This window comes from Solea solea, chromosome 1, assembly GCF_958295425.1.
Source record: "Solea solea chromosome 1, fSolSol10.1, whole genome shotgun sequence".
NCBI classification, from domain to species: Eukaryota; Metazoa; Chordata; class Actinopteri; order Pleuronectiformes; family Soleidae; genus Solea; species Solea solea.
Window position 1 is genome coordinate 25,601,369 of NC_081134.1, and position 142,586 is coordinate 25,743,954.

At 41.6% G+C, this 142,586-nt stretch overlaps 10 protein-coding genes and 1 pseudogene across 18 annotated transcripts; 3 read left to right on the plus strand and 8 right to left on the minus strand.

Moving 5' to 3' along the window:
* Window positions 1-1,662: 1,662 nt before the first annotated feature.
* fam49ba (family with sequence similarity 49 member Ba) lies at window positions 1,663-12,239 on the plus strand. Of its 4 annotated transcripts, none has more exons than XM_058637354.1 (12): window positions 1,680-1,801; window positions 7,012-7,140; window positions 7,252-7,331; window positions 7,403-7,524; window positions 7,628-7,733; window positions 8,978-9,114; window positions 9,201-9,278; window positions 9,823-9,939; window positions 10,058-10,137; window positions 10,877-11,003; window positions 11,802-11,872; window positions 11,972-12,239. In XM_058637354.1, the coding sequence occupies exons 3-12, from the start codon at window positions 7,259-7,261 to the stop codon at window positions 12,039-12,041; spliced, it is 981 nt and encodes a 326-aa protein (XP_058493337.1). In that variant the 5' UTR covers window positions 1,680-1,801; window positions 7,012-7,140; window positions 7,252-7,258; the 3' UTR covers window positions 12,042-12,239. The 4 variants fall into 4 exon arrangements, with proteins under 4 accessions (XP_058493339.1, XP_058493337.1, XP_058493338.1 ...); XM_058637353.1 differs by having other exon boundaries at window positions 1,714-1,801; window positions 7,044-7,140; XM_058637356.1 differs by lacking the exon at window positions 7,012-7,140 and having other exon boundaries at window positions 1,663-1,801.
* A 1,683-nt stretch (window positions 12,240-13,922) lies between these two features.
* Window positions 13,923-17,432, minus strand: mycb (MYC proto-oncogene, bHLH transcription factor b). Of its 3 annotated transcripts, none has more exons than XM_058637351.1 (3): window positions 17,067-17,432; window positions 15,409-15,931; window positions 13,923-15,059 (listed from the first exon to the last, which is right to left on the minus strand). In XM_058637351.1, the coding sequence occupies exons 2-3, from the start codon at window positions 15,923-15,925 to the stop codon at window positions 14,587-14,589; spliced, it is 990 nt and encodes a 329-aa protein (XP_058493334.1). In that variant the 5' UTR covers window positions 15,926-15,931; window positions 17,067-17,432; the 3' UTR covers window positions 13,923-14,586. The 3 variants fall into 3 exon arrangements, with proteins under 3 accessions (XP_058493334.1, XP_058493333.1, XP_058493332.1); XM_058637350.1 differs by lacking the exon at window positions 17,067-17,432 and adding an exon at window positions 16,008-16,438 and having other exon boundaries at window positions 13,923-15,056; XM_058637349.1 differs by lacking the exon at window positions 17,067-17,432 and adding an exon at window positions 16,008-16,274.
* A 3,150-nt stretch (window positions 17,433-20,582) lies between these two features.
* Window positions 20,583-40,594, minus strand: zmynd11 (zinc finger, MYND-type containing 11). Of its 2 annotated transcripts, XM_058637311.1 has the most exons (17): window positions 40,452-40,594; window positions 38,278-38,417; window positions 38,033-38,192; window positions 37,400-37,423; window positions 33,342-33,503; window positions 33,046-33,123; window positions 31,015-31,107; window positions 30,829-30,916; window positions 30,638-30,693; window positions 30,472-30,549; window positions 30,139-30,257; window positions 28,789-29,113; window positions 27,278-27,352; window positions 26,533-26,811; window positions 25,302-25,487; window positions 24,577-24,739; window positions 20,583-23,317 (listed from the first exon to the last, which is right to left on the minus strand). In XM_058637311.1, the coding sequence occupies exons 2-16, from the start codon at window positions 38,406-38,408 to the stop codon at window positions 24,617-24,619; spliced, it is 1,977 nt and encodes a 658-aa protein (XP_058493294.1). In that variant the 5' UTR covers window positions 38,409-38,417; window positions 40,452-40,594; the 3' UTR covers window positions 20,583-23,317; window positions 24,577-24,616. The 2 variants fall into 2 exon arrangements, with proteins under 2 accessions (XP_058493294.1, XP_058493284.1); XM_058637301.1 differs by having other exon boundaries at window positions 20,583-24,739.
* Window positions 40,595-41,848: 1,254 nt separating this feature from the next.
* On the minus strand, window positions 41,849-46,035 carry LOC131464693 (tripartite motif-containing protein 16-like). The gene is made up of 3 exons (XM_058637343.1): window positions 45,485-46,035; window positions 44,758-44,871; window positions 41,849-44,664 (listed from the first exon to the last, which is right to left on the minus strand). Exons 2-3 carry the CDS (start codon window positions 44,860-44,862, stop codon window positions 43,021-43,023), a joined length of 1,749 nt encoding a protein of 582 aa, XP_058493326.1. The 5' UTR covers window positions 44,863-44,871; window positions 45,485-46,035; the 3' UTR covers window positions 41,849-43,020.
* A 6,396-nt stretch (window positions 46,036-52,431) lies between these two features.
* LOC131464756 (E3 ubiquitin-protein ligase RNF135-like) lies at window positions 52,432-53,741 on the minus strand. Its single transcript, XM_058637348.1, has one exon. It carries the CDS (start codon window positions 53,636-53,638, stop codon window positions 52,526-52,528), a length of 1,113 nt encoding a protein of 370 aa, XP_058493331.1. The 5' UTR covers window positions 53,639-53,741; the 3' UTR covers window positions 52,432-52,525.
* Window positions 53,742-59,497: 5,756 nt separating this feature from the next.
* LOC131464944 (uncharacterized) lies at window positions 59,498-60,410 on the minus strand (annotated as a pseudogene).
* A 5,310-nt stretch (window positions 60,411-65,720) lies between these two features.
* ranbp9 (RAN binding protein 9) lies at window positions 65,721-87,050 on the minus strand. 2 transcript variants are annotated; one of them, XM_058637333.1, is made up of 14 exons: window positions 86,382-87,050; window positions 79,639-79,750; window positions 78,111-78,163; window positions 76,614-76,781; window positions 76,089-76,111; window positions 75,056-75,240; window positions 74,854-74,966; window positions 74,452-74,560; window positions 74,218-74,372; window positions 73,098-73,251; window positions 72,891-73,009; window positions 68,091-68,242; window positions 67,910-68,021; window positions 65,721-67,652 (listed from the first exon to the last, which is right to left on the minus strand). In XM_058637333.1, the coding sequence occupies exons 1-14, from the start codon at window positions 86,596-86,598 to the stop codon at window positions 67,522-67,524; spliced, it is 1,803 nt and encodes a 600-aa protein (XP_058493316.1). In that variant the 5' UTR covers window positions 86,599-87,050; the 3' UTR covers window positions 65,721-67,521. The 2 variants fall into 2 exon arrangements, with proteins under 2 accessions (XP_058493316.1, XP_058493307.1); XM_058637324.1 differs by having other exon boundaries at window positions 72,891-73,012; window positions 86,382-87,049.
* A 1,694-nt stretch (window positions 87,051-88,744) lies between these two features.
* On the minus strand, window positions 88,745-90,648 carry rnf182 (ring finger protein 182). The gene has a single exon (XM_058637357.1). It carries the CDS (start codon window positions 89,807-89,809, stop codon window positions 88,988-88,990), a length of 822 nt encoding a protein of 273 aa, XP_058493340.1. The 5' UTR covers window positions 89,810-90,648; the 3' UTR covers window positions 88,745-88,987.
* A 257-nt stretch (window positions 90,649-90,905) lies between these two features.
* Window positions 90,906-102,993, plus strand: retreg1 (reticulophagy regulator 1). The gene is made up of 9 exons (XM_058637347.1): window positions 90,906-91,175; window positions 91,674-91,780; window positions 92,424-92,454; window positions 100,266-100,383; window positions 100,903-100,987; window positions 101,099-101,221; window positions 101,557-101,630; window positions 101,743-101,866; window positions 102,061-102,993. Exons 1-9 carry the CDS (start codon window positions 91,000-91,002, stop codon window positions 102,552-102,554), a joined length of 1,332 nt encoding a protein of 443 aa, XP_058493330.1. The 5' UTR covers window positions 90,906-90,999; the 3' UTR covers window positions 102,555-102,993.
* Window positions 102,994-105,598: 2,605 nt separating this feature from the next.
* Window positions 105,599-109,226, minus strand: nol7 (nucleolar protein 7). 2 transcript variants are annotated; one of them, XM_058637360.1, is made up of 8 exons: window positions 109,015-109,226; window positions 108,467-108,527; window positions 108,055-108,113; window positions 107,961-107,983; window positions 107,812-107,872; window positions 107,602-107,723; window positions 106,636-106,713; window positions 105,599-105,782 (listed from the first exon to the last, which is right to left on the minus strand). In XM_058637360.1, exons 1-8 carry the CDS (start codon window positions 109,224-109,226, stop codon window positions 105,709-105,711), a joined length of 690 nt encoding a protein of 229 aa, XP_058493343.1. In that variant the 3' UTR covers window positions 105,599-105,708. The 2 variants fall into 2 exon arrangements, with proteins under 2 accessions (XP_058493343.1, XP_058493342.1); XM_058637359.1 differs by having other exon boundaries at window positions 107,812-107,875.
* Window positions 109,227-118,832: 9,606 nt separating this feature from the next.
* On the plus strand, window positions 118,833-121,528 carry epdr1 (ependymin related 1). The gene is made up of 3 exons (XM_058637361.1): window positions 118,833-119,135; window positions 119,741-119,949; window positions 120,685-121,528. Exons 1-3 carry the CDS (start codon window positions 118,897-118,899, stop codon window positions 120,876-120,878), a joined length of 642 nt encoding a protein of 213 aa, XP_058493344.1. The 5' UTR covers window positions 118,833-118,896; the 3' UTR covers window positions 120,879-121,528.
* The last annotated feature ends 21,058 nt before the right edge of the window (window positions 121,529-142,586 follow it).

Below are 142,586 nucleotides of genomic sequence, written 5' to 3' on the forward strand. Positions count from 1 at the left end.
GGAAGAAAAACGTGAAAAAGATAGAGGTACAGTAATGTCAATGTGATGAAGTGCATGAAAGTTATAGTATATAGTTATAGATAGTTTAATGCATCGTAGTTACCGTTGTTGTAAGTCTTAGCTTGCTAGCTTACTTCGGACGATAGCAACATTGTTTAATAATCAATAAATAGCTGAGTCGATGTGTGTTAATGTTACTCCACCTTAAATTCATCAGGGACGTTTGGAAACTTAACGTTAGGCCTGTTCAGGTGTTATTTTACAGGTGTCTTTCCTGCTTGTATGTCAGTTAAAATGCTTTTAGTTGTCCATCCCCTTTGTAATAGGGTGGTTGTAAGCCTTTGGTTTTAAGTGTCACAGTTTATGTTTGTTAAAGTTTACATCAGTGTTAAAGCCCACATAGACCAATTAACGCTGCGTTTGTGTGTGTATCTGCGTCATTACCTCGTTTATGAAACCCTAAAGCTTCAGAACAAACAGTTCAGCCACTGCTGAGAAAATAGTGTTGTATTGTTTTCCTGGGCTCTGCAAAGCGGATCGGCACTTCCGTAGTTTGATGTCGTCATCAGAAATCCTCACCACTCCTCTCACCACTGTAGAGCCTCCTGGTGCGGGCACTAGTCCGGGCACATCCGGTTGCGTACATTCAACCGCAGAAGAAGAAGAACTACTCTCATTGTAGCTGCTGAGATGCAGAGCATCCACCGTGCCAGAGGGGGAGCTGTGTATCTGAGAGCTGGCCTATCTATTACGTCACTTCCAGGTACCTGGCCAATCACAGGACAGTAGGAAAGCTCTCGTTGGCTGGCCAATCACAACACAGTCCACGTTCTAGGGGTGTGGTTTTGGTCTGAAACAGCGCGGCTGACGAGAGCATCAGTGAGGAGATATTTTGATCGGCTCGTTTGCAGCGATTAGAAGGTTTTGAACCATGAAAACAAGTTAATATATGTAAGTAGACCTCCATAACTAACATATATGTGTGATACAAGCATTCGATGTCGCCTTTAAAGTGTATTACTGTTAATATTTCATACCTTAGCTTTCCCATATCATTCATAGGCTATATATACATATACTGGTTTTTGCACTGTGGTTAGACTGAATTGCATTGCAATGACAATAAAGTTGAATGAATCTCATCACATTTTCATTATTAGTCTATATTAGTCTTATGTAAAGCACACCAAGCATCTGGTTTTTTTTTTATTAAAATGTAACATGCAGTCGTCACACATATACTTCTCTTCTCTCTTTAGATGCACTTTTAAAATATTTCAGTACCACCCCAGTGACACAGCATCAGGTGCTGCTGTTCTTTTTTTTTATCACTTGTTTCTTTCTTAAGTTTTTATTTGGTGTGATATTTTTTACTCAAAGAAATAAAATCACACATGCAGCTTCTGTGTGATTGTATGAAAGTTGTTTGTGAAATTGACTGCTGCGATGCAAGGGGGCGCCAGCTAAAATCTTGCCTATAGGGCACCAAATTACTCAGGGCCGGCACTGGTTAAACCTCCACATCAACTTATTTGAGTTGCGTTGATCGGCCGACTTTCACTTAACACGTGACGTCACGTTCACTCGCGACCGCTGATTGGCGCGTGGTTCAGTTCCTCCTGAGGAAATCACTCCTTTTATAGTTAACGCGGCGGCGCGCGGCGGGTTTCCGGGTTCACACTCACACACGCACGCAGCGGAGGCGGAACCTCCGGGGAGACACCTGGAGCTACCGCGGACACACAGCCGCGAGGACACTCAGCGGAATCGATCCGCGGAAATCGATCAGTGATCAGAGAAGGTGAGGAGGAGCAGAGAGGGGTGGGGGCGGGGGGTCAGGTGTGTGTGTGTGTTTGTGTGTGTGTGTGTGTGTGTGTATATGTGTTTGTGTGTGTGGGTGGATCCTGGTCTCAGATCAGACATGACAGGTCATGCACAGTTTTTCATCCTCACACTGAAGTGAAGTCACTTGTGTTTGAGAACGTGAAGCTCACATGTTACATGATTCTATCAATACATGATCAGTACATGATCAGTACATGATCAATACATGATCAATACATGATCAGTACATGATCAATACATGATGAGTAAATGATCAGAGTACATAATCAATAAATTATCAGTACATGATCAGTACATGATGAGTACATGATCAATACATGATCAGAGAACATGATCAATACATGATGAGTACATGATCAATACATGATCAACATGATCAATACATGATCAACATTATCAGAGTACATGATCAATACATGATCAATACATGATCGATACTGTGACATAAGTGAGTAATAACTGTAATTAAAGGAGATAAATGTACAACAGCGACCTTCCGTGTCTCAGTCACTGCAATCCAAATTCAAAACATTGTAGATCATGGTTGCTATGGTTTCCAAAAAAGTAACGATAAGAAGCTAATATTGAGTTTGTGTGTGCATGCATGAGTGCGTGAGTGTTTGAACAACACCAACAACATGAACAACAACAACAACATGAATAACACCAACTACATGAAGAACATGGACAACATGAAGAACACCAACAACATGAAGAACAACATAAAGGACAACAACATGAGGAACAACATGAACACCAACAACATGAGGAACAACATGAACACAAACAACATCTTACAACATGGAAACAGATCACCACATACCCAAACCAGAAGCCATGGATGAACAAGGAGGTGTGGCTCCTGCTGAAAGCATGCAGCATCGCCTTCAGATCAGGTGACGCACAGGCCTACAGCACATCCAGGGCAAACCTGAGGAAGGGCATCATCAAGGCCAAGCACTGCTACAAGCAGATGGTAGAGGAACACTTCTCCAACTCTGACCCCAGACGCATGTGGCAGGGCATCCAGGCCATCAGTGACTACAAACCCAGCAACTCCACCCCAATAACAACAGATGTCTCCTTCCTGAACGAGCTAAATCACTTTTATGCTCGTTTTCGATAGAGACAACAGGGAGACCACGACTGGACCCCCTGCAGATGACCAGCCCCTCTCACTCACACTGACAGACGTCCATGCTGCACTGAGCTGCATCAACACCCAAAAGGCTGTTGGTCCAGATGGCGTGTGCTTAGGGCATGTGCGGAGCAGCTTACAGGGGTTTTTACGGACATATTTAACCTGTCCCTCGCCCAAGCAGCTGTGCCAGCATGCCTCAAAGCTACCTCCATCGTCCCAGTGTCGAAACACTCCAGCCCGACGTGCCTGAATGACTATCGCCCAGGAGCACTCACATCCATTATTATGAAGTGCTTTGAGCGACTGGTCCTGGCACACATGAAGAACTGTCCCTCACCCACACTGGACCCTTACCAGTTTGCCTACCACAGCAATAGGAGCACAGAAGATGCAGTCTCCACCGTGCTGCACTCTGTGCTCACACATCTGGACAACAATAACACCTACGCAAGAATGCTGTTTATTGATTTCAGTTCAGCTTTCAACACTGTCATCCCCTACAAGTTAAACACCAAACATGGAGATCTGGGCTTCAACACCTCCCTCTGCCACTGGATTATGGACTTTCTGACCAACAGACCTCAATTTGTTAGGTCAGGACACTACTGCTCCAGCACCATCACACACAACACAGGTGTACCACAGGGCTGTGTGCTGAGCCCATTCCTCTACTCCCTCTTCACCCACGACTGCAGGCCTGTACATGGATCCAACACCATCGTCAAGTTTGCGGATGATACAACGGTGATTGGCCTCATCAGTAACAATGATGAGACAGCCTACAGGGAGGAAGTGAAACATCTGGCCACTTGGTGCGCTGATAACCTGCTCCTTAACACCAGAAAAACAAAGGAGCTCATCGTGGACTTCAGGAGAGAAAGAAGAAACACGCACAACCCCATTCACATCGACGGGATGGCTGTTGAACTTGTTTCCAGCTTTAAGTTCCTGGGGACCCATATCACAGAGGACTTCTCCTGGTCCACCAACACCTCCAGTCTGGTCAAGAAGGCTCATCAACGCCTCTTTTTCCTGAGGATCCTGAAGCGTCACCACCTGTCCTCAGACGTTCTGAGGAACTTTTACCACTGTGTGATCGAGAGCATCCTGACAAACTGTGTTACAGTCTGGTACGGAAACTGCTCCGTCGCAGACCGTAAGGCACTACAGAGGGTGGTCAAAACCGCACAGCGCATTACAAGGACTCCACTTCTTGCCATTGAGGATGTTCAGAGGAAACGCTGTCTGCGTCGCGCTCACAGCATCCTCAAAGACTACTCTCACCCTGCCCATAGACAGTTTATCCCCTTGCCCTCCGGCAGACGCCTCAGAAGCCTCCAGACCAGAACCAGCAGACTGAAGAACAGCTTTTTCCCCAGAGCTGTCTGCCTTCTCAACTCTGCCCCCCGATCTCTGTACTCTGCCTCCCTTCTGATCTCTCCCCCCCACTGACCCCCCTGCACAACACCTCACACCAGTTACCCCCCCCTTTTGAATTCTGCCCACCGAAGAATGTCTTCTCTTGTTTGTTTATTTATTTATTATGTAGAATGTTCATACCACCTCAATAAGCTATCAACCTGTAAAATATGTACATAATCTGTAAAATATTCTGTAAATTAGCATTTATCCATATGTCTATTAATATAGCGTATTCACTGCACCTTATCTGTATATAATAATCTGTACGATATATTTGTATTTATAGCGCTCATTAATATTCATATTTGTTTTTTATATATATTTATACTTATTCATAGAACATCCCACTAATCCACCAATCCATATATACCCATATATACAATTGCATATTACTCTCTGTAAAAAAAATAAAAATAAAAATCAACTTCTGTACATATATATACATATTCTTTCGGCTTGTTGCACTTCTGGTGAGATGCAAACCTTATTTCGTTACCCAAAACTTGTATTTGAGTAATGACAATAAAGTTGAATTTCATCTCAACATGAAGAACAACATGAACACCAACAACATGAAGAACAACAACATGAAGGACAACATCAAGAACATGGACACAAAGAACAACATGAACACCAACAACATGAAGAACAACATGAACACCAACAACATGAAGAACAACATAAACACCAACAACATGAAGAACAACATGAACACCAACAACATGAAGAACAACAACATGACGGACAACATCAAGAACATGAACAACATGAAGAACAACATGAACACCAACAACATGAAGAACAACATGAACACCAACAACATGAAGAACAACATGAACACCAACAACATGAAGAACATAAACACCAACAACATGAAGAACAACATGAACACCAACAACATGAAGAACAACATGAACACCAACAACATGAAGAACAACATAATGAACATGAAGAACAACATGAACACCAACAATATGAAGAACATGAACAACACCAACAACATGAAGAACACCAACAACATGAAAAACACCAACAAAATGAAGAACACCAACAACATGAAAAACATGAAGAACAAGATAATGAAGAACATGAAAAACAACATAAACACCAACAACATGAACAACAACATGAACACCAACAACATGAAGAACAACAACATGACGGACAACATCAAGAACATGAACAACATGAACAACAACATGAACACCAACAACATGAAGAACAACAACATGACGGACAACATCAAGAACATGAACAACATGAACAACAACATGAACACCAACAACATGAAGAACAACATGAACACCAACAACATGAAGAACAACATGAACAACATACACACCAACAACATGAAGAACAACATGAACACCAACAACATGAAGAACAACATGAACACCAACAACATGAACACCAACAACATGAAGAACAACATAATGAACATGAAGAACAACATGAACACCAACAATATGAAGAACATGAACAACACCAACAACATGAACAACATGAAGAACACCAACAACATGAAAAACACCAACAAAATTAAGAACACCAACAACATGAAAAACATGAAGAACACCAACAACATGAAGAACAACAACATGAAGGACACCAACAACATGAAGAACATGAACACCAACAACATAAACAACATGAACACCAAGAACATGAAGGGCAACATGTTCACCAACAACATGAAGAACAACATGTTCACCAACAACATGAAGAACATGAAGAACAACATAAAGAACATCTTTAGATCAGAATAAGACAGCACCACCAGCTGGACTGGAAAGTGTTACAGGGATTTTTAATTATTTTTATCAAACAAAAAGTTAATACAAGTTAACTTTAATTTAAATAAAATACACGTTTGTAATCTTTCATTAGCAGCAACAGGGAGTAGCCACACTTTATCCATGTGAAGAACAAAGCTGTGCTGTCTGCTGCTGAGTTACACAATTAAACACACAACACAACTTAATACACAACAAGTGTGAGCCGTTTCTAACAGAACTTGTCTGCTTCTACTTCCTGTCTTTAAATTTAGCCCAAACTTTCAGCGCTTCTTCACTTCCTCTTTTTCACCACCGTCAACAAGACGCCGTCTCAGTCTGAAACACAGCTTTAAACTGGTTAAAAACTAGTTAAACACAGCTTTAAACTAGTGAAAAGCTAACTGGTTAAAAACTAGTTAAACACGGCTTTAAACTGGTTAAAAACTAGTTAAACACAGCTTTAAACTGGTTAAAAACTAGTTAAACACAGCTTTAAACTAGTGAAAAGCTAACTGGTTAAAAACGAGTTAAACACGGCTTTAAACTGGTTAAAAACTAGTTAAACACAGATTTAAACTGGTTAAGAACGAGTTAAACATGGCTTTAAACTAGTTAAAAGCTGGTTAAACACAACTTTAAACAGGCTAAAAACTATTTAAACACGGCTTTAAATTGGTTAAAAACTAGTTTAGTTTTCACGTATTTATCTCACTGTTAGACACCAAACCCCATAGAGAAAATCAGTGATTTTAACATCACACACACAGGAGGTGTTGATCCACTGCTGACTCCATCAATATGTTCTAATGTCTTACTTTGTCACTTCAGCTTTTAAAATTCTCCATTCCGATTGACCTCAGTGACACAAAGTGACCACACGAGGCAACAGTAAACCAGCAGCTCCACTGTCCCCGCCAGCTAAAATCACTGATTTTCTCTATGAGGTTTGGTGTGAGAGTGAGTGCTTTACATACTTACATACAACCACACTTAAAAAATCTGAGCTGTTCCTTTATTAACATCACAATGAAGTCTTTTAACCTTTGTGTGTGTGTGTGTGTGTGACAGCAGCAGAATGGGTAACCTGATCAAAGTGCTGACCAGAGACATCGACAACAACGGAGGAAACTTCTTCCTGGACTTTGAGAGTAAGACACACACACACACACACACACAGTCTGAGGGTGTGTCATTGACCTCTGACCTCACTTCCTCTCAGACGCTCAGCCCTCACAGTCAGAGATGGTGGAGTGGGAGAAGGTGAACCAGGTGCTGACGGAGGCTCAGGTCATTCTGGAGGACCTGCAGGCGTACAGAGGAGCAGGAGAGGAGATACGACGGGTAACAGAGAGGGGGCGGAGCTGTGATGAGTCATGTGACATCTGACAAGACCAGAACTGACACTTGTGTGTGTGTGTGTGTGTGTGTGTGTGTGTGTGTTCAGGCCATCCAGAGTCCTAGTGTGGAGGGTGTGCAGGAGAAAGCCTGGGCAGCTGTCATCCCTCTGGTCGCTAAACTCAAAACCTTCTATGAGTTTTCTCAGAAGCTCGGTGAGCTTTAAACTGGATACAAACTAGTTAAAACAGATTTAAACTGGATACAAACTAGTTAAAACAGCTTTAAACTGGATACAAACTAGTTAAAACAACTTTAAACTGGATACAAACTAGTTAAAACAGCTTTAAACTGGATACAAACTAGTTAAAACAGCTTTAAACTGGATACAAACTAGTTAAAACAGATTTAAACTGGATACAAACTAGTTAAAACAGCTTAGAACTGGATACAAACTAGTTAAAACAGCTTAGAACTGGATACAAACTAGTTAAAACTACTTAAAACTGGATACAAACTAGTTAAAACAGCTTAAAACTGGCTACAAACTAGTTAAAACTACTTAAAACTGGATGCAAACTAGTTAAAACAGCTTAAAACTGGATGCAAACTAGTTTAAACAGCTTAAAACTGGCTACAAACTAGTTTAAACAGATTTAAACTGTATACAAACTAGTTAAACAGATTTAAACTGGATACAAACTAGTTACAACAGCTTTAAAATGGACACAAATTAGTTAATACAGATTTAAACTGGATACAAACTACTTAAAACAACTTTAAACTGGATACAAACTAGTTAAAACTAATTTAAACTGGTTACAAACTACTTAAAACAGCTTTAAACTGGATACACACTAGTTAAAACAACTTTAAACTGGATACAAACTAGTTAAAACTAATTTAAACTGGTTACAAACTAGTTAAACCAATTTAAACTTGATACAAACTAGTTAAAACAGCTTAAAACTGGATGCAAACTAGTTAAAACAAATTTAAACTGGATACAAACTAGTTAAAACTAATTTAAACTGGTTACAAACTAGTTAAACCAATTTAAACTGGATACAAACTACTTAAAACAGCTTTAAACTGGATACAAACTAGTTAAAACAACTTTAAACTGGATACAAACTAGTTAAAACTAATTTAAACTGGTTACAAACTAGTTAAACCAATTTAAACTGGATACAAACTAGTTAAAACAGCTTAAAACTGGATGCAAATTAGTTAAACCTAATTTAAACTGGATACAAACTAGTTAAAACAAATTTAAACTGGATACAAACTAGTTAAAACAACTTGAAAGAAGATGAAAGACAAAGATGGTACAGTTGAAGTTGTGTTTCCGTGATGAAGAGGCCTCAGTGTGAAAAAGGATTGAAGAAGCTAAATGGATCTCAGCCATCATTCATGTATGATGTAGGATCATTAACTGTACTTGTCCCCCTGTCCTCAGAGTCCAGTCTGCGGTGTCTCCTGGACGTCCTCACCAGCTCCACGTCCACTCCCACTCAGCACCTGGAGAACAAACAGGCTCTCGCTCGTCAGTTCGCTCACATTCTGCATTTCACACTGCGTTTTGACGAACTCAAGGTCAGCCATCACACACACACACTGAACACCATCCTACTTCACTTCTGCCTCTTCCCAGCATGCACTGCAGCTCCTCTCTGTTTCAGATGACCAACCCTGCGATTCAGAACGACTTCAGCTACTATCGACGAACCATCAGCCGCATGAGGATCAACAACCTGTCTGTGAGAGACACACACAGACGCGCACACGCACACGCACACACACACACAGACACACACAGACACACACAGATGCAAACACACATCACACACAGACACACACACACAGAAACACTCACATGCACGCATACACACACACTCACTCACACACAGACACACACACGCACACACAAACTGAAGTTTGTAAACCACTCACTCTCCCACACCAAACCTCACAGAGAACATCAGGGATTTTAGCTGCAGGGACACAGGAGCTGCTGGTCCTCTGCTGCCTCTTGTGGTCACTTTGTGTCACTGAGGTCAATCTGAATAAAGGATAAAGGATGCCGAAGTCACTAAAATCAGACATTAGAACTTAGTGTTGTGGATCAACAACTCCTGTGTGTGTGATGTTAAAATCCCTGATTTTTCTATGGGCTTTGGTGTGGGAGAGTGAGTGGTTTACAAACTTCAGTTTTCTTTTGGAAAAGTCCATCTCACCCCCAAAATACACTTGAACTCCGTGACCTTCTTCCACGGTTTCCATGACGACCTGTTGCTTTTTCAGGCTGATGCAGGGAGCGAGGTCAACAATGAGTTGGCCAATCGTATGTCTCTGTTTTACGCCAGCTCTACGCCGATGCTGAAGACGCTCAGCGACGCCACGTCAAAGTTTGTCTCAGAGGTCAATCAGTCACTCATTCATTCATTCATGTGTTTACCTTGTTTGTGATTGATATGATCATGTCACAATACATACACAGCAGGGGGCGCCTTCACACCTGTCTGTGCTTGTCCTGCAGAATCCAGACGTCCCAGTTGAAAACACGACAGACTGTCTCAGTACGATGGCCAGTGTTTGTAAAGTGATGCTGGAAACACCGTGAGTCCTGAACACGAGCCTGAACGCAACATGACCCTGAACACAACACGACCCTGAACACAACATGACCCTGAACGCTACGCGACCCTGAACACAACGCAACCCTGAATGCAACATGACCCTGAACACAACGCAACATGAGCCTGAATGCAACACGTCCCTGAACCCAACGCAACAGGAACCTGAACGCAACGCGACCCCAAACACAACATGACCCTGATCGCAACATGATCCTGAACGCAACATGACCCTGAACGCAACGCAACACGGCCCTGAACACAATGCAACATGAGCCTGAACACAACACAACATGACCCTGAACGCAACGCAACCCTGAACACAATGCAACACGACCCTGAACACAACGCAACACAACCCTGAACACAACACAACATGAACCTGAACGCAACGCGACCCTGAACACAACGCAACACAGACCCTGCACACAACACGACCCTGAATGCAACACAACACGACCCTGAATGCAACACAACCCTGAACACAACGCCATACAGACCTTGCACACAACGCGACCCTGAACCCAACACGACCCTGAATGCAACACAAACCTGAACGTATGCTTGTCTCTGTGTGTCTGTCTGTGTGTGTGTAAGTCTGTCTGTCTGTCTTTGTGTGTGTGTATGTGTGTGTCTGTCTGTCTGTGTGTGTCTGTCTGTCTGTGTGTGTGTGTGTGTCTGTCTGTGTGTGTGCGTGTGTGTGTGCTTGTGTGTGTGTGTAGGGAGTACCGCAGTCGTTTCACCAGTGATGAGACCGTGTTGTTCTGCCTCCGTGTGATGGTCGGCGTCATCATCCTGTACGACCACGTTCACCCAGCCGGAGCCTTCGTTAAGACCGCCAACATAGACGTATGTTCATCAGTCACTCAGCCACTCACTCACTCACTCACTCACTCACTCACTCGCTCAGTCAACCACTCAGTTACTCACTCACTCACCCACCCACTCAGTCAGTCAGTCAGTCAGTCACTCACTCACTCAGTCATTCACTCAGTCACTCAGTCACTCAGTCAGTCAGTCACTCACTCATTCAGTCAGTCAGTCACTCACTCACTCACTCACCCAGTCACTCACTCACTCAGTCACTCAGTCACTCAGTCACTCACTCATTCAGTCACTCACTCACTCACCCAGTCACTCACTCAGTCACTCACTAACTCAGTCACAAACTCACTCACTCACTCAGTGGTCAGTAAAGCTGTAAGATATGTTAAGATATATTATAAGCTACAAATTTAATTTGTTACGTTACATTTCTGTGTGTGTGTCTCTGTGTGTGTGTCTCTCTCTCTCTGTGCATGTGTGTGTCTCTCTGTGTGTGTGTGTGTGTGTGTGTCTCTCTCTCTCTCTCTCTCTCTGGGTCTCTGTGTGTGTGTGTGTGTCTCTCTGTGTGGTGTGTGTGTGTGTCTCTGTGTGTGTGTGTGTGTGTCTCTCTCTCTGTGTGTGTGTCTCTGTGTGTGTGTGTGTGTGTCTCTCTCTGTGCATGTGTGTGTCTCTGTGTGTGTGTGTGTGTGTGTCTCTCTCTCTCTCTCTCTGTGTCTCTGTGTGTGTGTGTGTCTCTCTCTCTCTCTGTGTGGTGTGTGTATGTCTCTGTGTGTGTGTCTCTCTCTCTCTCTGTGGTGTGTATGTCTGTGTGTGTGTGTGTAGATGAAAGGCTGTATCAGAGTGTTAAAGGAGCAGTCTCCCAGCAGTGTGGAAGGTTTACTCAACGCTCTCAGGTTTGTCAACATCAAACACAAAATCACTCTAATATGTAATATTAAATATTAAAGATATTTAATATTCCGCCCCCTGTGTGGTTGCTCCGCCCCCTGCAGGTACACGACCAAACATCTGAACGATGAGACTACCTCCAAGCAAATCCGAAATATGCTGCAGCCAAACTAACTGTGTTCATGGTCATCAGTGTTCATGGTCCTCTGTCTTCATGGTCCTCAGTCTTCATGGTCCTCAGTGTCTTCATGGTCCTCAGTGTTCATGGTCCTCAGTCTTCATGGTCCTCGGTCTTCATGGTCCTGATTTCAAAACCACATTTGTGTCTTGTAGTTTTACTGTTATTGTGAATAAACATTTTCTTTACATTTATGTGATCTTTCAGACCTTTGACCTTCTTCTCAGGGATTCACTCAATCAATTTTTCCAGGAATGTAATTAAATCTAAGGAAATGTTTTTCAGGTTTTCAGGTGAGGTTGTGAGCGCCCCCTGCAGCTGAGAACCAGGTTCACAAAGTGAAAACATGGCTGAATGATTTTAGACTCTACGTCACATGATCACGTCTTTAACTACGTCACATGATCACGTCTTTAACTCACTGTTAGACTGAAGTTTGTAAACCACTCACTCTCCCACACCAAAGTCCATAGAGAAAATCAGTGATTTTAACATCACACACGGGAGTTGTTGATCCACTGCCTCCATCACTAAGTTGTAATATCTTATTTTAGTGAGTTCAGCATTTGAAATATTTCATTTAGACTTAACTCAGTGACACAATGTGACCACACGAGGCAGCAGAGGACCAGCAGCTCCTGTGTCCCCGCAGCTAAAATGAAAGATTTTCTCTATGAGGTTTGGTGTGGGAGAGTGAGTGCTTTATAAACTTCAGTTTCCTGTTGAAAAAGTCTGTCTCACAGTGAGATAAAGACGTGATCATGTGACGTAGATGTCGTAGAAACTTAAACTGACGCAAAAGTCATTACTTCAGTGGCTAAAATCACGTTTGTCTCACATAACCTCACTTCTTTAGAACTTTTTCAGCCACAGTGACAAACGTGTTTATGAATAATGACAGAAAGTAATGAATAATAAAAATGACCCGGTCTTTTTTTTATTCTTTTCTTGCCTCTCTAGGCTTCCGTAGACTGGCACAGTTGGTCGAGATGGAAAAATATTCATGTGTCTTTAATAAAAGTTTTATTTGACATTAAGTTCAGCTTTGAAACGCACATGAGCATGTTTTTAACCAATGTTTGTGTCGCCAAAATAAAAGCCTTTACATTTTTAATTAACGTTTTTGTTGCCAAAATAAGTCTTTACATTGTTAGCTAAACACTTAACTAATAATGTTAAGCCTCACATTTAACCATAAAATATGTCAGCATCTTCAAAGTGATGCTAACATTAGCCTCACATTTAGTGTTAGCACCTTCAAAGTGATGCTAACAGTAGCCTCACATTTAACCATTATGTGTTAGCTTCTTCAAAGTGATGCTAACAGTAGCCTCACATTTAACCATAGTGTTAGCTTCTTTAAAGTGATGCTAACAGTAGCCTCACATTTAAAAAGTGGTAACTTCTTCAAAGTGATGCTAACAGTAGCCTCACATTTAACCATTAAGTGTTAGTTTCTTTAAAGTAATGCTAACAGTAGCCTCATATTTAAAATATTGTCAGCTTCTTCAAAGTGATGCTAACAGTAGCCTCACATTTTAAGTGTAAGCTTCTTCAAAGTGATGCTAACAGTAGCCTCACATTTAACCATTAAGTGTTAGTTTCTTTAAAGTAATGCTAACAGTTGCCTTATATTTAAAAAAGTGTTAGCTTCTTCTTTTTTTCTGAGATTTGTAAACCACTCACTCTCCCACACCAAAGTCTAGAGAAAATCAGTGATTTTAGCTCACGGGGGACACAGGAGCTGCTGGTCCCCGGCTGCCTCGTGTGGTCACGTTGTGTCACTACAAAATAAGACATTTGAACTTAGTGGTGAGTGTGTGATGTTAAAATCTATGGACTTTGGTGTGGGAGAGTGAGAAAAAAACAAACAAATATTAAACTGGAGGCTGTTTATTGTTTAACAGGAAGAAACGGGAAGAGTCAAATCTCTGCTGCATTAAATTTACTTTGCTACTCAAACGTCAGAGTTTTGTACAAAAACGCATTTAAAAACAAATGAAATTTAAAAAAGTGCAGAAGTACAAAGAGAAACAGTGCAACACTGGTTAGTGTAGATCCTCAAACACACAGCAGGCGGCACCGCGTTGCCGTTACATTGAATCATTATTTGTGGTGCATTTAAGGACTAGGATCAACGTCGTTAAACGTCTGATCATTATAAATAAATGAAGAGATGAAACGAGGTCACATTTGTTCAGAAGTTGATCAAAATAACTGAAAATCGTTCAGACTTCACATCGGAAACATCTGCGATAAAAAATAAAAATAATACGATTTTTCTGTAAATAGCTATTTGGCGACACAGTAATGTTTTTTGGCGATTGCAAACACGTTCTGTGCGTCTGTGGACAAACAGATACAAACCCACAGAAGATAAAACAAACAAACAAACAAATAAATAAATAAAAGTGTGACATAAAGTGACACAGTGAGTTTTGGTGACGTTTGAAAACAATAACATTGTTGCTTATTTTGGTCAGATAATCACGATTATCGGAGATTTTTTAAATATTGTCCCGTTGTGACTTCTTCGTGAAGCTAACGTGAAGCTTGGAGCCGCCGCAGCCTTCGTCGCAGCTCCCTGCTCGTCTTCCTCAGCTTGTCCTTCGTCATCCGCAGTCGACACTCCTCCCCTCGGACCTTTGCGATAAATTCCGTCGCCTCCTTCAGGATCGCGACTCTGGCTGCTTTGTCCTGATTGGCCAGCGCCGGGATCAGGTCCCTCAGAGTGGAGAAGCTCGTCTTCAGCTCGCTGCGCCGCCGCCGCTCCAGCACGTTGTGCGTCCTGCGTCTGTCGTCTCCGCCCTCACTGTCCGACTGCGGGCTCCTGCAGGCGACCTCTGACCCGAGCGGTCTGACAGCAGGCGGTGCCGTGGGCCGCTGGGCAGCGTAGTTGTGCTGGTGGATGTCGACGTGAGGGCGTGTCAGGAGCAGAGGGGCGGAGTCTGCCGGCCTCGACGCCTTTGGCCCGTTCACCGTCACCACGTCGACGTCTTCGTCCTCTTTGTCTTCTGAGGACAAATAAATGTGTTAGAGTGTGAGTCTTTATCTCACAGTTAAGACAGACTTTCAAAATAAAAAGCCTGTCATATGTATATTATATCTGCTCGTCATCACATTTATTATATTGAATACACTCAATATTATATATGTTTGATTTGAGCAGATTTATAATCACTGTGATGGTTTGTGACGCACGTAAAAATCCTTCATTTAAAGAAATAAAGCAGGTTTTAGAATAAGATCATAGACAGTAGATTCTGTTTTATTTTACACTGCATTTACACAACACACACACATTATTTATAAGTCACAAAGGAAAATGGATTGGATTTCTATCCTGATATTTAGTTTTTTCACCTGATTCACTGTCCGGCTCGGAGGTAAACACCACAGACGGGTCGACGCAGTCTGCTGCCGTCATGTCTGTGCTCACCTGAGACCCGCCCACCTGACCCTCAGTGACCCCGTCAGAGGAGGAGGAGTCTCGGCGTGACCGCAGCGACACCAGCCACTCCGACACCACCTCCTCGAGTTTGGTGGCTGCGGCGAAGCTGCTGCTCCACATGCAGTCTTGAATGACGAAGGACTGGAGGAAGGACGCGGACGGGCCGCAGTCCTCGTCCAGCAGGTTGGACACCGCCTCCAAGTGATTGGCAGCGGACAGTGGAGGGTCAGACGGCGACGGCCTGCGGCTGGGGGACAGAGGAGGCGTCTGCAGAAGCTCAAACTTCTTCCAGATGTCCTCGCCGGGACCTGGGAGGAGCTGGTGACATGGAGGGTAGAAGTCGTCCGCCTCGCCGTCCAAGAAGAAGTATGGCCGCACCGTGTCGTAGTCGTAATCATAGACTGTGCTGGTTAACGCCGGCGGCATCATGGCTGCCTGTGGAGGAACAACATGAGCTTTAGTTTGATGATCTCACAGCTGCTGAAATCCTGCACGTGGAGCGTCAGAGCACCTCGTCTCCTGTGTCCTCTGCTGACATGACTGTGTGTGTGTGTGTGTGAGAGGATTAAAACACAGACTGTCAACAGACAGACAGACGATCCCAGGCCTGTGATCTGCTGTGATGTCACATTTACATCAAACACCATTAAACCAATGAAACTACCAAAGACATCAAAGGACATCAAAGTGACCCCAACACACACACACAGTGACAATTCTTGAATGAATAGATTTTAAAGAGAAATAATAAAGGGTTAGTTCAGGTGTTTTTGAATGGTCATGTGACACCGTCCACACCAACTTAACAGAAAACAGAAAACAATTATTTTAGCCACATTAATAAAAGACTGATCTTAAGAACGTGTTCACGTCTTTATCGCACTGTGAGACACACTTTTGTAAACCACTCACTCTCCCACACACACATACACACTCCCTCTCCCACACCAAAGTCCATAGAGAAAATTAGTGATTTTAACGTCACACACACAGACAGGAGCTGTTGATCCACTGCTGCCTCCATCACGAACTTCTAATGTATTATTTAGTAAAATTCGGCTTTCAAAATTCTCCATTCCAATTGACATCAGTGACAAAGTGACCACATGAAGCAGAGGACCAGCAGCTCCTGTGTCCCCGCAGCTAAAATCACTGATTTTCTCTGTGGACTTTGGTGTGGGAGAGTGAGTGGTCTGTCTCATAGTGAGATAAAGACGTGAACTATCTCTTTAAAAATCAAAGTAAGTTTGATAAAACATTGCACGTCATTAAAAAAATACTTTTTAAACACAGTTTCATTAAAACACCAGGAGCTTGTCCACTTATTAACAGGTGGGTGTTTTGTACACCAGCCTCCTATTACAAAACATCTAATTCTGCATAAACCCCACGATAACATTAGTTTCAGAGAAGGTGATATAAATCCTCATAGTGACCGCGCACCTGCAAACCTCGGCGTCAAATTCGGCATACATTATAAGTCAGGATGAGGATTATTTTGCATGAGAAAAGTGTCATAAAGTGACGCTGGAGCGGCCGAACTAGTGCGAACCGCCGGTGACTCACTCACCGTTTTATCTGCAGTAAAAGTGAAGAAAATCCACGCGAGTGAAGCTTAAACTTCAAACTGTGATCGATAAAACCGTCCTCTTCTGACCAACGGTCGATACGTGGGCGCTGTCACAGTCACCATGTTCGCTCTCAGCTGTCATTCAACATCCTCCGCCGACATGATACACTCCGCCGTCCCTGTCGTCATCCGCAGTTTTCGCGCCAAACGTGACTACCTTGTGAATCGAAACGACACGTGAGCGAGCGAGTAACAGCGTAAAAAACCCAGACAACGTACGCACGTTAGTAGATTTCAGAGTAGATTTAACGTTTTCTTGAAACGTATTAAACGCGTTTAACGCGAGAACTAGTTTACAGCGCGGATGCATACGAGCGGAGAGCGATGTGACCGTAAACGATGCGCACGCACAGAGTTCCAGGAAGTTAATGCTCAGGGTCATCCTGTGACGTCATGTCAATCAACAACAACACAAACAAACAAACTGCATAACAATAGAAAAAAATTACACATGTAATCGTGATTTAAACATTAAAGGCCATTTCATTCCGATATACATTCTGTCTTTCATTCATATACTTTGGTTATAAATATAAACAAATGAAATATAGGATTAGTGATAAACACCTTTCAGCAAGTGCAGAAATGTGAACATTTTCTACTTTAGCATGGTCAATACTACGACTTACCACAAGAGGTTTACACCACAACAAGAGGTTTAATATCTGTGATAATAATAATGTCACAAACACTTTGTTTCATTTATTTGTTGTTTTAGGTTTTTTTTTTTTCTTTTGATGTGAAATTACACTGATGGAAATAAAATGAGTTTGTTGATTTAAAGTTGGTTCTGACTCCAGTAAATAAAAACGTGAGTAAGAACAGAACCACAAGTCCAAATGTCCTGTAGGGGTCAGTGTATGTGGACGTCTGTAAACTCACTCACTCTCCCACACCAAAGTCCTTAGAGAAAATCAGTGATTTTAACATCATACACACAGGAGTTGTTGATCCACTGCTGCCTCCATCACTAAGTTCTAATGTCTTATTTTGTCACTTCAGTGCTTGAAATATTTCATTTAGACTTAACTCAGTGACACAAAGTGACCACACAAGGCAGCAGAGGACCAGCAGCTCCTGTGTCCCCGCAGCTCAAATCACTGATGTTCTCTATGAGGTTTGATGTGGGAGAGTGAGTGGTTTTACAGAATTACTTTTTGTGAAACCTCTGTTTCTATAATAAGTCAATAAAGCACTATGTATGAAAACAACATTTTTAAGGACATTTAAACACGTACCTTATTCTGCTTTAACTTCCTTCCTGTTTATTCTGCTGCTTTTTAATGGACATGACTGTTGTTTCTCTCTAAATGATCAGAACACAGTGACGTGTGTGTGTGTGAAGAGCAGCATTTCATGTGACTCTGAACAGAGTAAATAAATTATAGATTTATCCGCCACACAAAATCTCATCCTCCTGTCGTTTATGCACGTTTGATTCAGATGGAAAATTAGCGTGTTGTGTGGATTTGAATAATTTAAACGAAGGAAATAAATCAAATAAATAAGAGCTTTTTAAGTAAGTATGTCGTCTTGCCTGAAAGTCTCATGATACTATGACTTTAAAAGTCTGATGATACTTTGACTTTAAAAAGTCTGATGATACTATGACTTTAAAAGTCTCATGCTACTATGACTTTTAGAAAGTCTGATGATACTATGACTTTAAAAAAGTCTCATGATACTATGACTTTTAGAAAGTCTGATGATACTATGACTTTAAAAAGTCTCATACTATGACTTTAAAAAGTCTCATGATACGATGACTTTAAGTCTCATACTATGACTTTAAAAAGTCTCACAATACTATGACTTTTAAAGTCTCATGATACTATGACTTTAAAAAGTCTCACAATACTATGACTTCTAAAAAGTCTCATGATACTATGACTTTAAAAGTCTCATGATACTACGACTATAAGTCTCACAATACTATGACTTTTAAAAAGTCTGATGATCATATGGCTTTAAAAGTCTCATACTATGACTTGAAAAAAGTCTCACGATATTATGACTTTAAAAAAGTCTCATGATACTATGACTTTAAAAATGTCTCACGATACTATGACTTTAAAAAAGTCTGATGATACTATGACTTTAAAAAAGTCTGATGATACTATGACTTTAAAAAAGTCTGATGATACTATGACTTTAAAAAAGTCTGATGATACTATGACTTTAAAAGTCTCATACTATGACTTTAAAAAAGTCTCAGGATATTATGACTTTAAAAAAGTCTCATGATACTATGACTTTAAAAATGTCTCACGATACTATGACTTTAAAAAAGTCTCATGATACTGACTTTAAAAATGTCTCACGATACTATGATTTTAAAAAAGTCTCACGATACTATGACTTTAAAAAAGTCTGATGATACTATTATTTTAAAAAAGTCTGATGATACTAAAAAGTCTCATGATACTATGACTTTAAAAAAGTCTCACGATATTATGACTTTAAAAAAGTCTCATGATATTATGACTTTAAAAGTCTCTTACTATGACTTAAAAAAAATCTCACGATACTATGACTTTAAAAAAGTCTCACGATATTATGACTTTAAAAAAGTCTCACGATACTATGACTTTAAAAAAGTCTGATGATACTATGACTTACGAAAATTCTCACAATACTATGACTTTAAAAAAGTCTGATGATACTATGATTTTAAAAAAGTCTGATGATACTAAAAAGTCTCATGATACTATGACTTTAAAAAAGTCTCACGATACTATGACTTTAAAAAAGTCTCACGATACTATGACTTTAAAAAAGTCTCACGATATTATGACTTTAAAAAAGTCTCACGATACTATGACTTTAAAAGTCTCACGATACTATGACTTTAAAAAATTCTCACAATACTATGACTTTAAAAAAAGTCTGATGATACTATGACTTTAAAAAAGTCTGATGATACTAAAGTCTCATGATACTATGACTTTAAAAAAATCTCACGATACTATGACTTTAAAAAAGTCTGATGATATTATGACTAAAAAAGTCTCATGATATTATGACTTTAAAAGTCTCACGATATTATGACTTTAAAAAAGTCTCACGATATTATGACTTTAAAAAAGTCTCACGATACTATGACTTTAAAAAAGTCTGATGATACTATGACTTACGAAAATTCTCACAATACTATGACTTTAAAAAAGTCTGATGATACTATTATTTTAAAAAAGTCTGATGATACTAAAAAGTCTCATGATACTATGACTTTAAAAAAGTCTCACGATACTATGACTTTAAAAAAGTCTCACGATACTATGACTTTAAAAAATTCTCACAATACTATGACTTTAAAAAAGTCTGATGATACTATGACTTTAAAAAAGTCTCACAATATTATGACTTTAAAAAAGTCTCACGATATTATGACTTTAAAAAAGTCTCACGATCCTATGACCTGTAGTTTCTGTGGAAAACATAAGAAAGAAAACAGTGAATGGTTGATACATTTATTTCCTCCATGTTAGCACATATAATATATTATATACATATTGCTAGCTAAAGCATTGTTTGTTTGTTTTTTTAAAAAAGCCACGATTAATATTTTACATGTGGACAGAACAGAAGACAAAGACATGAATTAAGTTTCACTTGAAACAAGTAAAAGCATTTTTAACTCAAAGTCACAGACGAATAAAAGTGTGAAAAATAGAAAAATAAAAAAGCGTCATTGTCTTCTTGCATCGATGTGAGGGAGTGAAAATACGTCCTTGTTTACATCAGAGGAAGAAGAAGACAGAAGAGGAGCCACAGATTCACTCATGCAGGTAAAAAAACAGAGAAATAAAGTGTGAAAAAAAGCCTTTGTGTCTGGATGGACAAATATAAAAACAGTGAAGAAGCAGCAGAGGTCACAGGTCACAACAAACCTGTCATGCATTTATTGGTTGGTTCTAAAACATCACGTTTAAAAAAAATCAACATGTTGAATTAATCAGGTACATTAAAAGGTGCAGTGCGGTGTTTCATGAAAATCAAAAATTAAAAGAGAAAACTGGAGGAGATCCATGCTGAACATGACACAAAGGTCAAAAGGTCGTGGTAACAAAAGCAACTTTGCTTTTTTTCACCATAAAAGGTTGTACATTGTACAAAACAAGAACTAACAGTCATCCCGAAGAAAACGAAGGTTTGGTGAATTTCATTTACTATGTACATGAAAAATGTGACGGACGCTTTATTTACACGTAGTGCAATAATGATGGAAAAAAACAAGAAAAAAGGAGGTATACTTGTGGCTGTGAGCGCCCCCTGCTGATAAAAACATGGCATGGATTTTAACTCATGAATGAAAGACCCTCTCCCACACCAAAGTCCAGGAGCTGCTGGTCTACTGCTGCCTCATGTGGTCACTTTGTGTCACTGCAGTACATCTGAACCAAGGATTTCACATGCCGAAATAAACTCATCAACACGTTTGAACTTAGTGATGGAGGCAGCAGGGGATCAACAACTCCTGTGAGTGTGCGATGTTAAAATCACTGATTTCTCTTTGGACTTTGGTGTGGGAAAGTGAGTGTGTGTGTGTGCATGTGTGTGAGAGAGTGAGTGGTTTACAAACTTCACTGTCCTGTTATAAAAGTGTGTCTCAATGAGATGAATGCTTGAACCTGGGTCTCAGCAGCAGGGGGCGCTCACAGCACCTCATACAAACACACATTTAGAAAAAAATCTGAACATGAGACATTTTTTAAGTGATGCACTCAAACAAAGCTCAACGACAGACGACGAGCGAGAGACTCGTGATTTTCAGCTCAACTAAAAACAAATGTGCTCTCAGTTCAGTTTAAATCAATCACTGCGTTTTAATAACTATCAAAATATTAACGGCCAATCTTTAACGCGTTAATAACGTGAACAGTTTACGGCGTTTTACTTTCAAATAGCCTCAAACAACTAAAGTTTGCAGTGATTGTGATTCGCTAATTGCGTTGCTACAAATTGCGACTTTTATATGTAAACAAATACATATCGCGAACATTTTTACTTCGATTGTGTTTAACTTGACATTTTAAAAAGGTCCAGCTTGTGAAGTTGAATATACGACACATACGTACGTACGTTTTAATCAGTTTTAAAATTATTACCGTAGGTTTAAAGAGTGTTGTTATATGTACGTTAGCCAAGATCCCGCATATGTTTCGCATTTTTTCAGTGGAGAAAAACAGCTCTGCCCACATAACCTGACACAAAAACAATAAAACTTGCAGTCTGACAAAACAGTTAGCTTAAACTTTACAAAAGAAATGTTTTTTAAAAAACATAAAATGGATTTGTCGCAATCTGCAGTCTCACCATTAGATGTCACTGTTTCTTACACACTGGACCTTTAAAACTGCATCACAAAAATTATCGGTACTGACTTGGTTTAATTTTTTTGGCCGCATCGTTAGCAAATATATACAAATCTGAAACGCGAAATACGTTTAGTTTTCTAAAATATAAGGAAATAAAAGCGTAGTTTGCTCCGCCCACAATTTGAGAATTAACTGTAATTTTTTTTCCTCATTAACGGAAACTAACGTTGGTTTATCTTAGAATAAAAAACTTTTCCTCAGTTCAGTCACGTCTTCATAACGAAGGAAACTTTAAAAGTTACGTTTAAAAAAAAAAAAGAAAAAGAAAAAAAAAAGCCAAAATGTTTTTAAACAAAAAAAGCAGAACATTTCAAACACCGAACAAACGTTATTTCATCGTTCACATTTGCATAAAGTTTTATATTGGTCCATCCATCTTCAACATTTATCAAACACCTTTTTTACCGTCATGAAAACAAAGAAGAAAAAGACGTTTGTCAACATGCGAGCGAAGAAAAGAGAAAACAGAAAGCACCCTTTACAAAATTAACGTAAAACGATAAAAATGACAATGAAGATGCTCGGGGAAAAATATACAAACTTTTCTCCTCATTTGTAGAAGCAATCACCAAAACTTTCACCCAAATATCACATTTTGGAAATTTTACAAAACATCAGGGCGTTAAAAAAAAATAATAATAATGATAGTAAAAAAAAAAAAAAGGTAGTAAAACTGTCAAATCACAGGAAACTTTGACTTTGACTGATAAAATGATTGAAAACAAAACAACAGCTAAATTGTGCATAATAACGTTCATTAGAATTATTAACAAACGGAAGATTACGGCGTCTGCCCAGTCCGACCTCGTGACCCTGTTCCGAATAAGAAAAATTGATTTCAGGTAAAATTATAAAAGTTTCATGAAAAAAAGGTTCATTAAAGGAATGGTTTGTGTTTTTTGAAAAAAATTATTTTAGCCGCTTAACAAAAAATCCACGTCAGTCTATGATGTCTTTAAGAACATGATCACATCCTTATCTCACTGTGACACACACTTATAACACACATACACACACCAAAGCCCACAGAGAAAATCAGTGATTTTAACATCACACACACACACAAACACAATTGTTGATCCACTGCTGCCTCCATCACTAAGTTCCACATTCAAAATTCTTCATTCCAATTTATTTCAGTGACACAAAGTGACCACACGAGGCAGCAGAGGAGCAGCAGCTAGTGGAGAACATAATTCTTAAGGTGTCATGACTTTCACTCACTCTCTCACACCAAAGTCCACAGAGAAAATCAGTGATTTTAGCTGCTGGTCCTCTGCTGCCTCGTGTGGTCACTTTGTGTCACTGAGGTTAATCTGAACAAAGAATTTCAAACACTTTAGTGCTAAAATAAGTCATTAGAAGTTAGTGATGGAGGCAGCAGAGTATCAGCAGCTCCTGTGTGTGTGTGTGACGTTAAATCACTGATTTACTCTCTGAGGTTTGGTGTGGGAGAGTGAGTGTGTGTGTGTGTGTGTGTGTGTGTGGGAGAGTGAACTTCAGATTCAGAGTCCCCGTTTAAAAGTGTCCACTCTCAAAAAACCTGAACTATCCCTTAAATGTGTGTGAGCCATCTCATCCACTATTCTATATCTGTGTTACTGTGTTTGTTTGGTTTTATTTAAAGAACGTTTTTCTCTATGAAAGTGAGTCAACACAAGTTGTGTGTTTCTCTGTTTGCATTTACAGTAAGAAAAGTGATTCTTTCTCTTAAAAAAGGTTTCAGGTAATAAAATAATGACTGGGTTAATGCTCATGTGTTGTTACGACACACTTAAATAACACATTCTGACACAAGTTCAAAAAGTAGCACTTCAGTAAAGACAAAATAAAACAAACAAAGACAAAGACATTGTCCACAGCGAGACTCGGTGCTCGCACTCGCACAGAGGACAAAAGAAGAAAAAAGAAAAACATTAAATAACAGAAATGATAAAGTAATTTAAAAATAAAAATCGCTCTTTTTCACGCAGAGAACGTCCTCAAAAGTTTCTCAGGAAGGCAAGTAAAGAAGCAGGAGTGTGTGTGTGTGTGTGTGTGTGTGTGTGTGTGTGTGTGGTAGACTGACTGACAGGTGCTGTGCAGGTGGGAGAGGGGGCGGGGCCTGTGGCTTCATCTCTTCCTGCGGCACGTGCGTTTGTGGTCGGCGTGCCAGTGCTCCTGCTGACACTTGATGGAGCAGTATGAGGTGTTCCAGCAGCAGTGGTACATCGCCTCCTCCTCGCAGTTATAACACTGCAACGACACCAGAGCGGCGGTGTTGTTACCACATACTCACACATGAAGAAGAAGAAGAGGGGGAAGAGGAGGAGACCATGACAGCGGAGATGTTTGTGTTGTTCTACTGTTTCTACGCAAACATCAGGTCCTTAAACGTCTTGTTTTTGTCAGTTTTATTGATTTCTTTGTCGTCTCAGTATACACTCTATATATGTATATATACACACACATACATATATATACATATATATATATACATATATACATACATACATACACATATATATGTACACATACATATACATACACACATATACATATATATATATATATATATATATATACATACATACATACATACAAACATACATACATACATACATACATATACACTCAGTATATATATTAACACACACTCAGAATATATACTCAGTATATATATATACTGAGTATATACCGTGCCTAACTGTGCCGAGGTGAGGCGAGTAGAGCCAGTGGAAATGCGCCATAAGTGTTCATAGTTAAGGTAGGGATGTGTCATGTGTGAACAGAAAGTGAACTCTGGTGCAGAACTCACCCATTGCTTCTTCTTAGTCTGGGAGATGAGCTGCTTGTGTTGAGCCACCAGCTTCTTCACCTCCTCCACCAGCTCTTCTTTACACTTGTCCTTCACCTGCTTACACTTCCTGTCCATCTCTGCCTGAGCGCCGGCCACGGCTTTACTCACCGCCTGTCGCTTCTCCTCCTCCATCTCTGCACGGAGCTGAAGTGAGAGAACATGTTTACGTTTAAAGGTTTAAAATCTGAGTCAAAACCTTCAAAGACCTGAGTCTTCATGTTTACGAGCAGAGTTTAAATCTGAGTCAGAACCTTCAAAGACTCTCTGAAGTCTGAGCTTAAAGTCAGAATTTCTGAATTTTTAATCACAGCATTCTGCCTTTTTTTCTCAGAATTCTAAATTTAATCTCAGAATTCCGATTTTCTGATTTTAATCTAAGAAATCTGAGATTAAAATCGGAATTTCCAATTTTATAATCTCAGCATTCCAACTTTTTTCTCAGAATTTTCACTTTAATCTCAGAATTCTGACTTCCTGATTTGAATCCTACTTTTTTTTTGCTTTCTTTCAAAAAATTTGTTTTACATGTGGCACTCAAACTCTCCTATAGCTTCTCGTGACATCGCACAACACAAACGACTTTGAACACAAACACGACACAAACGACTTTGAACACAAACACGACGCAAACGACTTTGAACACAACACAAGCGACTTTGAACACAACACAAGCGACTTTGAACACAAACACGACACAAACGACTTTAAACACAAACACGACACAAACAACTTTGAACACAAACGCGACACAAACAACTTTGAACACAAACGCAACACAAATGACTTTGAACACAAACACAACGCAACACAAACGACTTTAAACACTAACGACTTTGACCACAAACACAACACAACACAAACGACTTTGAACACAAACACAACACAAATTACTTTGAACACAAACAACTCTGTTGACTAAAGTGAAGCACACATACTGCCCCCTCACACGCGTATACTGCCCCCTCACACGTACTGCTCCTAATTGTAGGATGGGTCAAATGCAGAGAAACAATTTCCCTAAGGGGATTAATAAAGTATAAATCTTAAATCTTATACTGCCCACTCACACGTGTACACTGCCCCCTCACACGTGTACACTGCCCCCTCTGTTGACTAAAGTGAAGCACATGTGTATACTGCCCCCTCACACGTGTATACTGCCCCCTGTGTTGACTTAAGTGAAGCACACCTTCTCCAGAGCTTCCCTGACGACGCGCTCCGTCTCCCTCTTGTTGTCGGCCTTCATCATGTCCTTGACGTCGTTGAACACCTTGGTGTATTTCTCGTGGCACATGTTCTGACAGACGCTGTCACTGTTGGTCTGGGTGCCGCGGTGGAGCGTGCGCGGCGACCCGCCGCTCGCCTTCTTGGTCTGTGTGGACACGGACAGCTTCTCGGGCTGCTGCGGCGCCGAGGACACGGGAATCTCCTGGCTGGAGCTCACGGCCTCCATCTCCGGTTCTGGTTCCTGGTGGAAGAGGAAAGGACGATGTTAAATCAGACGCTGTGACCACACTCAAGACAAAATCTGTGCTCAGTTCTTATTCACACAGGGATTTTAAGACTTTAATCAACTCCAGCAGAACATTTACAGGTCGACTTTTTCCTCCATTTGATGAAATAAACTGTGCCGTGATGAAATAAAACAGACGTTTTCTATCTTACTACATATATAGATATATACATACTACAGATGGCTCTATATCACTTATTTTAGTGTACCATAGTCATTTTACAGAAAGGCTCAATTAGTGATTGAAAAACACTAATCTACATTATCTGACCCAAACATCTAATGGATTATAAAAAGAATCCCGAATTGCAGTTTTATTTTATACAATTTAAACAACAAAGCAGTTTCAAAGACACAATTTTCAAAATGTGCAACAAAAATTCTTCTCCCATAAAAGGTAAAAAGGCAACAGCAAACTTACACTGGCTTCTTCTTTGGGCTCGAGCATCTGAGTCCGACGGCTCTTCTTTGCTTTGGGCTCCTGACTGCCTTTGAGCTGCAGAACAACAACAACACCACAAGGTAAAGTTTAGTCACGAGTAAAACAAGTAACAAGACAGAGAAATCAATAGAACACACTTAAAATGCAGGACTACATGCTTTATTAATATTTATAATATATATTCCTGATGTGAGATTTTAACCAATGATTGAAAATCAATAAAACTATAATGCTCAATGTGGCAAATCAGTCACTAGATGGCATCATTGAGTTCTGTTCCCTGTTGGAAACGTCTGTCAGATAAAGACGTGAACATGTTCTTAGGATTTAAACGATCCACTGCTGCCTCCATCACTAAGTTCTAATGACTTATTTTGTCTGTTCAGTGTTTGAAATCCAACGTTCACATTGACCTCAGTGACACAAAGTGACCACATGAGGCAGCAGAGGACCAGCAGCTCCTGTGTCGCCGCAGATAAAAATCACTGGCCGTTTCTCAATACTCAAGTAAGCAAGTGTGTATTGTTCTGCTGTTTGAATGGTGGCTGGCGCCAAGTGCTGCAGCCTCATTAGCGCCACCTACAGTGTTGATAAATGAACATATGAAATACTTTTAATAAATGCATATATATTGTTCTTATTTTCACATTTTAAATATTTAACTTCATTTATTAATTTATTTCTATTAAAATATACAATACAAATAATATAATGTGGAAAATAGATATATTACAGCATTGTAGAGTAGTACATATATATGTACTACTATAACGCGTACAAATATATACTACGATACATATCTAATATTTACATATATTTAAATACATATACAATGACTGTGTGACTTTAATATAAATCTAAAATTCAATGTTAAAATAAATAAAACATTAATAACATACAAACTTTGAAACTGTCAGGTCAAAACATTTCCATTTTCCATTAAAAACTAAATAACACGTCAACAACAAATCTATGGATCACACCAAGCATCTAATGACAGCGACGTCATCATTTCATCAGGACAGGCCGAGATAACGCTGCTGTGACGGGCACAGTGAGCGCCGAGCGTCCGCAGAGGCGGAGCTTATCATACTATAAACACTGGAACTACTATAAATACGTCATATCTTAATACACAAACCACATGTTTGAATTCTAAATGACTAATTTCTCGCCTCAAATGATGTTAAAACTGCGTTCATGATTTATATTTCTATTATCTGGGCAGAGCGAGAACACTTCCAGGTTTGAGAACCGTACTTGCTGTTTGCTTACTTGAGAATTGGAACAGCATTTGGACTGAGACTCATGACGTTTTCACAAGTACGGGAGTACACACAAGTATGGATATTGAGAAACGGCCACTGACTTTCTCTCTGAGGTTTGGTGTGTGAGAGTGAGTAATTACAAACTTCAGTTTCCTGTTGTAAAGTGTATCTCACAGTGAAGATAAAGACGTGCTCATAGCCAGTTTTCTGGGTCTCACTTACATGTCGGACCTGCTCATTGCTCGTGGACGAGATGCTGGACTCGGCTTCTTCTGTCCGCTCCAGTCTGTCTGTCCTCATGCTGCTGCCCTCCTCTTCCTCCTCTTCCTCCCCTTCTTCCTCCTGCTGTTGCTGCTGCCGCAGGCTCTCTCTGTGTGGCGGGCTGCTGCTGTCCTCCGTCTTTGTCTTCCAGTAGCGTCCCTCCTTCAGGAAGCGTTGGTAAACCTCGAGCTCCTCGCACGCCTTCTTCCAGCCGCTGCTGCGCTTCACCTGCAGCTGCTGGATGCTCACCTTGATGTCCTGGATGTTGTCTGCGGGTATCCACGCTCTGGAGGAGGAGACAAGGACAAAATAAAACTGGCCCCGTTTGGCTGAGTAGGTACTGCAGGTCGGCCGTGACACGCCATAAAAATTAATAAAAGGAAATTTCCCGTTTTTCTTTAAAAAAAGTAAAGCAATTCTGATTCAATTCCGACTTCCTGGCTTTAATCTCAGAATTCCGACTTCTTGACTTTAATCTCAGAGTTCTGACTTCTTGATTTTAATCTCAGAATTCCGACTTCTTGGCTTTAATCTCAGAGTTCTGACTTCCTGGCTTTAATATCAGAATTCCGATTTCCTGGCTTTAATCTCAGAATTCCAACTTCTTGACTTTAATCTCAGAGTTCTGACTTCTTGACTTTAATCTCAGAATTCCGATTTCCTGGCTTTAATCTCAGAGTTCTGACTTCCTGATTTTAAATCTCAGAATTCCGATTTCCTGGCTTTATTCTCTGAATTCCGACTTCTTGACTTTAATCTCAGAGTTCTGACTTCCTGGCTTTAATATCAGAATTCCGATTTCCTGGCTTTAATCTCAGAATTCCAACTTCTTGACTTTAATCTCAGAGTTCTGACTTCCTGATTTTAATCTCAGAATTCCGATTTCCTGGCTTTAATCTCTGAATTCCGATTTCCTGGCTTTAATCTCTGAATTCCGATTTCTTGATTTTAATCTCAGAGTTCTGACTTCCTGATTTTAATCTCAGAATTCCAATTTCTTGACTTTAATCCCAGAGTTCTGACTTCTTGATTTTAATCTCGGAATTCTCCTTGCTTTTAAAAACTAGTAATTCTGATTAAAATCAATGGTACCTGCTGTATGTAGGCTGTACAGAGATTAGATCAGCAGAAGCCTGGTCTATGATTTAAATGTTATTTTCTGCCTGTTTTGTGAGATAAATCCTATTTAAGGTTTTCCAGAGAATTTTAAAGCAGAGTAAAAACACTCTCCATGTCCACTACTGTTTCCAAATTAGACCCTGATGAATGAATGAATGAATGAATCCTGCTCTTACAGTACTCATGTCCCACCTCTGATGCTGGTGTCCAAAGAAGCGCACGTCCACCTGGTTGTCCTCCCTCTGCAGGACTTTGGCCGGCCAGTAACCAAATCCTTTCATCTTGGCCCAGACCAGGTCGTGAGTGGGACTCTGCCGAGGAAACAAAGAAACGGAACAAAAGTTATCTTAATTTTCAGCTTTTTATTTGCTCCATAACCTGAACTGAATCATGTTGGTTTGTGGACAAAAAAAGAGACACTTTTGGGAAACATTGATCAGCCTTTTTCAACTTTTTCTGGACTAAACAAGTATTTGAGTAATAGGTAAAATGAAAGGTGAAACTGCAGCCGTGGGCTGTACTCACACAAGGGTAACAGAACCAGTTGTCGGGCCGAGCGTTGGACAGGTAGAAACAGGTCTTACACAACAACAATTCGTTCAGCTGGAAAAAGAAAAGAGAGGGAAAGAGAATTCATCCACAGAGATTTCATAAATATAATCTGTGTGAGGTCAAGGGGAAGCTGAGATACCTCGTGACACGTGTCGCTGAAGAGCAACCGCGCGATCTCCGCCTGGTCGCTGTGAACTGAAACAACTCAGACTCAGCATGTTTCACAAGTTTAATGTATGGAGTAAAAATGTCTTCATTAAAAGCTGAACACTCCATCATTCTCATCAAACACTAACATGTTTTCAATAAGGTTTGAAAAAGTCCACTCACCTCCGTACAAAATGGAAGTGTTGTGAACAATGAGCTGAGCGTCTGCTTTGAACTCGTCGAAGCTTTTATACTTTCCTTCAGCCAGGTTCTGACAGAACACAGAGAACATGCACAGAGAGTACAGCACCAGCAGAGGGCAGCACACTTTACTCGCAGTCAATCATCGCTGAGAAGTTTGACTCTTACCTCATGGATGTTGTTGACGTCCAGTGCCGTGTGGATGAGTCGTCTGTACATGGGATGTTTAATGTCTTTGCCTTTCTTGTTCAGATCCACAGCCTGTGATTAAACAATTTTTAATTTTTCAGCTTCTTTAATGTGAATATTTTCTACTTTCTGTAATTTTTCAGCTTCTTTAATGTGAATATTTTCTACCTTGTGTCATTTTTCAGTTTCTTAAATGTGAATAATTTCTACTTTCTGTCATTGTTCAGCTTATTACAGTGGATGTGAATATTTTCTAACTTCTGACATTTTTCAGCTTCTTAAATGTGAATATTTTCTACCTTCTGTCATTTTCCAGTTCCTTAAATGTGAATATTTTCTTTCTGTCATTTTTCAGTTTCTTAAATGTGAATATTCTCTACTTTCTGTCATTGTTCAGCTTCTTAAATGTGAATATTTTCTACTTTCTGTAATTTTTTAGCTTCTTGAATGTGAATATTTTCTACCTTCTGTCATTTTCCAGTTCCTTAAATGTGAATATTTTCTACTTTCTGTCATTTTTCTGTTTCTTAAATGTGAATATTTTCTATTTCTGTCATTTTTCAGCTTCTTAAATGTGAATATTCTCTACTTTCTGTCATTTTCCAGTTCCTTAAATGTAAATATTTTTCACTTTCTGTAATTTTTCAGCTTCTTAAATGTCAATATTTTCTACTTTCTGACATTTTTCAGCTTCTTAAATGTGAATATTTTCTACTTTCTGTCATTTTTCAGTTTCTTAAATGTGAATATTTTCTATTTCTGTCATTTTTCAGTTTCTTAAATGTGAATATTCTCTACTTTCTGTCATTGCTCAGCTTCTTAAATGTGAATATTTTCTACCTTCTGTCATTTTCAGCTTCTTAAATGTGAATATTTTCTACCTTCTGTCATTTTCAGCTTCTTTAATGTGAATATTTTCTACCTTCTGTCATTTTTCAGCTTCTTAAATGTGAATATTTTCTACTTTCTGTCATTTTTCAGTTTCTTAAATGTGAATATTTTCTACTTTCTGTAATTTTTCAGCTTCTTAAATGTAAATATTTGCCACTTTCTGTCATTTTCAGCTTCTTAAATGTAAATATTTTTCACTTTCTGTCATTTTTCAGCTTCTTAAATGTGAATATTTTCTACTTTCTGTAATTTTTTAGCTTCTTAAATGTGAATATTTTCTACCTTCTGTCATTTTCCAGTTCCTTAAATGTGAATATTTTCTACTTTCTGTCATTTTTCAGTTTCTTAAATGTGAATATTTTCTACTTTCTGTCATGTTCAGCTTCTTTAATGTGAATATTTTCTAATTTCTGACATTTTTCAGCTTCTTTAATGTGAATATTTTCTAATTTCTGACATTTTTCAGCTTATTACAGTGAATGTGAATAATTTCTACTTTCTGACATTTTTCAGCTTCTTAAATGTGAATATTTTCTACTTTCTGTCATTTTTCAGCTTCTTAAATGTGAATATTTTCTACTTTCTGTCATTTTCCAGTTCCTTAAATGTAAATATTTTTCAGCTTCTTAAATGTCAATATTTTCTACTTTCTGACATTTTTCAGCTTCTTAAATGTGAATATTTTCTACTTTCTGTCATTTTTCAGTTTCTTAAATGTGAATATTTTCTATTTCTGTCATTTTTCAGCTTCTTAAATGTGAATATTTTCTACTTTCTGTCATTTTCAGCAACTTAAATGTAAATACTTTTCCCTTTCTGTCATTTTTCAGCTTCTTAAATGTGAATATCTTCTACATTCTGTCATTTCTCAGCTTCTTAAATGTGAATATTTTTTACTTTCTGTCATTTTTCAGCTTCTTAAATGTGAATATTTTCTCCATAAAACGAAGAAATCATTCAAACTGACATTTTGGTTTGTGGATCTGTGACCTGTGACGTAAGATCATTCGCAGGATTGATCTACATTTTCTGGACCCAACAGTGACTAGATTAATGGTAGAAAATAATGATGCTCGTGAAGACATGAGGAAGGAAGAATAAATGTGTTGTGGTTCTCACCCTCTCCTTCATTCGCTGGACGATAAAACGCAGGTATTTACTCATTTCCTGTTTGTTCAGGTTCTTCTTTTTACTGCCCTGCAGGAGAGAACAAAAGGATCAGAACCAGAGCAGCTCCTGACTGGACCTCATCACCCGAGCTGGGCTCCAACATCTGGTACCTTTACTGTTTCCACCTGAACCACGTTGGGGCACAGCCCACACTCACGCCTACCGAGTAAAGGTTCTGTTCTCAGTCGAAACGCAAGCCTGACCCCGCCTGTACCATGACGGACAGGCGGCACTCAACCACCTACCCTGCAGACGACACACTGCCACTGCGAGCCTCCGTCCCGGGGCTTGCACTCGTCCGACAGACACTTGAGGTGATAGACTCGGAAGCAGTTGTCGCACATGAGGACGTCGCCCGGTAGGTGACAGTCGAAGCAGTACCAGTCGTGGCTCTCCGCCTCCCAGTCCTGCAGCCAAGACACAGCAGAGCACAAAGTTTGGGTGACACCACCCCCTCCGGCCCGCCAGCCACAGCAGGTGGAGGACAGAAAACATACTCTCCGTCCTCCGCTAAGAGGCGCAGCTGGAGGTGCGACAGGTTCAGGAGAAAGACGGGGTTAGAGTAGCCAGTATAATAACATGCAAGGAACGTCTAATCCTTAGAGATTTAGGCGCAATGGGGGTTGGGTCCCTTGCTCAGGTACCACAGCCGGTTTGTAGGGATTCAAACCAGCAACAGTTGGCTGCCCCATGTCCTCAATAAGGAATGCAAGAGAAATCCAGGTATTATTGGCTCCTACTTGATTTTCACTCAACTGTTCGCAGAGTCATTTTCAGTGTGTTTTCTATTGCTTTTCATAATATTTCAAACATCTTGTCTTCAGTTTCTCACACATACACACACACAGCAGTGCTCTCTCATCGAGTTAAGGCCACAGACAAAACATTAGAAGTCCAACACTCCTCCCACTCACAGTCTGCGTCCTCCCTGATCTTTCCTCCATGTGGTGAAACTAAACCTCCAAACTGCCCGGCAGGTTCTGGGAAAAAAACCTTTTCCAGGTACTTCATGACTCTGTGGGAATCATGCACCTCATGTGCTTTTGGTGGGTGGAGCCAAGTGTCAATCAAGAGATTGGTGCGATGAAAATTGATATAATCTGAATAATCTGTTGTAAAAGAGGCATTTATACCTTATTTCAGGGCAAAAACATTATGCATCCTTTTAGATGAGAACAATGACTGAGTTATGGTCTAGTCCCATTCATTCAGATGTGAGACTTGTTTTAAAGGTCTGAGATAGGTGCCCAAAGGTGGCAAAACTTTACCTGAAGGACTTTGACTTGATTCACGTCAGTTCTTAATGCTACAATTTATTTTGTAAAGTTTGGAGTGGATTAAAGTCAAGTTCGGGACAAAAGTAAACCAGAGAAATAAGAGTATTTTTCCACACCTCGTTTTCAAATTAAAAAACACAGACAACATGGGTTTTGCACCACACAATGTGAAGGAGTGACCGTGGTCACATCACGCTCTCACTCCCAAGGTTCACCCGGGGACAAAGAGTCCGAGTACACTGCGACATCTGTGTTTGCATAATCCCAAATGTACCAAAGGTATAAATGAAAACTCTTCTTTTTGGGAGAGTAACACACTCTTCTTCAGAATAGAAAGAAGGATCGTCTGCGACGTCACAAGCCACTGCTGACTATACTCGGACGAGCTCTCTGACACCCGAGGACACGGCATCTGTCAGTAGGACAAATGTGTCCCAAACACAACAGATGTGTATATATTACTACAGTGAGTTTACAGAGCAAAGCTTGAGAACTAGGAAGCTTAAAGACAAAAGACGGAGACATGAACAAAAGGCATAAGAACATTACTGCAGACATTCCAGGTATTCTGAGACATATTTTCTGATGACTTTTCTCCACAAACAACTTCAGCTCAACAACAATTACAGAATACATTATTGCTTGGTCCAAGTCAGACTTTTAAAACCCCCAAAAAATGTCCAAACATCAGACACAGATCGTCTTTTTGGTACAAATGTGTCTGTGTTGTCTTGTTCTACCAGTTATTGACACCTGCGACTTCTACTACAGTTATTTCCTCAACTACCTCAATATTCCATTCGATTACAACACTTACAACAATTCTAAACAGGGTTCCCAAAAGACTTTCTAGAACTAATTCTCTCAAACTCAAGGACAGAATGTGCTGACACAGCTTAACATGAGAGGACAACTTGTAATCTTCATCCATGGCATCCACTTTTATTGATTTGCAGCATGCTCTGCATCTGGACACATGATTGTCCTTGGACCTCAGTCATAGTTAGTCTTCTCATTTTCTTTGGTCAATTGCTAGTCTCTCTTGGCTTAACTTTACTCGCTCATTGTTCTGCACAGAATCTCACGTCAACAGCAGAGAGAGAGAAAGTGGACAGTGTCCACAACACCGTTTGGGAAAGTAAAAATCTCCAGAAAACCACTTAAGCTTGGTCATGTCAGACTTTTAAAACAGACACAAATTGTCATCCTGTTGTAACGGTCTTGACGCCTGCTACTTCTACTACAGTTAGATCTTTAACCGAGACCTGAGCGTGGAGGTAATCTTTAGGTACCTCAAGATTCCATTCCATTACAATACAATTACAATAATACCATTCTAAACAGGGTTCCCAAGGACTTTCCAGGACCCTCAAACTCAAGGACTGAATGTGCTAACACAGCTTAACTGTATCTGGACCTGTGATTGTCGTTGGGATCTTGGTCAACATCAGTCTTTGTCATTAGAGCGAGTAACGCTAGTCTCTCTTGTTTTAACTTTAGTCACTCATTGTTCTGCACGGAATCTCACATCAACGATGGCAAGAGACAGTGGACAGTGTCCACAACACCGCTAGTGATTATGACTCCACGTTTGTCCTGCGTCGGCCTCGTCTACGTACATCAAGCAACACAGGGCATGAAACAGGAGGTGGCGTCGTAAAAAACAAGGAAGACTTTCGCCTAAATATCAACTGAACTTCTGTCTTCTTTCACGCTAAATTCACAAGATAAAAACATTTAACACGGGGGGTTTGAAGAGGAGTCGTCAGTGTCGAGCCGAGACTCATCACAGAGCAGCATGTGGCTTCTACAACGTTTTATCTGCAGTGACATACATCACACTGCACGTCATCTGCTGCAGATCCCACAAAAACATGACTTTCTATACTTTATATCACACCAGATATCACCATGTGTCCTAAACAATCCTATTTTTACTCTTTCAATGGTATTTTAACACAAACACAATAATTATTTTACTATTTCAATGATACTTTGAAATCTAAAACATTAGATTTTAACATTGAAACAACCTGTTTAGTATATCAATGGTACCTTCAAAAGAAAAGGCTTTTTTCCTCACTAACTAACTGAAACGTGATTTCTAAGTTTGAAAAACGAATCACTAAGGAACGTAAGGAACAGTGAAAACAATGTTTGAATACAGAAGTTCAAAACTGATAAAGTGTATGATTATTTTAATCATCGCGCACCGTCACAAGTGTTCTTTTAAAAAAAACTGGATTTACTCCAGTCTAAAAACCCTGGCAGTGAACATTTTGTGAAGGTTGAGTAAATGCTGTGGTTATTCATTAGAGGATTTGACCTCTGTGAGGTCAACACAAAAACACACAACAGAACACATGCCAGCTGGACTGAGACCAGCTTTACTCTTCTACACTGCAGTGGCTCCTTGTAGATTTGGAAAAACAACAACAATGTGTTTACTTTTATTTTATTTCTATATCTTTGTAGAGAGGAAGGCGTGAATAAAAGTGTTTTGCTATTTTGTGCGTCACATCCAACATCTACGTCAAATGCGATATTGAATAAACTACATAAAATCAGTTTTATTTACTTCAAAGTAGTATTTTTTCTACACTATATGGTACAAACAGCACATTTTTCTTTTTGTAGTTCTTAAACTACATAAATGCGACAAACTTTCAGTTTTTTTGGGTGGAGAAGGAACCAAAGTGACTCTTTTCATTCTAAAAGGTTTCAGACCCCACTGGTCTAGCATATCCAAGGTGCTGTAGCTGCTGCAGATGCCTCTTTTAAAATCACTCAGAAGAGGGCCTTCTGCTGGACCCTAAGAGGTACTACTACTTCAACAGGTAGTTGTGGGACTTTGGACACGCCCGAGTTAAAAAGACTTAAAAATCCTGAAAACATGCGTTAATCTCAGTCAGCCACAATCAAATCCCAGAGTGATTTCTCACAGAGAGGTGTTAGTTTGGGGGGGGGGGGGGGGGGAAACAAACAAACAAACATGGTGAATTTGAAAGTAACAAAGCAGCCCTTACCTTACTGCCCTCTGCTTTCGGGTCCTGTGATTGCAAGTGATTCAGAGAGTTGTGTTTAAAAAGTGCTGTTTGTTTTTAAAATGACCTGAGCTCCACTGGACACTTGTCCTCAGAGACCAGTTTGTACTAACATGTAGAATTCAGCCACCAAGGGGCGACTCCGCTGGTTGCAAAAAGAACTCAAGTTTGCAGGGAGGTGAAAAAAGTATTGGTTCATGTTTTCCTCAGGAGATAATCTGGTCTCAGTCCCAAACCTACAACTACGTTCCCGTTTGATTGACAGCCAGCGTTGGGAGTTCATCTTTAATTCCTGAGATTGAAAAAGGAGTTTGTTTTTCAACCTTGAGATTGAAGCGGGAGTTTATCTTTAATCCCTGAGATTGAAAAGGGAGTTTGTTTTTAATTCCTGAGAGTGACACGGGAGTTTGTTTTTAATCCCTGAGAGTGAGACAGGAGTTTGTTTTTAATCCCTGAGAGTGAGACGGGAGTTTGTTTTTAATCCCTGAGAGTGAGACGGGAGTGTGTTTTTAATCCCTGAGAGTGAGACAGGAGTTTGTTTTGCAACCAGAGGTCTACCTCCACTTTGATACACAGTGTGTTTTTGTGTTGTTGGTGTTGACGATGCGAGCGTACCATCTCCTCTCCAGGCAGCCAGTAACCTTCCTGCTCGATGCCGGCCTTGGAGCCTTTGCAGCCGACAGTGAGCGTCTCCACCACCAGGCCGTCTTTCACGGCCAGGCTCAGCTGGCGGGCGGTCTCTTTGGGGTGCATGCCAAACACGCGGCTCAGGTACCTGCACAGGTCGGAAACAGAAAGACCATTAAAAAAAACAGACAAAAAACTCACAACAACGTTGAAAAACAACACAGCGATCTTACTTTGAAATCCTGTCCATGTTTGCGATTTGTTTCTGGTTGCGTATGACCTCGATGGCCGCCCACACGTACTGGACCACCTTGGGGTCGGCCAGCCTCTTCTTTAACACACGTGACATGATTTCCTTATTCATCTCTTACAACTGAGGGGAAAAATACAATTTACCGCTTTAACAAAGAAGCACAGGAGGAAACAAGACGTGATAGGGATTGTGTGAATTCATACGACGTTCTGAGCAGCACCTTGAAAAGGTGAAAGATCGGCATCACAATCTTATAAAGGTTATAATTCACATTCTATTGATATTTAGGTTTGCTCTCCCTCACTTTGCGTTGTGGTTTTTTGTTTGTGGGCGGTCCTTAGGAAGCTGCCTCCTGATTGGCTACTGAATTTTGGAGCGACAGCTCAATGGACCAGAAGTTGTCACAGGCTTGGAGTCGCTGTCCGCCTGGAACTCGTTCCCCATCAACATCCGACAAATAATTGTAAATACCTAACGTTTAGAATGTGACAAACGTTAGACATTGACAATTATTTTGTTGGATGTCAACGAGGAAAACTTAGCAAAGAACAAGTGTATTTTCAAACAATAAAATACAATATTTTTGAATGATTAAATCAATATTTTATTTGCTTCTTAAAGTGTTATTTGCTGCATGAAAAGTGTTTGAAATATTGAAACAAATCTAATTCCAAAGACTTCACAAATCGTAGACGCAAAAATGTCCACATTATATTAGTTATTTTTCCAGATAAAATCTGATGCAGGTTTGGATGATTTTCTATCTTACATTCATTATTATTTTTTACTTTCTGTGCTCTAAAAAGGTTCCATGGTTCCTGTATTAGGTAATATCATGACGACAACATTTTAAAGCCTGAAGGAAGGAATAGCATCAACTACTAATGTAAAAATCTCTTGAGGAAAGAGCAAGTTAGTAATCTGAAAGGAATTCAGAGAACGAAAAAGATGAATGTCTGACTAACATGGATAGCCCGTGGCCGTAGGAAAGGGAACTTGACTTGTAACCGGAAGGTCGCCGGTTCAAATCCCCACCCAGCCAAAAAGGGCTGGGGTACCCCTGAGCAAGGTACCCAACTCCCAATGCTCCCAGGGCGCTACTCAGTGTGGCAGCCCACTGCTCCTAATTCTAGGATGGGTCAAAATGCAGAGGAATACTTTCCCTCAGGGGATTAATAAAATTAAACTTTATAATGTACTTCTCAACCCAGTTCTTGGGTGCTTCAAATGCTTCAAAGGATATGTCTTTGAAGCATTTATCCTGGTTATTCCAAATATAACACGTGTGTGTGAGCTGAGGGAGTTTAATGGTCTCCCGGGATAAACAAAGAGACGTCACCACGCTCTTGCTGCTTGTTGTCAGGAACTTGACAACTCCTCTGAGCCAAACAACAACAAGAAAACATCCTCATCATAATGTCGTTTTTAAAGAGTCCAGCCTGACACGCTAATATTCACGGTTAACCCGCTCACAGCGCCTAAGTTGACGCGTTTACAAAGCGACAACACAGTCTACTAACACTGCAAGACAGTGACACAAAACCACCAGTGACTAATTCACTTCAAACTTGTACATTTAGCAACAAAAGAGGCAGCGGTGGAGGGCCACGACCACTGCCGCTTCATGAGCCCACTCTCTTTAGCAGGCAAGCTAACATCCAAAGCAAGGCTAGCAGATACAAAGGAGCGGGTTTCACTTCATCTACGTGACAGGTTCGGATCGAATAACATGATGTGATCAAAGAGTCGTTTATAACCGAAATGCCAGAACAAACACTGAAACGTATCAAATTCCAACGCGGTGTAGTCGTCCTGTTAGCGCGGCTAGCAGGTTGCTACGTCGCTAACCTAAGCTGTCAGGCTGCACGAACTTCGCCAAGTTGTCAGCGAACACACGCGAACATTAATGGTCAAAACGAAGAACCGTGTGTGTGTAGGGAGCACACATGCGGAGCTCCGTCCGCCGACAAAACAGCACACAGACGAGACGACGTAGACACTTAACTGTGGGCTCGTTTGTTTTGGAGGGCGCCATGTTCACGGTCCTCCATCACGGGACAGCAGAGAGCGGCTAAGCTAACGGTGCTAGCTGGCTAACAAGCCCCAGTGATGCCATCTATTTTTTAAGAAACACCCGAACAAGAGCTCACTCACCTCGGCTACAGAGCCACCGACACACAGCACTGAGGATGAGAAACGAGGGCCCTCACACCAGTGTCGGAGGAGGATGAGCTGCAGCGGCTGCGGCGCTGGGCTGAGAGGTAAACACAGACAGCGCCAGCCAAGCAGAGCCGAGGAGGAGATGAACCCTGGCGGTGAATGTCATGTACTGCACCGAGGATTTCCCACTGTTTATTTTTTTTAATAAATACAAAACTTTATTTATACACGACAATGCACAAAGAAAACCTACGGAAGAGCATTAGGGTCACATGTAAAAACCGGTTTTGAAAGAAAGTAGAACAATTAAAATAAATCAATATAACAGCATGAATTCAGCAATTAAAATACTGAGGAAAACAAAGTCAGAATTCTGAGATTAAAATTCGGAGGAAAGCAAAATCAGAATTATGAGATTAAAGTCCAAAATCCGTCCATTTTTTGAGGCATTTCAAATTAAGTCGAAGCATTGGGGTTTACAGCAGTGGTTCCCAAAGAGTGGGACGTTTCCCAACCTGCAGATTTATGTGTAAATAAAATTCATAATTATTTTAGTTTTACAGATATGGGGGCTAATGAGGCGTTCATGGCGGTGAACTTATTAATACATTAGGTCAACAAAAATAATCATTACCATTTTGTTTTTAAAATATTTATTTATATATATAGGGCTGCAGCAAGTGATTATTAATACTAGTTTGGTCAAGAAAATGTCAGAAAATCTTGAAAATGTCAGTCATGGTTTTGAAACGATGTTTCTCAAACTAAAAATTATTTCTGTTTTATGGAGCAAAGAATGCAGAAAATATTCTTTTAAGAAGCTGAAGAATCCCAGAAACTGGTTTCAATGAATAAAAACAAACATTCAAACCAACAAATCCATTATCAAAAATAGTTGACCATTAATTAATAATTGATTAATCGTTGTAGCCCTATGTATATTTGACTTAATTCTCAAGTTAACCATTTATTAGCTTTTCACTAAACTTAAAATGTTAAATAGTAACTAACCATCTTTTCTTTCTTTTTTTTGTCTTTTATACTTACACTTTCACTTAAGTGTTGCTCTGTGTTACCTCATAAGTACCTGACTTACAAGGAAGGACAATTTAAATGCTGGACAATAATTTAACTACCCCTGATGTCTTTCTTGATGTGAGGGCACTCTTATTTCTGTATGTTTATGTAATTGGAAAAAATGTGAAAACTCAATAAAGATAATGTTGGAAAAAAAAATAGTAACTAACCAGCACTCTATTTGACTGATTTTATACATTTAACTGCCAATGGGTCAATGAAGAAAACAGATGAATTAACAACCATGTTTTTTTAGCAAACAATCGTTAAACTTTTAAAAACACATAAAGCAGATGAACCACAAGGAGCCGAAATTAAAGCAGAGTGCAAGTTTATTTTAGCTTACAGTAAATATAATCACAATATATCACAGCATCAGACGTGTTTTCTTCTTGTAACTGAACGTTTAATTAGCTTTAGTAACAAATCTCAATCTGAACAATGGTTTGAACTGAAATAACACAAATATGTGATGAAGTGAAAGAGTTGTTTTCACATTGACTGTTGGCTCACTGCTGAATAAAGGATGAAGGATTATTAAGGATAATGGCGCCCTCTTGTGGTTTGTACATGGCTCAGATTTCACCCGTTCCTTCACAAAAACACCGAAACAGTTGAAAAGAAAAAGCGTCTTCTAAACTTCTTCTGACTGAACCTTAATCTACCCCCCCGCATATATATATATATATGCATACACACACACACACACACATATGTATACACACACGTATGCATATATATATATATATATATATATAGATATGTGTATATAAAGTTGTAATATTATGAGAATAAAGTACTAATATTAAAAAGCTTGTATTTCTCAGCATTTTTATTGACCGTGTGTGTGTGAAAACAAACATGGCTGCCAACAGCACAGTGACAGAGATATTTTCCATATTATAGTTGTTATATTGTATATACGACTGTCGATCGACTGAAGTCAAAGGTGTGGAGCAGTTTTTCCACGAGTCCTTTAAGTCTCGATAAATTCTATATCGACTCGATAATGAGTCAAACCTGGGATGGATGAAGTTTCCAAACGTCTGTTTTTGTCCACACAATTAATCAGTTTGAATGATTACTATGATATTCACAATTAAGAAGCTGAAAAATGACATGGTATATGGTAATGGTATTAATTCTGTAAAAAAAAACTAAATTGATGACTCGTTGCTGCCCAATAAACAAACATCTCTGATGCAGTACATTCATTTTTAGCTTTCACTAAATACTTTATAAACATTGTCGAAAGGAACAAATATCAACATTAAATACAGGTGTGTATGTAAGGTGAAAGAAAAAAAACCACTCACTGCCATAAAAACTTAATAAATCCTCATGAAAGTAAACATCCACTCGAGTCGCAGTCAGTACATCCTGTCGTTGACCTCTGACCTTTGCCAGTATCTCCGAGGCTGGAGGTCGATGCTGGACGAGTGTGTAGATGGACTGAGGAGAACCTGGTCTGGATTGTGGGTCAGGCTTAAATGAACTCAGCTGTGCTTCCAGGGCACATAAGAGGAAACCCAAGTCCAGCATAGAGAGGCTCAGTGAACGTGGTGTGGACTCTGTGGATCAGAGTCATGGTGTCAGAGACGTCGTAGAAGGACAGAAAACCTTCAACGTGGTCCAGGAAAACTCCCACTCTGGAGGTCGAACCCAACCCAACTTGATCTTTATGATGGTCATGGCTAAACACATAGCTGTGCTCAAAACAAGTCAAAGACCAGGATCTGTCATTGTTTCCAAAATTAAGATGAGAACCAGTGACGTCACTGTATGCCACTGCGATATCAACCAGCTCCGCCTTCTTCTCAACCTCCCAGTAACAGCGTCCGCTCAGACTCTCTTTACTCAGGACCTGCCAACTGAGAGAGAATCTGAGTGGATGAGGAGGCGGAGCCTGACGCTCTCTCACTAAAGTCACTTTCCTGTTTCTCTTAGATAAGATCAGAAACTCGTGAGCTGTGTTTGGATCCAGTGTGAGTTTCCTTGAATGTGTGAGGAACTCAGCTCTGCTCTTTGGTTCTGGTTGTGGCATTACGACGTCCACAGGAGTCTCAGTCAGGACGTCCTGGAGTTGACCTCTGACCTTTGCCACAGCTGCCGTCACGTCCTCAAAGTATCCATGAGCTTGGACGTTGATGGTGGGCGGGTTTACGGATGGACTGAGCGCCGCCGGTGGGAAGGCGTGGAGGACACCAAGGAGAAACTGGGTGTGATCCTCGTTCAGCAAGTGCTGCTCCAGATCCCTTTGCATATTCTTCAGCTTCCAGGTCTCCCGCTGCAGCTTCCTCTGATTGTCTTTGATAAGTCTCACTTCAATTCTCTGCTTGTATCGGATCTGCTGCGTCACCTCAGAGCTTCTTATCTGCAGGAGCTTCGTCAGCTCAGTGAAGGTCCTCTCGCTGTCCTCCACTGCTTCGTCAGCAGAGAGATTAACGTTCTTCACCTCCTGATCCAGCACCTTCTCATGTTCCTTTATGTCCTGGAGTCTCTTCTGGAGACTCAGATCCAGCTCTCTCTGCTTGTGCGTCCTCGCTGCTGCAGCTGAGACCATGTCGTGGTCTTTATGTTCTTCCAGAGAGCAATGATAACAGATGCACTGCTGATCAGTGCGACAGAACATCTTCATCACCTCGTCATGATGAGGGCAGATGTTCTGCTGGAGGTTCTCACAGGGCTCAGCCAGCTTGTGTTTCTTTAGTGCAGGTGACTGATGATGAGGCTGGAGATGTTCCTCACAGAAAGAGGCCAAACAAACCAAACAGGACTTGACAGCTCTACGTTTCCAGCGGCCAGTGCAGACGTCACAGGCCACATCTTCATCTCCAACATACAAGTCACAGACAGGAGCAGCGTGAACCTCAGTCTTCTTCAGCTCCTCCACTAAATCTGTTAACATGGTGTTTTTCATGAGTTCAGGTCTCTGCGTGAAGGTCTTTCTACACTGAGGACAGCTGGAGATCGTCCTCCCATCCCAGTAGGTCTTGATACAGTCCAGACAGAAGTTGTGTCCACAGGGAGTCGTCGCTGGATTCTTCAGAAGCTCCAGACAGATCGGACAAGAGAAGTTTTCTGAGCGCAGCTGAACGCCTTTTTGCGCCATTTCAGGAAGAGCAGCAGCCTGAAAAACGACGGGGAACAGAAACACTTCAGTCCAAACATCCACGTGTACATCGTTACGTTGTAATGTGAGGAAACAAAAGTAAAATAAAACCTTGTTTGAGTTCATTCCTGTCGCCAGGAGAGCGTCTTCGTTTCCCGTCTCATCTGCTCGGGCTTGATTCCTGCGTTTTCTTCCTACGGCCCGCTTCCGGGGCATTCTTTCACTCTGCAGGTGGAAATACAAATCACTGATATTATGGTTTGCACAGGCCACCGTAGTTCCCCGATGAACATGAGAGGGAGAGGAGTGAATGTTGACTTAAGTCAAATATACCGCGGTGTTAACGCACCTAAAAGTTGTCAACCGCAGAAAATATTCACATTTAAGAAGCTGAAAATCACAGAAACTTAAATGTGAATATTTTCTACATTCTTTGCTTCATGAAACAAATAAATCATTAAAACGGAATCATTTTGGTTTTTGGACAAGGACAAGAAATACCTTTTGAGTATATCACTTACAGCAGCCCCCCCCCCCCCCCCTTACTTATATTACTTATTTACTAAGGATTCAAAAACCCACAAAAGCCCTTCTACTTGCTTTCTGTTCTTTCATTACTAATATAATGTTTGTACATATGTCTAAACGTGTATATTCTTAGATTTAATATGAAGCTTTTTCTGTTTAGAACTTTGTTATAATGTTTATAAATGTTGCTTACAGCTGGCTTGAGCAGGAAAACATGTATATGATGCTCTGTTGTTGACGAAACACTGAATAAAAACTAAGTTAAACACACACACACACACACACACACACACACCCGAGCGTCTCTTACTTGTTTGTGTCGGTGTTGACGTGAGAACCGTGAACCGCTGTGACACCACTACACGGCGGCCACGATGAACTCGTTTCCCCGGTGAAAGCAGCCGAGTCTCCGTGACTCCGTCTTCGTGCAGCTGGAGCTCGGACGACGATGCGGACGTGACATAGAGCAGCAGAGGAGATGAAAGACGAAGCTGTTCTGTAGTTTCTTCGTCTTTGGAGACAAAGCGCGTGTGAAAAAGAGGAAAGTTAATCTTCAGTGTTTAACGGTGGTTAGAAAATAACGTTAAAGTCGCATTTAAGCCACCGTTTCCGAGACACGGAAACCTTTGCTTTCGTCCAATGAGAGGACAGAGTTTGAATTCAAACCAGTGTTTAAAAGTGATGGGCGTTCCGTTTTTTTTTTTAATGAGCTGTATCTTTCGAGAAGTAAAGAGGCAAATAATGACGTAGGCCTATGTATATTACAAAATATAAATGCATTTGTCTTTTTTGACTGATCTAATTACATTATATTAATTTTCCATTTAGTTTTATAGATAACAACATTTATGTACGTTAAAACGAAAATGACGAAATCCTACAGTTGGCAGGTCTCGTAAATGCAGCAAGTGGGCGGGGCTGGACCTTCCCATCCCGGTGTGGGCGGAGTTGGAGGTCCAACCTCCTGCAGGCCGCAGCCTAGTACTCGTATCCTTTGGCTCCCAAACGGCTCTTCTTTTTTTTTTTTATCTTTTATTTCAGCCACATTTAGCGCTATTTATGTATATATGTGCATATGTGCATATATATGTATATATGTATTCCTCTGTACTGAAGTAAAAGTAAAAAGATACGTTTGCATGGAGCACCTGTAGTGTGTATTAGTTGAAAGACAAATGTCGCCATCTTTCACTACCAACACATTACTGGTGTTAAAGTAGACATATTATACCCTATTTCCCAAGTTAAAATAGTTCCCTGGTGTCCTAATGAACATGTCTGTGACATGCTTTGGTCAAAATACCATAAGGATGAAGCACCATGGCAGTTCAATAACCCTGCTAAACCCGCCCCTTTCAGAACACTTGGTTTTGTGCATGGTCTCTTTATATGCAAATGAGACACAGGCAAAAACACACCCACTTCTTTAAGGGGGTTTCTGATTTGTCCTTTTTACTGCGCTCACTCACTCAGCTCCTGTTCCCTCCGCTCCATTCCTCTCCCCCTCCCTCCACTAGTTCTCTGACAATATCAACACAGCAGCGTGTGCGGAAAACAGCGAGAGTGCCGTCACAGGAAGAGACTACCAGCACAAAGATCAAGCCAAACACTCCCGACCGTAAATCAGTTAAAAACACTTAGGGACAGCAGCGCTGATCGCCAGCGGTAAGTGGCGAGCTGCATAAACTGCCGCTGTATGTGACTGTATCAGACTGAGTCTGTGCTCCGGAGACCTCTGTCACAAGGATCAAGCCAAACTGTAAATCAGTTAAAAACACTTAGGGACAGCACTTCTGATCGCCACCACTGATTGCCACCGCTGATCACCAGCGGTAAATGGCGAGCTGCATAAACTGCTGCTGTATGTGACTATCAGACTGAGTCTGTGCTCCGGAGACCTCGCCACCACTGACCGCCAGATGCACAGTGCCCCCGGGACCCCTCTCTGAACAGCTTCTACGCTCGCTTTGAGAATCCCAGAAGCTCTACCAGCACCAGACTCACCCCAACACAAGGTGATGCGCCCCTCAGTGTGACCGCGGCAGAGGTGAGGATCAACCCCCGCAAAGCCGCTGGTCCAGATAACATCCCTGGACGGGCACTGAAAGGCTATGCTGACCAGCTGTCGGAGGTGTTCACAGACATCTTCAACACCTCAGTCAGTTGTTCCCACCTGTCTGAAGACTGCCACCATCATCCCCATGCCCAAAGGCTCCACAGTGACAGGCCTGAATGACTATCGGCCAGTAGCTCTCACCCCGATAGTCATGAAGTGCTTCGAGAAACTGGTCAGAACGCACATCAAGGACAGTATCGACATCACTGTGGACCCCCACCAATATGCATACAGGAAAAACAGATCCACAGAGGACACCATCTCTTCTGTGGTCCACACAGCCCTCACTCACCTGGAGAGCAAAGACTCCTATGTCCGCCTGCTCTTCCTCAACTTCACATCCGCTTTATCATACCACTGATCCATAAACTCTTTTCACTTTGACTGAGCCCCCACCTCTGCAACTGGGTCCTGGACTTCCTGACAGACAGGCCGCAGTCAGTGAGGATCCACGACATCTCCTCCACCTCCATCACCCTCAGCACTGGCCCCCCCCAGGGCTGCGTGCTGAGCCCTCTTCTGTTCGCCCTGCTCACTCATCACTGCTCACCTAAACATCCGAGCTGTCATATTGTGAAGTTTGCTGATGACACAGCAGTGGTTGGACGCATCAGCAACAACGATGAGTCCAGCTACAGGCGGGAAGTGGAACACCTGGAGGGTTGGTGCAGGGTAAACAACCTCTGCATCAACACAAAGAAAACAAAGGAGATGATCGTGGACTTCAGGAGGAGCAGACATCCCCCTCCATTCTCCCCTGCACATCGGAGGAACAGCGGTGGAAGTGGTTTCCAGCTTCAGGTACCTGGGCGTGCATCTCAAGGACGACCTCACCTGGAGCAGCAACACTTCCAGCCTGGTCCGGAAGGCACACCAGCGCCTGTACTTCCTCAGGAGGCTGAGACGCACTGGACTAGGAAGGTCAGCCCTTATTACATTCTACAGACGTGTAGTGGAGAGTGTCCTGTGCTCCTGCATCACTGTGTGGCACGGAAGAAGGCTCTGCAGAGAGTGGTGAAAGCTGCACAAAGAACTGTGGGCAGCAGCCTCCCCATCATCACAGACATCTTCACCTCCAGATGCAGGAAAAGGGCCACCTGCATCATGAGAGATCCCACCCACCCAGCACACACACTGTTCACCCCCCTCCCCTCAGGCAGGAGGCTACGGAGCATCAAGAGCAGGACAACGAGACTGAGGAACAGCTTCTACCCTGTCTGACAGCTCGTCAGACTCCTGAACTCTCTGTAGCCCCCATAGCCTTGCTGCCCCCACCCCCACGGACTGTACTTTGCACATGCCCCCAGTACTGTACGCCACCTTTTGCACCAATTTTTGCACAGCCACTTACCTCCAGAGGGTTTAAAGTTTTAATCTTTTTAATTTATATTTTAAACTGTTGGTTCTTCTTTTCTTCTTTCTTCTTTCTTCTTTTATTGCACTGTAGTCATGTGTTTGAAGTGTTCTATACATAAATAAATAAATAAAGATACATGATAACAATAATTGTGTTTAAAGTGTTCTATACATAAATAAATAAATAAAGATACATGATAACCATAATTGTGTTTAAAGTGTTCTATACATAAATAAATAAATAAAGATACATGATAACAATAATTGTGTTTAAAGTGTTCTATACATAAATAAATAAATAAATAAAGATACATGATAATAATAATTGTGCTTAAAGTGTTCTATACATAAATAAATAAATAAATAAAGATACATGATAATAATAATTGTGTTTAAAGTGTTCTATACATAAATAAATAAATAAAGATACATGATAACAATAATTGTGTTTAAAGTGTTCTATACATAAATAAATAAATAAAGATACATGATAACAATAATTGTGTTTAAAGTGTTCTATACATAAATAAATAAATAAAGATACCTGATAACCATAATTGTGTTTAAAGTGTTCTATACATAAATAAATAAATCAAGATACATGATAACAATAATTGTGTTTAAAGTGTTCTATACATAAATAAATAAATAAAGATACATGATAATAATAATTGTGTTTAAAGTGTTCTATACATAAATAAATAAATAAATAAAGATACATGATAATAATAATTGTGTTTAAAGTGTTCTATACATAAATAAATAAAGATACATGATAATAATAATTGTGTTTGAAGTGTTCTATAGATAAATAAATAAATGTACATGATAATAACAATTGTGTCTAAAGTGTTCTATACATAAATAAATAAATGTACAAGATAATAATCATTGTGTTTAAAGTGTTCTATACATAAATAAATAAATAAATAAAGTTACATGATAATAATAATTGTGTTTAAAGTGTTCTATACATAAATAAATAAATAAAGTTACATGATGATAATAATTGTCTTTAAAGTGTTCTATAAATAAATAAATAAAGTTACATGATGATAATAATTGTCTTTAAAGTGTTCTATAAATAAATAAATAAAGTTACATGATAATAATTGTCTTTAAAGTGTTCTATACATAAATAAATAAAGATACATGATAATAATAATTGTGTTTAAAGTGTTCTATACATAAATAAATAAATAAAGATACATGATGATAATAATTGTGTTTAAAGTGTTCTATACATAAATAAATAAATAAAGTTACATGATAATAATAATTGTGTTTAAAGTGCTCTATACATAAATAAATAAATAAAGTTACATGATAATAATAATTGTGTTTAAAGTGTTCTATACATAAATAAATAAATAAAGTCACATGATAATAATAATTGTCTTTAAAGTGTTCTATACATAAAAAATAAAGATACATGATAATAATAATTGTACATGATAATAATAATTGTGTTTAAAGTGTTCTATACATAAATAAATAAAGATACATGATAATAATAATTGTGTTTAAAGTGTTCTATACATAAATAAATAAAGATACATGATAATAATAATTGTGTTTAAAGTGTTCTATACATAAATAAAGATACATGATAATAATAATTGTGTTTAAAGTGTTCTATACATAAATAAATAAATAGTTACATGATAATAATAATTGTGTTTAAAGTGTTCTATACATAAATAAATAAATGTACATGATAATAACAATTGTGTTTAAAGTGTTCTATACATAAATAAATAAATAAAGATACATGATGATAATAATTGTGTTTAAAGTGTTCTATACATAAATAAATAAATAAAGTTACATGATAATAATAATTGTGTTTAAAGTGTTCTATACATAAATAAATAAATAAAGTTACATGGTAATAATAATTGTGTTTAAAGTGTTCTATACATAAATAAATAAATAAAGATACATGATAACAATAATTGTGTTTAAAGTGTTCTATACATAAATAAATAAATAAAGATACATGATAATAATAATTGTGTTTAAAGTGTTCTATACATAAATAAATAAATAAAGATACATGATAATAATAATTGTGTTTAAAGTGTTCTATACATAAATAAATAAAGATACATGATAATAATAATTGTGTTTGAAGTGTTCTATAGATAAATAAATAAATGTACATGATAATAACAATTGTGTTTAAAGTGTTCTATACATAAATAAATAAAGATACATGATAATAATAATTGTGTTTAAAGTGTTCTATACATAAATAAATAAAGATACATGATAATAATAATTGTGTTTAAAGTGTTCTATACATAAATAAATAAAGATACATGATAATAATAATTGTGTTTAAAGTGTTCTATACATAAATAAAGATACATGATAATAATAATTGTGTTTAAAGTGTTCTATACATAAATAAATAAATAAATAGTTACATGATAATAATAATTGTGTTTAAAGTGTTCTATACATAAATAAATAAATGTACATGATAATAACAATTGTGTTTAAAGTGTTCTATACATAAATAAATAAATAAAGATACATGATGATAATAATTGTGTTTAAAGTGTTCTATACATAAATAAATAAATAAAGATACATGATAATAATAATTGTGTTTAAAGTGTTCTATATATAAATAAATAAAGATACATGATAATAATAATTGTGTTTAAAGTGTTCTATACATAAATAAATGAATAGTTACATGATAATAATAATTGTGTTTAAAGTGTTCTATACATAAATAAATAAATGTACATGATAATAACAATTGTGTTTAAAGTGTTCTATACATTAATAAATAAAGATACATGATAATAATAATAATTGTGTTTAAAGTGTTCTATACATAAATAAATAAAGACACATGATAATAATAATTGTGTTTAAAGTGTTCTATATATAAATAAATAAAGAAACATGATAATAATAATTGTGTTTAAAGTGTTCTATAAATAAATAAATAAATAAATAAAGATACATGATAATAATAATTGTGTTTAAAGTGTTCTATAAATAAATAAATAAATAAATAAAGATACATGATAATAATAATTGTGTTTAAAGTGTTCTATACATAAATAAATAAAGATACATGATAATAATAATTGTGTTTAAAGTGTTCTATACATAATTAAATAAAGATACATGATAATAATAATTGTGTTTAAAGTGTTCTATACATAAATAAATAAAGATACATGATAATAATAATTGTGTTTAAAGTGTTCTATACATTAATAAATAAATATTTGTACATGATAATAATAATAATTGTGTTATATTAATATTCAGGAGCATGAATGTAGTTTTTTATTAGTTAAAAACACACAATAACGTTGTTTCACCTTGATGTCGCGTAATAAAGAAGAAACAATCTGATCGTCGCACTTTTATTCAAACATATTTGTACATTGATATTTAAAACAACTTTTTGTCTGTGTTTTTGAGATAAATCACAGGCGTTTTTGGAAAAGTTTCCATTTTGATCCAGAAGAACTTTGTCTCTTCACATCTTACTTCAGATGTCGCTGAGAGACAGAAACAGATATTTTAGTTGTTAGAAGCCGTCGGGACTTCACTGATGATAAAGTGATTCTTCTCTGTGATCCAAACAAATCATGAACGTTCATCAAACATATTAACCATCATGAACGTTCATCAAACATCATGAACTTTCATCAAACATCATGAACGTTCATCAAACATCATGAACGTTCATCAAACATCATGAACGTTCATCAAACATCATGAACTTTCATCAAACATCATGAACTTTCATCAGACATCATGAACGTTCATCAAACATCATGAACGTTCATGTTTGATGAACATTCATCAAATGGGTCAAAGGTCATCTGCTCGATAAACTCACGGCTCCTACTTGAGTTTACAAAAGTCAAACGTGTCTCCAGGGAAAGAGAAATAAAGTCCAACTCCAGCGTAGAGAGGCTGAGTGAACGTGGTCTGGACTCTGTGAAGCAGACTCATGGTGTCAGAGACTCTGTAGAAGGACAGAAGACCTGCGATGTGGTCTAAGTAAACGCCCACTCTGGAGAACTCGACGTCTGAGACTTTAGTCCTGATGGAGTTGTGATAAAAGTCACAGCTGTTCTGGTAACAATACAAAGCCCACGACTTGTCATTGTATCCAAATTTACATTTGTGTGAGTCTCCTGATCTGCTGATGCTCTTGTACGTCACAGCGACGCGGACTCCTCCCCCTCTCCACTCCACCTCCCAGTAACAGTGTCCAGTCAGACTCTCTTTGCTCAGGACCTGCCACCAGTCCGTGAACCTGTCCTTGTGACGAGGGTAACACTGCTTCTTCCATGTCGCTGTGACTTTTCGGTTTCCCTCAGACAACAACATCTCGTCGTTGGCTGTGTTTGGATCAAGCGTGATTTCCTGTGAGTACGTGAGGAACTGGGCTCTGGTCTTTGGTTCTGAGGCAGAGTTCTCCACCGAGCACAGATAACAGACGTGCTGCAGGTCTGAACGGCAGAACATCTTCATCATATTCACGTGACGAGAGCAGATGTTCTTCTGCAGGTGCTTGGACGGCTCCATCAGCTTGTGTTTCTTAAATGCAGGCGAGTGATAATGAGGCTGGAGATGCTTTTCACAATAAGACGCCAAACAAACCACACAAGACCTGAGAGCTTTGAGTTTCCCACACACGTCACAGACCACATCGTTCACTCCAGCAGGAGCAGCGTGGACCGCAGGCTTCTTCAGCTCCTCCACTAAATCTGCTAACATAAAGTTCTTGGTCAGGTCTGGTCTCGGTCTGAAGGTCTTTCTGCACTGAGGACAGCTGGAGATCGTCCTCCCGTCCCAGAAGGTCTTGATACAGTTCAGACAGAAACTGTGTCCACAGGGAATCGTCACAGGATTCTTCAGAAGCTCCATGCAGATCGCACAAGAGAAGTTTTCCAAACGCAGCTGAACACCTTGCTGCGCCATTTCAGAAACAGATCTGCAGTTAACCATCAAACACTCAGACTCCGCCTTCTTCTAGACTCCGTCTTTTTCCACTTCCTTGCACCACATTTGCACTTTTTTCCCTGCAGCGTGAGTCAGTCACAAGTTACTCTCTCTGTTCAAAGCCATCACAGGAAGTTCACCTTTGTGTTGTGGACAGACAGACGGACCTTTCATGTTCCCAAACAACATCAAAGTCACTGGAAGAGCAAATTCCACCATTTTGTGCTGTCAGATTTCCAGACTTTCATTCTCACCTGCTGAAGGTCCTGTAATGACATAAAAACGTTTGATTTATAGAATTAAATAATACAACGAAAGACTATGAAAATGTAGATTATCCATCCATCCATCATCTACCAGAGGGTCACGGGGGGTGCTGTGCCAATCTCAGCTACATTGGGCGATAGGCGGGGTACACCCTGGACAGTTTGCCAGTCCATCGCAGGGCCACACATAGCGACAAACAACCATTCACTCTCACACTCACTCCTATGGTCAATTTAGAGTGTTCAATTTGCCTAATCCCCACATTGCATGTTTTTGGACTGTGGGAGGAAGCCGGAGAACCCGGAGAAAACCCACGCACACACGGGGAAAACATGCAAACTCCATGCAGAAAGGCCCTTGTTCCAACCGGGGCTCAAACCCAGGTCTTCTTGCTGCAAAGGCAAGATCGCTAACCACTACACCAACCGTGCAGCCCAAATGTAGATTATAGTTTATTAAAAAAACAAGTGTGTTCTGTTACCTAGGTGACACGTGGTGACATTCAGGAATGACATAAAAATTGTATATATGAGACTTCCGGTTGTGGCGGCTCAGTGAACGGTCGGGTAAATTCGGAACCTCCGGTATATTTTGAGATTTAATAGCGAATAAGCCCTATTAGTAGTGCTTGTGAAATAGAAGCTCACTAAGAAGAACACAATGTCGACACTGATAGTCCGTGGACAAGGAAACCACAAAAAAAAACCGACCAACAACCCAAAGGATCCTTAAATGCCAGCCCCGGCTAGCAAAAAAACAGAGCTATCACCTGTAATGGCTGCTAACAATACGCTACAGACGTCCGAACCACCGTCTTGGCTTTCCGCTGAAATGCAGAAGTTCACGGCAACGATTCAAACTTCCATTACGACCCGACTACACCAAGTTGATGCTGCACTGGAAAAGATGAGCGAAGCCATACAATCGACCAACACTAAAGTTATCACACTGGAGGCCAAATGCTATGACTATGAAGTCGCTGCTGTGGACCTACGCCAAGGGCTGACAGAGCTGGAACGGAGACACCAGAAAGAAGTGATGGAGCTGAAACAAACTGGACGATTATGAAAACAGACAGCGCCGTGAGAACCTGAGAATTGTGGGAATCACATGGAGTCGAAGGGGCGAACACCGTGGACTTTCTGGAGAAATGGTTACCTGAAATCCTGGGACTCCCCGGCCCGATAGAGGTAGAGAGAGCCCACCGCACACTACAGAGACGCCCGAGTGAGCAGGGAGCCCCCAGAGCCTTTGTTCTCAAACTTCTCCGCTACAGGGATGTGACCCAGATACTTGATGCCACCCGCAAAAAGGGAGAGCTACGGTATGGCAACTCGTGATCATGATATTCCTCGATCTCTCACCCAGGCTACACCAAAGGAGAATGAGATTCACTCCCCTAAAGTAACAGCTCCGACAGGCTGGTGTGAAGTACGGGATGATGTACCTGGCTATACTCAGAGTGGACATGCGATCAGGAGGAACCAAATCGTTTGATTCGGCGGAGGCATCCTCATCGTTCCTGCACAGGGAATACCCGGAGGTATTCTCATCAAGTTAAACGGGACATTCACGGTATTTATACGAAAACACACAAAACCCCATGCCACACGGTGCGATGGTAGGTTATAAAGGAGATCACCTGTCAAGTTTGTGGATACTTGTTATGTGTATCTGAAAGACAATACCGCCGGACTGTGCAAGGTCTATATATTTTCTGTATTCTTAGATGCAATTACGAGGATAAATTCCCACATGTTCCACTGGACAGGTGTTTTAAATAAGCTCCTCTTTTAATGTGTAATGGGGATTTCTTGGATTATTGTTATTATTGTTGTTGAATTGTTTGTGTTGATTGACAACTGTCAAAAGGTTTGGTGCATGTTCAGGCACCCGTCGTTCTTACTTGTCAAGGGTCTATTCAGAGACTTATGCATGTACTTTTACTGGAGGGCTGATGACAGTCTAGGGTTTGTGATGCTCTCATCACTGTGTAAGTTTAACGTAGGTAAGAGGGCCTCGGTAAGGAACACGGTCCAAGTGATAGGGGTTAGTTACTACTGGTTTATTCAAGATTCGAGTGTCAAGTTTTTTTTGTTTTTTTGTTGTTGTTGTTTTTTTCTTTTCTTTTTCTTTTCTTCCTCAGTTTCTTTCTGGTATTACCCTATATTACATCTTACCCACTCTGCTATACACAGATTCAGTTGCCTCAGTCCCCACATTAATATCAATTAAAAAATGACTAATACACCTATGCAATATAGATGTTTAACCCTCAATGTTAAAGGTAGCAATCATTGTATAAAAAGGAAGCGTATTATCAACTACTTGAAGCAACACCAGATTGATATAGCTCTACTGCAGGTAACCCACCTGAATGATACGATGCTGCTAAATTAAAACAAGAGGGTTATAACCATGTGTTCCTCTCTTCATTTACCCCGCGAGCTAGAGGAGTGGCCATACTAATTAATAAAAAAATCCCTTTCCAATTGAGTTCCACCTGTAGAGACAAGGGAGGGCGATGGGTTGTTGTACAAGGCTCCATTTTCTCCCAATCCATCATTAGTAAATATATATGCACCCAATTATGATGATCCCCAGTTTTTCCACAACATTTTTTTCAACTTAACAAGCCGGTGAAACTTTTATTGGGGGAGATTTCAATCAAGTACGCAATCCTATTCTAGACAGATCATCAACCAAGCAGACAACTCTAACACAAGCAGCAAAAGCATTGAAGGTGGAGCTCTGAAATTTTGGCCTCTGTGATATATGGTGTAGGCAGAACCGTGTGACCCAGGGATACTGCTTTTACTCCCCAGCCCATGACAGCTACTCAAGAATTGATCTCTTCCTGGTTCCTTTGGCTAGAGCCCATACAATTCCTTCATGTGAATATTTAACTATTTCCGACCATTCAGGGCTTTTGATCACAATCCCTTCCACTGAAGCATCTGGCTCTCTTAAAAGATGGCTTCAGTTCTCATCTACTCAATGATTCTGAATTTACTGTGTTTGTTGATAAACAATTAGATCTTTTTTTTTGAGAAAAATCAGAACTCTGCCTCAACCGATGTTGTTTGGGAATCAATGAAGGCTTACATAAGAGGTCAAATTATATCATATACATCTGGCAAAATGGCAAAAAACATAGCTCAAAAGTAGAATCTCTAGAAAAAGAAATAAAACAACTCGAGAGGGAGCATCTAATCTCACAGAACAAGCAAGTTAGGCAAAAACTCAGGTCAAAGCAACTAGAATATAACACTATAACCACTCGGAAAAAAAGAGAATGCAATGAGAAGGACAAAGCAAAGATTTTATGAACAAGGAGATAGAGCTGGCAAACTTCTAGCCTGGCAAATTCGTAGAGAAGAAGCCGAAGGAGAAATACATATCTAGAAATTGGGCTCTAACACAATTACTAACCCAAAATTAATAAACAGCGTCTTTAAGCAATTTTATGAAGTACTCTATACAACCCAAGGTAGCTTTCCTGAAAAAACTAATTATTCAGCTTTGTGAGGGAGCAAGGGAGAGCCTGGAGGGAGTTATTACAGGCAAAGAAATATCAGAAGACATTTCCAAAATTAAGTCAGGTAATCCCCCGGCCTGGACAGTTTTCCTGTTGAATTTTTTAAGGCTTTTCTGCCCAAACCGCTTTACTGTTTTGTTTTTTCTCCCATGTATTTTTATTGGGCATTTATAATACAAACATACAGACATAATTACAGAACACGTAAACAGAGACAACAGAAACAGAACATAACAGGTCGACAAAATAAAAAACAAAAAACAAAAACCCACCCCTCACCCCCTGGAGAAGACGCACATGGAAATATCATGAGAACCCTGCTATGCATAAGAGACCGAATATTAAGTTGGGTTCGTATCAGCAAGGTACTGTATCAGAGGTTGCCAAGTCGCGTCAAAATGTTGGAGACTGTCTTTCAGAACATATCTTATTCTTTCCAGATGGAGCGTATTAGTCAATTCATCCAGCCACATCTTAGATGTTGGTGCGTTTACACTCTTCCATAACGTAAGAATCTTTTTTTTTCGCTATTATAAGACCATTTGAAATAAAACATTGTTGTGCTTTGTTTAATTTTTTAAAGGTTTCAGACACCCCGAGAATAATAAGTAAGGGTTCTGGCTTTATCACAAACCTCATAACCTCGGACATTATATTAAAAACCCCAGAAAAAATGTATCACACATAGGTGATACTTCTGGATATATATTATGTAATTTTTTCTTTGAGAAGCGGAGCATGTGTATAATTTTAAATTGAATAAGACAGTGTCTTGCACTATGTGAGCAAGTGTTGATCTTCTCAAGGGCTCTGTCCCATAGATCATCTGTGATCGGCTCGTCAAATTCTTTCTCCCATTTGCGTCTATGCATATGGGCGGGGGGGGGGACTTAATGACAGGAGATTATTATAGATACGTGTTATCAACTTAGGTTCATATATTGGCAATTTCAGACAGTCATCGATTAATGTTTTTGATTCGGTCTGAAAATCCTCAAAATGTCTACGTATATAGTCCCTGATTTGCAGATATTGAAAGCGTTGATTACTTTCTAATCCAAATTTCTGCTCTAATTGAGAAAACGAGGCAAATACACCTTGTATATACAGATCTCTAACACATTTAATACCTTTCTGATTCCACTTAGAGAAGGCTCCACCCAAACCAGACGGGGCAAAAGTGGGGTTTCTATCTATGGGTAATGCAGAGGATATGGTTTTAAGATTATATCTGGATTTGATTTGTTTCCAGATACAAATCATGTTATGGATAATAGGATTGTTGTTATATAATGATCTACTGATTTTAGTAGGCGCTAATAGAATTGTTGCCAGTGTATATGGATGGCATTCCTCTTGTTCTATCAGTAGCCAATTAGGTGGGGACTTTGTGGCGTTCAGCCAGAAAATAAAAGTCTTATTTGTATAGCGCCAAATCATAACATACATTATCTCAAGTCTGTACATAGACAACATCAAGGAGAGCAGAGAAACACAACAGTTCCTCAATGAGCAAACACTAGGCATCAGTGGAGAGAAAAAACTCCCTCTTAACAGAAGAAGAAATCTCTGACAGAACCAGACTCAGAGATGTGCGGTCATCTGCCTCGACCGGTTGGGGTGAAAGGAAAATGGGGGACAGAGGAGAGGAGGGGGACAGAAAGGGGGGAGAGAAAGGACAAGAGGGAGATGAGGTAGAGACAGAAGAGAGAGAGACCAGGAGCAGATACACAACAACTGTATCAAGTTACAAGTTTATACAGTCAGTGATGACATGTTTATAGCAATACAATGTAATTTATAAAGCAGCAGCAGAGAGTGTTGATAAAAATTATACTAATATTGACTTTTAATTATAGCATAATAATAATGGTGATGAAAAGTATGATAGTAATAACAATAGACTTGAAACTGGATCTGGATCCTGCAACCTGCAAGATGAGGATACAGAGAGCGAGAGAGGAAAGGAAGGAAAGACACAAACTAGGGAGAGAAAGTTAATGACATAAAGTTAATGACATAAAAAGTCATATTCATACTCTGAGTGTGAGGGAGTGAATGTGTGTGCACCACAGGAAAATCCCCAGCAGTCCAGGTCTATAGCAGCATAACTAAGAGATGGTCCAGGTTACCCTGAACCAGCTCTAACTATAAGCTTTATCAAAAAGGAAAGTTTTAAGTCTAACTATAAATACAGAGAGAGGCTCCGCCTCCCGAACTGTCATTGGGAGCTGGTTCCACAGAAGAGGAGGAGCCTGGTAACTAAAGGCTCTGCCTCCCATTCTACTCTTACAGACTCTGGGAACCACAAGTAAACCTGTATTTTGTGACCTAAGTGGTCTGTTAGGGTGAAAAGGTAAGACTAGGTCTTTCAGGTATGAAGGGGCCTGACCATTAAGTGCTTTGTACGTGAGGAGGAGGATTTTAAATTGAATTCTAAACTGTACGGGGAGCCAGTGTAGAGAAGCTAACACTGGAGTTATATGGTCTCTCTTTCTAGTTCCTGTCAGAACTCGTACTGCAGCATTTTGAATTAACTGAAGGGTTCTACCAGACTTGTTGGAACATCCTGATAATAAGGAGTTACAGTAATCTAATCTAGATGTAACAAAAGCATGAACTAGTTTTTCAGCATCCTGTAAGGACATAATGTTTCTAATTTTCAAAATGTTCCGCAGGTGGAAGAAGGCTGTTCTGGAAATTAGTTTTATGTGTGAATCAAATGACATTTCCTGGTCAAAAGTAACTCCAAGGTTCCTCACAGTGGAACTGGAAGCCATGGTGATGTCATCTAAAGTGACAATGTGAAAAGTTACAGGTCATCCAGGACTTAATGTCTCTGAGACATTCCTGGAGTTGAACAACCTGATTTATTTCATCCGGCCTCATTGATAAATATAGCTGTGTGTCATCTGCATAACAATGAAAGTGTATGTTGTGCTTCCTAATAATGTTCCCTAGAGGAAGCATATATAAGGTCAAAGTATAGGCCCAAGCACTGAGCCTTGTGGAACTCCACAATTAACTTTGGTTTGTAGTGAGGTTTTATCATGAACATGAACAAACTGGAATCTATATGATAAGTATGATTTAAACCAGCAGAGGGCAGCACCTGTGATCCCAAGAGTCTGCTCCAATCTCTGCAGTAGAATATTATGATCAATGGTGTCAAATGCAGCACTAAGATCTAACAGGACAAGTAAAGAGACTAGACCATTATCTGAAGCCAAGAGGAGATCGTTACTAACTTTAACTAGTATCAAATCAGTCAATGGAATGGCCACCAGGGCTGTAGCTCGCGGAGACTGCGAGGTGCCACGCAGGTGCACTACTTTTGGACGGTCCACATTTCCAGTCATTGGAACTACATATTGGAATGATTTACCCCTCGACATAAGACACTCACAATCAAATGTCTCCTTCAAATCCCATCTGAAAAACTGGATGAAGGAAAACCCGACCTGTCTTCATCAGTAGATTGTCCACATAGTGTTGTTTTGTTTCTGCTTTTTTGTTTTTGTTTTATCTTCTGTCAAATGTCTATTGTCACCTGCCTGAGTTATGTGAACGCTTCTCCTTTAATAGTAAACACATACTAACTCAATACAATTTGATACACAGAATTTATTACACCCCGGAAAGGCTGCATAATATAAGTCAGACAATCTCTTGATACTGTCCAAGGTGTAAATCTGAGGTTGGCTCTCTTATTCACATGTTCTGGACTTGTTCACAACTGTCCAATTACTGGGGGAAAATACTTAAAACCATATCCAAGGTAACTAATATAAATATACCATCCAAACTGGGGCTGGGCGATTTATCGATATTTAAATATATCGATATATTTCTAAACGCGATATAACACGGGACAATATCGCTTGTATCGATATAATTAATTTTGCGTTAAAATGACAATACATGAGACGCAAGTTCGCACCTATTTCTCCTCTCCCTGCGTCCTTGCGCGCACACACACACACGCACACACACACACACCGGGGCATCGCACCCGTGGGGGAGGTGGGTGTTTTAAAAGCCGCACTTTTGCCGGTGAGAGGGTTCAAAGACCACACTTTTTCTGCACTTTTTCCTCAGTTTTGCACAAACGCCTCACTACATTTGCCGCTCCATCTCTGGCCGCTTCATTCCTGCGCTCGCTGCGGATGCCTCCTCTCCCCCTCCTCTACCCCTCCCTCTCCTGTCGTTGCCTCAAACGTGACACTAGTGTTGAGTGTGACCGGCTGATGATTGGCTGTTCTGCCTTAAGTCCCGCCTCTCTTGGTGTATTCGATTTATTGTCCAGCTTGTGCTGAGGAGGCGGGAACTAGCTGGTTCATAGTTCACACACATACAGAGTTCTGACTTATTACCCCATTGAGCATTAGAATACAGCAGATAATTAAAGAGTGATACCGAATAAGACATACAGTAGTTGTTGATGAACAAAATGTAATTACTATCATTTTTTTATTCGTTACTTCACCTTTGGATTTTTATATACCTTAAACTAACTAAACTAATTTCCATTTATATGTAGGTTTATTTATTTATTTTATTGTATTTTATTTCATTTATTCATTCACTTTGGAAGTTTTGAATTTCTTGCTGTACTTTGATGAGTATCTAAGTATGTATATATGTGTGCATATTATTAGGGGAAAAAATAAGATGTTCAATGTATAATTTGCTATGTTATATGTTTACATGACAAAATCCAATAAACACAATGTTAATTTTTTTTGTATATATTCGGAATTATAGAATTAAATAAAATATGATATGAAAATGTATGTTATATAAAAAATGATCTGTGAGAGGAAGTGTGACTACTTCCTGTTTTTATTTGTATTTTAAACTAAAATATTAGCATCAACAGTAAAGAAAAATAAAGTTCATTTGACCGAGGGCCCCCACGTGAAGACATCCCATAATAACCAGTGTTGTTGCAGCTCTGAGTGACATCACACGTCTCCATCATCATCATTTATCACATTTTAATATAAATCTTTTCACCCTCACACAAACTGCACAGTTTGTAAAGCACTCACTCTCTCACACCAAAGCCTCATAGAGAAAATGTGTGATTTTAGCTGCTGCTCCTCTGCTGCCTCGTGTGGTCACTTTGTGTCACTGACGTAAATCTGAACAAAGGATTTTAAACACTGAAGAGACAAAATCAGACATTTGAACTTAGTGATGGAGGCAACAATTCCTGTGTGTGTGTGTGATAGACCGAGACTGCTCGGATTTTTCTGTGGTGCACTCACACTCACTCTGTCACATTCACTCTCTCACACTCAGGGGTATGAATATGACTTTTTATATGTCATTAACCTTGTCTCTTTCTCTCCCTAGTTTGTGTCTTTCCTTCCTTCCCTCTCGCTCTCTCTGTATTCTCATCTTGAAGGTTGCAGGACCAGGATCCAGTTGTTATTACTATCATACATATCATCACCATTATTATTGTGCTATAATTAAAAGTCAATATTAGTATAATTTTTTATCAACACTCTCTGCTGCTGCTTTATAAATTACATTGTATTGCTAGAAACATGTCATCATTGACTGTATAAACTTGTAACTTGATACAGTTGTTGTGTTTCTGCTCCTGGTCTCCACCTCATCTCCCTCTTGTCCTTTCTCTCCCCCATTTTCCTTTAACCCCAACCGGTAGAGGCAGATGCTGCACATCTGTGAGCCTGATTCTGTCAGATATTTCTTCTTCTCTCCACTGATGCCTAGTGTTTTCTCATCGTGTGACTGTTGTGTTTCTCTGCTCTCCTTGATGTTGTCTATGTACAGACCTGAGACCATGTATGTTGTGATTTGGCGCTATACAAATAAAATTGAATTGAATTGAATTGAATTGAATTGAATTGATGTTAAAATCACTGATTTTCTCTCTGGACTCTGGCATCAGACGATTATTTTGTCGACAAAATCTGCTAAACCAACTGAAAATAAAGGAAACATGAGGGAGAACCTTCAAAATAAAAGCCTTGACACAAACACACAGCTGTGAAGTCGACCTTCTAAAATATTTGGTTCTTTATTTCCTGTTATTTTAAGTTCATGAACTCATTTTTTCGTATTTTCTTCATTGTGAGCGGACTAAAGATCGCAATATTTAAAAACAAAAAACAGTCAAATTAATAAATAAAATGTAAAGTGAGAATCTCGTGTAGGGTTGAGGTTTATCACTACTGAGGCATGATGGGTAAATGCGTCGAGTGGATGTGTGTAAATGAACTGCCACCAGGGGGCAGCGCAGAGGAAAAGAAAACTGTGATTGAGCCAAAATAAAAATTTAAAATAAATAAAAAACAAAATCAGCATTTGTGTCTCACTGCTTTCCATCATTAAAGGGACAGTCCTGGTTCTAAAGTGGTAAGCGATGAGTTACTGACACGTTACTTTAAGTCTGCGATGTTTTTAAGACACATTCACGTCTTTGTCTCAATGTGAGACACACTTTTCCAACACACACACACACGCACTCACTCTCCCACACCAAAGTCCATGGAGAAAATCAGTGATTTTAACATCACACACACACACACAGCTGCCTCCATCACTAAGTTCAAATGTCTTATTTTGTCAAATTCAGTGTTTGAAATCCTTTGTTCAGATTTACGTCAGTGACACAAAGTGACCACACGAGGCAGAAGAGGAGCAGCAGCTAAAACCACTGATTTTCTCTCCGAGGTTTGGAGTGCTTTACAAACATCAGTTTTGAATATGTTCTGAAAGATATTGTAGACTTAAACTGACGTAGATTTTATTATTAAGTGGCTAAAGTAACATTCATATGAAAACAAACAACATTTATTTTTGTTCTTTGAATCTAAATAAGAGCTCATCTTATCTTAAAAATCAACTTATCTTCTCAGAGTCCACCTGTGAGGCCGACGTTTGTCCGACGTTTGCTTCGACTGAACTTGGATTCAGTGAGGAGGACAAAAAGAAGTAAATTAAGTCGGGGGACGACCCAATCCGATACTTATATTTTCATTAAGAGACGTTTGTTAGACTTAAATAAATAAAACAGCCTCATCTCGAGAGCTGGTGTGGGCGGAGCCGTCTCTCACCAGCTCTCTGTGTGCGAAACATCGTTAAACTGCGACTAAATTAGTGGAAAAGGTTGCACGTTTGTCGATAACAGAGTTTACGTATTACATATTTAAGTTTTGTAAAAACTGACGAGCGTCATCACGTGTTCCCTTGCATTTCTTTTGTATTTAAAGAATGCGGCGGCCATTTTGTGAAATTATTTTCACATTTAGAGGGGAAAAATTACGATAAATAAACATCCATGAACTTTGGTGTCAGTGAAAGTTCTGATTATTTTTAGGTGACTCCAAAGAAGAGTTGCGAAAGTAAAGTTCAATAAATAAAAAATAAATAATAAAAGTTCTGCTACAGTCACAGAAGCCGAAAGTAGAAGTTAGTGGTGGTCGCAGATCTGAGTGCAGTTTTTGCGATCAGGAACGTTCATGCTCTTACGACTTGTTTGCTTTTCCTAATTTTTATTTTAAATGGACAAAGGTCAGAGACGTCGATAAACGACAGTAAAACGGGAAACGTATAAAAAATACGTGAATCATTTGTTCTATATTTAACTGAGAATCTAAAGAAACTGAGAAAATAAACATTTGACTCTGTTTTATGAACTTTGGAAAAACAACAAACAAACGACAGCCCTTGAACCTTTTACGTGACAGATTCACAAATTTAATCGGTTATTTCGTCTAAAGTACGAGTTAATTTTCCCGCGATTCAGCGTGAGTGTAAAGTACTTGTGAGGCTAGCAAATCGGAATTTAGCTAAATTAAATTTTTTGTCCAAATGAGTTTTTCCTAAAATTTGTTGGTTTGAGTAACTTAAAAACACATTTGGACCGTTCCATGCACCGATTTTATCAGTTGTTGCGCTATTTTCCTTAAAAATGTACCATGATTTATCTGAATTTAGCTAGCTGATGACTTCCGTTCATGCATAAGTTGGAAAAAATTAAATACCCACATCAAGTTTCGCAAAATCACTTCCCCCCCCCCATTTGCTATATTTGAAAAGTACGAAAAATTCCCGTTTTTTGGTTTCATGACTTTATTTTAGATTCTCAGTTAAATATGCGAATAACCACGGATTCATAAGAACTAGCGTCAGCCGTCACTCATGTCAGTAAAAAGCGTTAAAAGTATTGTTTTGTTGTTTTTTTGTGTTTATAACTAAATATGTTGACTCTATTTTGTTTATAGAAACGTTAACATGTACACAACGCTCGTGGAATCGGGACTTTTATTGTGATAGGTTTGTGGAAACTGCTGACGCTCAACAAATATGATATGAATGAAGGTAACAATAATAATATGATCATTAGAATAATAATAATAAGGATAAGGATAATCATGGTGGTCTGCACCGTGCCGTGTAAACCTGGAGAAACTAAAAACAAAACAAAAAACACGAGAGCCTGGTTTCCACGCCTCCTCCCTTTGCTCCGCCCCCAACTCCGTCCACGAAAAAAACAAAAACAAAGACGTGATTAAACGGAGGAAAGTGAAGATTCTCTGTGCCTTCTTTGAAGTCCGCGAGTCCACATGTCAGACGGACGTCGGCCGACGTCGGAGGTGGTGGCGGGGGTGGTCGAGGCTCCCTGGAGCTCGAGCGCTCGGCGAATGTCCGCAGAGAAGGACTTTTTTTTAAATCCCATGTTTTGTGTCCGTCAAGTGTGTGAGTTCACAGCAATCACGTTAAAGGGGGCGTCAGCCACAGCTCACACCTGTCAGTTTTCTTTTTTCCTGTTGGTGTTATTTTTTTTTCTCCTTAAATTTCGCAGTTTTGCTCAAACTTGTTTTTTTAGCCAGTTTTTCTTCCGACTCGTCTGCATGAGTTCGGTTCTGCGGCGGATTCTCAGGTCGTCTCGTCCACCGCCGTCAGTCAGAGCCGCGCTGACGTAGCTTTGCTAGGACGTGAGAGAGGACCAATCCTGGAGCTAATGGATGGAAAAGGACGTGTGTGTGTTTGAGTAAAGACCTGTCCAGAAACGTCTCCTGGTCATCAAGAGACAGTCAGAGGGTTCAACTAGAGGTCGACCAATTTATCGGATTGGATCCGACATTCAAGAACTAGCGGACTGTAAACTCTGATGGTGCGTTCCATTTATAAATGGAACAACTCGGAAACTCGGAGCAAACCTCGCGATGTCAAGACACAAACACGGCTAACTTTACCGATAATATCACTTCTAACGTATTTGTTTCACGATAAATCAGCGATAAAATATCATGCAGAGTTTACTCAACTGAATAGCAGAGAACCCTGACGTCCAATGATTCTAATGATCAGTTTCTCCATCAATCTTAGAATCCTTTAGTCCAGAAAACGTCGATCAAACCTGGAAATGATTAGGTTCTCAAATGTCATGTTATAGTTTCAATGATTTCTTTGTTTTATGGAGCAAAGAAACCAGAAAATCATCAGTATGATAAATATACGTATGTTCCATTCATGTCGAGTTGTTCTCACGTCTCCTTTTGTTCACTTTTAATTCTGTTTTTGTTATACGGAACAAATAAACCAGAGAAATATTCACCCTACTGTGAAGTCTGCGCTGCCTTGAGTGGACACGCAGATTACTGCTCCAACATGTTATTAGAACGCAGATTACTGCTCCAACATGTTATTAGAACAGGTCTGTTACAGTGCCACATATGGACGGGTGCGTTACAGCGCCACATATGGACGGGCGCGTTACAGTGCCACATACAGGCCCGTTACAGGGCCACATATACACCACATTGTTTTGATGTTTTTGAAGAACTAAAAAGAAAACGTTTTTTTCTACATCAGCAGAAAGAAAAGTTTAGAAAGTAAACCAAAAATCACTTCATGTCTTTTTCATTTTGTGATTTAGGAGAGAGGGGGCGGGCTATCAGCCATTGTTATCAGCTGTCATGGTTTCATCTATCTTCACATGGGTCCACCTCTAGTTTCTGCAACTCCCTCGGCTCACAAGTGACAAATACACTTCTGGACAGGTCCTGTGTGTGTGTGTGTGTGTGTGTGTGTGTTGATGGGGCTAGTGTAAGTAATCGTCCACAGAGGCGAAGGCGCAGGAGCCGCTGCCAGTCCGTGCCATGATGGCGAGGCACTGAGCGGCCTGACCAACCGCCTGGGCCAGTGGGGGCTGTTTGGGCAGATTGTGAGTCTCTGAGAGAAGAAGAAAAAAAAAGATTTTCAGGGTGACAGATCACACAGGCACAGGCATACACGCGCGCACACACACACACACACACACACACACACACACACACACACACACACACACACACATACAGATAAATGTGAGGTGTGACAGTATGTGTTTGGTGAGAATCTAAAGACTGATCTTCTGATCCAGATTAATAAGTTAGATGTGACATGGTTCAGGTTCACATGTGTATATTGTGATGAGGATCAGGACTGACCTAGTATTGCACTGTTGAGGGTGGAGCAGACGGGTTCTCTCTGAATGGCGTCCAGCTGGTAACCGACTGGACTGTTCCAAGGGTCAGAGTAGGCGAGCAGACTGAAGGCGTCCTGTAACAGAGCGTACATGCATGAGCACACATTCATCACAACACAGGTACAGTTGTGCGTCAGCGTCACCTTCAGCATCTTCTTGTTAGTGGAGTTCTTGCCACACTCGCGGCGCAGGTGTTCGCTCATGCTCTGCAGCTCTCTGCCGAAATGGATCATCCTCTCGATGGCGGCCTGACTGCCGCCGCACAGCTGCCGCTTAGAGTGAGCAGACTCCACCTCTGCAGAGGACGGACACAAACACACACACGTCTTTATCTCACTGCTGCCTCGCGTGGTCACTTTGTGTCACTGACGTCAATCTGAGGGAATTACTTCAAAAGCCGAATTCACTAAAATCAGACATGGGAGCGAGTGTGTGTTAAAGGGGACATATTATACCCTATTTCCCCAAGTTAAAATAGTTCCCTGGTGTCCTAATGAACATGTCTGTGACATGCTTTGGTCAAAATACCATAAGGATGAAGCACCATAGCAGTTCAATAACCCTGCCAAAACCGCCCCTTTCAGAACGTTCGGTTTTGTGCATGGTCCCTTTATATGCAAATGAGACACAGGCAAACACACACCCACTTCTTCCAGGGGGTTTCTGATTTGTACTTTTTACTGCACTCACTCAGCTCCCCCTCCCTCGTTTCCATTCCTCTCCCCCTCCCTCCACTAGTTCTCTGATAATATCATCATGGCTGATGTTATGAGCTCTATTTGACCTTTTCTTAAAAATGTGTGTGTTTGTATGTCGGTGAAATACGGTCGCTGACTAAATACGGCGACCGCTAGCCACAGTCTGATGCGAAGTGGTGCGAACACACGTTTGCTGACTTTATCTGTGCAGCCAACAACAGCACACTTGTCCCTCCGCGTTGACATAATACCGCTTTTCCTCCCTCGCCTGCACTCTCGCATTTTATAGGGACAAGGTGAAGCTAAGGTGGAGCTCTCGAAGTAAACTTCCTGGTGGGGTGGCAACATTCGCGGTGAAATGCGCATACTGTCGTCACAATGCGCAGGGAATTCAACATTGCGTGTTTTATCTCCTATACTTACACTAAGGGGGACCACGGAAAAAGGACTGAGTATTCTTTTTCCACACTTTGGCGACTGGTAGGGCCTCCAGGGTCCCAAATATAAGTATTGAAATGGTTAAAAAGTTGATTTTGCATAATATGTCCCCTTTAAAGTGTGAGTGTTAAAATGTTAGTGAGTGAGTCTGTGTGTGTGTTAAAGTGTTAGTGAGTGATTCTGTGTGTTAAAGTGCTAGTGAGTGAGTCTGTGTGTGTGTGTGTTAAAGTGTTAGTGAGTCTGTGTGTGTTTTAAAATGTTCGTGAGTGAGTCTGTGTGTGTGTGTGTTTTAAAGTGTTAGTGAGTGAGTCTGTGTGTGTGTTAAAGTGTTAGTGAGTGATTCTGTGTGTGTGTTAAAGTGTTAGTGAGTGAGTCTGTGTGTGCAGTGGCGGACTGGCCATCCTGGCCTGACTTGAACAGTCACCAGACTGAGTGGACTGACTGGAGTTACCGGACGCCCGGGCCAAACAAATCTATCCATCTAGTTACATAACACAACAATCAATTAGCTCTAGTAGTCGAAAAAAGGAGGGACAGAAGAAAAGGAAAGGTGGAGCAGAGAGTGAGGGAGAGAAAACGGAAAGCCCTTGCCACAGAAGCAGTAAAATGTTGCAAAATAAGTCATGTTCACCAGGAGGGAAGGTCAGTCAAAAACGCTATAGCTTTCATTGCGTTTATCGTTCAATCACCGTCACCACCGCAGACTGTGTGTCTCACGGAGGGTTAATTCCATCACCTCTTAAGCAACAATAGTGGAAGTCACATGCACCGCCCCAGCCCCCTCCACACACACGCACGCACGCTCGCACGCACACTATTAGGCTGCAGCTTTGTGGCAGTTTTCTTTATTGTAATGCTGCACCATAAATGCTAGTTTGACTATCATTATAATATATACAAGCTCCATATAGTACGACTTTAAACTTTATTGGCTGTGTTCACAGACATCTGTCTTTTTGGGTTGTGTGTGCAATCATTAATAATATAAAATCAATCAATGAATATATATGTATACACAGAGAAGTGTGTGTGTGTGTCTGTGGTGACCATTGAGCCAAATAATTACACAAATTTCTTTTAACTATCAAATAGGGTTAGAATACACAACTAGAGGTATGGTGGTCTGCACGAGAAGGGTGGCCTGGAATGGCATCAAATTCCCAGCCTGAATTATTATCCAAGTCCGCCACTGTGTGTGTGTGTGTTTTAAAGTGTTAGTGAGTGAGTCTGTGTGTGTGTGTTAAAGTGTTAGTGAGTGAGTCTGTGTGTGTGTTAAAGTGTTAGTGAGTGAGTCTGTGTGTGTGTGTGATAAAGTGTTAGTGAGTGAGTGTTTGTGAGTGTGGTAAAGTGTTAGTGAGTGAGTCTGTGTGTGTTAAAGTGTTAGTGAGTGAGTCTGTGTGTGTGTGTGTGTTAAAGTGTTAGTGAGTGAGTCTGTGTGTGTGTGTTAAAGTGTTAGTGAGTCTGTGCGTGTGTGTGTTAAAGTGTTAGTGAGTGAGTCTGTGTGTGTGTGTTAAAGTGTTAGTGAGTCTGTGTGTGTGTTAAAGTGTTTAAGTGTTAGTGAGTGTTTGTGAGTGTGTTAAAGTGTTGGTGAGTGAGTCTGTGTGTGTGTGTGTGTGTTAAAGTGTTAGTGAGAGAGTCTGTGTGTGAGTTAAAGTGTTGGTGAGTGAGTCTGTGTGTTGTAATAATAATAATAATAATAATAATAATAAATTTAATTTAAAAGCGCCTTTCAGGTTACTCAAGGACACTTTACAAACAGAATGAATTAAAATCGCACAATTAGCTAAACCAAAAAACACATAAAATCAACACAATAAAATAGGGTAGTGACGGTAAAAGCAGGGAGGTTAGAGGGAGTAGGCGGTCCGGAACAGGTGAGTTTTGAGTCTTGATTTGAAGATGGGGAGAGTCACAGTTACGGAGGTCAGGTGGTAGGGTGTTCCAGAGCTGGGGAGCAGAGCGGCTGAAGGCTCTGCCCCCCGTAGTGCTGAGGCGGGCAGGGGGCACAGAGAGGTGGATGGAGGAGGAGGATCTGAGGGCACGAGTGGGGGTGATGACAAGCAGGAGGTCAGACAGGTAGGGAGGGGCAAGCTTGTGGATTGGCCATGTATGTGTACAGGAGGAGTTTGTAATTGATGCAGTGTTTTACAGAGAGCCAGTGGAGGTGCTGGAGGGCGGTGGCGATGTGGTGGTGTGTTGGGATCTTTGTGATGATACGGGCGGCTCAGTTTTGGACCAGTTGGATTTTATGGAGAGACTTTTGAGGGAGGCCGAAGAGGAGAGAATTGCAGTAGTCAAAACGGGAGGTGACGAGGCTGTGAACAAGGACGGCGGTGGAGTGGGGGGTGAGGGAGGGGCTGAGTCTGTTGATGTTGCGGAGATGAAAATAAGCAGTGCGGGTAGTGATGTTGATGTGTGAGTGAAAGGAGAGTGTGCTGTCGAGGATGACACCCAGACTCTTTACCTGAGGGGAGGGGGAAACTGAGGAGCTGTCAATGATGATAGAGAAGCTTTTAGCTTTAGATAGGGTGGATTTAGTGCCGAGAAGGAGGATTTCAGTTTTATTGCAGTTTAATTTAAGAAAGTTTGAGGTGAACCAGGTTTTTAATTCGGAGAGACAAGAGGTGAGGGAGGGGGGTGGTAGTGTGGAATTTGGTTTACAGGAAAGGTAGAGCTGGGTGTCATCCGCGAAGCAGTGGAACTGGATATTGAATTTACGGAGGATGTGACCAAGGGGGAGGAGAATGATGATGAAGAGAAGGGGCCCCAGGAAAGATCCCTGGGGCACACCTGTAGTGACTGGGGAGGGTTTCGAAATGAGAGATTTGAGCTATACAAACTGAGTGCGGCCTGTGAGGTAAGAGTGAAACCAGGGGAGTGTGGGAGAGGCCAATGGAGGAGAGTCTACTGAGGAGGATGGGGTGTGAGATGGTGTCGAAGGCAGCACTCAGACCAAAGAGGATGAGGATGGAGACAGAACCAGAGTCAGCTGCAATGAGGAGGTTGTTGGTGATTTTGATTAAGGCGGTCTCTGTGCTGTGACGGGGTGGAAACCAGACTGGAAGGGCTCATAGAGTGAGTGGAGGGATAGGTGAGAGGGAAGTTGGGTGGTGACAGTTTTTTCTAGGATTTTGAAAATGAAAGGTTAGTTAGAAATGGGGCGGAGGTTATCGTAATTGTTGGGGTCTGATCCAGGTTTCTTTAATATGGGGGTGACAGTAGCAGTTTTGAAAAGTGAAGGGACTATTCCAGATGAAAGTGAGGAGTGGATAATAGCAGATATGAGGGGGAGCAGGGAGGAGGAGCAGGATTTCACTAGGGTTGAGGGGAGGGGATTGAGCTGACATGTGTGGGCTTTGATTTGTGTATGAGGTCGGAGATTTCGGAGATAGTGGGAAGAAGAAAACTGGAGAAGAGATGACAAAGAGGAGGAGGTTCAGATGGGGAGAGGTGGTGAATTGTGATGTAGGTGCTGATGAATGTTATGGATTTTCTGGTTGAAGTAGTCCATTATGGAGTTGCAGGTTTCTGTGGAATACAGGTGGAGGGGTAGAGAATTGGGTGGCTGGAGGATTTTGTTTATAACAGAGAAGAAGGTTTTTGAGTTTCCTTCATTGGAGAGGCTGAGGGCTTGTTAAAGTGTTAGTGAGTGAGCAGCAGCTCCTGAGCGGACGTCACTGGTTTTCTCTGAAGCCATTTACAAACGTCCATTTTCAATTGAAAAAAGGACGTGTCCTGTTGAAATGAAGTGGTGAACATTGTCGACGACACACACACACACAACCACACCCCCACACCCCCACACACCCATGTCGGCGTCACAGTCGTCCGGCTCAGCCGTGTGTTTGGAGCTGCCGTTGAGGAAACCATTAGTGGAGGTTTGTGTGAGTCCGTTGGTGAAGTGGTCGACCTCCATGTCCACGTCGCTGCTGACGGAAGCAAAAGATGAACATTTAATTTATGAACCAACGCCATTCATTCAGGGTTAAATACACAGGAAATTACATCATGTACCTGCTTAAAGAAGCTTGACTGCGGCTGCCGTTAAGGCTGATGTCAGAGGCTAGGAGGGTGGAGCCAGAAGCTGGGGGGCAGGGCTTGTGACTGTGTGGGGAGGAGCTGTGGCTCTTACTGGACGTCACACCATTACAGCAGTTACTGTCATACCCTAAAAAATAAGAGAGGAAATAAACAGTTGCAGAAACTCTGCGTGAAATAAATCACAGCTGATTATTACGTCTATGTTATCTTAACAATAGCTTTTTGGTGTTAGCTCTCATTGTTTCCAACAGGAAACTGAAGTTTGTAAACCACTCACTCTCCCCCACACACACACGTTGGACATTCATGACTTGAGGGGACACTGCATTGACTTACATTCATTTCCTGGAGACTTACTCTAACCTTAACCACAATTAGTACTGGCCTAATCCTAACCCTGACCCTAACCTTAACCTAAAACATATCTTCACCTTAAAATGTAGTCATGTACGTTGTGGGAACTTGATTTTTGTTGTGGGGACACTCATTAAATATTGAGTGGTAATTTGGTGACTATCTCACCACCTGTTGTACGGCCTGTGAGGTACGGCTGTGTGTAACCTGTGAGGTACGGCTGTGTGTGTGTAACCTGTGATGTACGGCTGTGTGTGTGTGTGTGTGTGTGACCTGTGAGGTACGGCTGTGTGTGTGTGTGTGTGTGTGTGTGTGAGACCTGTGAGGTACGGCTGTGTGTGTGTGTGTGTGTGTGTGTGAGACCTGTGAGGTACGGCTGTGTGTGTGTGTGAGACCTGTGAGGTACGGCTGTGTGTGTGTGTGAGACCTGTGAGGTACTGTGTGTGTGTGTGAGACCTGTGAGGTACGGCTGTGTGTGTGTGTGAGACCTGTGAGGTACGGCTGTGTGTGTGTGTGTGAGACCTGTAAGGTACGGCTGTGTGTGTGTGTGTGTGTGTGTGAGACCTGTGAGGTACGGCTGTGTGTGTGTGTGTGAGACCTGTGAGGTACTGTGTGTGTGTGTGAGACCTGTGAGGTACGGCTGTGTGTGTGTGTGAGACCTGTGAGGTACGGCTGTGTGTGTGTGTGTGAGACCTGTAAGGTACGGCTGTGTGTGTGTGTGTGTGTGTGTGTGAGAGACCTGTGAGGTACGGCTGTGAGCTGCTGGCTTTGTGACTGGGGCTGCTGAAGGGTCGGGGGGAGCCAGGGTAACTGTCCTGAGACTTTGGACTGCGTCCTCCGAGACACCTGACCTCACTGTCTGTCCCGTTCACCATCTCTATGAACTGTCTGACCCTGAGGACAGAGGACAGGACAAAGTCAATGATACTCTATAACGGGTCCACATTGGCTTCAGATAGAATAGGAGTCATACTTGAGCATGAAGAGAAGGTCTGGGTTCCTCTCCAGAAGGTTGGGGTAGAGCTGCTGGGTGGTCTCGATGGCCTCGCCCATTCTGCCCGACAACACCAGCTTCTGGATCTCTGCAGATTATGTGCACAGTTACAATAACACTGCTCAGTTTTGTTTTTTTCAAAGTATATTTTTGGGCTTTTAATGCCTTTAATCAATAGTTTAGTGCAGAGAGACAGGAAATGGGGAGGCAGAGAGGGGGAACAACATGCAGGAAAGGACTGTCCGATGCGGAATTCGAACCGGGGTCGCCTGCAGTGAGGACTGTAACCTCAACATGGGACGGCAGCTCTACCAAGTGAGCTAACGCCGCCCCACTGCTCAGTTATAACCATGGTTACAGCAGAAAAGCCAGGACTCTCACTCTGTCGGTTTTTGATGGAGGCCAGCTCCTCGTGCACGGCCTGGTCGGTGGATTTGGCAAAGGCTTCAGCCGTGGCACAGTAGCTGTGGTGAACCAGGTAAGACGCCACCATTCTGACAGGAAGAAAACATACAGGCGCTGATTAGACACAACATCCGAGTCGTGTTCTTGTAACCCAGGAACCAAATCCACTTCCTCTTACTTCTGGATCATGGACTGCCACTCGCCCTCGCGCTCTCCGATGGGGAAGTGGTCGATCTGAGCCTGAATCTTTGTCCTCCACTCCCGCATGTAGTCCTCAATGTCGAACACAAACGGGTGCTGTCCGAAGTTAGCGTCCACCACCTCGCCCGGAGTCTGCAGGCCCACGGTCGGGTAAAGGTTCGGCTGCAGCAGAGAAGACAAAAGGAGATCGAGGACGGTGGAATTTACAAATGGAAGAGAGATGTTGTCAACGAATATCACTAAAAACTCAGATGATCTCAGGGTGTTTACTGTAGATTATTATTATTATTATTATTATGATGATTGACTGTGGAAGTAACTTCCTGTTGTTGTGCAGCACTTCCAGGATTAGTTTCCTCCACGCTTTCTTTACAATGTCGTTAAAAACAAACTTGTGACCATCGATGTCAGGTCAGAGGAAGTGAAATCACGGAGTATTATTTTATTATTATTTTGTGCCGTTACTCGTGTGGAGGGTTGAATGACCTGTAGTGGCTGTCAGGTAGAGTTCAGAACCTCGACCGCTCTGTTGTCAGAACGACTTCACCGCTCATCTGTGATGCATTCACTGACGCTCGTAAAATCCACTCTCTCGCAGCACTGAGCACATACGCTTGTCGTAGTGAGGATAATGCGGCTTTGTCCACTCAAACCACACCCATGTTCACTCATTTAAAAAAAAAAACGAGGGGTTTAAAATCATTTAATCAGTTCATGGGTCTTTGGGCCTGATCTAAACTCAGGCCATTGTGACAGACTACAAGAGGTCAGGCAGAAATGGTCATGTTTCAACAATTCTCTGGATGTGTCGGTGTCTTGACCGTCGGCAAGCGATGACTGCGTGAACGACATCTTCACACGCTGCTAACTTTTATTATTGTGTGTGTGTGTCATTGTGGTCCAGTAAACACAGGGGTCAGCTGTCGTGAGGCGATGACGCACTTCACTGCACAGCTACAGAAGTCGGCAACAGAAGTCTCTTCTGTACAAGTGGAAACATTGGTACTTACTGGTAGATCTGTGAAGGCGATACCTGGAGAGGAGGAGAAACGGTGTCAGTGTTTACTCATCACATGATTTCACAGATTTAAATAGTTTTTACATTAAAGTTCCAGAGAGCCGTGTTATTGTTCAAGTGTCACTGAACACTTGACACTTAATTACGGCTGCAAATAAACGATTATTTTCAGTGTATGTTTGGTCCATAAAGTAAATAATGTTATATATGCTAAAAATGACTTGGCAGGTTAGCACCCCCCAGAGGTGGAGGATAAACAAACCAGAGAAATATGGAGCAAGTGAGAAAAAGGGGAAAGCTAGATTTGTGTTTCTTTCCTCGGTGGTCCAGTGAGGATGTGGATTTATTTAGTCCTCAGATCATTAAATACACCATTCTTAACGAATTATAATGCATTAAGATGAATTAGGGTTGTAATGGTATCATGAGGAACCTAAAGATGAATCAACATCCACCTCAGACTGTTTCCATCCCTTAAAAAAACCAAACAAAGCCACCTCCTCCTCCTCCTTTTCACCTAGGCTGTGGCCGTTCTTTGTGTAGAAACACGTGTTGTTGATGAGGTTCACGCAGCAGCCAATCACGTCACCCGTTGTAAAGGTCGGGCCGTAGGGCTGCCCCGTGCCTGACGAGCAGAAGGAGTGGCCGTCGTCACCGTGGTAACCATACGAGTGCTTGTCCCAACCTGAGGAGGCAGAAATATCAGAGTGTGAGCAACAGCAGAAAAATGGAACTGGTAAAGCAGTCGTTTTGGATGAAAGTGAATCATTAGTTCAGATTCAGACACTGAAGTGAAATACCACTGAAGTGAAATACCACAGAAGTGAAATACCACTGAAGTGAAATACCACTGAAGTGAAATACCACTGAAGTGAAATAGCACCGAACGCCTGACACTAAAGTGAAATAGCACTGAACGCCTGACACTGAAGTGAAATACCACTGAACGTCTGACACTGAAGTGAAATACCACTGAACGTCTGACACTGAAGTGAAATACCACTGAACGTCAAATACACCACACTCTAAACGCTAAATATGGACATTTTACACATTTCCTTTGCTAAATGTTTCAGGATTTTTAAATCTTTAGCTTTGATCTACAGTTGGACATTGTTGCTTTGACGTGGCTCTCATGACTCTTCAGTGACGACACTCTCTGACCAAGTACCGGTTTAGCTGAACCTCGTCAGAGCAGGAAGTAAAAAATGCAGCAGGTTCTATCACTGATGGAGGAGCTAAAACAAAAAAAGTAAAGTTGAGTTTTGGAGACATCTACACTCTGCAGCAGTCTGGCACCAGTTCCTCTCCCTGTTATCTTACAGTGGTCAGACTGGAGCTGCTGGGTAGATTTCACTTCCTGTGTGGTCTGATAATCTCAGTGAGGTTCTGACCTGACGTACGGAGGAACAAGGACAGCACAAACTGTCTAATTCTAAAAATGTGGCGCTCATCTGTGATATTTTACAAATATTTCTCTCTGCAGGGAAACATGGAGGGGAATACGATATTTTGAGTCAATGTCCTGATATAGGAGATATGTGGATATAAAGCTGCACACAGGTCGTTTCTATGTACAGTGTAAATAAACTGTAACACTGTAAATTGAGTTATTTTAGTGTAAATATTCAAACTTTTTTAGTGGGCACAAATTAGATTATTTTGGGGAACGTATTCAGATTACCTTGCTGGTACCTTACTGATTTCAACTACTCAGGGAGTTGAAATCAATCAATCAATTAATTTGGTGGTCTATAATTTGGATTATGCAAGTTAACATAATCAAACTTTTTCTGTGTACATAATTGGATTTTTCCAGTGGATATTTGGATGTTGTCATATCACGATAAAGTATCTAAGACCATATACAGATATAATATCCTGGGCTTAAATATATTCATTATTTTTATTATTATTATTAATAAAACCCTCAGCAGACACAAACAGAACCCTGGAGTAATGTATAGCTGAGACAGAGAGACACCACACCCAAAGACACACAGTGTCATTTTACCTGGGAGCCTGTTCATGTTTACACCCTGAGCTGAGAGGCCGATGCCCATGTACCTGTGAGACACACAGTGGAAGAGACAAGGTCAAAGGGACGAGGGTCAAAGGGACGAGGTCAAAGAGACGAGGGTCACACTCAAAGCTGTTCTGCCTTAAGTCCCGCCTCTCTTGGTGTGTTAGATTTACCGTTCAGCTCGTGCTGAGGAAGCGGGAACTAGCTGGTTCATAGTTCACACACTACTGAGTGTTGAGTTATTTTCCATTACTGTCAGTCACTTTTGGACATATGGACCTATAAATACAAGGAGCGGCGAAGTACAAATACGAGGAGCGGCGAAGTACAAATACGAGGAGCGGCGACGTACAAGCACGAGGAGCGGCGACGTACAAGCACGAGGAGCGGCGAAGTATAAATACAAGGAGTGGCGAAGTAAAAATACAAGCGGTGAAGTATAAATACGAGGAGTGACGAAGTATAAATACGAAGAGCGGCGAAGTATAAATATGAGGAGTGACGAAGTATAAATACGAGGAGCAGCGAAGTATAAATACGAGGAGCGGCAAAGTATAAATACGAGGAGAGACAAAGTAAAAATACAAGCGGTGAAGTATAAATACGAAGAGCAGCGAAGTAAAAATACGAGCGGTGAAGTATAAATACGAGGAGTGACGAAGTATAAATATGAGGAGCGGCGAAGTATAAATACGAGGAGAGACAAAGTAAAAATAGGAGTGGCAAAGTATAAATACGAGGAGCAGCGAAGTACAAATACGAGGAGCTGCAAAGTATAAATATGAGGAGCGACGAAGTATAAACACGAGGAGTGACGTAGTATAAATACGAGCGGTGAAGTATAAATACGAGGAGTGACGATGTATAAATACGAGGAGAGACAAAGTAAAAATACAAGCGGTGAAGTATAAATACGAGCGGTGAAGTATAAATACGAGCGGTGAAGTGAGGAGAGACAAAGTATAAATATGAGGAGCGATGAAGTATAAATACGAGGAGCTGCGAAGTACAAATACAAGGAGCGGCTTAGTACAAATACGAGGAGCGGCGAAGTATAAATACAAGGAGCAACAAAGTATAAAGACGAGGAGCGACGAAGTAAAAATATGAGTGGTGAGCGAGTCGCAAAGTAAAACAATACAACAATAAAAACAATAACATTTCCAGCTACAAAACATGTAGCCGGGTCACAACATTCCTCTTGAAAAGCTAAAGAAGCTACGGCCGTTTCTAGTAAAATCCTGTAAACAAGGAGGGGGCGTGGCCTAAACATGAGCATTATGTTTAAAATCACTTCCGGTGACTGAGAAATGCATTTAAAGCATGATACAATGCAATGTTGTGTTTTCTGTAAATAAGATGATTTTTCTTTACTCATCACATTGTTGACTTTAATTCAATCACGTTACATTTTGCCTGCTCAACGACTCCAAATTGACAACATCTGGCAATAGTCAATGAACACTGATGCTTGAGGTTTTGACAGCAGGAGATGTTTTTTTAATGTGTGTGTTCTTACCCATCTCTGCCTTTACTGATGATCTTCACCTCAAAGTAGTAGACTCCACAGGCAGCTGGGATGGGATGAGTGGCGCGTACAGAAGCCGCATCTTTAGGGGTTTTGCCGTGACCTTGAGTTGCGGGTGAAAGCAGTGAGGTTGTGGTTATTGTGAGTGGATTCTGGATTATTCTGTCATCACAAAAGGGACAGAAACACTGAGACACAGATTCAATCAATTTAAGGTTGTGGGCGACGTGACATATTTGCCTCCGGTTGTGTTGCGATTTCGATATAACTTCAATTAATTGTTCGGCCCTTGAGAAAACAAACAAATCTAGGCAGAACATGTGTTCTATTCAATGAAGACAAAAATAATGCCTGTAGGTACTTAAAGGGGACATATTATGCAAAATCAACTTTTTAACCATTTTAATACTGATATTTGGGACTCTGGGGGCCCTACCAGTCGCCAAAGTGTGGAAAAACAATACTCAGTCATGTTTTCGTGGTTCCGCTTAGTGTAAGTATAGGCGATAAAACGCTCGATGTTGAATTCCCTGCGCTTATGACGTCAGTATGCGCATTTCACCGCGAATGTTACCGCCCCACCAGTACGTTTACTTCGCAAGCTCCACCTTAGCTCCACCTTGTCCCTGCCAGAGTGCAGGCGAGGGAGGAAGAGCGGTATTATGTCAACGTGGCGGGACAAGTGTGCTGTTGGTGGCTGCACAGTGGAGCACAGTGTTTTACAGAGGATTTTATATATGAAGCTAATGTGCCGGATAAAGTCAGCAATCGTGTGTTCGTGTGTTCGCACCACTTCACATCAGACTGCGGCCAGCGGTTGCCGTATTTAGTCAGGGGACGTATTTCACCGACGTACAAACACACAAATTGTTAAGAAAAGATCACATAGAGCTCATAACTGACCATTCTGACACGTCCTAATTAAACATATTTGTTCAGTACGTCCTCCATGACCGGAGCACAGACTCAGTCTGATACAATCACATAAAGCAGCTGTTTATGCAGCTCGCCGCTGACGATCAGCGACGCTGCACTCTCTGTGCAGCGGTGCTACACTCTCTGTGTCACCGATAGCCTAAACTGCCGCTGGCGATCGCTGATCGGCAGCGGCGCGCTGAATAAACTGTATGTTGCTGTATCAGACCGGAGACTGTCTGATACAGCGGTGGCGCGTTACACGGTGATCGCCAGCTCGCCGGAGCACCGGAGGTGGTCAGCGGTGGTGAGGTCTCCGGAGCACAGTCTCCGGTCTGATACAGCAACATACAGTTTATTCAGCGCGCCGCTGGCGATCAGCGGTGGCGATCAGCGGTGCTGCACTCTCTTTGCAGCGGTGCTGCACTCTCTGTGTCACCGCTGATCTTCTGTTCCTAAGTGTTTTTAACTGATTGACAGTTGGACAGTGTTCGGCTCGATCCTTATGTAGGACGTCTCTTCCTGTGACGGCACTCTCGCTGACATGTTGATATTGTCAGAGAGCTAGTGGAGGGAGGGGGAGACGAATAGAGCTGTAAAGAGGACAAATCAGAAACCCCCTGGAAGAAGTGGGTGTGTGTTTGCCTGTGTCTCATTTGCATATAAAGGGACCTTGCACGAAAACCGAGCGTTCTGAAAGGGGCGGGTTTAGCAGGGTTATTGAACTACTATGATTCTTCATCCTTATGGTATTTTGACCAAAGCATGTCACTGACATGTTCATTAGGACACCAGGGAACTATTTTAATGGGGGAAATAGGGTATAATATGTCCCCTTTAAATACGGGCTGAAAAACAAAAGAATAATAAAAGAGTTCCTGCATTCAGCTCCAATTAAGCCTTAAATTACTGTTAAATACAAATTAAGGCTCAGTGCTGCTGTAAAAACAAAGTCATTAAAAGAGTGTGACCTTGTTTTTTGTACTTGGTAGAAAAATGTGAATGTGTGAAAGTTAAAGCGTCTCAACATCTGTCTTCATGCTCTACACACACGAAATACAAGTACATTCTAGCTGGAACCAGAAAGTGTGTGTGTGTGTGTGTGTGTGTGTGTGTAGCTGGTCTCTCCAGAAGCAGAGGAGGAACACACCCAGGAAGCAGAATTACAACTTTTTCCTGTTCTGCGTCACAACCGTCAGGCTCTGTGGTTACCAAACACTGGGTCGGGACCCACAGATGAGTCACAGGAAACAAATTTGCAGAATTTTCCCTAGCTCTTAGTCAAGATTTAAGTGTTTATGTTTTAATTAAAGACGACATAGACCGGAAGCTCCAATTAACACTGCGTTTGTGTGTGTATCTGCGTCATTACCTCGTTTATGAAACCCTAAAGTTTCAGAACAAACAGTTCGGCCACTGCTGAGAAAATAGGGTTTTATTGTTTTCCTGGGCTCTGCGAAGCGGATCGGCCCTTCCATATGTTGATGTTGTCATCAGTATACCTCACCACTCCTCTCACCACCGTAGCGCCTCCTGGTGCGGGCACTAGTCCGGGCACTAGTCCGGGCACATCCGGTTGCGTACATTGAACCGCAGAAGAAGAAGAACTACTCTCGTTGTAGCTGCTGAGATGCAGAGCATCCACCGCGCCAGAGGGGGAGCTGTGTATCTGAGAGCTGGCCTACCAATTACGTCACTTCCAGGTACCTGGCCAATCACAGGTAGGGGTGCAACGAATCATCATTGATCCGTGATCCGTTCGGATCAATATCTTCGGTTCGGGCACACACGTGATCCTTGGATTGATTTATGAAAAAAAAAAAAAGTTGTGCGCATGTTCAGTCCACACACAGCGTGGTCATGGCGAGCGGAGGAACGGAGGAGCTTGAACGCCCCGCGTCATTTAAAGGGGACATATTATGCAAAATCAACTTTTTAACCATTTCAATACTTATATTTGGGACTCTGGAGGCCCTACCAGTCGCCAAAGTGTGAAAAAGAATACTCCTTTTAGGAATAGTCCTTTTTTGTGGTCCCCCTTAGTGTAAGTATAGTAGATAAAACACGATGACGACAGAATGCTCATTTCACCGCGAATGTTACCGCCCCACCAGTAAGTTTACTTCGAGAGCTCAACCTTAGCTCCACCTTGTCCCTGCGAGAGTGCAGGCGAGGGAGGAAGAGCGGTATTATGTCAACACGGAGGGACAAGAGTGCTGTTGGTGGCTGCACAGTGGAGCACAGTGTTTTACACAAACCTCCAGCCTCAGAGGATTTTATATATGAAGCTAATGTGCCGGATAAAGTCAGCAAACGTGTGTTTGTGTTTTCGCACCACTTCAGCAGTGCTGTCCCTAAGTGTTTTTAACTGATTTACAGTTCGGCAATGTTCGGCTCAATCCTTATGTAGGACGTCTCTTCCTGTGACGGCACTCTCGCTGTTTTCTGCGCACGCTGCCATGTTAATATTGTCAGAGAACTAGTGGAGGGAGGGGGAGACGAATAGAGCTGTAAAGCGCTGTAAAGAGGACAAATCAGAAACCCCCTTGAAGAAGTGGGTGTGTGTTTGCCTGTGTCTCATTTGCATATAAAGGGACCATGCACGAAAACCGAGCGTTCTGAAAGGGGCGGGCTTAGCAGGGTTATTGAACTGCTATGGTGCTTCATCCTTATGGTATTTTGACCAAAGCATGTCACAGACATGTTCATTAGGACACCAGGGAACTATTTTAATGGGTGAAATAGGGTATAATATGTCCCCTTTAAATCCCCTGTATTGGAGCATTTTGGCTTCCCTGTCAAATATAATGACGAAGGAAAGAGGTTAGTGGATAAAACCGTGACGGTGTGTGGCACAAGAAAGCCATATGACAGTGAAAACACATCAAGCATGGCCACGCATTTGAAGCGACATCACCCCGGTGTGAAAACGAAGGCTGCTCAACAACCGCTTATCACCGCGGCATTTAAGAAGCACCTTGTTGCACAATCAGACCGGGCTAAAGCCATCACAAACGCTATCGTGTGTTTATAGGTGCAGACATGAGGCCATATTCGGTTGTGCAAAACGAGGGCTTTAAACACATGCTGAAAGTGCTTGAGCCACGTTACGACGGTGTGCCGTCGCGCACCCACTTCAGCGAAAAAATGGTGCCAGACTTTTTTTGCTGATCCGAAAAATTATCCGATCTGTGACTCTGATCCGCGGAACGATCCGATCCGTGAGTTTTTTGATCCGTTGCACCCCTAATCACAGGACAGTGGGAAAACTCTCGTTGGCTGGCCAATCACAACACAGTCCACGTTCTGAGGGTGTGATTTTGGTCTGAAACAGCGTGGCTGACGAGAACGTCAGTGAGGAGATATTTTGATCGGCTCGTTTGCAGCGACTGGGAGGTTTTTAACCATGAAAACAAGTTAATATATGCAAGTACACCTCCATAACTACCATATATGTGCGATACGAGCATTCGATGTCACCTTTAACATGGATAAAGTGAAGAAAATTAAGCTGTGGGAGAAACAATGAGACATCAGATGCTGTAGCTATGGCTGTATATCAGCTGCTACATTACGCACACATTTTCTTTTGTTGCGATTTATATTGTGATTTGGGTCGCGATCGTTTGCCATTTCCAGTACTGTCCTACATTAAAATGATGTTCAATTGATCCACTACTTTATCCCGTTACATGTGCACCGTTTAAATCGAGCCAAGATCACAGTCCGGCTACTATGGGTTAGGGTTAAGTAAACACGTGGAGGAGAAAATCGATTTATTGGTTGTGTACGTCTGACCGTCTCTGTAGGTGGCGCTGTATCCCTCTATAAGCTAGTGTGTATTGAATGAGTTTCCTGTTGACCTTTACGTTACAGAAAAACAGTGGACTGTGAGATGGACACAAATAAGAAGTCTCTCTCTTGTGGTTGCCGTGCTGTCTGACGAAAGACGCCTCCTTCTACTTCAGGGTCAAAGACCGGGGAGGACAGTTTGGTGCTTAGTCTGACTCCAGTCTAACTAAGCTTATACATGCAGGAGCAATCGGACTATGAATCACATTATCCAGGGATGTTAGTCCGACTAAGACTCGCTCGATTTGAGTTGGACTAAGATGTTTAAGTGACATAAAAAAGACTAACTATTAAGTCTGACTAAAATCAGACTTTTCACATGAACGTAAACTCACTGAATGGTGCGTTCCATTTCTAGTCGGCTATTTCCAAACTCAACATGGGATTCCAAGATGGCTGCCAACATACAAACACAGCTACTTTTCATATTTGATTCACTTTTTTTTTTTTTTTTTACACCGTTATCCATAGACATGTTATAAACAGCATGAAGAGCTTTGTTATTTGCATCCATGTTTTTGTTCTGACTCTGTAAATGGGTGAGAGGGTTGTGGGTGAAGTCGCTCCAAGTTCCAAGTACCAACTTAAATGGAAAGCAGCATAAAAGCTAAACATCTACCTGGTCATTCAATTCTGCTTCAGTGGAATGTAAAGAAGACAGGAACAATTAATCCATCATGAAAGAAATCAACTCATTTGATAATTGTAGAATATGCTTTAGTGTTTTAGAAGTAATTAAAGCAAGAATTTGATTTACAGCTTCTTAAATGTGAATATGTTCTAGTTTCTTTGGTGTTAGATTGATTGTCTTGCTTTGTGGACAAATGACTTAGGGTTAAAGATTAAATAATTATTAAAATCATCATTGGTTGCGGCTCTTGTAATATACGATATGTGCATTGTGACAAATTCACACACTACCTTTGTTGTCATGAATTCTTATCAGTATCATCGAGAACGTGGAAAATCTTTAGTATTTCAGATGTCACTTGAAAATGTTCTCTCACTCACCAACATGCAGCACTAGTGATTTATTTTGAAGGGGGAGATGTTAACAATCCTAATAATAATAATAATAATAATAATAATAATAATAATAATAACAACAACAATAACAATAATAGACAAAAAACTAAGATACCAACCAAATGAGGTTATATTATACCATTTAATCAATAAGAGCAGATCTTATCTGATGTGACCATACATAAAGATATAATATCCATAAATAAATTTGTATATATTATAGGCCACCATTGTTGTTATGCTACAATAAACTAAAAACATACGTGTGTGAATATAGCTACATATGTAATATTTCCTATTGTCGCGGTGCTAACGTGAATCGTCAATATTTCAGGTTAATCCTGACAGGGAATTTTCATATCGGCTCATGCCTTCCTGGAAACGTAATCAGCTGCACTGAGTCCAAACATAATATGCGTCACCGTACTTTTCCCCGATATTTAAAAAATCACCCATAATGCTACATTAGCCCAACCAGGAGGCTACTTAGTCCAAACCGTGCTGGCTAATAAACATGACACGGATTGACACAAAAAGGTGACTCACGACTTAAGCTTTAATCAGCATTGGATGCGACAACGGTTCAACTTAAACGGGTGTTTTTGTTCTATGCCGAGCCGTGACAGCCGTGAAGGCGTACAAACAGTGACAGTCCACGTAGCTGTTATTAAGGGCGAAGCTGCCAAACTAATGGGTCGACTGTGGCCGTGGGAACACCTCGCCAGCTGGTCGAGTTGCAAGATGTCCTCTCTGTCTTGTTGTTGATAAAAACTGTTAGCCTGTTAGCCCACTTTGTTTTTAGCACACAGCAGCAGCAGGCTTTCACCAGCTAGCAGCCCCCGCTAAGCTAACGTTAGCAACCTTGGCGTTAGCATGGGGTGATTTAAATAATAATAATACAATAAAATGTGTTAAAACGGGCGTGAGCCGCCGTGTCATACCTTTATAGTGCACACGCAGGTTGTTCTGGGAGAGGCCGATGTAACTGAATTTGTCCTTCGGGCTCCAGGAGCGAGGGAGCGGCGTCTCGCTCTCGTTGACGGCCGGATAGAGCCGTCGGAGTCGTTGGTTGAGCTCCTTTTCCTGCTCGTTCAGAGCCGCGTCTCCGTGGACAACCACCGACATGAGGAAGCCGCAGCCAGACGTCTGTGCGGACATGGCAGCGACACGAGTGTTAATAAAAAATGACTTGTTACTAAAACAAGCCAAAGCCACTTGTGTCAGTCAGTGTCAAGTTTGTTAAGGAGGGGGAGGAGGGAAGAGGGGTAGCTAGCAGGTTAGCTTAGCGGGCTAAGCTAACTAGCTTCACTGTTAGCAGGCTATGCTAACTGACTCCGCTGGCCAGAGCTGGTTTATCCGAGCAGCTAACGCGCTTAGCTTAGCCACAGAGGCGAAGCGACCGCTGTCACTGCTCAGGCGGACCTGAGCGGCCACAGAGGTGAAGAGTACCGAGGGGACGTCTATCGTGCAGTGTGATGGAGGAAGTGGTGAGAGGGCAGAGGCGAATGTCGCGGTGCGGAGAGGAGCCTCAGTCAGCGCTAACGTCAGAGGACGGGTCGACTCCGGCGAGCTCGGCTAGCCTCGATCTTTTGTTTGTTGTCTGAGCGATATCCGTGAACGTGATTGGCTGACGGAGTCTCCACTCACTTCCTATGCGATTGTGATTTTCTTTATTTTTTTCTTTAATATCGCTAAGAAAATGCAGCGGAGAACGCTGACAACGTGTTTGTTGACGATCAGTAATGAGTAATCACGCTAATACCTTTGATCTGTAATCACTGCTGTCTCAGCATAGTAATGATGATGATGGTTATCGTAATAATAATAATAATAATAATGATGATAATAACAGTAATACTAGGAAGAAGAGTAATATAAAGAAAACAGGATCAAGGCTAAGAATTTAAGAACTATATGCTCTTCCACTTGTTTTGGTTTTTTCTTTTTCCATCAGTGATAGAACCTGGTACCTGGTGTTTTCTACTTCCTGCTCTGACAAGTGAGCTGAGCCGGCCACTCATTATCAACAACACACTGGAATTACAAGTAGAATTTGGAATTATATGTAGATTATCAGTAGAATTTGACAAAAAAAACTTTTAGAAAAAAATGACATGTAATGTAGAATTTGGAACTATAAGTAGATTCAAAAGGGCGTGGCCATGGCCCTGTAACTATATTAGTAAGGTATATTGATCGATCTGCTCGAAACTTTCTAAATGAGATTAGAGACCCAGCGAGAAAACATCAGCACATGAAAACTAAGTGTAGTGCCACCTGATGGCAGGGTGGTGGGTGCACAATGCTGCTTGCAGCTTTAATTCTAAATTATTACATTTTATCTTTAATTTCTCCCAAATAAAAACAACTTCACATACACACTGGACCTTTAAGAGACGCTTTATTGAGCTCCACGGGTAGAATTGGGGTTTTACACACTGAGACACGCAGTATAACACGATAATATGACACAGCCAATCATTTTGAGAGGTCAATTTCACTCACACAAATTAATTTTGGGTTTCCTGAACAAATTGTCAAAATATAACAAAAATCTGTAAAAATAGTTTATTTATTTATGTTAATATTTGTGTATGTTACGATACAGTTTCTTTTCCTTTGCTATCTATGTATATATGTAATCTGTATATGTTTAATTTATTTGGTTATTCATATTTACTGCAGCATACCTTTCTGTTCCACTAGATTTCGTACTTCTGATGTCATTTTTCATTTGAAATTGTCAATAAAGTCCGTGGGGGGGGGCAACACTGACATCATCACCTGTGTTCATCACATCGTCACATGAATGATCATCACTGTTTTATTTCATGAGCACATCTCAAACATCTGATGTGTTTACAGATGAATTAAAAAGAAACAACACAATTTTAAAGAGCAACAATTAAAGGGGACATTGTTAGGAAGTCATAATAATAATAATGAACTTTAATGCCATAGTTTGAATGTTTGTCACTTTATCTCACAGTTAAACAGCCACGTCGACTGGAAACTGAAGTTTGTAAACCGCTCACTCTCCCACACCAAGGTCCATAGAGAACATCCGTGATTTTAGCTGCAGTAGACATGCGAGCTGCTGGTCTACTGCTGCCCCCTGTGGCAAGATTGTGTCACTGGAATAATCCTAAATGCAGGATTTTAAACACAGACGTGACAAAATAAGACATTAGAACGTAGTGATGGAGGCAGAAGTGGATCAACAACTCCTGTGTGTGATGTTAAAATCACTGATTTTCTCTATGGACTTTGGTGTGGGAGAGTGAGTGGTTTACAAACTTCTGTTTCCTGTTGTAAAAGTGTGTCTAACAGTGAGATAAAGACGTGAACATGTTCTTAAGATATAGAGATAGATTCCTCACACAAATCTCACTAAATGTGTCACGCTGAGGTCCAGTAAGGATTGGTTTTGTGCTACTGGAGTAAATGTCCGTGTGGAAAGTTACACTGTTACAGCCCCATTAGTGGATTCTGGACATCTATTGTCAAACATGTTCAAAGCAAACCATTGTTCGTCCCTCTGCCACCACTATGGCGGAATACAGTGCCTGAACTCATGGAAGATACACTGGCAGAATCCATACACCATGACCATGACGAGGCTGGCAGGAACCAGGCTCACCAGCAGAACCCCGAGCGTTGTTCTCTGCATGATGAGCAGATAAACCCCCATGGGCAGAGAGCTGAAGTACAGCAGCCCCAGCAGCCACACCAGTGCCCGGGCCGAGGTCTGGCACAGAAGTGCTGCACAGGTCCACACCGTCCACCTCTGCGCGATGGACGCCATGGAGTCAAGGCTGGACGAGTGGTAGCGCGGGTGGAGGACACGCAGGTCCTGGTTTGAGGCCGGCACCGGAGGTGGCTCCATGATAGTGATAACCACAAAGTTAGGGGAGCTCCTGATGGAGGAGTAGGTGGTGGCAGAGGAAGTGGAAGGGGACATCATGGGTGTGTTGCTACCCATCAGCGAGCTCAGATGCTTGGGGCTGAGGAGCAGCTCTCTGGTGGACTCTGGCTGGAAGTGGAGGTTCCTCTGGTTCCTGCTTTGGAGGGACAGCAACGCCACCAAGTTACGGTCGTCCGGCAAACTGCTCACCACCTCTCCTGGGAGTCTGGTGATGTAGCGGCAGAACGGGCACACCGCAGCGTTTGGAGGTGACTCGCCCAGATCAAGGATCTTTGCGAGGCATTTGGCACACAGGCGGTGGCAGCAATCCAGAACTTTTGGCCTGCGACTACCGAGGTTGTACGCCCAGTAGCAGATCTTACACTCCAGGTCCTCTGTGCTCAGGACGTCCACGTGTCCACAGCCACCAACGCCGCCATCTTCTGCACTTTGTTGCTCAATCATCGTCCAGATCACCAGGATTTACTAGGGCTCCAGATCAGCAGAAGGTTCAAACCAAAAACCTAGGTCCAGGGTCAGCACTGAAGGACGTGAAGATGACGGTCCAGTCCACCAAAGCTCTGGAGTTCATTGTGACGGTCCGACAGGCTTTTGAGCAACTCAGAGCGAGTTCACTCGCCTCTGAGCTGCTTCGTTTGAGGCAGAAACCCTTTCATGGACCGCACGAGGAAAAAGAGAGAATGTGCATGAGTTTGAAAGAAATAGACAGAGAGACAGAGAGAGAGAGGGAGGGGGAGAGATGGTGAGAGAGAGAGAGACGTGAGAGAGAGAGAGAAAGAGAGAGAGAGAGATAAGTGTGAACGCGGCAGCAGAAGAGAACAAACACACGAGAAACGACAACAAAGCAGAGTCTGTACAAACCAAAGCTGGAATTTTCGAGCTGCATCTTTTGTTGCTCAGTGAAATTTGGTCCAATTAGTGTGAATGACACACACACACACATACACACGCACACACGCACACATACACACAGGCACACACGCACAGGCACACACACACGCACACACACACAGACAGACACAGACACACGCGCACACACACACAGAGACGCACACAGACACAGACACACACACATATTTGTAAAGCATTCATAGTGAGGACATTCATTGACATAATATCCTCCCTGGTCCCTTACCCTAACCATCATGACAGAATGTGAGGTCCAGCCATATATATATATGACCCTAACCCTGACCCTAAACCTATTCCTAGTACTAAACCTAACCCTAACCCTGACCCCTTACATTACGGGGACTTGATTTTTGTCCCCATAAGGAAGACACGTCCTCATCATGTGAGTGTGTGAACAGATGTAGGTCCCCACAACATGAGGAACATACACACACAAACACACACACACACACACACCTGACGTCATTGACTGAAGCTCAACAAAAGCAGCAGCAGATGAATTCTGAAGTCAGACCGGAAGTTAGGATCTTGTCTTTCACAGTAAAGGTCAACACACACATAGCGACTTTGACATTTAAAAAAACCCAACACATTTATGCCACGGTTCTCGCTGTGACTTTTATTTTGAAAACCCCATCCCCGGAAACACTGTCGTAAACGCTGCCGTTGACTTGACGCTGGTTTCTCTGCTGGAGCAGCGGAGGATCCGCGGGCGTTTACCAATGAGAGTGAGCCGGGAAGCAGGAACCGCGAGCCCGCCGGGGCCGCCGGGGCAGACACGCGGAGACAAGGAGGCTCCTCCCCGGGGAGCAGGGAGTCGCCTCAGCGGCCTGGTGAACTGGAGGCAGAGACCGTGGAGGACTTCAGCTCTGTTTACTGCAGCCAACATCGCGATGTGGTAAGAACCGTGACGCAGGGATTGTGATGAGGGACACACACACACGCACACACTGAACAACTAAAGAGGTTTTTTTTTATTTAAAAAGAAAAGAAAAGAGTTTTCATTTAACCCAAACTCAGTAAATCTAATAATAACAAAAATAATTACACATTATAAATGCATTTAAATGTATTATATTCATATATATATAATTAATGTATAGCTGTCATTTTGTATGATTAATTGTTGACGTGTGTGTTTGATGATTTTTTTTGTAAATCAAAACTTTAAACTATCTAAATCTAAAACAAAGATAAAACAATCAAAAAAGAAAAGATCAAGCATAAATAAAAAGATAAAAATATAAAGAGGAAAGAAAAGATTAAAAAGATAAAGCATAAATAAAAACATATACAAACCATGACAAATAATCACATTAGATTGCGAAGTAAATAAACTAATAATAAAGTAAATACAAAGTAAACTCATTCAGTTTTTTCTGTGTTTTATTTGCAGGTTTGTGACCTTTAGCTCGCTCAGTGTTTACAGTCTTCTGGCCATAATCCTCGCTGTGCTGGTTGCCATGGTAACCATCAGAGACGTTGCACAGTCGATCTACACAGGTGAAACACATTTATATAAATTAAAATTAAATTATATTATGTATATTTGTTTTAGGGCCACACGGTGGTGTAGTGGTTAGCACTCTCGCCTTGCAGCGAGAAGACCCGGGTTCGAGCCCCGGTTGGAACAAGGGCCTTTCTGCATGGAGTTTGCATGTTCTCCCCGTGTGTGCGTGGGTTCTCTCCGGGTACTCTGGCTTCCTCCCACAGTCCAAAAACATGCAATGTGGGGATAGGTAAATTGGACACTCCAAATTGACCATAGGAGTGAGTGTGAGAGTGAATGGTTGTTTGTCTCTATCTGTGTGTGGCCCTGCGATGGACTGGCGAACTGTCCAGGGTGTACCCCGCCTATCGCCCGATGTAGCTGAGATTGGCACAGCACCCCCCCGCGACCCTCTGGTTGAGGATAAAGCGGTAGATGATGACTGATGATATTTGTTTTAGACGACCTCTAGTGGCTGAAGTGAATATGACAGGAACAGAGGAAGAGGTCACCGGGCTTGGAAAATAAAAATAATGTTATTTATTACATTTAATTAATAGTATGCTTTATAGTCTTAATATACTTCATGTAAACATAGTCTATAGTCTGTTAAACTATAAAATATACAAAATAACACGTTTATTTTATTTTCCACAGGAGTTCACTCATGGAGGAGCAGGACTTCAAGGTAGGTGTGTGTGTGTGTGTGTGCGGTTAAATATCGTTTTCTATTGTGTCGGACTCTCCCACACCAAAGTCCAGAAAGAAAAGCAGTGATTTTAGCTGCTGGTCCTCTGCTGCCTCTTGTGGTCACTTTGTGTCACTGAGGTTTCATTACATTACATGTCATTTAGCAGACACTTTTATCCAAAGCGATTTACAATGGAATTGAGTACAATCAGCCAGGGGTGGAGCCGAACTTGCGACCATTGCGAGCATGATGTCTTTCGCACACAGGGTACCGGTCTTAACCACTGAGCCCCTCCACCCCCATAATCTGAACAAAGGATATTTAATGCCGAATTAACAAAATCAAACATTTGAATGTAGTGATGGAGGCAGCAGTGGATCAACAACTGCTGTGTGTGTGATGTTAAAATCACTGATTTTCTCTATGAGCTTTGGTGTGGGAGAGTGAGTGTGTGTGTGTGTGTGTGTGTGTGTGGTTTACAAACTTCACTTTCCTGTTGGAAAAGTCTCAATGAAGTCAGCTTTTATTTGGTGAGCCTTTTTTTAAGTTGCTTGTGTGTCCATGCTGGCAGCCATGGTTTCACTGTGGATTAATTCACAAATAGCTGAATGTAGATTATTACAAAACATCAAACATCTACAAAAAGTTTTAGTTTCAAGGACAAGAGGGTTTTCATTTTCAATAAATACTTCATATCAAGTGCGTCTTTAAAAAAGGTTATAGGACAGTCATATGTTCATGCGTTCATGTGTTCATGTGTTCCCACAACAAACAAACACAGGGTTTCTTAAGGGTTGTGAAACCTGAGCACAGTGTGTGTGTGTGTGTGTGTGTGTGACTCAGCTGCTTCTCAAGAGGTGTGACATGAAGCAGTCGAGCAAATCAGATCACCCGATACAGGAGTGGGCGTGTTTTACAGCGACGCCTCCCATTGGAGAAAAACGTCGCCTGGTGGAAAAACAACAAACAACAAAGTGTTTCATCACACACACACACACACACACAAACACACACAAATTTGAAGTCCTTGAAATTAAATGAATATTTTAAATCTATATAATCCCTGTCCCTGGAACGTTCTAGCTAATTTCTAATCCTTGAGTTCCCACACCGTGGTTGACATCAAATTCAAGGACTTTTCCAGGACCAAAATAAGATTGTATGATGACGTCCTCTTTTATTGATGTGCAGCAGCAGCTTGTGATTGTCCTCACTCTCTTTTAGACTTTACTCGCTCGTTGTTCTGCGTGGAATCTCACGTCAAAGGTGACAGAGAGAGACAGTGAGTGTTGATGTCTCCATGTTTGTCCTGCGTCGCCTTGTCTACGTACATCAAGAAACGCAGGGCGTGAACTGTAGGTGGCTTCGTCACCAACAAGGAAGACATTTACCTAAATATCAACTTCACTTCTTTACTGCACAACATTCAATCACTTTCTATGACCCAATATCTATTTAGGGCATTTTTAGGGTCTTGACAAAAACATTTAAATTCAAATACTTTCAAGGATTTCAAGGACCTGTGGGAACCATGAAGGGCACGTCAGCGGAGGGAGACATGTCTATTAAGGGCAATTTTCAAAAACTTAAGTTAATATTAAGGTAAAAATTTAAAATGTCTCCGCAAGGAATTTTTTTTTACAAATTCACAAACTTAAGTTGTTTCTTGGACAAAATTCAAGCACTTTCAATGACCCATGTCTATTTAGGGCAATTTAAAAAACAACTTTCAAGGGCCTTGACAAAAAAGTTCAAATTTAAAAACTTTTAAGGATTTTAAGGACCTGTGGGAACCCTGAAGGGCGATTATCAAGTGCCTTGAATTTGGAAAAAAGCTTTTGAAAATCGCCCTTCATAGAAATTATATTGAGGGCCCTTGGGGCCAAACTTTCAAGGATTTCAAGGACCTGTGGGAACGGTGAAAGCCAAGGGACACTTTGGACAGGTCACCAGTCCATCACAGGGACACCGTGGACAGGTCACAGTCCATCACAGGGACACTTTGGACAGGTCATCAGTCCATCACAGGGACAGCGTGGACAGGTCACCAGTCCATCACAGGGACACCTTGGACAGGTCAGCAGTCCATCACAGGGACACCTTGGACAGGTCACCAGTCCATCACAGGGACACCGTGGACAGATCACCAGTCCATCACAGGGACACTTTGGACAGGTCACCAGTCCATCACAGGGACACCGTGGACAGGTCACACGTCCATCACAGGGAAACTTTGGACAGGTCACCAGTCCATCACAGGGACACCTTGGACAGGTCACCAGTCCATCACAGGGACACTTTGGACAGGTCAGCAGTCCATCACAGGGACACCTTGGACAGGTCAGCAGTCCATCACAGGGACACTTTGGACAGGTCACCAGTCCATCACAGGGACACCTTGGACAGGTCACCAGTCCATCACAGGGACACATAGAGACAAACAATTGTCCACTCTCTGTGGGGGGAAACCTGGAGAACCTGGAGATTTGTAAGTTCACACGTTCATCATGTCACCATGTGAGACACACGTGTGTGTGTGTGTGGACGTGTCCTCCTGTCCTCCAGGAATGCATGTGTGACTGAGTTATTTTTAGCCGCGGCAGCTTGAAATACTGCGAGCAGCTTCACTGAGGACAAACAGGAGCGTCTCTCAGTCTGACTCATCCACACTCACACTTCTGTCCCGTCCAGGGTCAAAAACACAAGAGTTGTGGGTGTGAGGCCGAGTTCATCCGTGTGACTCAAGTGTGAGGCCAACTTCATCCGTGTGACTCCAGTGTGAGGCCGACTTCATCCGTGTGAAAGTAGGTATTGATTCGCCAGTGTGAGGCTGACTTCATCCGTGTCAGTGAGTCCTCTGAAGGCACCTGAAGCTCCTGAGATGTCTCCTGAAGATCGTGGGACTGGAGTTGTGTGAGTTTTTTTGTTGTTTGATTTCTTCAGCTGATGATGATGATGATCAGCTGATTTTGTGGATAGTTGTTGGTTGTTTGGGTTCTTTAAAGAAAACACTGGAGTTGAGTGAAGATTCACCTCATACAGAAGCTGGAAATGAGACATTTTATACGTTTGGAAACTTGTAACCAGCTTAAGACAGACATGCTTGCAGGTCAGGAACAAATGTCTTTAAGAACATGTTCACATCTTTTTGACACACTCACTCTCCCACACCAGTCCAGAGAGAAAATCAGTGATTTTAACATCACACACACACACTGCTGCCTCCATCACTAACTTCTAATGTCTGATTTTGTCACTTCGGCTTTTAAAATGCAACGTTCAAATTAACCTCAGTGACACAAAGTGACCACACGAGGCAGCAGAGGACCAGCAGCTCCTGTGTCCCTACAGCTAAAATCACTGGTTTTCTCTCTGACGTTTGGTGTGGGAGAGTGTGTGTGTGTGTGTGTGTGTCACAGTGAGATAAAGACGTGAACATGTTGTTAAAGACATGGTATGATGGCACAGTGGGGCCAGCAGGGGCGCACATGAACCTGAGATGTGATGTGTCAATACCTCATGCAACAACGTCTGATGTTGCTCTTGAAGACATCATGTGTCTTCCGCCGATGGTGTCGTTTTTAAAAATATACACTTGATGACCTCATGACCTCGTCTCACAAAAACATTTAAACACGATCTTTGTCCAAATCTGATCAACAACGACGTGTGTGTGTGTGTCACTGAAAACACAACACAAACACACTTTAGCTTCATCACATTCACATTCAGAGTAATTTGTCAGGGGTACACACACACACACACTCACTGACAGGTGGGTAAACATACCCCCCCCACACACACACACACTCACACACGTGAATGTTTTCCTCACATTGTTAGTCTCAGTCTATTTTTAACGTCATCTCTGGGCTCGTTCGGTCATTTCAGAGAATCACTGATTGGGTAAAAAGTGATATCAGTGCAACAGCTGCTCACACCAGGGCAGACGCTCTGCCTCCTCTCCTGCCTCCTCGTCTCCTCGTCCGCTGACGTGTTTGTTGTGAGGAGCTGTGATGATGAAAGTTGGGTTGTTTTTCTGCCCATGGGCGGTGCTGGAGCGACACGTGACTGTGATACTGTGATACTGTGATACTGTTCAGTACCTGGAGTGTTTCGTGGAACTCATGCAGCTCATGTGATGTGAGGTCAGCAGTGAGGCTTCAGGAGTTGTGGAAACATTTACAGAAGGTTCAAAAGTGTGTCACTGTGTGTCTGTCTGCCTCCGTGTACTGCATTTGGGTCCTTCCCTGACTCATGACAGTACAATCTGGCCAGACATGGACCCAGCACACAACCCCAAGCCGATGGCCCACCTAGGGTGGGTGGAGGCCCAGCTCCAGCACCACAAGGCTATTCTCGCTTCCACCACGACAGATGTCAGACAAGCAGCAGCTCGTCAGGAACAGGCACTTGCTATGCTTACCTCCCAGGTGCAGCAGCTCACCACAGCTCTCGCTCAGTCCATCGCTCAACCTGCCCCTCCGCCTCCTCTGCCACCGGCACTGGTCCTTCCTGGTCCCGTTCCAGAGCCTTGAGTGGGGGTCCCTGAGCGTTACGCCGGGGACGTGGAGGGCTGCACCCCATTTATCACCAACTGCTCCATCCTCTTCACTCTGCAGCCTCACACCTTCGCATCAGAGGAGGCCAGAGTGGCATTCGCCATCAATCAACTGACGGGCTGCGCTCGACTGTGGGGGGCAGCCGAGTGGGAGCGACACACGCCAGCATGCTACTCCTTCCACGCCTCCGCCACCGAGCTCTGCAAGGTGTTCGGGTTGGCATCTTGAGGCCTCTCTGTCTCTGGTGGTCTCATGGGTCTCTGCAAGGTGGTCCCGCTCCGTGACGGATTACGCTACACAGGCTCGGTTGAGCGAATGGAACGAGACGGCCCAGTGTGACGCTTTTCTTTTGGGGCTTGCCGAGTATGTGAAGGATGAGATGGTGTCACATGACCTGCCCACCTCGCTCGACGGAATTATCAAGCTGGCATCCCACCTTGATAGACGCATCCTGGCCTGAGAGAGAGAAGAAGATGGCAAGGGCGACACACCCAGGCCTTCCAGACACGCCCAGGCCGTCGTCTTCCCCGGTCAGCCAACCTTCGAGAGACTCTGAGCCAATGCAGGTGGGCCATGCCTGTCTCACCCCGGAAGAGAGAGAGAGAGACGCTGCATGGCAAAACTCTGCCTTTACTGTGGTCAGGCTGGTCACTTCATCTCCAGGTGTCCAGTAAAAGGTTGGGCTCACCAGTGAGGGAGGAGGACCTGGTGAGTCATACACTAAACCCTCCTCCAACCTGCGTCCCCTGTGTCAAGCACGGCTGCTGTTGCCCCAGGGTTCTCAGACCCTAGCCATCCTCATAGACTCAGGTTCAGACATTAACATCATCGACGATGATCTAGCACGTCAGCTAGGTGTCGGTCGAGTTCTCCTGCCTGATCCGGTGTCTGCCAACGCCCTGGATAGACGCCCCCTGGGGCGAGTCACGCATCAGACAGTGCCCATACACATCCTGCAATCTCCTCGTCATCATCTTCTTCTGGGCTTCCCCTGGCTCAGACATCATAAGCCAGCACCAGACGTCGTGGGGGTCCCTCCCGAGTACCTGGACTTTCGGGAAGTCTTCCACAAGGCCAAAGCGACCTCCCTTCCCCTGCACAGGTCCTATGACTGCGCCACCAACCTCCAGCCCGACGCCACCCTGCCCAGAGGTCGCCTGTACTCCCTGTCCACCCCTGAGAGAGAAGCTATGTACACGAATATAAACAACTCTCTGGCGGCAGGCATCATTTGCCCCTCCTCATCTCCACCAGGTGCAAGCTTCTTCTTTGTGGGAAAGAAGGACAAGACACTCCGCCCCTGCATCGACTATAGGGAGTTGAATGATATCACCATAAAGAACCGCTATCCCCTGCCTTTCATCTCTTCAGCCTTCGAGCTTCTGGAGGGGGCCACTGTGTTTACTAAACTCGACCTTCACAACGCTTAACACCTGGTCCGTATTCGTGAAAGCGATGAATGGAAGACGGCTTTCAACACCCCCACCGGCCACTACGAGTATCTACGAGCTGAGCATGTTCACCACGTCCAGGCGGTACTGCAACGTCTCCTCGAGAATTCACTCAAGGCCAAGAAGTGTGAGTTTCACGCCTTGTCTGTCTCCTTTCTGGGGTACATTGTGGGAAGGGGGACCATTGAGATGGATCCTGCCAAGGTCTCCACCGTCACCGGCTGGCCCACCCCTGACTCCCGCAAACAGCTTCAGCACTTCCTTGGCTTTGCATACTTTTATAGGAGGTTCATCAGAGGCTACAGCACAGTGGCAGCCCCCCTCACGGCCCTCACCTCCTCTAAAGGGCGCTTTCAGTGGACTTCTTCTGCTGCTGATGCCTTCCAGGCCCTGAAAGCACGGTTTACTTCGGCCCCCATCCTTGTTATGCCGGACTCTGAACAACAGTTTGTGGTCGAGGTGGACACCTTTGATGCAGGGGTTGGGGCTGTCTTGTCCCAGAGGGCGGCTTCCGATCAGAAGCTTCATCCATGTGCCTTCTTCTCCAGACGTCTGACCCCGGCTGAGAGGAATTACGACATTGGAAACAGGGAGCTCTTAGCTGTCAAGTTGGCCTTGGAGGAGTGGCGACATTGGCTTGAAGGGACCAAGCTGCCGTTCCTGGTGTGGACTGACCATAAGAACCTCAAGTATATTCAGGCTTAACTCCTGTCAGGCACAGTGGTCACTCTTCCTGACTTGTTTCAACTTTTCCCTCTCATATCGGCCAGGGTCCCGCAATGTTCCATTACCTGGTGGACTGGGAGGGCTACGGTCCAGCGGAGAGATCCTGGGTCCCTGGGAGGCACGTATTAGACCACACACTCATCAGAAAGTTCCATCAACACCACCAGGATCAGCCGGCCAGTACCGGTCATACCCCCAAACCACGGGCTCCTCCACTCCACCCACCCAATGCTGACGACATAGGTCCCGAGGGTCCCTTCTCCTCCGAGGACGACACATTCTCCGCAGCCGAAGATGAGAGGAGGTCTTTGACTTCTGCCTGCTTGTTCCAGTGGCGGAACAGCTCTGCACTGGACCTGTCATCTCCCTTGTGTGGGCTTGTTGTCTTGAGCTCAAGTTCCCTCTGCATTTCACGGTACGGAGCTCAGCCTACAAACTATTGCGTGTGTGTGTGTCTAAGCATCACACACCAGTCTGCTTCCCCGACCACCTACAGCAGACACGCTCTGTCCTCCTCAGACAACCTGAGATCTCCAGTGAACCCAGCTTCACCTTGCAGGGTTTTCATTGAACTATCGCTGAACTTGGTGTTAAATAAACGTCATTACCAACTGACTGCCTGCCTCCGTGTCCTCCCCTGACTTATTACAGCATGTTCACGTCTTTATCTCACTGTGAGACACACTTTTCCATCAGGAAACTGAAGTTTGTAAACCACTCACTCTCCCACACCAAACCTCATAGAGAAAATCACTGATTTTAACATCACACACACAGGAGTTGTTGATCCACTGCTGCCTCCATCACTAACTTCTAATGTCTTATTTTGCAAAATTCGGCATTTGATTGACCTCAGTGACACAAAGTAACCACACGAGGCAGCAGAGGACCAGCAGCTCCTGTGTCCCTGCAGCTAAATTCACTGATTTTCTCTATGAGGTTTGGTGTGGGAGAGTGAGTGGTTTACAGGTTGGTAAGAATGATGAGATAAACTGACCAACATATGTGGTGTGATGTTGTGTCGTACACTCGGTCAGAGACATGTCCTCTTGTGTTTGTGTCCCTGCAGCTGGCAGATCATGGACTCAGGAGCAGAGAGTGGCTCCGGTCCTGGACCTCAGCTCAGTGACTCGCTCAGACTCTTCCTGCGGGAGACGTCGGCGTTCAAACAGCAAAACCCCGGCAAGGTGAGGCGGCACAGGTGACTGCAGACACGCTCCCGTTAAACCACGTAGGTTTTAGTTTAAACAGAAACACAACTTTCCCGATAAGATCTTTTTCTATTTCCTTCATCAAAAGTTTTCAAGAAATGTCTTCACAACTGTAAACGCTGCAGTACACATGCCCGCCTGTGTGTGGCGATGTAACGCTGCCACAGAAGAAGAAAAAGTAAAGGCATGAGAATAAAGCTCGCAGAACTGGGGTACGACATCTGACGTTTCCCAAAGTTGCCTCTTAACTTTGGGAAGCGCAGACTCAGAATTACCCCAAATTCAGGTAACGTGTAGACAGAAGACTCCGCCCACTTCATGTTAGAAAGCAAATATTTACATTTATCGCAATAACATCGTGGTTTGCCATGGTGACAGGAACATTGTATGGTCCCATACCAACCAAATCGTACGTGTTGAAAATGTGAAGATATTTTCTGTTGGTGGGAGGAACTTATTTCTCATTTCTTTCTCTTTCCTTTGGTTCTGTTGTAGTTCTGCCTGCTGGTTTGCAGTCTGTGCACCTTCTTCGCCGTCATCGGACGCTACATTCCAGGGCTTATCATCTCATACGTTCTCGGTGAGTCACCTGACGCGAAACTCAAACTCTCTTTTTTTTTTTCAGTCAACAGCGAAATTGAGTCTCGGAAAAATAATCGGTGCTTTTTTCTTTCCCGTTGTTTGACTTCAGTGCTCTGCTTTTTCCTGTGGCCTCTCGTCTCATCTCATGAAGTCGGTTTGTGGCTGGAGCCAGTTCTGCAGAAGCTGGACTTTGGCATCACTGACTTCCTTCAGCGGATCAAAGCGAACCATGGTAACCACGACGAGTACATTTGATTTGCTCTTTTAGACGCAGCATCGTTTTTGTTTTTATACCGTCATTTATTAGCTCATCTGTTGAAATAGGTAGTGACGTATATTTATCATAGTGTCATCAGCGTATAGTGAGACTCTGAGATCATTGAGTTTCTCCATAAAATGAAGAAATCATTAAAACTGAATCCTTTTCTGGAGCAAACATGGACAAACAAAAGAAATCAATTAATGTAGAAAATAATAAAAAAGACTTTTTCGATGGCTGTCAGGAAGTGATGCTTTTAAAATGACAGAAGAAACCTGACAGAAGTCTCTGTGTTTTTCTCCCGGCAGAGAAGAGAATGAGGATTCAGGCTCAGACGGAGAAAGAGGGCATCGAGTCAGATTTGTCCTCCATGTTCCCCAAGGTTTGTCCACTGTCTCCAACTCCAGTTACAGCTAAATCAATCAATCGATAAACGTTAGCGTCTCAAAGCTAAAAAACTGCTCACACTCTTCTGCATGTGTTGTTCTCAACAGCTGGACTCCACGGTGTGTAAGGAAATGTCTGTGTCAGACACCGAGGTGTCCGATGTGACGTGGACAGACAACGGCACCTTCAACCTGTCAGAGGGACACACGCCTCAGACAGAGAACTCAGAGGGTGCGTTTGTTTTAGCTAACCCTAACCTGGTGACATCATAGCTGATGCTGGTGCAGCCATAAAAATGAACTTTCCAAGAGTCTTCTTCAGTTCCAGAACTGAAGTAGACTCTTGGACAAGAGGTGAAAGTCTAATTCCTGAAGATGACTGAGAACCTTCACAGACTTGTATCCTGTTCTGTCTCCACCTCACAGACCTGGACAGAGAAGAAGCCTTCAGTGGTGGTCTCCCAGAATTCCCGTCACATGACAATGGCACGACGACTAACGGTGACGACGACTACGACCTCAGCCTCGGCCTTCCCGCGCCACACTCAGAGTCCAACCAAACATTTCCCCGTCCTCCTCGTCCTCGCGATGACCCGTCCGCAGACAAAGCCCTCGAGCTGGTCAACCAGATAGCGGGAGACTTCATCGCCGCGGCGGTCACAGCCGCCATCCAGGAGAGAATAGAGACGGCGGTCGGCTTGGCAGCGATGAGGAGTGAGCAGGAGTGCCACAGACTCCAGGAGTCCAACAGGCTGCTGGAGCTGGATGAGGACTCGGACAGCGAGGTGGAGGACTTTGAACTGCTGGACCAGTCGGAGCTGGAGCACCTGGACAGGGAGCTGGGGCTGGAGGAGAAAAAGAGCCAGAGCGATGAGGCGCCCTCTACTGGATTCTTCACCAAACTACTCAGACGTCACTGACCGACGACAGAGTTAAATGTTTCTGTTTTCCTGTAGCGAGATTTAAAAATGCGACATTTCTTTAAATCGGGTGAATATTTAAAGCTGGGATACGCGAGTTTAGCATGGTCGTAAAGACGAGTTTTAGCTTTGCTGATTATTTTTATTGTTCTATATAATTATTACCAGATAACTTTTTAAAGAAAAATCGCTTATATTACCCACAATCCACTTTAACAATTACGTACAAAAAAAATCTGCTTAAAATAATTCTGCTGGTTTGATTAGTTCTTTTTTATATTTTCATTTTTTTTATTTGAATATATTCTAGTCTGTTTATGTAGTCACTTCGTCGTCAGCATTTAAACTCATTTACTGAAAAGTAGTAAAAGAAGTATGAGTTTGCATAATCAATGGTGGTGAATGTTTCTATGTTTTAAATAAAGTTTGAATGAATTTACACGAACATCTCTCAGAAATGATTTGTCGTCGCTGGTTTGCTGCAGAGGACGGAGGACAGACGTCGGAACCATCGACTCTGACGAGGTTCAGACAGACTGAAGGTCACTGATCGGTCAGAGTCGTCACTGAAGAATCAAAGCAACAAAGTCCATCTGTAGATCAAAGTTAAAAAGACTTCTCGACACCTTGTGTATCTGAACAACTGAAAACAAACCTATGGTGGAAATGTGTGAAATCAGTTATTGTTTTAAAATTAAAGCCAGTTTCCTGGTACCAAACCTCTGACTCAGAGGCGCCCCGTGTGGACTGGGAGACGGCTTTTTGCAGTTCTGTTGGGAGTTCTGTTGCGCTCAGAGTCGCTCATTGGTCCCGGCATCACATCAAAGCGACCCAGAAGCAGACATACAGGCAGACACACAGACAGGTGAAGAACCACTTTGAAGTACGTTGATTCCTTTTGCTCCTTTGATATTTGACAAACTTTTAAAACCGCGATTAAGAACTTGTTTTTCAGGCTGCTGCTCGTCCTGAAATGGCGCAGAAAGGAGTTCAGCTGCGCTCGGAAAACTTCTCGTCCGATCTTCTGTCCGGAGCTTCTGAAGAATCCAGCGACAACTCCCTGTGGACACAACTTCTGTCTGGACTATATCAAGACCTACTGGGTTGGGACGACGATCTCCAGCTGTCCTCAGTGTAGAAAGACCTTCACACAGAGACCTGATCTCATGAAAAACAACATGTTAGCAGATTTACGGAGGAGCTGAAGAAGACTGAGGTTCACGCCCGTGTCACAAGAAGACGGAGGAGGAGCCTCAGAGCTGGAGGATGCAGCAGCAGCAGCATCGTTCCAGATTTACTGTAACTACGACGACAGCAGTAAAATGTTGGACGACAAAAGTGTAACTTCATGTAAGCACTGCACAACACGTGTTACTTATGCTAGCGGCAGCACTTCAAATATGCTAGCGCATCTGTGGAGACATCAGCCCAGTGACAGCTCGACAGCTTCTCCACAGTAATGAGGGTGTTTAAGATGTGCATGTCGTGGTGGAGGACGCAGGATTTCAGCGTATGATTAAAGTCGTTTATATTCCATCTCAGTCACTCCTGAACTTTATGAAGAGACATGACGATGAATTGTCAAAGAATTGTCCGACACAGCGTCGGTGGCTGTGACTACAGAAGGATGGAGCTCCAGAGCCACTGAGAGGTTTCTAACTGTGACTGCTCGTTACTTCATTCAGAGAAGATGAAAAGCTGTTTTATAGACCCGCCCACTTTATGAAAGACACAAGTGAGCATCTTTGTGACGCACTGACACAAGCACTAACACAAGCAGTGACACAATGGAAACTAGAATAAATCTAGAAATATATCTAGATTGTTACAATGTTCTTCATCACACTGCCTAATTATTTCACTTTTTGCAAGATTGCATGACATGTCTAAGAATATCTGATAAAAAAATGAATCTAATCATTAGGCTATAGATCTGATACATGATATTTTTACAGTGTAAAAACAATAGAAAAAAACCTGCTCCACCCTTACTTATCATCAATCACCTGCATTAAAGAATCACAAGCTTGTCCAAGAACCTCCAGGAGAACATCTGTGATGGACATGTGTATCTGTCATCTCTGCTCTGTGGGCAAACAAAGTCCACGACAGTCTCAGCTGCAGGAGAGAGAGCTGGATCTGAGTCTAGAAGAAGTCCAGCAGAGACTCCAGGACAGAGAGAAGGATGAGGAGGTGAAGGCCGTCAATCTCTCTGCAGATAAAGCAGACAAGGACACTGGCAAGATCTTCACTGACATGATGCAGAAAAGACTGAAGTGAGTCGAGTCAAAGACGTTTAGGAGAAGCTCCTGAACTCAGATGATCAGTTTCTGCTCAACTACCGGTCACTGTCAGCACTGAGTCATTTTACCACTTGTTTTCTTGATTGTTTTGTGCCGGAAAAAAGAGAAATTGACGATCAAACAAACATTTATTCAATATTTATATAAAAAACCTGAAAATGAGAACATTTAAGATCAAGACTTTTCTTTATTTGAAGAATTAAATGGATCATTTATCAGATCAGTTCGTAGAGTCTCGGTGTGACGCAAACTTTTCGCAAGAAAGACAACGTTCTCACAAACACATTTGAATTCCAATGAACAGGAAGTGAGAGAGGAAACAGAAAAACATGATTTTTTTGAAGTTTGACGACAAACTACTGACGGAAGGGTTCACCCCCGCTTTCAAAGGAAGAGCCTCTGACGTCGGCTTCCAATGGCTGGAAACGGAAAATGTTTTTACGAACATTTTTTTAGTCGTCATTCTGCAAAATTCGTAACAGGAAGTCGCTGCACTTCGCAGAACAAATGGGTTTTCCAGTAACAGGTGAGTCAGCTAGCTTAGCATTAGCACCGCTTTTGCGTCTACTCGCGCAGTGTAAAGTAGAGATGCAGCATATTGGGACTTTTTGCCGATATCTCAGGATCGTTTTGGGCCGATGCCATAATATTTTTGGATATGCAAATACAAATACACTGTAGAGGGCGCTAAAGCCAATACGGCCAATATTGTCATCCTGGAATTATCAAAATTCCAGTCCACGCCCACGTCCCCTGGACTGCAATCCAAAGCACTCCGTCCTCTGTATTTACCGCGGCTCACAAACGTCTTTCTTTCCACCTGAGAGCCGTGGTCGATGGGAACCGTGGTCTCAGCAGGTTTGATTCTGCTGCTTGTGGAGCCATCGCTTCTTCAGCTTCTCTGCTTTGACTCGTTCCTTTGACGCTGAAAAAGTGGGAATGTTGATATTTGATGCAAAACGATACACAATCGCAATATCTGTCAGCATGAAGAAATCTCTGTTTATTCATAACAGAGAGAACATGAGTGAACGCAAGATTTCACAATAAAAGCCTTGGTCTTAAGGTTTTCCACCTTAAGGCCAGTGGAAAAAAAAAAGTTTGCATATCCTTCCTATAAATTTCACAATAAAAGCCTTGGTGGCACTTTGAGGCCCATAAAAAACCAAATAATATTAATATAAAAACACGTCTCATTGAGCCCAAATAGCTGATTCTGGGTGGAAAAAACCCCACTGATAGGTACAAAAAAATCCAGCAAACGATTTTTCACAATAAAAGCCTTGGTGGTGTTTTGAGGTTTTCCAGTTTGGGGCCCGTAAAAAATACAAACAATAAAAACAAAGTGTTTGAGTCATCCCAAAACGCTGATTCTGAAAAAAACCCGCCAACATGCTCCACAAATTTAGCAGACTATTAAAATTTCACAATAAAAGTTGTGGTGGCATTTTGAGATTTAAATTGTGCTACCCCTTTTTTGTAGTGCACTGTTGAAAATAATCATTTTCAAGATGCATCCTAAGATTCTTGATGTGACGCTCCCACTGCTGGTGGTGCGAGCAGAACACACGTCACTCTTTACCAAATTGAAACTGAAGTTTTGAGTATTTTTTCACACCCAGAATCAGTGTTTTGGGCTCAATGAAAACCTCAAAACACCAAGGCTTTTATTGTGAAAGTTTCATAGCGTGGTTTGTTTTTCTTTGTCATAACATGAAACTGTCTTCAGCGTCTGTACAATACAAGTCTTTAATCTCAGGTTATCGGACATAACTCACCCCAGTCTTTCCTGACGAACTGCACCGCAGCACTTTTATTGAGACTCTTCTTGTTCTGCAGAGACAGAAGCTCGTTGTCTGAAACACAAACACAAACTCATAAGTCGCAGGGAAACGCATGGAATGTTGCCGCCGTCATCCGCAGCAGGAATTCTCCAGGAGACCAGGAAAACCTCAGCGGGACGAGACGGGACGTCACTATAGCAATGCTCAAATTGAGACAGATCATGGTCCTTGCAGACTTCTGCCACAGAGTGTAGCTTGCAGCGTGATTATAACGGAAAACATTTAATCTAGGGATGTCCCGATCTGATATTAATATCGGATATGGGTCCGATAGCCAAAAACGCATATCTGATTATATCGGAGTGCCTCTAAAATCTCCGATATAAGCGCTCCGATACAACACAAATGGATTTTTAACGTCAGGACTAAACCAGGAACATGGATTTTTAACGTCAGGATTAAACCAGGAACATGGATTTTAAACGTCAGGATTAAACAAGGAACATGGATTTTTAACGTCAGGACTAAACCAGGAACATGGATTTTTAACGTCAGGATTAAACCAGGAACATGGATTTTTAACGTCAGGATTAAACCAGGAACATGGATTTGTAACTTCAGGATTAAAACCCAGGAACATGGATTTTTAACTTCAGGATTAAACAAGGAACATGGATTTGTAACTTCAGGACTAAATCAGGAACATGGATTTTTAACGTCAGGATTAAAACCCAGGAACATGGATTTTTAACTTCAGGATTAAAACCCAGGAAGATGGATTTTTAACTTCAGGATTAAACAAGGAACATGGATTTTTAACGTCAGGACTAAACCAGGAACATGGATTTGTAACTTCAGGATTAAAACCCAGGAAAATGAATTTGTAACTTCAGGATTAAAACCCAGGAACATGGATTTGTAACTTCAGGAGTAAAATCCAGGAACATGTATTGTTCTTACTGGTGGTCCTGCAGCTTCCTGGCCCGTAGAGTCTGGACTTGATGAAATCCTCGGCCGCCTGCTGCTGGACTGACACAGACGTTCCCTCCTTCACTGTGGTCACCGTGTAGCTTCCTTTAAAACTGACAAACAGGAAACCAGTCAGTTAAAATAAGTGAGGAGGTGGTGCAAAGTGATTGTGGGACGATAAGAGTCTGTTCCTCAACGTACTTTCGAGAATCTGGCAGTTTCTTCTGCCTCTTCTCTTGTGGCTCTCCGTCCTCGTCTTCAGCTGCTGAGAACGAGTTAAATTAAAAACAAGAAAAAGAGTCATGAGGGTTCCACACGTGAGTGAGGGATGAGGAGGGAGGAAGACTCACCTGGGTCTTCAGGTCGTTTCCTCCTGCAAAATGAAGGTGTAGATGTTCAGAGGAGAAATCATGGAAAGAGAACGAGTGGAGAAAATAAACTCACCGTGACCAAGCAGCAGAGCCCATTTCCTCCAACACGTCGTCGGGTAAGAGACGTCGTTCCTGCAGGAGGAACGAGGTCAAAGGTCACGCGTGTGTTCATTCTCAGGACGAGGATAAGCAGGTGTTTTTTTTAACATTAGAATAGAACAGAATTAAGGCGCCAATAATTCAAATACTAAATTAAATGATAATTAAACTGTGAAACATGGATGTTTAACTTAAGAGAACTTTGAGATCATCATTTCCACGTTTGCCAAACACTGATCAATATTTATCAACATTTTATGCGGCTAAAATGCGGCTAAAATGCGACTAAAGCGGCTAAAAATCGACAAATGAATACATTTATTAAAATAATTAAAATAATAATAATAATAATAATAATAATAATAACTAAAGAGTGAAGGTCTCACCTTCTGCTCCTGGAACAGTTCATGTCTCCTCCTCCTCTTCTCTCTCAGCTCCTCCTTTTCCCTTCAAGCAGAATTTGACAACTGTAAAATGTATACATTTACAAAAGCGAAAATTCACAATACAACATTAACGTTGAATGTTAAAGTAGTAGAATGTCTGTCTGCAGTTCCTGAATAAATAACCAAACAAAGTCTAGATTATAAATAAATTATTAAAATAGTTGGCGATTAATTTATAAATGTAACATAATTTAAATCACATTTCTTCCTCATTCTGACGCTTATTATCAACAACAGAGCCTCTGTTCATACTGAACCATGCGCGTTTAGTTCTGCTGTGTCGAGAAACTTTTTTTCACACATAATATAACATCAATATACGCAGTAACCCACGCCGATATGAAAACAACACCTAAATAAGTCCGAATGTGCGACAAATAAGTCTCTAATTTGTGAAAAATCCGAGCATCTTTACGAAAAATGAGCAAAATGCGCAGTTTTTCGAACGGGATTTCGGTCGCGACTCGTTAGCGGCTCGTGTTAGGTACCTCCTGGCGGTGTGCAGCGCCTCGTTGATGCTGCGCAGAGCTTCGTTCTTTGACTCTTCGAACGTCACCTCTTCGGGCGCCTCGTCGTCACTGGAATTCAGCGACAAAGAGAAGTTTTCAGTGTGTGCGTCCATGTTCTCCGCCGACACTACCGTTTCCCCACGTTGTTTCTTCGCCATGTTGGCTCCGCGTGTGACGTCAAAATGACGCATGCGCCCAAGTAGGTCCAGCTGCAGACCCGCAGACCACTCAACGAAACACCCCTTTACTCAACGAAACACCCCCTCACACTACACGGCACACCCCCTCACACTACACGACACTCTGATTGGGTCTCAAGAGACTGCGCCTGAAACGTGATGACGTTTACTAACGTGATAACGTCTTCTTTTTATTGAAACTTTATTTACACACGCGTATTTCACAGACACTTGTTGACAAGAGACTTTTATCCCGTTGTGCGACAGGAATAGAGAAGAATAAATGCTCGTGTTGACTTTTATGAACACAGAAATGTACTTTCTGTGAAATTTGTGAATAATTAATGTCACTTTGTAAACTATGAAATGCTATAGCCAAACTGCTAAAATATATAAATGCCGATTGGAAAAGTTCTTTGAACATCACGTTTACACAATATAGTATCACGTTTTTGTGATATAATTATCACGATTATGTGATATAATTATCACGTCAATACAATATAATATCACGTTTATGTGATATAATTATCACGTTTATACAATATAATATCACGTTTATGTGATATAATTATCACGTTTATGTGATATAATTATCACGTTTATACAATATAATATCACGTTTATGTGATATAATTATCACGTTTATACAATATAATATCACGTTTGTGATATAATTACCACGTTTATACAATATAATATCACGTTTATACAATATAGTATCACAAATTCCACTGTGAACACACTTCTGTACAATGTAACGTTTTGAATAATTTCATTTGTTTTTGCAAACTTTCAACATCATGGCAACCTGTCTGTTACAAAAAGGTGTGTTTTTTTTTTAAACAAGTATTTATTGAAGATTTTCTTAATTTAACAGAAGGCAACAAAACACACACAAGGCACATATACAAACAGGTAAATAAATAAATAAGATGAGTAATAATAATAATAATAATAATAGACATTTTACCATCAGCATAAAAAAGAATACAAAATAAATAAGGAAAAAAATAAAAAAAATAAAAAAAAAGGGTCAATCCAGTTTGGCATCAATCCAACAATCCACATCCATATTGTTTCTCTCAAGGAATCTATAAAAGATGTCCCAAATCTTCCAAAACCTATCACGCTTGTTTTTTGCAGTGTAACTGATCTTTTCCAAGGCCATGTAAAATGTCATTCCCTTTAGCCATTGTGAGGTGGCACAGGGTGTATCTGACTTCCATGAGGAAGCTATACATCACTTGGCTTCCAAAAAGCAAATATTAAGTAGAGATCTTACTTTTTTAGAGGTGTTAGGGTTAGGGTTAGGGTTAGGGTTATCTGGGTAAAGGTTTAATAAACATAATTTAGAATTGATAGGCACATCCTCACCAATGATTTGTTTTGCTAAATATAAGGATTTTCTCCAGAATGTAAGTATCTGTGGGCATTCCCACATACAGTGAAACAATGTCCCCTTTTGGTCTTTGCATTTGAGGCAGGTATCAGGTATGTTGGGATTAAAGTGGTGCAACTTGGATGGTGTTATATAAAGCCTACTTATCCATTTATATTGTAATAATTTGGAGTTTGTATTTATTGATTGCTTTTGAGCTAGAGAACATGCTTCTGACCACTCCTCCTCTGTTAAGTTATCCTGCAGATCTGCCCTCCATGCTTTAAGTGTGTTTAGTGACGATTCTTTAGACTTGCTTTCAAAGAGCTTGTATAGTGAGGAAACCTGTCTTCTGGAGTGTAAAAATGTATAAAAAAAGTATAATCTTCCAAAGTGGATCTGGGGGGAATTGTCAAACTATTATTTTGTCTGGACAAGATAAAGCTTCGAAGTTGCAAATATTTAAAAAAATGTTTTGCAGAAATCCCATACCTAACTCTAAGTTCCTCAAATGAACTAAAAACCGAATTTTCATTGTAAAGGTCAGCTATTTTGGCTAATCCCTGAGCAGCCCAGGCTTTAAACCCTGGGTCTGCTCTACCGGGTTGGAAGTCATCATTGCCATAAATCGGAGTAAACTGAGATATAGTTATATTTTCTCCCAGGTATGCCAACGAGTTATGCCAAACCTTTAAAGTATTCTTTAGAAAGGGATTTTTGGTCTTTTTAATTAGTTTAGTTTTGTTTGCAGAATTTATGTAAAGACATAGAGGAATATCAATTGAGTGTGACTCTATGGAAACCCACGCTGGGGGATGACTCTTCTCAAAATAAAACATTCCTGCCCTAATTTGGGCAGCTTGGTAATACCACTCAAGATTAGGTACCTGTAAATCTCCCCTTTCACATGGTAAGTATAGTAGGGAAAGCCTTAATCTGGGGCGTTTGTTGTTCCATATAAAGTTTGTAAAAAGCTTTTTAAAGGGGACATATTACGCAAAATCAACTTTTTAACCATTTTAATACTTATATTTGGGACTCTGGGGGCCCTACCAGTCACCAAAGTGTGGAAAAAGAATACTCCGTCATGTTTTCGTGGTCCCCCTTAGTGTAAGTATAGGCGATAAAACACTCGATGTTGAATTCCCTGCGTTTATGACGTCATAATGCGCATTTCACCGCGAATGTTACCGCCCCACCAGTAAGTTTACTTCGAGAGCTCCACCTTAGCTCCACCTTGTCCCTGCGAGAGTGCAGGCGAGGGAGGAAGAGCGGTATTATGTCAACGCGGAGGGACAAGTGTGCTGTTGGTGGCTGCACAGTGGAGCACAGTGTTTTACACAAACTTCCACAGAGGATTTGATATATGAAGCTAATGTGCCGGATAAAGTCAGCAAACGTGTGTTCGTGTGTTCGCAATAGACTGCGGCCAGCGGTCGCCGTATTTAGTCAGGGGACGTATTTCACCGACGTACAAACACACACGTTGTTAAGAAAAGGTCACATAGAGCTCATAACTGACCATTCTGACACGTCCTAATCAAACATATTTGTTCAGTACGTCCTCCATGACCGGAGCACAGACTCAGTCTGATACAATCACATATACAGTGGCGAGCGGCAGTTTATGCCGCTCGCCACTGGCGATCAGCGGTGCTGCACTCTCTGTGCAGAGGTGCTGCACTCTCTGTGAAAATCAGCTCACCGCGGCACCGCTGATCGCCACCGCGGCGAGCCGCCTAAACGGCCGCTGTATGCGACTGATCGCCAGCTCCGGTGCAGACCGGTGACTATGCTCCGGAGACCTCGCCACCGCGGCACCGCTGATCGCCACCGCGGCACTGCTGATCGCCAGCGGCGAGCTGCCTAAACGCATACAGCGGCACCGCTGATCGCCACCGCGGCGAGCCGCCTAAACGGCCGCTGTATGCGTTTAGGCAGCTCGCCGCTCGCCGCTGGCGATCAGCGGTGCCGCGGTGGCGAGGTCTCCGGAGCATAGTCACCGGTCTGATACAGTAACATACAGCGCCAGCTTATGCAGCTCGCCGCGCGCCGCTGGCAATCAGTGGTGCTGTTCCTAAGTGTTTTTAACTGATTAACAGTTCGGCACTGTTCGGCTCGATCCTTATGTAGAACGTCTCTTCCTGTGACGGCACTCTGGCTGTTTTCTGCGCACGCTGCCATGTTGATATTGTCAGAGAACTAGTGGAGGGAGGGGGAGACGAATAGAGCTGTAAAGCGCTGTAACGAGGACAAATCAGAAACCCCCTGGAAGAAGTGGGTGTGTGTTTGCCTGTGTCTCATTTGCATATAAAGGGACCATGCACGAAAACCGAGCGTTCTGAAAGGGGCGGGCTTAGCAAGGTTATTGAACTGCTATGATGCTTCATCCTTATGGTATTTTGACCAAGGCATGTCACTGACATGTTCATTAGGACACCAGGGAACTATTTTAATGGGGGAAATAGGGTATAATATGTCCCCTTTAAGTAAGTGAAAAAACGAGGAGCTAAAGGAATACATTGAAAAAGATATAAAAACTTTGGTAAAATTGCCATCTTCAGAACATTTATGCGCCCAATCATGGAGATGGGTAGATTCGTCCACCTATTAATAAGGTGTGTAACCTTATCTGTCAAGGTGTTATAATTGCTTGGTACAATTCTGTCGATAGTAGGGGTAATATTGACACCTAAGTAAGAGAAACCTTCTTGTGAAACCAGAAAAGAAGTATGAATCGGAGGAGCCTGTCTCTCCTTTTCATCTAGGAAGAGTATTACTGATTTGGAGTAGTTTATTTTGTAACCTGCAAATGTACCAAAATTTTCTGTAAGGTCAAGTATAGTGGGTAGAGTCTGCTTCAGATTGGAGCAAAGCAAAATAATATCGTCAGCAAACAAAGCTATGCGATGTTCAGCATTTCCTATTCTTATGCCTTTGTAATCAGTACTCTTACGCAGGGCCGGCTCTTGGCATAGGCGATATAGGCGGTCGCCTAGAGCGCCATCTGCTGGAGGGGCAATAAAAATTTTTTTATTGCTCTCCGGTGCCCCCGGAGAGCAATCTCGCCTAGGGCACAAAATTAGGTAGAGCCGGCCCTGCTCTTATGGACTGCCATGGCCAATGGTTCAATTGCTAAGGTGAATAATAAGGGGGAGAGGGGGCAGCCCTGTCTTGTTCCCCTGTATAATTTGAATGGTACAGATGATAACCCATTTGTTAATACTACAGCCAGGGGATCAGCATATAGAAGTTTAATCCAGCAGAGAAATTTCCCTTTAATGCCAAATCTTTGAAGAACCTCAAATAAGTAGTGCCATTCCACCTTGTCAAATGCCTTTTCGGCATCCAGTGACAGAATGGCAGTGTCATTACATCCAGAGTTTTCAAAAACGATGTTAAGCACTCTACGTATATTATGGAAGCCCTGTCGTCCATGAATAAAGCCGTTCTGGTCAGGGTGTACCATTGATGGTAGGAGTGTTTCTAAGCGTTTAGCTAGAACCTTACAAAGTATTTTAAGATCATTATTGAGAAGTGAGATTGGTCTATAAGAGCCACATTGAGTGGAACTCTTTCCTGGTTTTAACAACAAAGGGATTGCTGCCATATTTAGAGAGGGGGGTAGTGACCCATTATCCAGCGACTCATTAAACATTTCAAATAGGGGTAATAATAATTTTCCTTGGAACTTTTTATAGATTTCAACGGGTATCCCGTCTGGTCCAGGGGTCTTACCCCCTTTCATACTACCAATGGCTGCAGACAGCTCTTCAGGAATTATATCAAAGTCTAGGTACGCCAGGGAATTCTCATCTGGAGGCATAATGTTTACAGAGTCCAAAAATTATTTTTGTTTTTGTAAAACTGAATCTGTATAATCCGTACTGTACAGATTTTGGTAGAACCCCAAAAAGGCTTCATTAATCTTCTCTGGGTCAGTAGTTTCAAGGCCATCATCTAGCTGTATAGAATTTATTGCTCTCTCAGTTTCAGACTGTTTAATTTGCCAGGCTAAGAGCCTGCTAGCTTTTTCCCCTTGCTCGTAATATGATTGTTTAGATTTCAGCCAGCTTTTAGTTGCTTTATTTATTGACAAAACATTATATCTTGCTCTAAGTTCAGTAAGTGATTTCATTGTTTGTTGGGAAGGATTTTTAAAATGGTCAGTTTCCATTTCTTTTATCCTCTTTTCTAACTCATCCATTTCTAACCTCCAAATTTTATGTTTTGAACTAGTGAAACTTATCATTTGGCCTCTCAAAAAGGCTTTGAATGCTTCCCAACGTATAGCAGCTGAAGTTTGAGTCGTGTTGTTTTTAAAATAGTCTTCAATTTGTGCCCCAAACAACTCCACAAAATCTGGGTCCCTGAGCCAAAAAGACGGGAGACGCCACCTTTTGGTGTAATTTAGGCGTTGCATTAAATTCAAACTTAATGAAACTGAGGCATGATCTGAAATTATGATACTGTCATACCAGCTTTTGGAAACCATAGAAGCCAAGGAAGCAGAGATCAGAAAATAATCTATTCTGGAGAATGTTTGGCAGGTGGCTGAATAACACGAAAAAGTTAACTGGTTAGGATGATCTCTCCTCCATACATCAAATAGATTGAACTCTTTAATGTATTGCAACAGTTCTTTCCTAGTCTGCGTATGAGAGGAATCTACCCCAGTAGATCTGTCTACCTTGGGCTGTAGAGCACAATTGAAATCCCCACCAATGATAAAATAGCCAGGTAAGTCAGCAAGAGTTAAAAAAAGATTTCTGAAAAAAGAAGGGTTGTCCTCATTTGGTCCATATACATTTACAAGGTTTAACCTCACTGAAAAGATTTCACATTGGACAACAAGGTCTCTCCCAAACCTGTCTTCAATGACATTAACAAGACGAAATGGCAGTGAATGATGTATTAGGGTGGCCACCCCACGGGAGTGGGAGCTGAAGGATGCTGAGAAAACTCGCCCTGTCCATCTTCTCCTGATTTTAATTATGTCTTCAGGTGTTAAATGTTTCTCCTGAAGAAAGACAATCTTAGCTTTAAGATGTTTGATCCTTGTCATTACTTGCTTCAGCTTGATAAATTTGTTTAATCCTCTCACGTTCCAATAGGCTAAATGAAGTTCAGATGACATGTCATACTACTGCGTGATTTTGGGACAGGATTAAGTATGAAATAAAAAGGAAAAACATTAAGGAGAAACGAAAATATGTGCCTATGAACAAGAACAAGAACATAACAAAGCGTATTTCCCCAAATGAAATACACAAATCCCTCCCCTGTTAAACACTTCCAATAGGCCCATAAACGGAGCCTAGCTACGGTGCTGCGCTGGTCCACCCATATAACCATGGCGAGGAACAACCTGCTTAGCGACCATGACAGCTCCACGCAAAAACATTTTAAAACAACATAGCAGTCGGATAAATATATATATGTTTGCAATACCGGACACTGAAAGTCCGTAAACAGTCCAGGAACAAGTATGTATGTGTCCTTACGCCATCCTATCGCTGCTCCGTGTCCGAAGCTGATTCACTCGCCTCTGGGTGAGTCGGATGTTTGGACTTCAACTGTTGCACAAAAGCCTCCGCTTGTGGTGCTGCGTCGAAGATGTGCCGCTTTCCCTTGAACGTCACAAGCAGTTTGGCAGGGTGAATTATTCCGTAGTGCAGCTCGCTGATAGAGAGTGAAGCCAGTTCCCTCTTTGCTGAATCAAACAACTTTCTGCGCTTGAGTAGGTCAGCAGAGATGTCAGGAAAAAACATGACATTCTTGTGGTCGACAGATATTTTCCCTTTGCGCCTGGCAGCGGTCATTACTCGCACCTTGTCTGCATAATTTAGGAACTTCATCACCACCACTCTGGGTCGCGTATTGGCTGACTGAACACTTTCCTTGTTCAGCCTGCCAACTCGATGTGCCCTCTCGATTAGCAGTGGCCCGGGAAAGTTTTATCCACCGAGTCTTTCGGGGATCCACTTTTCCAAAAAGTAGATTAGAGCGGCGCGCTCGGTTTTCCAAATCGTCCACTTTTAGCGCTAGCTCCTCCATAGCTGCTTTCAAAGTGGTGGTGTACGATTTCAGAGTAGCATTGTTGTTGATTCTGTCTTCAGCTTCTGACATTCGGCCCGCCATAGCCTTCAAATCACCTTGCACTCCCTGAATAGCACCCAGTATCCCCTCAAATCTCGACACAAAGTCATCTTTCATTGTCTGGATCGCTGCCAGAACTGTCCCGGGGCTGTCAGGTTCGTCATTGCTAGCAGCGGAGCTAGCTAGCGTGGTCGAATTCGAGTCGTCTTGCGATTTAGTTGAAGATTTCAGCGGTTTCGCTCGCGGTTTTCCGGACATTTTAGTCAGGTAGAAGTTTAGAGGCAAATAGAAATGAGGCTCTATGTTCTGTGGTATCCGACTTGCTTATTTAGAATTTTAAGGGAGCTTTCTGTCACACGTCTGCCTAGCAGCGCGCCATAACCGGAAGTCATATAATTCATCTTTGATTCATCTGATACACGTGTTCATCAAGGAGCAATTAACATTTGTCGTACTTTCTGCTGTTATTTCTTACTCATTTGAATTCTGAGCCCATCTTTTGGTGTGCAATTTAAGTTCCCTCTGACATCAGTTTGTCTCTTTCTGTCCTCCTGTCAGCAGTAAGATAACTGTGCACGCGCGTCTGTGCGCGCTCCCCGTTCAAAAGGTGTGTTTAATATAGGCCTACTAGGGTTACTACCCCAGGTACATTTTTGGGCATGGATGTAGTGTGCAGTACCCTTAAAAGATCTTGACACTGCAAAAATTCCAATTCTCCTGTCAACACACAGAGTTAAGGTGGTAATCTGCTGTTATGTCCAATGATTTCATCTTGTGTTGCCTTTCAATGTGTGTTTTGAGGTTTTGCTACAAAAACCGCATGTTGTTTTAAAGTGCTTTGCCAACAATATTTTTTTTCGATGGGCTGCTGCTGGGGCTGCTGGGGTCACTGTGGCTGCTGGGGTCACTGTGGATGGTGGAGTTGCTGTGGATGGTGGAGTGACCCTAGGTGCTAGGGTCACTGTGGATTGTGGAGTTGCTGTGGATGCTGTCTTGCAGCAGGTTATGAAATGCTTGATGAAATATTGTTTGGTCGCAATGATTGTTGTGCAAAACCAACAGTGGTAGTGGCTGCTTCTCACACAGTCAAGGTGGCATCTGTATACACTGTATCCTAAAAGACAGATAGGAAAAGTGATTCAGACGTTTCAAGAAACACACAAAACAATATTTCTATAAACCCTGTCTGAGAGGCAAATTGTTACATTACTTCTGAGAACAATCATTATTATCAGGGGCATCTATAAAAATGCAGGAATCTTGAAACTTTTTCTCAATATCTAAATTCTCAACAAGAGTGAAAATAAAATACACATTGACTTAAGATTCTACACACATGAAGTACAGTACACATAGATGAAATGGCTCCAGCATTAGTTTACTTTACTTTACTTATTTTGAGTTTCTGATACTCAAATGGATGAGTTGAATAGTTTGATGGTCACAGTTATCCATGGTCAGGACAAACAGAAATAACATCACATTTAATTATACATAAGGCTCATGGGGAAATTAAAGCCTTTCAGCGTTGAAATGAAAAAATATTTGATAATTTAGGACTTACCACCGTACTCCACCATTGACCTTTGGTGTCCCTGCAGATGAGCCACAAGCTTTGCATAGCTCCTCTTTTTTGTGCAGATCAGTGTCCGAGTCGCATCTTCTCAGCTCAGGGCCTGCTCCTTCACTGAACGTAGTGTTGCTCTATAAGAGAAAATGTAAAACAAAATTGTATTTTGTATTTTTAACATGGGAACATTTTTAATCCAGAATCAAGTAGTAATGAACTGGACTGCATTTGCCTGTAAGACTTTCCCTGTCCTAAAATATATGCAGGCTAACTGAAATAAATCAAATCAAATGACAGTTGACCGTGATTCAACAGAATTTTTAATCTCTAAACATGAAAAATATTATTCATCATCAAATCTTTTATCTTAACAATTGTAGAACTGAGGTCACACGTTTTCAAATTAGCTTGGAGTGGAGTAGGGGGGTAAGGCGATATGACAAAATAATTAAACTAAAATAATTAAAATAAATAAATACATGTATGAAAGCATTTTAAAGACTCTTAGCTGTTTTGAATTATAATTTTAAGCGTATAGTGGTTGCATTTTATTTTGAAGGTCACACCCGGAAACAGTTGACAGCAGCAGGAGCAGCAGGAGCAGACGGCACCAGTTCACGGACTGAAACGTCATGCAGCGACTGTTGTTCGTGTTCGTGGCCGCTCTCGGGGCGTCGGTTCTCGGCCTCCCCGGGCTCCGTGAGTCCCCGGCGGCTCCCGAGCCCTGCGCCGCCCCGCAGCAGTGGGAGGGCAGGTGGGTCGTGTACGACCACGGCACCGGGAGGAACAACCGCGCCGCCGTGTCCTACGATGCCCTGAACCTGAGGCTGCGAGTCCTGGAGCAGCATAAGAAACACACCCCGTGTCAGAGGTGAGAAAGACACACTATTAAGTCTGATTTATTCACATTATCCTGTTTATGTTGTGACGGTGAGAGAATATACGAGACATAAGTTAATTTAAGTCTGCGATATCTAACAATATGAACCACTCACTCTCCCACACCAAAGTCCATAGAGAAAATCAGGGATTTTAGCTTGTGGTCTACTGCTGCCTCGTGTGGTCACTTTGGTCACTGACCTGAACCTGAACAAAGGATTTCAAATGGCGAAATCGCTAAATAAGACATTTGAACTTAGTGATGGAGGCAGCAATGGATCAACAACTCCTGTGTGTGTGATGTTAAAATCACTGGTTTTCTCTATGGGCTTTGGTGTGGGAGAGTGAGTGTGTGTGGGAGAGTGAGTGGTTTACAAACTTAACTTTCCTGTTGGATAATTTCGTCACACAGTGAGATAAAGACGTGAACATGTGACACAGACGTTGTAGACTTAAGCTGACGTAGATTTCATATAATATGTTTTTTTTCTCTTGTAAAACTTTTGTATGTAAGCCACTCACTCTCCCACATCAAAGTCAGGGATCAACCATTGATGTGATGAAGAAAACAGCGTTCTTCTCTCTCATCTCCGCCAGGTATTTTGAATACATCTACCTGTACCAGAACATGGTGATGTTCCAGATCGACCAGAAGACCCAGGCCTGCTCTAAGCTCGCTCTGACGGAGGCCTGGGATCCCTTCGACATCCCCGACAACTCCACCTTTGAGGACCAGTACATCATTGGCGGTCCCGGGGACAACGTGGAGGTCCAGGAATGGTCGGACAGGAAGCCGGCTCGCAAACGTAAGTCTGATTTATTTATTTTTTTGTACCGTTTTTGTCTTCATGATTTATAAACATGTTTTACACAAAGGGATAGAAGTATGCCTTTGCCAAGTTTGAGCCATGTTTGAAGTTTGTAAACCACTCACTCTCCCACACCAAAATCTATAGAGAAATAGCAATGTTAATCCAACTGAGCTACTGTTGCCGTATTTGGACGTTGAAATCACATGCAGATCAAAGTTCATCGGGCACAGATTTACTTTGGCTTTGTTCCTGGAAATGTTTTTGCCGACTGTAATGATGTCAGGGTAAAACTAAAGCAGGTAGATACACATCTCTGTTTCATCTGTGCCACATAAAGGCCCTGGACATGAGCTAAAGACACGCCTTCTACATTATAATTGGGTGAGATTTACCCGTTCCACAGCTAGGAACTGTCTTTGGACCAAAAAGGTTCCTTGTAGAACACTCGGAGAAAACCCACACAAACAGAAACACAGAAAAGACTAAACACTGTACCACAGTCTCATCCTGTCTTTCAAACGTACTGTAAAAGACCACAGAGGGTTATGTCGGAAAGAGAGAGGAAGAATGAAACATTGCTGTTGAGATCAGCAGGAGCACACCCAACCAGAAGGTCCCCAAAGCAGAGACCTTTTTGGGGCCACACCGATCTACCTGGTAGCTCCATTTAGTTCCTGTGGTGGAAACATTGCGGCTCCAGTTGTGTGTTTCTGCTTGTGTCTCCTCCAGATGAGACCTGGGTGGGCGTTTACACTCTGAAGGACTGCTATCCAGTGCAGGAGACCTACATCAAGAACAGCAGTGTCACCACCTCCACCCGCTTCTTCAACCTGCAGCTGGGTATCAGTGACCCCAACGTCTTCACCCCGCCCAGCACCTGTCAATCTGCCCAGCCCGAGAGGATGGCAGAGGCCCACTGCTGAGGCCTCGCCGCGCCTCACCTTTGACCTTAGAAGCTGAACAGCACTGTGACTCTGAGGCTGAAACCACAACCAACTGTTAATTAATTAATAATTTAATATCATTTGGATTGCAACTTACATCGGGTACATTTAATGCACTACAAGGTAAAAAAAAGAAGAAGAAGAGTGTGCGTGATTTTGGATACAACCTCTGTCTTCCTTTCTAGAGAATTTTGTTGTTGATTTGCTGCTAATTTCCACAAGTTGTTATGCTGACAGAGGTGTAACGGTGCGTGTGTGTTTAGTACGCTTTGTTCTGTCTATAGTTTGCGTTGTTAAAAGATTAGAACGGAACGTCATTACAGATAGAAGTGCTAGGTTATTATGATGCTATGTGATTAGCTTCATGGTAAATTGTGACTTGAAGTCAAAGGATTTTATTATTATTATTATTATTTTTTTTTTTAATAGGGTTGTGTTTTGCTTTTAGTCTGAAATAAGGTCCATTGTACACATTAGCCTGTAAGTGCTATGATACATGCTAACAAAAAGCTAAATGAAAGCGGAGAGTTTGCCAGAGAACTCGCAAGTTTGTCCTCACAGACTCTTTTAAGCTAGTACCAACTTGTTGTATAAGCTTTCTGCTTCCTGCAAATAAAATACAAATCTGACTTGTTCTCATTTGTGAAGATTATGTTAATGTGGGATTATTTCTATTTAAATGATGTTATTTTCTGCAACAATACAAAAAATGATGACGCTAATTTATGGTTTAGCCAACAAATACACTGCTGTACGCTGTTAGTCGCTAAGCTGCCAGCTAGCTTACTCCAGCATTCTAGCGTTAGCTAGTGTTTTTCCGCTTATGGCGGATATTTTCCTTTATTCGTAACAAGCAGCTCATTTTAAAAAGGTTGTGATCGTGGATTGTCCAGCCTTCAAACCAGGGCCTCAAACTCAAAATGACCTGGGGGCCAATGAACTTCTAGTTTAGTCAGGAGGACTGTGTTGTGCTATTTGACAGATGTTAGTCTTCGTTAGACTCACTGACTCCCCCCTCAGGTTAAGACATTTCCTTCAAGTACTTGTGGACAACAACATAGTGGTTATTTGTCGAAAACTGAAATACTGTGGGAAGAGCAGTGGAGGACATTGAAGAGCTCTTTACTTGGGTGATTTATTTCCTGCAGAGACAAAGCTCTGAGGTGAAGCAGCAGATCAGATCCCAGCAGGAAACTGAAGTGAGTCGAGTCAAAGACGTTCAGAAGAAGCTGTAAAAGCTTCTGAACTCAGAGGATCACACCCAGTTTCTCCTCAACTACCGCTCGCTGTCAGCACTCGTCCACCATCAACATTCAACCTCAGAGATACTGTGTAGACATGACGGCAGCTGTGGCAAAGGTCAGAGGTCAACTACAGGACACTCTGACTGAGACATGGACAAATGTCTTGCTGACAGTGACTCAAGTGGATGTTTTACTGCCACAACCAGAGTCAAAGAGCAGAGCTGAATTCCTCAGATATTCACAGGAACTCACACTGGCTCCAAACACAGCTGTTTTTATCTGAGGGAAACAGAAACACAGACAGATTATAGACTTAGACCTATCAGAGGCAGGTCGTCCAGACATCCAGACGTCCATGTAGCAGTGAAGTACAAGAACATCAGCAGAGGGTCCTCAGATGATAGCTTATTTGGATATAATGACAAATCTTGGGTGTTTCATTGTAGCCGTAGCCGTTACTTTATTCACAACAGTGTCAACACTGAAGTTTCTTTATTTTGGTCCTACAGACTGGGAGTTTACCTGGACCAAAGTACAGGTCTTCTGTCCTTCTACAGAGTCTCTCTCCTCCACACAGTCCAGACCACGTTCACTCAGCCTCTCTATATCCTGGGGTTGAGCTTAGTCATTGGTCAAGTGTTGAGACACAGCTGAGATCTGTGAACTGAGGGAACAGTGAGCTAAAGATAGAGTTTTCAGCACTCATGTTCTGCCCGAATTTAAACAGACAATGCCTCCAAACATGTTTGTGCTCCAGCTCTTGTGTCTTCAACACCCACGTTTTAAAGATGACTCAAATAACAATATGAATCGTGATAAGCGCAGTGATAATGTGTGGAACGTAAGCAACTTCTTGACTGCCATGTCTGTAACATGTCTAAGTGGTAAACAAATCCTCTTTAACTTCATTTTATGTTATTAAAAAACACTAAATTTAACCAACCCAGACTTTGGGAACCATACGTGACCCCACCATTTACATATATTATATGTTTCTTTTCATTCAGTTAACTTGTGCTCTACACAATAAACATGATTTATATGTCTTTCTGTCATGTAATAACTGTTTATATAACTTCTTAGGTAGTTGTGGGTATGTGGGTATGAAAAAGGCAATAATCTATAATAATCTGCATCTGTGCTGAGAAATTAACTAATGTCTTTCTACTTCTGGAATAAATGTATTTCTACTTCCGGGACTACACTGTTAGGATCGAGGCTCTAGGTGGCACTAATGCCTCTCCTCAACCGCCGTCAAGTGAAAACGCAAAGTAGAAATTGACCCACGCGTGGTGGATCGGCGGAAGCGGAAGCGGATGAGACGGACTGAGTTGGAGGGAAAATTGAACATATATTATTATTTTGTTTGTTTCTGGCATAATCTGGTTTGTGACTGGATCGTGATGGCAAGCCAGGGGGATGACGATGAGGATGATATGCAGTGTGGAGGCTGGACACCAGTTGCTAGTAGGAGAGAACAGGGACAGGGGCAAAACAAACGGGAGGAAGTAAATCAAGGCAATAAAAGAGGGTGAACAGAGGACAGTTCGGATGAGGAGAGAAGATTTAACCTTAAAAAGGTTGCGAGGGAGGAATTCAAACTAATTCTAAAATTTAAAAAGGAAGATGAGCATATCAGTTTGGGACCAATCGTGCTATCACGGGAATTGAAAAAGAAGGTATAGGGGAAGGGGAAATGGCTAAGATCTTGAGAGATGGAAACTTGTGAATAATCTGTAAAACAGGAGAGCAGAAAAATAAAGCATTACATATCGAAAATATTTGCGAAAAATGGATAAGTGAAAGAAGGGTTCTTGGAGAGAACCGGTGTCCCGGGAGTTCTAACAGGCACTCCTGTTGACGAAGACTTAGAAAAACTCAAACGGAGCATTAATGGAGTTGAAATAGGCAGGATTAAAAGATTGCTTAGAAACGTCAATTGAGAGCAGATTAACAGCATGTCTGTGCTATTAAAGTTTCAGGAGTCCACACTTCCTGATAAAATCAGAATCGGATGCATGAGTTTTCCGGTCAGACTCTATATTCCTGTTACAGATGTCAGAGATATGGTCACATTGCAGCGGTGTGTAAAGGAAAGCAGAGGTGTCCCAAATGTGGAGGTGAACATAGAATTAAAGAATGTGGAGAAAATGTACAAGAGAAATGTTGTAACTGTGGTGGAAACCACAAGGTGACATATGGGGGGTGTGAAATCAGGAAGAGGGCTGTGGAAATCGCAACAAACAACATCAAAAAGAGTACAGGGACATTAAATAAGGAATGTAAATGACAGAATGAATCAATTCCAAGCATCAGGGATAGGCCAAGCTGAGAAGAAAGACAAAGAAGAAGCTCTTAATATAGATAAATTGATCTTATTCATGTCATTAATTGCACTGATCAAGCCAAACACAAAACGGAGAAAATAAAAATAAGATAAGATAAGAGATAACATTTTGGGGATAAAAAACATGTGCTGGGAAGACATCAATAAAAAACTTGAAATGGAAGGGAAACTTGGAAACTTAGGGGACAGAACAACAAACTGATTATCATACAATGGAATGCCAGGAGTTTAATTACTAATGGACAGGAATTTAAACGATTCATTGACAAGTATTCAGATAAGCCAGATATTATATGCATACAAGAGACATGGTTAAAACCTGAATTAGAATTTGTAATCAGAGGTTATGAGGGTATCCGTAGAGACAGAGGCGGAGGCAGTGGAGGGGGATGCGCAATATTTGTAAAAAAAGGAATACAATATAGAATATTTGGTAAAGGAAGGGAGTTGGAATATATAGCAATTGAAGTATGGACAAGAACAGGAAACATAAGAGTGGTACATTTTTACAATCCATGTAAGAAACTTTCAGTAGAAGCAATGGACGAATTTAATGCGTACATTGAGGGGAAAAGTATATATTGTGGGGATTTTAATGCGCATAGTACACTGTGGGGTAGTAAAAATGATGATAATGGGATAGTGATTGAAGAGATAATGGATGGGAAAAACCTGGTATGTCTAAATGATGGAAGAAGCACAAGAATTAATATTAGATCAGGCACAGAGTCAGCGTTAGATCATACACTGGTGTCTCTAGCAGCTGTGTGTTCATGGGAAGTGATCAGAGAAACAACTACAGGAAGTGATCAGAGAAACAACTACAGGAAGTGATCAGAGAAACAACTACAGGAAGTGATCAGAGAAAAAACTACAGGAAGCGATCATTACCCCATAGAGACGAAAATAGGGATTGACTTAGAGAAAGGAGATATGGACAGGAGTCAGAGATGATCTTTTAAAAAAGCAGACTGGCAAAAATTTAAATATATTACTAATAAAGAAATGCAAGCAATACATGTTAGCAGAAGTGTGGATGAGTTAAATCAGTCTGTGTGTAAAACTATTGTAGAGGCAGCAAATCATACAATTAAAAAGAAGGGAGAGAAGAATAAAATGAGAATTGTACCTTGGTGGTCAGAGGAATGCGATAAAGTTATTAAAGATAGAAAAAAGGCTTTCAAAAAGTTGAAAAAAACCCCATAACTTTCAAAATCTTATTGATTATAAAAGGATGCAAGCAACTGTGAGAAGAACCATAAAAAATGCAAAGAAAGAACATTGGAGATCATTTTGTAACGCAATTGGAAGGGAAACAAGAATCGATCAAATCTGGAAAATGATAAAAAGAATGAATGGGATTAAGGCAGAATACGGATATCCAGTTGTAACTGAAGGGGAAATAACAGCAACTTACGAATGAAGAGAAAGCAGAAATGCTAGCAAAGACCTTTGTTAAAGTACAAAGCTCAGACAATATTTCTGAAGAAGGGAAAAGAGGGAGACAAAATACAATAGCAGAAAATAAAGAATTTTTACAACAGGAAGAAAACATAAATGATTTATTAAACAAGGCTTTTACAATGACAGAATTAAACAGATCTCTTAGGAAAACCAAGATCCAGTCAGCACCAGGTAAAATGTGTTACATAATGATTAATAATCTTAGTGAGCCATCAAAAAGGAAATTATTACAACTATTTAATAAAGTCTGGGAGAGTGGGAAATTGCCACATAGCTGGAAGGAAGCTGTTATAATACCGATACCTAAACCAGGAAAGAATAAAACAAACCAGGGAAACTATAGGCCAATCGCCCTAACATCCAACATCTGTAAAATAATGGAAAAAATGATAAATGAAAGACTAACTTATTATATAGAAAGTGTATGAGCCTAAAAGCATTTTGTTGATGTTTAAGTTGTTAAATTACACAGTTCATTGATTATTAAGTAGTTAAAATATTTACAATAATTAAAAGGGTAAATATATGATTCTTTAGAAATCAAAATATGTAAAATTTCATTTGTAATTGATTGGACTGTATTAGGACTTGTTTAGACCTTTTAACGATCCCACACGAAGGGAGTTTTAGGGGCGTTACCGAGAGGTAATTAAGGGATTCGGACAAGCAGCGAGAGTAGAGCCACAACAAGCTATCTTCTGCTGCGCTCTGCAAATGGTAAAGTTTAATCCACTCTGATGATGGGAAAGGCAAGGGTCGCACCCTTGAAGTCCCCAACCATACCAAGAATGGAACTGACTGCAGCCACCGTTACAGTCAAGATGGACAAGTTTCTGAAGAAAGAGCTTGAACTGGATCTTCAATCCATCTTTTGGACAGATAGCACAGCTGTGCTCAAGTACTTGAACAGTGAAAGCGCAAGATTCAAGACTTTTGTTGCTAACAGAATCTCATCAATCCTGGAGCACTCTCAGACTTCACAATGGAGATACATCAACACCAGTCTGAACCCTGCTGATCATGTCTCGAGAGGACAGACCGTGGAAGCATTCTTGAAAAATGAATGTTGGCTCTCAGGACCAGGCTTCTTGCTTTGTCCACAAGACCAGTGGCCTAAGAATCCGGACCTGGAATGCAATTGGACATGGATGACCCAGAGGTCAAAAGAGTAGTTCAAACTCATGTTATTCAGCTACAAGAGCCCAAGGATGCTATGAACCAGTTGATGGTTTACTACTCATCCTGGACCAAGCTAAAACGTGCTGTAGCTTGGTTTCTGAAACTGAAAGATTTGCTTAAAGAGCTGAAAGCAAAGAGAAAAGAACCAAACACATTAAGCAAAGAAAGCAGAATGAATCAGTTCAAGAAAGCTTACAAGGGAGCGCACCTAACGTGTGAGGATTTGACAGTAGCAGAAACAGAAATTCTGATGTACTGTCAGAAACAGAACTTCAAAGAAGATTTGACAATGCTGAAGGAATGTCAAAGGGTCAAGAAAAGCAGCTCGCTCTATAAGCTAAATCCAGTACTTCAAAATGGAATCAAGAGAGTTGGAGGGAGCTTGAGCCGAGCAGCGATGCCAGATGATTCCAAACAGCAAGCTATCTTGCCAAATGATTCACACATCACACAGCTTGTACTGGGGCACATTCATGATGTAACAGCTCATGCCGGAAGGAACCACATGTTGGCTCAACTGCGACAGAAATACTGGATCCCTGGAGCAAATGGAGCTATTAGGAAGTTCTTGTCCAAGTGCGTTACTTGTAAGAGATTGCATGGAACTGCTGGAAAGCAACTGATGGCAGATCTACCAAAATGCAGGGTCCTACCAGACGATTCTCCATTCACAAGAGTCGGTGTTGACTACTTTGGCCCATTCCTAGTGAAACGAGGAAGAGTGCAAGTAAAAAGATATGGTGTTATCTTTACATGTCTCGCCATAAGAGCAATACATCTAGAAGTCACATCTTCACTTGACACTGATACATGTCTCAATGCAATCAGGAGATTCCTTGCTAGAAGAGGACAAGTCAAAGAAATGTACTCAGAAAATGGAACCAACTTTCGGTCGGCTGACAGTGAGTTGAAGAAATCCATCAAAGAATGGAACATCAGCAAGATTGGAAAAGACTTGCAACAGAGAGGTATTCAGTGGCACTTCAATCCTCCAGCAGGTTCTCACCATGGTGGGAGCTGGGAGCGGCTGATTCGTTCAGTCAGAAAGATTCTGAACATCACAGTAAAGGAACAAATTTTGGATGAAGAAGGTCTACACACCTTGCTGTGTGAAGCTGAGGCTATTATAAACAGCAGGCCCATCACAAAGGCATCTTCAGACCTCAATGATTTGGAGGCCTTAACACCAAACCAGCTGCTGTTACTTAAGGTCAAATCAGAGTTACCACCAGGTGTATTCAACAAGGATGACCAATATGCTAACCGCAGATGGAAACAAGTCCAGTACCTTACAGATGTCTTCTGGAAACGCTGGTGCAAAGAATATCTCACACAGCTCCAAGAACGTCAAAGATGGTCCGCACCTAGAAGAAACTTCTGTGTCGGTGATGTGGTACTAATTGTGGACGACACGTCACCCACAAACTCATGGCCACTTGGAAGAATTGTAGAGACTCTTTCTGACAAGAATGGCTTTGTTCGTCAGGTTAAAGTCAAGACCAAGACCAATGAGCTTTGTCGCCCAGTAACAAAGCTATGTCTTCTTCAAGAGGCTGAGGATATTTGATGGACTATGTCTTCATTTGTAATGAGGAGAGACATTTTTGGACTAAATCAGAAGTACCCGTTTGGACGGGACGAAGAAGAGAACAAGATTTCTCCAGATTAACTTTAGTAAATTAGCTTTGCGTGTCGGCTCCTTCCATTTAAGTTAAGTTTTCTAGTAATTGTTTCAAGATATTGATAATTAGGGGCCGGTAATGTAGGAGCCTAAAAGCATTTTGTTGATGTTTAAGTTGTTAAATTACACAGTTCATTAATTATTAAGTAATTAAAATATTTACAATAATTAAAAGAACTGTCCAGGGTGTACCCCGCCTATCGCCCGATGTAGCTGAGATTGGCACAGCCCCCCCCCGCGACCCTCTGGCAGAGGATAAAAGCGGTAGATGATAACTGACTGACAATAATTAAAAGGGTAAATATATGATTCTTTAGATTTAAAATATGTAAAATTTCATTTGTAATTGATTGGACTGTATTAGGAATTGTTTAGACCTTTTAACGATCCCACACGAAGGGAGTTTTAGGGGCGTTACCGTGAGGTAATTAAGGCATTCGGACAAGCAGAGAGAGTAGAGCCACACAGTTTTTTTTACCTCTCTCTCTTTCTCTCACTCTCTTTTCTCTATCTCTCCTTTTCTGTATATTGATATTATTATTTTGAAAGTGGAAAAGATTTTGTTTTGTATCACCTTTTTTGATGTAAAGTAAAGAATTTAACTTTACAAGTGGTCTCCTGGATTTTTGTGGATTCGGAAGAGGACGAGAGGGATGATAGAGGGTCAAGCTATGGCTTCATTAGATGGAAACCTATAGAAAGTAAAGGTTATATAACTAAATACCAGAGTGGCTTTAGGAAAGGAAGATGTACTATGGACCCAGTAGTCTGCTTAGAACATGAAATTACAAAAGCACAAATAAACAAAGAGAGTGTAGTGGCTGTTTTTTTTGACATAGAGAAGACATATGATATGATGTGGGGAGACAGACTTTTAATTAAACTGTCTAAATTAGAGGTCAAGGGAAGAATGTATAAATGGATTAAGGATTTTTTGAGAGGAAGAACAATACAGGTTAGAGTAGGGGAAAACCTTTCAAGGAAGTATGTGGTAGAAAATGGAACACCTCAGGGAAGCATAATAAGTCCGTTATTGTTCTCCATCATGATAAATGACATTTATAATGAAATAGAAAAGGATTCTGGATGTTCTTTATTTGCAGATGATGGGGCAATTTGTAAAGGGAAGAAACATATATTTCATTGTAAAAAAGGTACAAGGGGATATTACGAAAATAGAAGAATGGGCATATAAATGGGGATTTAAATTCTCAGTTAATAAAACAAAGACGTTGATATTTACAAATAAAAGAATAGAAGATAGAGTAAAACTGAAACTATACAATCTGGAGTTGGACAGAGTGAAATTCTTTAAACTATTAGGGATATGGTTTGATGAGAAACTTACATGGAAGTTACATATTCAAAAATGAATGGACAAATGTAAGAAAATATTGAACATAATGAGATGTTTAGTTGGTAGGGAATGGGGAGCAGATAGAAATGCTTTAAGTGCTATATATACTGGTTTACTAAGATCAGTGCTCGATTATGGTTGTGTGGTGTATGGATCTGCAGCAAGCACACATCTCAAAAAACTGGATACACTACAGTATCAGGCTCTAAGCTTTTAAAACAACCCCGACATCAGCACTCATGATGGGGCTCACAGTAATATGTTTATGGATACCAGCACACATTGGGGTTAAAGGGAATGAAATAGCAGACAAGGTGGCAAAAGCAGCAACAGGACATAATAATATAGATATGGTGGAAAATTCTGCATTTCCTTTGCAAGTTCTGTTCCATCAATGTCTGGCTGGCTGTCATGGGTCAGAGCAGTACTTAGGTTTTGATACTGCTGTAGCAGGTCTTCTTCTTAAGTTGGGGAAATTGAGGAGTATACCAAACTTGTTATTAACCTCTCCATGGTTCTGAAATCTCTCATCAAGTGAAGAGATGGCAGTATCCACAACCACATTAAAAAATGTGGTTTCCATTTTTCGCAGTGCATCTTGTATGGGCTCATCTGGAGACTCATAGCCAAAGTGCCTTTTTGTGGTTCTCAATCGCTTTTGTTTGAGTTCAGCCTCCACATTCATCATGTCACACATCTTCTTTGCCGTTGTCTGTGCATCAGAAAATCCAGTGTTTCTGTAACTGATGAGGGAATCTCTGTTTTTCTTCAGGAAGTCGACAGCCACATCAAGCTGCATGGAGGGTGACTGCATCAGTTTACTGACATACTGTATCTTGCTGAGAATGTCATACCATATGGCTGTACAGATGCAGAAGCGATAGGATCCAATCTCCTCACCCAAAGACTGGGATTCAACTCTCACCACAGGGTCTGCAGTCGTTTCCCTCACCTCCAGAAGAGCCTCTCTGACTTGCCCAGTCTGATACCTTACTGCCTCAATGCTTTTTATCCTGCTTTCCCATCTGGTCTCAGCCCATGATATCAGAGTGATTCTCACATATTTCAGGAGGACATCCCACCTATGGGTGGAGGCTGAGAAGAGCTTAAATAACTTTGTTAAATGCCCAAAATAGCCAAGAGCATCTGGTGAACTTTTTGCAGCATCAGCGACTACAGCGACTTCCTGGCTATCTTCATGGACCTTGAGCAAGTGACTTGCATTTTTCCAGTCCTTTAGTCCTTCCCTATTGAGTTTATAATCTCTCTTGGAAAAGACTTTGCAGCAGAAGCAGTGCAAGCTGTCATCTTTTACAGAGTACATGAGCCAGCTTCTTCTGACTTTTTCTCCATTGACTAAGAGTCTGTTAAAATACTCATGTTGACATCTTCGTCCGTCCTTTTGTTTAGGGAATGTGAAGGTGTTTTCAATTTGAAATGGACCTCTGTGAACCAACTCTGTTTGTACCTTATCAGTTAGAGGAGATGGCCAGTCAGCAGGGTCTATTGGAGCAGCAGATGGAGCACTTGATGCTGCTGCATCACTGCTGGGTTGTGCTGCTGAGGTGGAGGCAACAGGAGGAGCGCTTGATGCTGTAGGTGGCCCTGCGACTGAGAAACCTCAACAGCGCATCTGAAGAGAGAAGAGGAGTATGTGACACCAGTCTAATAATAAATATGATATAATACATACTATTTCAAGAATAAAATGAAATGAAATAATATAAATGAAAAATCTAAGCGATACATTCATGATGTTCACTATACTGTACATGTATAATGTACAATGTACTTTTTCTGATATGCAAATTATATTATTATTATTATTACAACGAAATGCTGATTAGCAGAATGCAAAGAAGCAGTAAACTGCAGTATAATATAGATATAAGTTATGCTATAACATGAATGATGTGCACTTTAACACTGAAAGTTTAACACTATAAACACACTTTAGACAATATGAACTGTAACACAACATACAGCTGGGCTTACAACTAAAATATATAAAGGGGTGGAAAAGGAATAGCATTTTGATTGACTATTACAAGCTAAGAAAACGTGAGCTAACCAGATGTCAATAAAAATGTAAACAAATTTTAGATTATAACACACCTGCTGAATATATCTAATATTACACACTTCCCTGAGGAAGGTAAGGTGGGAGTAGTTACATTACTATATTCCATAACAGCTTAGGCCCTTCCATAACATTAACTGACGTTAAAACTAACAGTTAACGCAAGCTATTTATTGATTAGCAAACCATGATATGTCGTTCTGCAACAGACAAATAATGTCATGATAATGTCACATCATCTTTACTGTAACGTTACCTCTGTCTTTGTCTCGTTTTTTGGGATGTTTTGACATGTTGTTTGATTTGTTGTCGAGCTTGCCTTGGGGTCACATGAAAAAAACGACCCCCCCCACCCCCCTGGTAGCAGGTACAGTCTAATTAATCATTATTATTATTATTCCTACTTAATAGGCTTTGCTATGCAGTTAAATTAATGTGGGCTTATTATCTTCATATTAAGACATAATACCAACTAGTTTTAAGAATAGTGGAAGTGTGGCGCCCCCTGGATGGACAGCGCCCTTAGCAATTGCCTATACTGCCTATGCCACGGGCCGGCCCCCTCAAAGCAATGAGACCAGACAAAAAAAGTGACGAGGGATTTAAAGTTTTAATCCAAGTGAAGGGGGGGGGGGGGGGGTGTTCAGCTGTTAGTCCCCTTAAAATAATAAACAAAATAAAAAAAGAGATAGGTGATGTAATTCATGCGTCTATTCTGCAAAATGGGAAGATCTCTATCATACGCAAGTCTGCAAAGCAACAAAACAAGGTGCTTAAGATTAAGAATATGATGGGTAAGGAAGTGGAGGTGTTCAAACTGCGGTTTGGTTCAGAGGTTAAAGGAGTTATATATAATGTGTCTTTGGAAGTGTCTGAGCAAGAGATATTGTCATGTCTAAAGGGGGGTAAGAACAATAAACAAACAAAACAAAACTGGGGAGTGCACCATCTCAATCAAACAAAACATCACATAAAAGAAAAAGGTCAGTTTCACACAAAGCACAAATACAATCAAATGAAATCAGATCTGATTGGTTTCACATACTCAGTCCATTTGGACCACATCTTATAAAATGTGTCTTTTTCAACTTTGAGGGAAAAGGAGATCTTCTCCATAACATAAATCCTATAGACAATTTCAATCCAATCATCAATGGTGGGTGGTTCTACTTTTAACCATTTCCTCGTAACGGATTTCTTACTGGCTGCTAACAGTATAGGCAGCAGTTTTTTGTCTGTGTTGTCCCATGTTTCCAACAACAGATCGCCCAAATACACAGTTTCACATTTAAACGGAATGTTTACATTAAATACATTTTTTATATGTTTGTGGATCTCTTCCCAGTAAGGTCTTATTACCTGACAGTCCCAAAAAATATGAAAATGATTGGCTCCATTCGACCCACAAAATCTCCAACAAACGTCCCCATTGTCCTGATGTCTTCTCTGAATAGGTGTAATAAAAAATCTTCCAGCAGAACTCCCGGCACGTGTTTGAGCCGGTCGAGATCCATTGTAGCTGGCATATTTTCTCCCAGCTCTCCTGTGTGATCATTACATTTACTTATTTTTCGCATTTCTTTTTTATGTATTCTGTATGCTCTTGTTTCGATAATTGTATGGCATTATATAACTTGGAGATAATTGTGTTGCCTGATCTGGGTTTAGATAAAAAATACCTCCATGAGCCCTGACTCACCTCTTCCTGACACCTCTTTAAGATTTTTGTTAAAATAGTGTCTCACTTGTAGATATCTAAAGAAATCATCCCTTCCCAGTCCATGATCCTTCTGTAGGTCTTCAAAACTCCGAAATGTCCCTTTGTGGACAAATGAATAATAGGTAGTTAAACATTTTGAGATCCATATCTTAAATCTGGCATCAATTCTATTTTCTGCAAAGTCTGAATCATAGGCACACCACCTCATCATTTTAGATGCTTCTCCTAATCTACACATTTTTACTATTTCCTGCCAGGGTTTCAGAAAGCTGCCAGTTATAGAATCTTCTGGGATTTCCTGTCCTACTTGTAATCTGTTATCACATAGTAGGGCTGTTATTGGGATTCCCTTTATCACCGTGCCTTCTATTTCCTTCCATGCTGCAGTGTATGTTGGTGAACACAGGCAAACTAAAGGCCTCATTTGGGCTGCAAGACAGTATTCCTGTAAGCAGGGAAGGCCCATTCCACCTTTTTCTTTTCTTAATTGCAGCGTCTTAAATTTAATTCTGGCCTTTTTCCCTTGCCATAAATACCTCGCTATTATTCTATCCAATTCTAAGAACTGCTTAGATGGTATTTTGACTGGCAAACACTGAAAAAGGTACAGCATGCGTGGAAGAATATTCATCCTGATTGATTCTATCCGGGAGCTTAAACTGAAAAAGGGAATAGCATTCCATCTACGTATATCAGACTTTATTTTCGAACTTAATGGGCCGTAATTGATATCATACAATCTCGAGAAGTCTCTAGGCAGTGAGACCCCCAAATATTTGATGGACTCAGCATCCCATTTCCAATCATACATGGTCTTAATTGAAGATGGAGGGTCATAGTTAACTGTTAACACTTGAGTTTTGTTGATATTCATTTTATAACCAGAAATGAAACCAGAAATTCCTCTAGCAATTTCATCAGATTTGGGAGTGTCCGTGTAGGTTGTGATAAAGGTATCAATAAATCGTCAGCAAATAGGGCCAGTTTTTGCTCCCCTGAAATCCTTGTTACCCCCTTTATATCTGATCTCTGCCTAATCATTTGACTCATGGGTTCTATAAACAAGGCAAAGAGGAGCGGCGACGCACAACACCCTTGTCTTGTTCCTCTTTCCAGAATGAATGAATCGGTTAGATCTCCATTGATTTTAATTCTAGCTGTTGGTTTGTTGTATAGTGCTGCAAATGTGTCAATTATAGTTGTATGGAAGCCAAATTTTGAAAGTACTTTATATAAGAATGACTACCTCACTGAATCGAATGCTTTCTCTGCATCCAAACTCAATATCAGTGTCTCCAATCTTTTTTGTGTGACTTGTCTCATAACGTGCAGTGTTCTTATGATGTTATCTTGGGTCTGCCTTTGTCTGACAAAGCCAGTCTGGTCCTTATGTATTAATACTGGTAATATCAGTTCTATTCTTTTAGACAATATGGATGTGAATAATTTATAATCATTATTCAGAAGACTTACAGGACGATAATTCCCACATTCTAATTTATCTTTCCCCTCCTTAGGTATGACTGAAATCGGGATGTTTTTGTTTTCCAAAACCCAATTGAACGTTTTTAATAATGTTGGAATTAGTTGATCTTGCATTGTTTTGTACCATTCTGTGGGAAAACCATCTGTCCCAGGAGACTTCCCCCCTTTCATCCTCCTAAATGCTAATTGAATTTCTTCTTTTGTTATCTTAGATATTAACTTTTCATTTTGATCATCAGTGATCTTCGGGTGATTTATCTGAGCCAGAAAGGTATCGATCTGGTTGTCGGTGCTTGCCTGTGGTTGGGAATATAATGTTTTATAGTATTTTCGAAAGCACTTGATTTTCTCCGGACTTCTATGTCATTTGTTGCTTTTATTTTATGTATAGTTCTATCTGCTTGTTGTTTCTTTAACTTATATGAGAGAAGTGATTTTCCACCTACCTCATAGTATTGATGCTTTGTAAAAAGCATCAATTTTTTGAATTTCCTGAGTATTTATCTCATCTATTTCCTTTTTTAGTTTTTTAATCTTACATTTATCGTAAATTTTGAGAGACTTTGCGTGTTCTTTCTGTAATCTCTTCAAGTCCTCTTCTAAGTTTTTGAGTTTTTGTTCCTTAATTTTCTTCTCATATGAGCAGATGGCTATTATTTTACCCCTAATCACCGCTTTTAATGCATCCCAGAGGATAGGTGGAGTCACTTCTTCATTATCGTTATTCTCCAAATACAACTGAATTTCACCTTTCAACTTATCCTTAATAATTGGGTTATTCAGAATGTTTGAGTTGAGTCTCCAGAGAGTGGACTTCTTCTTATTATCATTCAGATGGAGTGACATATAAACGGGACCGTGATCCGAAATGGTACTGGGTCTTATTTCACAGTTATCCACCATAAAAATATCTCCTTTAAGCATGAAAAAATAATCGATTCGCGAGTAGATGTTGTGAGTGTGTGAGTAATGGGAATAGTCTCGGCTTGTCGGGTTTAACTCTCCCCACACGTCCACAATCCCCACTTCATGCATCCAAGTGTTTAATCTTCTGCTGTTGGCGTTTGTGTCAGATTTCCCGTGTGATGAGTCAACCTTCGGATTTAATCGGATGTTAAAATCTCCGCCACATATTAAAATCCCTTGACTTTGTGTTGTCATTAGATCAACTATATGTTTGTAGAAAAACCAGCCACTACCCGGAGGAACATACACGTTAAGGAGACTTATCACTAATCCTTCTATTTTACCTGTAACCATAACAAATCTGCCTTCCTTATTTTTAAGTTCTGATATGTGTTCGTAGTTTACGGCACTAGATATCAGAGTCGCCACCCCTCTCCGCTTCCCCGATCCATGGGAAGAAAAGAAAACATGTTTAAATCCTGATTTATTCAATTAAGCATGTTCAGAGTCATTGAGGTGTGACTCCTGTAAGAAAGCCACTTGAATTTTATCTTTCTTTAATTTTGATAAGATCTTCCCTCTCTTAACTGGATTGAGTACTCCATTTATATTAAATGATGCTATTTTTAAAGACCTGTTTTGCATCTATGTGATTCCCCCGTCATCTCACTCAAAAACCTGGTGCGCTTCCCCCTCCCCACAAGAACCAGCAGGGAATGAACAACTAACATATTGATAAACATCCCACTAAACACAATTTGTCCGTGTGACTCCCTATATAGGGGTCTGTTAACCGGACCCTGTTGAAGGGAAAAGTCTCCCTCCTCAGTCTGGAGGAAGAGGCCCTTACCTGCGATAGTTGCATACAGGAAAAAAGGAGAGAGAGAAAACAGAAAACAAAAAATCCAAGGGCCCCGAAAGAATCAGTCTATTCGATAGTGGATCTCCACCAATTTCACAGTTGACTCCGCCGTCCTCGAGCTGTGGGTTAAATCCTTTATGTCCCGGAGGGGGCCGGTGATGGTCTTCTGAAGGCTCGAAGCTTCTCCTTGTAGCTAGAATCCCGCCCGGTTGTGCCCTTCATCGCTCGTCTGTCCACTCTCCTCCAGGACAGCTGTTGCACCTGCTCAATAAGCGTCTCCGGAGGTATGGTGGTTGTCACGGTGTAGCCTCTTCTTAGCAGGTCCTCTGATGCCTCCTCTATAGTATCGTAGGTTCTGGTTCCGTCGTCATGTCTCACGCGCAGCCTGGCAGGGAAGAGAGTCTGGAACTGAACTTTGTTTTCCTTCAACACTTTGCGTATCTCTTTATATTCTCTACGTTTTTGAAGTATTAGAGGTGGATAGTCGTGATCCAGGTTTATGTGGTTTTCTTGCCAGGTGAACCCCTTCTCTTGCCATGCTTTGCGGAGTAATGTCTCTTTGGTTTCCCACCGGAAGTCAAAACACCTGTCCTTCTTACCTTTAAAGATGAGGTGGTTCCTAAGAGAATCATGTTGGGACACATGAGCTACCCAGTGAGAGAGTATGAAAGACCCTCACTGAGATGCTTTAAGTGCCACAGATATGGTCATGTGGCAGCTATATGTAGAGGAAAGCAAAGATGTAGAAGATGGAGCAAGGAACATGATGGAAAAGAGTGTAATGAACCTGTGAAATGTTGTAACTGTGGGGGAGACCATCCAGCTTCCTACAAGGGGTGTCAAAACTATATCAAAGCAGAAAGTGTTGAAAGAATAAAGAAGGAAAACAAAATAACTTATGCAGAGGCAGCCAGAAGGGTGGAGGACAACAGCATGGTCAGGCAAAAATCAAAGCGTGTCTGGTGCGAGAGATACATCAAATGGGCATATAGATGTAAATAATGACTCCGTTTTGATAAGCAAGAAAGGGCTACTGGCATTCATGGTTGAAACAATGTGGAGGGTTAAATTGGTGGCAAACAAAAAATCAGACGTGGCTAGAGAAATTGCTTCTGCTGCAGAAAGACTTCTGGGATTCAAGGGAATAAATCCAAAGGAAATATGGGAGTTTACCTACTCCCAGAATAGAACAGAACAAAGAGCAAACGGAAGTCAACATCTAGGGTTAGATGAGAATGATGAAGAAGAAATGGGAAGTTCATATGGGGATTATGATGGTGATTAGAGTATTATGCATTATGTTCTCCACAGGGGTGGACTGGGACAAAAATTATGTACTAAACCTACAAATATGCAAGCCCTTAATAAAACCACTATACTGAGCAATATCCCTTTATATTCTGGAGCCTTGAATAAATAAATTATAAATATACAGTGCGTTACTTACTGTACTTGCTCTTAAGAAGGATACCGGCTGAAAGGATTTAAGATTTGAGAGCGTTTATTTATCACTCATTATCACAAAGCTGCCTGCTGCCTATCAGTTGACTCTTTCGGCTGCTCCCTTTAGGGGTCACCACAGCGAATCAACCTCCTCCATCTCACCCTGTTCTCTGTATCCCCCTCTCTCACACCAACTAACTTCATGTCCTCTTTCACTACATCCATAAACCTTCTCTTTGGTCTTCCTCCAGACCTCCTGCCTGGCAGTTCCAACCCCAGCATCCTTCTACCAATATACTCACTATCCCTCCTCTGTACATGACCAAACCATCTCATTCTGGCCTCTCTGACCTTATCTCCAAAACATCTAACATGTGCTGTTCCTCTGATTGACTCATTCCTGATCCTATCCATCTTCGTCACTCCCAAAAAGAACCTCAACATCTTCATCTCTGCTACGTCCAGCTCTGCTTCCTGTCTTTTCCTCAGTGCCACTGTCTCTAGACCATACAGCATCGCTGGTCTCACCATTGTCTCTTATATCTTTCCTTTCATTCTGGCTGATACTCTTTTATCACACATTACCCCTGACACTTTACTCCACCCATTCCAACCAGCTTGAACACGTTTCTTCACCTCTTTTCCACAATCTCCACTGCTCTGGACTCTGGACCCTAAATACTTAAAATCCTCCACCTTCTTTATCTCCACTCCCTGTAGCCTCATGGTTCCACTTGGGTTCCTCTCATTCACACACATATATTCTGTCTTGCTGCGACTAACCTTCATTCCTCTCCTTTCTAGAGCATATCTCCACCTCTCTAGCTTTTCCTCCACCTGGTCTCTGCTCTCACCACAGATCACAATGTCATCTGCAAACATCATAGTCCATGGTGATTCCTGTCTAACCTCATCTGTCAGTCTGTCCATCACCACCGCAAACAAGAAGGGACTCAGAGCCGATCCCTGATGTAGTCCCACCTCCACCTTGAACTTCTCTGTCACACCTACAGCACACCTCACCGCTGTCTCACAGTTGGCCTGCACCAGTCTAACATACTTCTCTGCCACTCCAGACTTCCTCATACAGTACCATAGTTCCTCTCTCTGCACCCTGTCACAGGCTTTTTCCAGATCTACAAAGGCACAATGCAGCTCCCTCTGACCTTCTCTGTATTTCTCTACCAGCATTCTTAAAGCAAATACTGCATCTGTAGTACTCTTTCTAGGCATAAAACCATACTGTTGCTCACAAATGCTGACTTCTGCTCTCAGTCTAGTTTCCACTACTATTTCCCATAACTTCATTGTATGGCTCATCAACTTTTTTCCTCTATAGTTACTGCAATTCTGAACATCTCCCTTATTCTTAAAAAAGGGCACCATCACACTTCTTCTCCATTCCTCAGGCATCCCCTCACTCTCTAAGATCCTGTTGAATAGTCGAACCAGAAACTCTACTGCCTCCTTTCCTAGACACTTCCATACCTCCACAGGTAAATCATCAGGACCAACTGCCGTTCCATTCTTCATCCTCTTCAGTGCCCCCCTAACTTCAGCTTTACTAATCTCTGCTACTTCATGGTTCACAGTAGTCACCTCTTCTACCCTTTGCTCTCTTTCATTTTCCTCATTCATTAGCTCTTCAAAGTACTCTTTCCATCTTCCCATTACTTCTGTGGCACCTGTCACCACATGTCCCTCTCTATCCTTAATCACCCGAACCTGCTGGACGTCTTTCCCATCTCTATCTCTCTGTTTTGCCAACCTGTATAAATCATTCTCTCCCTCCTTACTTTCCAACCTAGCATACAAGTCATCATATGCCCTTTGTTTGGCCTTTGCCACCTCTACCTTTACCTTGTGCTGCATCTCCCTGTACTTCTGTCTGCTCTCTTCAGTCTCCTCAGTGTCCCACTTTTTCTTTGCTAATCTCTTTCTCTTTATATACTCCTGCACTTCCCCATTCCACCACTAAGTCTCCTTATCTACTTTCCTTCCAGACGACACACCAAGTACTCTCCTACCTGTCTCCCTGATTACATTAGCTGTAGTTGTCCAGTCATCTGGGAGCTCTCCCTGACCACTTCTTTCTCAACTCCTCCCTGAAAACCATAGAACAGTCCTCTCTTTTCAGCTTCCACCACTTTGTCCTTTGTTCTGTCTTTGTCCTCTTCGTCTTCATTGTCACCAGATTCATCCTACAAACCACCATCCTATGCTGACTTGCTACACTCTCACCCACCACTACTTTGCAGTCACTGATCTCCTTCAGATTACATCGTCTATACAAGATGTAGTCTACCTGTGTGCTCCTACCTCCACTCTTATAAATTACCCTATGCTCATGCCTCTTCTGGAAAAAAGTATTCACTACAGCCATTTCCATCCTTTTTGCAAAGTCTACCACCATCTGTCCCTCTGGGTTCCTGTCTTGGATACCAGACCTGCCCATCACTTCTTCATCACCTCTATTTCCTGCACCAACATGTCCATTGAAGTCTGCACCAATTACCACTCTCTCACCTCTGGGGATATTCTGCATCACTTCATCTAACTCACTCCAGAATGTTTCCTTCTTCTCTAATTCACATCCCACCTGTGGGGCATAGCCACTAATAACATTTAACATCACACCTTCAATTTCAAGCTTCAAACTCATCATCTGACACTCTTTTCACTTCCAGGACATTCCTAACAAACTCCTCCTTTAGGATAACCCCTACTCCATTTCTCTTCCTATCAATACCATAGTAGTACAACTTAAAACCTGCACCTATTCTTCTCGCCTTGCTACCTTTACACCTGGTCTCCTGGACACACAGTATATCCACCTTCCTTCTCTGCATCATGTCAATCAACTCTCTAGCTTTTCCCGTCATCGTCCCAATATTCAAAGTCCCTACTCTCAGTCCCAGACTCTTGCCTTTCCTCTTTTCTCTCTGTTTCTGAACCCGCCTTCCTCCTCTCCTCCTTCGACTCCGACCCACAGTAGCCCAATTTCCACTGTTACCCTGTAGGTTATCGGCACCAATGGCGGTCGTTGTTAACACGGGCCTCGACCGATCCGGTATGGAAGTCATAGGTTCGATTCGCATATTTGGTTTTGGCACAAGTTTTACGCCGGATGCCCTTCCTGACGCAACGCTTGTGACCTTCTAAGGCTGCATTTAGTTGACTTAAGTATGGAAAACAATAGTATAATGATCTGAAAAATGGACAAACACTTAGAATTTTATTTTAGAACAGACAGTACAGCTCAACATAATGTACCTATTAAAATATATCTGCATCTTAGGTGCAGATGTTTTATTGTAACAGTAGTTAATCAGTGTCTTATTCATTTTAACTATTATATATAATGTGAAACTGTTGAAAGGACAATAAACCATAAAAACTGACTATAAAAACTGAAATACATGTAACTCTTTAACTCCTGTGACCTGATTTGGGCGATTTCAATTATAGGTTGAAATGATCAAAAACTGTGAACATAGCAGATCTACATACTCAAAACACATCACATTGCAACATGTGAGTTATAAGCATGTAGATCTGCAATTTAGTGTGAAAGTATGAGATGAAAGTATAAAACAGAGGCGAGCTGCCTAAACTGCCGCCGCGCGCCGCTGGCGATCAGCAGTGGCGATCAGCGGTGCCGTCCCCAAGTGTTTTTAACTGATTTACAGTTCGGCACTGTTCGGCTCGATCCTTATGTAGGACGTCTCTTCCTGTGACGGCACTCTCGCTGTTTTCTGCGCACGCTGCCATGTTGATATTGTCAGAGAACTAGTGGAGGGAGGGGGAGGGAACAGCATCTGAGCAAGTGAGCGCTGTAAAGAGGACAAATCAGAAACCCCCTGGAAGAAGGGTGTGTGTGTTTGCCTGTGTCTCATTTGCATATAAAGGGACCATGCAT

Excerpts from the sequence above, each read along its gene's own strand:
- nol7 (XM_058637359.1), bottom strand. The coding sequence starts at position 109,226 with ATGCGTCATTTTGACGTCACACGCGGAGCCAACATGGCGAAGAAACAA. Across the intron at positions 108,528-109,014 it reads GCGCTGCACACCGCCAGGAG|GGAAAAGGAGGAGCTGAGAG; the intron begins GTACCTAACACG and ends TTCTGCTTGAAG. Across the intron at positions 107,876-107,960 it reads GAAACGACCTGAAGACCCAG|CAGCTGAAGACGAGGACGGA; the intron begins GTGAGTCTTCCT and ends ACTCGTTCTCAG.
- mycb (XM_058637349.1), bottom strand. The coding sequence starts at position 16,034 with ATGTCAGCAGAGGACACAGGAGACGAG. Across the intron at positions 15,932-16,007 it reads CAGAGGACACAGGAGACGAG|GCAGCCATGATGCCGCCGGC; the intron begins GTGCTCTGACGC and ends GTTCCTCCACAG. Across the intron at positions 15,060-15,408 it reads CGAGCCGGACAGTGAATCAG|AAGACAAAGAGGACGAAGAC; the intron begins GTGAAAAAACTA and ends ATTTGTCCTCAG.
- fam49ba (XM_058637356.1), top strand. The coding sequence starts at position 7,259 with ATGGGTAACCTGATCAAAGTGCTGACCAGAGACATCGACAACAACGGA. Across the intron at positions 7,525-7,627 it reads CAGGAGAGGAGATACGACGG|GCCATCCAGAGTCCTAGTGT; the intron begins GTAACAGAGAGG and ends GTGTGTGTTCAG. Across the intron at positions 9,940-10,057 it reads CGTCAAAGTTTGTCTCAGAG|AATCCAGACGTCCCAGTTGA; the intron begins GTCAATCAGTCA and ends CTTGTCCTGCAG.
- LOC131464693 (XM_058637343.1), bottom strand. The coding sequence starts at position 44,862 with ATGCCCCGGAAGCGGGCCGTAGGAAGAAAACGCAGGAATCAAGCCCGA. Across the intron at positions 44,665-44,757 it reads CAGGAATGAACTCAAACAAG|GCTGCTGCTCTTCCTGAAAT; the intron begins GTTTTATTTTAC and ends GTCGTTTTTCAG.
- epdr1 (XM_058637361.1), top strand. The coding sequence starts at position 118,897 with ATGCAGCGACTGTTGTTCGTGTTCGTGGCCGCTCTCGGGGCGTCGGTT. Across the intron at positions 119,136-119,740 it reads AAACACACCCCGTGTCAGAG|GTATTTTGAATACATCTACC; the intron begins GTGAGAAAGACA and ends CATCTCCGCCAG. Across the intron at positions 119,950-120,684 it reads CAGGAAGCCGGCTCGCAAAC|ATGAGACCTGGGTGGGCGTT; the intron begins GTAAGTCTGATT and ends TGTCTCCTCCAG.
- rnf182 (XM_058637357.1), bottom strand. The coding sequence starts at position 89,809 with ATGATTGAGCAACAAAGTGCAGAAGATGGCGGCGTTGGTGGCTGTGGA.
- retreg1 (XM_058637347.1), top strand. The coding sequence starts at position 91,000 with ATGAGAGTGAGCCGGGAAGCAGGAACCGCGAGCCCGCCGGGGCCGCCG. Across the intron at positions 100,988-101,098 it reads TATCATCTCATACGTTCTCG|TGCTCTGCTTTTTCCTGTGG; the intron begins GTGAGTCACCTG and ends GTTTGACTTCAG. Across the intron at positions 101,222-101,556 it reads GCGGATCAAAGCGAACCATG|AGAAGAGAATGAGGATTCAG; the intron begins GTAACCACGACG and ends TTCTCCCGGCAG.
- ranbp9 (XM_058637324.1), bottom strand. The coding sequence starts at position 86,598 with ATGTCCGCACAGACGTCTGGCTGCGGCTTCCTCATGTCGGTGGTTGTC. Across the intron at positions 74,967-75,055 it reads TGGCAGTCCATGATCCAGAA|AATGGTGGCGTCTTACCTGG; the intron begins GTAAGAGGAAGT and ends TCTTCCTGTCAG. Across the intron at positions 68,243-72,890 it reads CGACTGTGACGCCGACATGG|AGGTGGAGTCTGCTCACTCT; the intron begins GTGTGTGGGGGT and ends CGTCCTCTGCAG.
- LOC131464756 (XM_058637348.1), bottom strand. The coding sequence starts at position 53,638 with ATGGTTAACTGCAGATCTGTTTCTGAAATGGCGCAGCAAGGTGTTCAG.
- zmynd11 (XM_058637311.1), bottom strand. The coding sequence starts at position 38,408 with ATGAATAAGGAAATCATGTCACGTGTGTTAAAGAAGAGGCTGGCCGAC. Across the intron at positions 30,694-30,828 it reads CACTTCCATTTTGTACGGAG|TTCACAGCGACCAGGCGGAG; the intron begins GTGAGTGGACTT and ends GAGTTGTTTCAG. Across the intron at positions 24,740-25,301 it reads AGACTAAGAAGAAGCAATGG|TGTTATAACTGCGAGGAGGA; the intron begins GTGAGTTCTGCA and ends GTGTCGTTGCAG.